At 43.0% G+C, this 144,179-nt stretch overlaps 2 protein-coding genes across 2 annotated transcripts; both read left to right on the top strand.

The window, feature by feature from the left end:
• The first annotated feature begins 1,976 nt into the window (after positions 1–1,976).
• Positions 1,977–9,082, top strand: LOC136005971 (uncharacterized). Its single transcript, XM_065663866.1, has 16 exons — positions 1,977–2,861; positions 3,099–3,203; positions 3,680–3,748; positions 3,930–4,938; positions 5,068–5,204; positions 5,332–5,423; positions 5,575–5,695; positions 5,863–6,051; positions 6,325–6,447; positions 6,623–6,697; positions 7,025–7,189; positions 7,346–7,467; positions 7,781–7,846; positions 8,140–8,229; positions 8,508–8,661; positions 8,843–9,082. The coding sequence occupies exons 1-16, from the start codon at positions 1,977–1,979 to the stop codon at positions 9,080–9,082; spliced, it is 3,642 nt and encodes a 1,213-aa protein (XP_065519938.1).
• A 45,938-nt stretch (positions 9,083–55,020) lies between these two features.
• SH3GL2 (SH3 domain containing GRB2 like 2, endophilin A1) lies at positions 55,021–142,025 on the top strand. The gene is made up of 9 exons (XM_065661536.1): positions 55,021–55,237; positions 122,789–122,857; positions 125,110–125,182; positions 130,460–130,603; positions 132,439–132,572; positions 133,089–133,247; positions 134,723–134,826; positions 138,177–138,307; positions 140,559–142,025. Exons 1-9 carry the CDS (start codon positions 55,193–55,195, stop codon positions 140,756–140,758), a joined length of 1,059 nt encoding a protein of 352 aa, XP_065517608.1. The 5' UTR covers positions 55,021–55,192; the 3' UTR covers positions 140,759–142,025.
• Positions 142,026–144,179: the final 2,154 nt, after the last annotated feature.

The following is a 144,179-nucleotide window of genomic DNA, read 5'->3' as shown; positions in this document are numbered from 1 at the left end:
TGGCTGTCATTTCTACAGCTAGGATAATCACCTTTTCTGTTTCACCTCTACAACTGAATTAATATTTAGCTAAACTATGACCTGAAGATCAGAACAAGAAGAAAGGGAGTTAAGTTCAATAGCTGTGCCATTGTACACAGTTTATGCATCACCACTGTATTGCTTCAGGAGATTAAAACTGGATATGAAAATAGTATGTGAAAGGAATATGTCTCCAAACAGATCCAGAGCCAGATAAGCAAAGCGCGGAAGATCAACGGACAGCACACTGATTAATGTAATCAGAAACTGACCTTTATTCACTTCAGAGCACTGCCTTTTATAGCTTCCAAGCTTGGTCCCACGCTTAAGCTTTATAACGACTGGTTTCTACACACAGTGCAAAAACAGCTGATTGGTTCCTTCTTCAGCATCCGGTAGCTGTTTCCCTCCTGCAGAACTTCCGCATATACATGGCCACAACTTTGCCCTGAAGTAACCTGAACTAGGCCATTAATCCTTACTACAAACTCTAACCAATGGCAAGAGTCCTGGATCGCTCACATGCCCATAGTTCGTTAAAGAGCCCTCAACAGCAAAGGATCCAATTTGTCGAGGATACTGGCTCAATATCTTGAGATTTTTAGGTCAAGATTGCAACCTTTCTGAAGTAAGTGGATTAGTATTTGCAACTTGCTCAGCTATATAGATGTCCATCTTTCTGTGAGTGCTGTTTTACAGCATGTTTAACCAGCTGGGGAAATTTAAGGCTCATGCCTTTGTGAAAGCATAAGCTTACCAGACTAACAGCCTATTCTGATGTCTATGTCAGACGCCGTAGAAAAGAGGTTCAAGCAACTGCAACCTATTGCAGAGCAATAATTCGACATCTTCCTGAAACAGGGTAACTCCTTTGGTAAAGGAATCACACACAACATGATTTGTAATTCAACCAATCCTAGACTTTGAAGGATGACAGTCAGATTTTCTTCCATGTTGGTTGTTTTTGAATAAAACAATTTGCAGCATTAAACACTGTAATTTATATTTTAAAAGGTACTCAACCTGGGCTGAAGAACTGATGTGATGGCGAATCCAGTATAGCAGCCTTATGGTCCCAACACAGTATTTTGGTCTTTATGGTGATCAAACAAATCACTGCATGCAATCAAGACTATGAGTTAGACAGAACTTTAACTGCAGACTCACAGGGTGTGTGTGGGGGGAGGAAAGGCATAAACAGAGCACAAGCATTGTAATACATCTTTGCTACACCTTTACTCATTGCTCATTCTGCAGAAAAACTTAAAATTATGTGCCAAGTAATGGTATCACTACATGATTTTTATTCAAAAATATTTTCATATTCTGTTTGATCTTTGTCTATACATGCAATGATCACAATTACTCTCTTAGCTACAGCTCTGCATTAGAAACTCATGTTCAACTGGTTACTTCAAGGGATTAGCCCTCATTCTGTAAGTATGGCTAAGGTTTTTTTTCTTCTGTTTGTGACCACACCTCAGAATAACTGTAGTCAACAGGAGTTCTTCCTACAGCTTGCAATGTGAAAATCAAGATTTACACCTGTCAATTGAAAAGGCAATGATTTTTACTCTAAAAATACTGATTTTTCTCTACAGTGTTCCTTTTACAAATGTAAAAGGGAAAATAATATTGACCTTACAGAAAAGATAGGATGAGTTATTAGTTAAATGCTTATTTATGTAGCTTACTCTCTCTATTAAACTTAATTTAAGGTGTTCATTTAGTGAAGCTGCTGATTCTGCACTTGTTTCTCAAAATTAGACTTTTAACTTCTGAAGAAAAATCATAGAATCAAGTAAGCTGGAAAAGTCCTTTTAAGATCAAGTCCAACTGTTACTCCATCACTGCCACGTCCATCATTAAACCATGTTACTAAGGGCCTCATCTACACGTTTTCTAAATGCTTCCAGGGATGGTGATTCCCGCACTTCCCTGGGAAGCCTGTTCCAATGCCTGGTTATGCTTCCAGTGGAGAACATTTTCCTAATATCCAGCCTAAACCTCACCTGGCGCAGCTTGAGCCCGTTTCCTCTTGTCTTTTTGCTTGTTACTTGCAAAAAAAGACCAGCCATGATTCGGAGAAATCGCTCCGGTTCCCTGGGCAGGGGCTGGCGGAAGCGGGGTCGGCCCCGGGAGCGTCACCCGTGCGCTCGAGCTGCGGACGGGAGAGGGCCGCGGGGCGTCGCCTGGCAACGGGTGTGTTCGTCAGCGCCGGCCTCTGTGCGGTCGAGAACGGGCTCGGCCAATGCGCGTCGAGGAGCGGGCGGCGGCGGTCGGTAACGAGGCGCGGCAGGGCGGGGGGCAGCGTCAGTTGCTGCAGGTACGGGGCCGGGGGCGCGGGGGTCAGGGGGGCCGGCGGTGGGGCTGGAGGGGGCAGAGGCGGCAGGGAAGGGGCCGCCACATCCCTGAGGGAGCAGGAGCAGGAGGCAGGCTGCCGGCTGCCCGCTGCCCGCTGTCTCTCCTACCGCCAGCAGGTCAGACCCGTGTTGTCGGCCGTAGCGGCAGCGATGGCTCTGCTCAGCTTGACCCAGCTGCTGGACGCCGCCATCGGGACCAATGTCGAGAGCGTGAACTTCCGAGCGCTGCGCGACCTGCTGCAGGCCGTGCTGGGGCACCTGGGCCTGCAGGAGGGCTCCACCCGGGCCTTGGAGCAGCCTGCGGAGCGGGACAGGGCAAGGACCCCGGCCGCGGGGCAGCAGCCGCAGCAGGCGGATGAGCAGCTGCCTGCGAAGGACGCGCTGCGGGACGCCACCAGCCGCTCCGAAGCTGATGTGGCTGCCGACGTGGGGCAGCTGGTGGAGAGGGTGGAAGGGGACGAGAGCAGCAGCTCTGAGGTAGGGGCTCTCCCCAGTCCCCCGGGTGCTCCCCCGCTGAGGCGCCTCCTCCTCCTCCAGGGGTGGCTCTTTGCCCTCGGCGTCAGCTTCAGCGCTCCTGCACAGAGCTCAGCGCGGGCAGGCAGCCCTGCTGACATGGGCTTGTGTGGTGGCTTCCCTTGGGGCAGGGTGGGGACCAAGTTTCTGGTCTGCAGGGACCCTCCCGCGGGGCTCATGCCTGCCACCCTCCTCTCCTAGGACACGGCTGTCTACCAGGCTGTCCTGGAGGAGATTAGCCAGATGAAGGAGGCGCAGTCCCGCATGCAAGGAGAAATCCGCATGATCCAGGAGGCGCTTGGCTTGGTGAGCTGCTGCTGCTGTCCCCAGGAGGGAGCTGGCCTCTTGCTCCCCTCCCTGCATCACCCCGCTTCTCCCTGTGGACCGTGTCCTCTGGCCTCGGATGTCACCCAGTGTGAAGGGCCCTGGGAGGGAAGAGTGGGAAGGGTGCCCCAAGAGGGAAGCATGGGAGCTCAGCCCACCCTACCTGGAGCCCCGGGGAGGGCAGAAATGGGCAGCACTGCCTGCAGCTCAGGCTGCTGGCAGAGGTAACTGTGTGTGTCCGCCCAAGTGGCACTGAGGCGCTCCTCAGCTAAACACCCACGAAAGTACCGTGGGTGCTGGGAAGGAGAGTCAAGATCTACTGGTGCAATACAGCAGCAGCCCCTCGGCACAAGCCTGCCCAGCGTCCATCTGTCTAGTGCCCAAGTTAATTTGCAGATGCTTGTGTTCAGTCCTGCTTCTGTGTCCTGACTGCTGTCCCTCTCCTCACCCCCCTTTAGGGGAACCACCAGGATGCTGCTAGCCAGACGCCAGGCCTCTGCAACCTAAGGACTCTGGCCAGTGATGTGGTACGGTTACGAGCATGCCGGATCCTGCTACAGGACAGGAGATGGCTGCATCCCTGGGGGACCAGTGCAGGCGGTCTCTCTGCACTAGGGCATGGTCCCCAGCAGTGCTGGGTGGGAGGGGGAGTGCTCCTGTGGGCCCCACCATGCCCCTGGCTACATGGCTGATCCCTTCCTTCCCCAGCAAATGCTGAAGGAAAGGCTGGGCCTGTACCCGGACCCGGAGGAGGTCAACAACATGGTGCACTGGGACGTGCTGGAGGATTGCCTGGTGGGCAGCAAAGCAGAACGATGCAGAGATGGAGGAAGACCCAGAGGAGAACAAGAAGGAGAGCCGTCTCCCACCACCAAGCCTCCCACCACCAAGCCTCCCCCCACCAAGCCTCCCCCCACCAAGTCTCCCCCCACCAAGTCTCCCCCCACCAAGTCTCCCCCCACCAAGCCTCCCACCACCAAGCCTCCCCCCACCAAGTCTCCCCCCACCAAGTCTCCCCCCACCAAGTCTCCCCCCACCAAGCCTCCCCCCACCAAGCCTCCCACCACCAAGCCTCCCACCACCAAGTCTCCCACCACCAAGTCTCCCACTTCAGATGTGGACACCCCACATGGGGCAAGCTCTGTGCTGGGATCTAGAGAGAGCTCAGTGGGGCTGAAGGATCCTGGGACAGCTCTAACGGCCCCTAAGCAGCAGGCAGGCATTCCCTCAGATCAGAGGAGGGATGCTAGCACCACAGCGGTGATGCAGACAGTGTCTCAGGACGTGCAGACCACCAGCCTGGGGACACAGCCAGCACAGCCAGAGCCCACGCGCACCCAGACCACCACCCTGGGGACACAGCCGGAGTCCACCGTCACTCAGACCACCATCTCAGGGGAGCAGCTCAGCACACAGCTTGACGGGGCTGGCCCCCTGGCAGCAGGAACTCTCTTGCCCACAGCCCAGGGATTCGAGATCCCACTCAACGCTGATCCCAGGTCCACGTCCCACGTGCAAGAGCCAGCCTTGCCCTCGGCCTCCAGCAGTGCCTACCAAAATGCCTACAAGTGCTACGTGGAGACGGTGGAGGCTCTCAAGCAGATTGGGCAGCTCAGACACCTCTATGCTGCCCTGAAGGAGCAGGTGGCCCAGCTAGAAGCCACCGGGTTGGAGCGGACTGAACTGGAGAAGCTGCGCCTGCTCCTCCAGGAGAGAGGTGGGAGCTCTGGGAGGCTTGTGAGGGGTGTTTGAAATGCTGGGTGTGGAGCTGGTTGTGCTCGGAGCCTGGCCCGTAGGGTGAGACCCCTTCACTGACAGTGTGTCCTCTTGTACCATGTTCTTCTAGGCCAGGAGAGTGTTGCCAACACGCTGGGTGACCTGCAGGCCCAGGTGTCATCCCTGCAGGGCCTGGCCAGTGACCTGCAGGGCTTGTCCAGGGAGCTGCAGGGCGTGGCCAGGGACCTGCAGGGAGAGAAGGGGAAGGTAAGGAGTCCCCGAGGGAGATGCAGGGATGCTGCGGGAGTTGGGCATGGAGGAGGCAGCTGAAGAGCCCCTGTGCTGGGATGACACAGGGGCCATGCCCTGACTCTGCCGCCACTGCCGTTCCCAGATCAGGAAGCTGGAGAGCGCCCTTGCCAAACTGGAGGCGGCCAGAGCCAGCTGGCAAATGGATCCCAGCGACCAACTCAGCTTGCCGTTGGGGTAAAAGGATGGGAGAGGGTTTTGTTCCCTGTGGGGCTGCAGGGGAGCCCAGGAGGGCTGGGAGCATCCCTTGCTGGGGGGTGAGGGATGCCCCCTGAGCAAGTAGGCTTGTGAAGACTAAGCCTGCCTGTGCCCCTGTCTCGCTGCCCAGGTCCACACCACAGGAGGTAAAGCGGGACATGAAGGATCTGGCCCAGCAGCGGCAAATAAGCAAGGCTGCACTGGATCAGTTGGTGACCCAGACGGCCAAGGAGGAGCAGGAGCGGGAGCAGGTGAGGTGTGGCGGGAGCTCCCACCACCCGCTGGCTCGTTGAGGTGGTCCTGGTGGGATTCCCAGCCACATCCCGTGGCTGCCTGGGGCCACGGAGCCTCCACTGCACCTGGGATTGTTGGCTGCATCTGTCCCGCCTCAGAGGTGATTCCTCTTCCCCTTCTGCAGCTAGAAGAGGCCAGAGTGACGGAGAGCACGGGGCAGGAGGAGGCAGTATGCCCCATGTGCAGCAGTGACACCAGCACGCGCTTGGAGCAGCTGCTGCGACGCTATGAGAAGCTGCAGGGGCTGGTGGACTCCCTCATGTCGAGGAAGAAGATGGGCAAGGCGCTGAGGCAGCTGCCAGGGAAGAGCCAGGTAGGGAGATGGCAGCATGGGGGACTTGGGAGGGGGCTGCCAGAACCGTGCCCGGCTCTTTGTGCTTCGGTGTTACATGGGGGAGTTCCGTTCCCCCCCCGCCCCATACTGTCTTGTAAAGTCCGCAGCATAGACGGAGATTCAAGCCGTGCTGCAAATGTCCTGCTGGCACTGAGAGCCTACGGCCACTGGCCCAGTAAGCCAGGTCTGTCCCCGTGGGGCAGCCTCCCCACCTTGCGTGGCACTACCTCGTTATTTTCCTCCCTGGAGCAGGACCAGGAGGTGCTGAAGCGCATCCAGGCTGCCATCCTGCAGATGCAAGGGGAGTATGAGAAGCTCAACTCTGTCATGGGGAGCCTCCTGGATGACAGTCGCCAGCAGCAGGAAGATATTGAGGTAGATGGCTGAAACCCCCGTGGGCTTAGAGCATCCTCCAGGCAGAGCCCAGGCTGGGGACCACAGGCGATTTGCCCTGTGGAGATTAAAAGTACCTTTCCCAGAGGATTCTGTGTGTTGGGAGAAGCAGGGGTGCTCCTGCCGCAAGGTCACAGGATGCTTTCTGTGTTGGAAGGGTCTGTTGCAGTCCGTGGAGAGGCTGGAGAAGGAGAAGGCAGACAAGGAAGACCTGAAGCTGGGGATGGATGAGGTACAACCTCAAGGGGCCTAAGCACCAGCCAAGGGGGTCTTGGGCAGGGTGACAAATGCCCCTTGTCCCTTGGGAGCTTGGTGGCAGAGCTGGCCTTGGCGCGGGAGGATTTCTAGCCCAGCTGCAGGTCCCTCTGTCTCCCCCCATGTCCCTTGGGCTGCTGGGACCGACCCCATGGGGGTTGTGGTGCGAGTGGGACCACACAGCCGTGGGAGGAGCACAGTGGTCCTGCAGGAGTGCGTTTGCCTCTGCCCCTGCAATGGGCTGACCCTGGCTGTTGCACCTGCATCCTTTCCCCACCGTCTTCCTGCCTTTCCCTGTTGCTAGAAAGCAGACAAAGGCGCCTTGGAAAGCAAAGTCAGCCGCGCCCAATTTGAGGCGAGCCTGGAGCTGCTGAAGGAGCAAAACCAGGAGGTGCTGAGCCGGCTGACAGGCCAGGAGCAGGGGCTGCACGAGGTCCAGCAGCAGCTGCGGGAGGAGATGGCCTCCAAGGTGAGGGGCAGCTCATCACCGCTGCGCAGAAGTGGCACCTTCGGGGCTCGGTGGCCCAAGGCAGCATCCTCCTGAGGATTCCTGCTCCTGGCCTTTCCCTGGGGACGCAGTGTCCCATCGTGGAGCCGCTGGCTGAGGGAGTGTGTCTGTCTGCAGCTGGATCGCCTGGAGCTGGAGCCATTCCAGCAAGAGCTGGACGACCGCTGGAAGAGCAGCCTTGAGCAGCTCAAGAAAATGGCACCGCCAATGGAAGCTGACAGTGCAGCTGGGTTTAGGAAGTGAGTGCAAGAGGGACAGCACTCGCCTTGTTCCCTCTTTGTCCTTGCCTGCATCCCCTGTTCCCACGGTGCCTGTGGCAGTGGCTCCCATGGCACTGGAGGTTTTTGGGCGCTCCCCTCTGTGAATTCTCCTGTGCCTAAGACGAAGTGGAGCTTTTCCCCAGGAGGGAGCCCACAACCAACCACTCTCCCTCATCCTATCCCCTTTCTTCTGTAACCAGCCAGCAGCTTGGGACCTTGTTGGTGTTGGGGGGCATAAACCAGGTTCAAAACCAGGTTTCGCCACTCACCCAGCCCTTTCTCCCCTCCCCAGGCAGCTGCTGGTGGATTTCCAGTGCCTGTCTTGTGACAGGCAACTCAGCATGCGGGTGCCTGGCTCGTGAGTACCGCCCAGCACAGGCGCATCAGGAGTCTGCATGGGTGGGATGGGGGAGATGGGTGCTGGTGGTGCTCCAGACCAGGCATGGGGTTCGGGGTGTCTGCCTGCGAGGGTCTGATCGTGCCCAGCACCCTCCACAGGCCTGCCCGTCAGCGGGAGGATTAGGACCCCTCCCGGAGGTCAGCGGGCCGGGGATGCCGTGAGGTGCAAGCCTGTGGGGTTTGGGGTGCTGCCACGAGCCAGGGTGGGTCATTTGTCCCCTGTCACCCACTGACGGCTCTTGCCCTCCCCAGGCCGATCCCACCCATCCCGCGCTTACCACCGCTGGTCCCTCGCGTCACTGGAAAATCCCAGCCTGTTCCAAAGACGGAGCAAACCCGCAGGTAGGGGACATGGGACCCATCCCCATCCCTGGGGTGCATGATGGCCCTGCCCCAGCAAGGGCGAGTCCTCCCCTGTGTTGGGGCAGACGACACTGCTCCCTGGACAGGGCAGGGCAGGGGAGCAGAGATGTGCCACAGAGGCTCAGCTGTGCTTGCCCCAGGCCTGGGGCTTTTACAGCCTCGCCACTGTGCTGCCCCGTCTCTCTCTCAGTGGCGCTGAAGCCACATGTGCTGAGTTGTGTGCCGGGTGCTGAGTGTTCCCATACCCTATTCTGCAGGGAGCCGATGGCTGCATGCACGTACCCCACTGTGCCACGGCAGTGTGGGGGCCAGTGTACCGTCACACGCCCGCTGCAGCGCAGCCTGCGCCTCCCGCTTGACCAGCCTAGGACCCCACAGGCAGTCCAGCCATCCACCCTGCTCTCCAGCAAGGTAGGGATGAAGAAAGAAGGGATCTGGTGGGGGTGACTGAGGCTGGGAGGGTGATGCTGAGCATCTGGGGGGGGGGGGATCCATGCCTCAGTTTCCCCAGGAGAGATGGGTACGGAGGGTTGCTGGGGGCTGCTGAATTCAGCCCCATGCCTTAGCCAACCCATTCTCTCCTCCCCAGCAGGACAAGATAAAGCCGTTGTGGCAGGACAGCCGCAGGGCTGGCCCCTGCCCCTCAGCCCCAGGCACCACTGGCCCACTGAAACAAAGGTCAGGCTCATCCCACAGCCACCTTCTCCAGGTACACTGGCCGCACCCACCCCTCCAGCCCCGCAGGATGGATGCGGCAAGCCGGCAGCAGGGCAGGACTGGGGCTCAGCGGCTGAATCCCATTGCCCCGGCACCCCAGCAAGCGCGGAAGTAGCTCCCATCAGCATCAATAAAGAGTGATGCTCAGCAAAGTGCCTGTGTGGCCTGAGTGGGGGCACCTTGACTTGGCATCTGCCCTTGGCCTGTGGCCACTTGTCACCGAAGGTGCTGGAAACAGCCCCTGGCCATCCCCCTGCTCCTCATCCCCGGGGTCTGAGCATCCTCAGCTGCTGCACTCCCCCAGCACCTCCATGACAGCCCCTGCTAGGGGAGCCTGTGGCCCCAGCGTGGGGCTGGGGGAGCTGGGCAGTGCAGCAGGAGCAGGAGCATGCTCGGTTGCTGCTGAAGGTGACAGCAACTTGGCCCCTGGGTGGGAAGGGTGGTGGCAGCAGCACGCGGTGAGGGACAGCTCTCAACTCCCTGCTAAAAGCAGGGAACTTGCCCGTATTGGTGCCCTTGTTCTCTGACTGTGAGTATTGCAGTGGTATTGGTAGAGAGCACAGCGCAGGAAGGGGCTTCAGGGCTTCATGCTAGAGTTGGCTTCCTTGGTGTTTGTGTCAAGGAAGGCAACATGTGCCTGAACTGCTTCTGGCATCCACCTGAGATCATACCTAGCCCTTAATTCATCAATAAGCCACGACATCAGCTACCTGGGGCCGGCCGAGACTCTGGAGATTCAGTGCCTCAAATTGCGTGGGAGAGAAAACTCCCACCAGAAATAGGGGGTGTGTGGACTTCTGAGGCTAGGGTTCAACTCCCCTAGCTTCAGAAGGCTACAGAATAAAAGCTTAACACTGTGTGCCATTGAAGCCAAAGGACTGTAGACCTCCGACCATATGTGGCTGTTAAGAGACTTTGCTCTTGCCTTCACTGTCCGTGTGGACCGTGCAACCAGCAGTCTTCAGTCCATGACTGTAGACCTTTGAACTGTCCTGGAAACCCTGGGATCAAGCTTAGATGTAGAAACATACACAGCAGTTACCTATAGTTAGGTGAGAGGAATTCCAATACAGGTGTCTATGGAACTGTAAGGTGCCTGTGATGAAGTGAGCTACTGCAGAGGATCAAGCGATGAGACAGAGGTTTGTGCTCAATGCACCAGGCTGTGTTAACCAAATGCCACAGTGCTGGGCCCGTGCCTGTGGCAGGCACAGCCTTCACGATAACATGGAAGTGGCAGTGTAAGGTCACAGCTGCTGGTTTGTGTAAGTCCCTTATACCCACCTGGACCTCAACAGGGCTTGAAAAGAGGATGTGCACCCTCTCGGCATGCTCTGTTGAGGCACCACCTGGGTAGGAGCAGCAGTGGCACTTGATAAACATTTTGTTAGATCGTTATATTCCTAAGCTTTATTTCCTGCTACTTCTGCCTGACTGCATAAATTCTTGAGCAGCAAAGCCCATCCAAGGCCCCCACAGCTTCTGGCTGCTCGAATATGGAGAAGATCAATCGGAATATAGAGAGGTGACTCGGGGATTTTCTGTGTGCACGCGATGCGTTTTTTCTCTAGATGCAGAACCAGCCGATCAGGAGAGCAGTGTGACTTCTGGCAAGCGAATTATTCTTAGTGCAGCAGAGGAATAAAAACCCATGGGTTGTTTCTTACTGTTGAGAGCCCTTGAAAAAGTATGCTTTTGAACATAGTGAAATATTTAGAGGAGATGACAAGAGTCCAAGCAGAGGCAAGCACCTGCGCAGGAGAAGAGCACAGCCAGAAGACTCCCCGTATTTATGCATTTCTGCCACGTGTTTGCACCTACACAGCTAAAATACTTCTTGTAGCAGGTCTTTTTTTGGTTATCTTTATTTTTGCTTCTGATACCAGTATAAGAAGGGGGGCACTTGGGGCCACAGCTGGGCACTGGGGGCAATGCAATGGAACGGAGTGGGGGGGACAGACGTGAAGGCGGTAGCACCTCCCATGTGAGAAACCCCGAGGGGAACCACAGAGGCAGACTGTGGGGACAAAGGCATCTGGGGAGCATCACCGTACCCCCACTGTGCTGTGTTCCTGGGGGTGCCCTGTGGAAATCCTGCTCTCCTGGGGGTCTTCTCCCCAGATGGGGCAAGGGGGACCCCCCAAACCTGCCCCTCTGCCCACCTGCGGACCCTGCCCACCTCGCTGCACTCCCCAGACACCTTAGTCCCCACGGAGCCATCCCCCGTGGATGTTTTACCCAGGGGGAGTTGTTCAGGGGAAAAATGGGAGCTAACAGCCTGTCTTGGGCTCCCAGGTGGCTCCAGCAGGATCTGGGATTCCCCCAGTGCCACCTGCAGTGGAATAACTGGGAGCCAGCAAAGGACCCTCGAGCACCCACGGGTGGGCTCAGGCGTCGAGGGGCTTAACTCCATCCCCAGCACTAACTGCATTCGCAGGAGGGGCCCAGTCGGGTCTGAGCTCGGAGGGGACTAACGCCAAAGAGCTCAGGCCCTGTCGCTCTCTTCCTGTGAACACGCTGCCCCTAGAAGCACGAGCCCTCGCTTCACCTCGCCCTTGGCAGCTGTCTGGGGGGTGCTCCTTGTCTGAGGAGCCCCAGCGGGCGGATTTTCCTCTCCTTGCGCTTTTTCTCCTTGATGTTGTGCTGTGCCAGGTCTCTCCTACCATGGGGCCCTCCCGGTGCCCTGGGGGATGCTTTGCTGAAGCATCCTGAGCCCCCCCGGCCCTTGCTGACATCTCTGGAGCTGTTGTGTTCCCATCTGAGAGGGTTTTGACCCCAGTGGCTTGTGTCGTGAGCAGCCTGGGGGCTGTGTTTCTGTTCCACGTTAACGGAGTTGGGCTACTGAAGCGCTAAACCAGGGGCTGGCGCGTTGTTTGAGAAGGGAATCGAGAACGCTCCTTGCCGTCCCGCGGGTGGGCAGCAAGAGGAGAGAAACTTCGTGTTTCCCTTTCTGACTGACTTGCCTGAGAGCACGGAAGGGAGCGCTTCCTTCAGGTGCTGCACGGCCGGCCAGATGGTTTGCTGCAGGCAGAGCGAGGCAGCCCCTTGCTGGCTGAGTGCCCTCTCCTCTCTTGCACAGCAGAGCAATGGCTTTCATCCAACCTCAGTTGGTGGAACGTCCAGAAAGGGCAGCTTACGGAAACCTGTTCGGAGGGATACTCAGTCTCTTGTGTCAGGGCACTGGAAACAAGCTCACATGTGTCTCCCCGCCAGGCCAGGGATGCTAGTTTATGTGCTGGCCTTTTTGTTTTGTGAGCTTTGCATCATTCTTGTTCTGCAGGGGCAAGGCCCGTGAGGGGCTCGGTCCTCACTTGAACACTCTGTCTGCGCTGCAAAGCCAGGCACTTTTCGTGGAGCGGCCTGGGGCTGCTGAGTTGTGGCAGAGTCTTTGTGGGGAAGGGGAGTTGGAAGAACATCTGCAGGTGTGCTCTCCAAAACACTGACACTGACCCTGCCACCAAAGCATAGGATGCTCAGGTTTGGTGCTTCCTGTGAAGTTTGTCCCCTCCGAACAGCCGCTGTGTCTGTCATGTGGGGCTGTTTGTGTAAGCAGGCTCACTTGGCAACTTGCAGCCTTCTGCGGGGAAGCGGGGCTCACGGCATGCTCCCTTCCTGTGTGACACTAAGCCTTGGCTGGAGGGGCACCTGAGAAAGCCGCACGAGGGGCTTGTGAAAGGCTGTCTCCGGGATGCTCAAAGGAGAAATGGCCCGCCTATGATCTCTCCCTTGATGAGGCAGACAAGCACACTCCAGTAAACATGTACCACGTTCCAGCCTGCTGAGGGGGGGGGACAAAGCCTGCTGGGGGTGGGGGGCAAAGCTCTTGCTTCCAAAGAGTGACAGGCTGCCCGTAGCAGGCCCTTTTGCTTCTCCCCACACTCTTCTTGATTTGGAGAAAACTCCAGGAACAAACTTGCCAACAAAGTTTTCAAGCTGACAAGCAGGTATTCTTTATTGCGGCCCCGGGAGACACAGGGGATAGCTCCTCCTAACGTGTGTCCCCGTATTGCTACACGAGCCGTCCTTATACAGTCCCTGGGCATACGTACATATTCATGAGCTTACATATGGATTGCATCATTTTCCAGAAAGCTCCCCGCATGCGTACAGAATTGTGGTGGTGGTCTCTGAGGGTCGTTTACTTCTTCCCACAATCTTCATCACTTCTGGCAGCCTTTGAAGCACGCCCAGCAGATGCTTATACCAGCTTAATTGGTTCGTTAGCACCACAGACATTATAATCCTCCTGTCCTCCTACTTATCAGCTGGTTTAACTGTGGCCCATCCCGGGCACCTGCCATTCCCCAATACTCGTTTTCCCTGTGTCCTGTTCTTCTGGACTGTTAAAACTATGTCAACTGTAACGATTTATCTTGCACAAGAATTCTCAGTATGTTCTCCAGCTGTACTCTACTGGTTTTTCTGTGTACCATGCACCTCAGTAATTTTCCATTGCTCCTGTTACAAAGCCATCAAACTTAACCTCACTTAAAACTGATTCTAAAGGTTTATATATTCCATTTTGTAACGTTGTGCCCCCGCCTTGTCTCAACATCTTGCCCCAGGAAGGTGCAGGATGTGCAAAACACACCACCAAGTGAGCTGCGGAGTCTCCCCACACCCCCCAGACCCCGCACCCACCCTACCGCTTCATCTACAGTCACACTATGATGTCACACCATGACGTCACACCACGCAGGGGGAGAGTCGATGAGATTGGGCGCTGTGGGCGTGGATGGAACTCACAGGGTTCTGCGGGCTGAGTGCCACTGGCAAGCATTCTCCTGGCTGTCTTCAGGAGCTCATCTGCGCACACAGCAAACTCTTGCAGCTTGCAGAAGGTGTCATTCCTTACCAGGATGGTACAGAGGAAGGCTCGTCCACAGGCTCGAGTGGCTGACCGGCAAGGGAGAACAGCTAGCTGCAGCAGGCGAAGCTGTTCGAAGGCTCGGGGCACCCAAGGGCAAAGGTCTGCCCACCGCACTGCTGCAGAAAACAAGGGTGAGTTCAGCACTGCCTTCCACCCCGTGCTTGCACCGAGCCTGCCCGACTTGGCCAGGCCCAACAGCGCTGCAGAACCGGCACCATCCTGCTGCCTGGGCCCACTGTGGCTATGTGACGACGAAGGAGCTGGGATCCTGTAGTTCCTAGGGGCACCCCAGCACTCGGGCCACCCTCCTTCCCCGGGCACGGCAAATGTGCCCTGCCTGCAAGGGGATCCTTCCACTCCACACTCCCAGCTTCCCCGCTACAGGCCATAGCCACAGCCCTTGCCCCACCCCCAGAGAGGGCCTGCGTGGGACCAGCACACACCTGCCTGCAGCTGTCTGGCGTGTACTCAAGGAGGATCCTGAGGCTTTCCTCTCATTGCTTTGCCCAGGGTTGCTCTGCAGTGTGGTCACGGCCATGGCCTTCCTGCGGAGGTGCCTTTGCTCAGGAATCTCCACCATGTGAGTACAGCACGTGCTCAGTAACAAGGCAGGGACAAGGAGCGCGCAGGGCTCAGGGCGAGCATGGGGAAGCTGGTGGAGGGGGCTGGGGCTGGTCGTGCTCCCCACCAGGAGCTTTCTGGCTACTTCTAGATTACTGCTCCTAAGCTTGTAAGAGAAAATCGCCCCTGTGCAGGGCTCTGCCCTGAATCACTGCTGCCAGCCGAACTCCCTCTTTTCCAGGAAAGAGTTCATCACCTTTGAAAAGAACAGGCTCTTCACAGTCCTCTTCTTGATGATCCTAGGGGCTTTCGGTGAGTATTTGCCTGTTGCCAGTGGAGGCATGGAGGCAGAGAATGCGAGCTCCAGAGTGAGAGAGAGGTGCTGGTGGGGCCCTTCCAACCCCTCCACGTGTGAAGCGCAGGGAGCTTCTGAGATGCCCATGATACAACCAGCCCCAGAGCCAACAGCTGAAACGGGTGCACAGCCTATGATGCTCACTGCAGATGGGTGGGGAAATGGTGTGTAGCTCTGCGGCTCCAAGCACACCTGGAAACCAGGAGTGTGCAGAGCCCTCCGGCATGGGGAGAGGGTCCCCACTTGGAGTGCCAACCCTTCTCTGCATCCCCATGTCCTCAGCCAGCCTCTTGCCACCCTGCTGTGGGAGGAGACCATGTCAATACAGGGATCATTAGAAACCCCGATAAAATAATCTCTTTTGGTGATGCGAATTACAGCTGGTGCCTGCTGTGGGACCTCCACGGTGATGTGGATTCTGCGGACAGCGGGTGTGCCACAGGTCAGTGACTGCAGCTGTGGGACAGGAAAGTCCCACAGAGGAGCACTGCTGGAGTGGGTGCATGGGTAAATAGCCCAGTCCCTCCAGTTCTAGGCAGTGCCCCAGAGAATCAGCCGCGGCTTCTGCCGTGACTCTGGAAAGCCCTGGCAGTTCTGGGACTCAGGAGAGCCTTTTCCTTTCAGGTGCTGCTGGGGGAGCCTGCAACTGACCTGGCGTCCCTGCAGTAAGAGTCCTCTCCTCTCTCCTGACCTGCGTGCAACACGTTTCATGGGGTAGCGGCAGATGAGCTCATGCTATCTGCATTCATTTTCACGGTGCCCAGAGCTTGTATCTTGTGCTCCTGCCTGGGCCTTTTGCTAAAACAGGAGGGGAAGGAAGTATTCACAAGCCAGGCAAAGAGAAAAAGAGGCTGGAGCTTTGCTGCCTCTCTTCCTCCCAAGCTTGGAGGCTTTGGGAGGGGCTGGGCAACTCTCTGACAAGATCTGCTTTCATGCTGACTGCAGAAATACGATTGCTCTGTCGTGGAAAAAACAGGACATGCAACATCTGAGAGATGAACTGGCAAGACTGGCTGCAGAGATCAACAGTGTGAAGAAGGTGATCCTGCACTGTGGGAAAGAGGGCCGGGGCCTGCCTGGGCAGCTGGTGGGCTTTTCTGGCTCAGCCCACGCACCCCATCCGTTGCCAGGGGCTGCTGGTTGAGCTGCTTCACTGTAAAGCCCCTTCTGGCCAGCTTGTGACGTGGTTGTTCGTGTTTTCCCCAGGAAGCTCAGCAAATGAGAGAAGCAATGTCTGCAATCACACAGATGTCTGGCTGGGCTCTGAAAACCACAGGTACGGAGGAACACAGGAAGCCAGGGCTGTCATCGCACTGAGCTCCTGCTTAGCGCTCCCAAAAGGAGGCTGTGTGGCAGCCTCAGTTCTGTGAGGCGCAGGGACATGGAACAAAACCACGGGATGCAAGAGCATGACTGTGACTGAGCAGGTCTCGTGGGGTTTGCTGTCTCCCAGCACTCACAGACCTCCTGTTGTGTGTCTGAGAGAGAACTGCTGTCATCGGGCATGGGGATCACCTTCTTTTCCTGGGGCACCCACAAAGGTGTGGTGCTGCATATGGAGGCTGGCAGGCATCCTTAGAAATAGCCTGCAGCCACTAGGTCCTCAGAGCATGGAGCCTCTTGGACTCTCCTTTCTTCTCCCTCCAGGGACTGCCATCAGCCTGCAGAGATCACCCAGCAGCTCTGCAGGGCTCTGCAGGGTGTTCTGGTTCCTGTTTACTCCACCCATTCTGGATACCTTTGTGCAGGTAGAGTAGCAGAAACTGTCAGTGCTGCTTCTCTTGCCTCTTACAAAGTTGGTGGCAAGCCCTGTGCCGTCTCCCCTCAGGCCAGTGGTATTGCTCAAGGCCGTGGCATGGGTCCAGTGCCTGACACCTGAGGTCTCACAGAGGGCTTGGCCCCCTCCAAAACAGCAGCTGGCCACAGAAGTGGTTGTGCTGAGCCGAGCTTCCTGCTCCCCGTCCCAGATCACGTCTGCGTAAAGAGACTTCTCCTCTGCAACCCTATTTCCCTGCCACAGCTTGACTCTCCCTCTCCTGATGGGGCAGTGAAGGGTGGGGAGAGGCTTCGGAGCTGCTGTGCAAAAAGACAGGTTTCATTAAAGGCCTGACTCGGGTGCAGCTACCAGATGCTTCCGCTGACAGGCTATTTTCCTTTTTCCCAGGCTAGGAAGATGAGTGGGCACTTCCATTCACTTCCCATTTATGGAGAAGTGGACAAATGCCATTTGTTTTGAGTTTTTCCCACAAGTGCAGTGCCGCCTATGGTTCTGGCTGCACAGGAGAGCAGCGGGCCACATCACACCCTCACTTTCATTGCTCTTGTCCTCTGCTTTCAGCCTGATTCTTCCCCGGGATACTGCTGGCCTTTCCAAGGGTCTCAGAGTGAGGTGCTAATCCGGTTGCCTGCAAAAATACGACCAATGGCCATCGCCGTACAGCACGCCTTAAGGACACACTCTCCGCTGAGGACTACCAGCAGTGCCCCGCGAGATTTCACCGTCTCTGTGAGTGCTGAGCCCTGGGGGCTGGGACCCGGCTGTGTGGGAGAGCTGCAACAGGGACTTGCTGGTCTCTGCGCATCTGCCGAGGCTCTTGTGCTCCCAAGCACTGCCATTCTCTGAGGGGACATTTCAAGGGACATGTGGAATGCCGTCACCCCAAGACTTGCTCACTGCATTTTGGCCCAGCACCTCTACACTCTTGAGTAACACGCAACGGGGAGACTCAGTCCCACTGCATCCTGCACCAGACTGTGCTGGAGCTGCAGGAGCTGGAGGGAAACCACATTCCCAGATCTGGCACGAGCATTCCCTTGTGGCTATGTTGAGCCTGAACTGCTCCCGTGTGCTTTATCTCCAAGGGACTGGATGAAGAAGGCAAAGATGAAACTCTGCTTGGGACATTCACCTACGCTGCACAGGAAGAGCTTATCCAGACCTTCACTTTGCAGGTACAGTGCAGCAGGATTTTCCCCAGGACCCACTTTCTGGGGCCAGCAAGCTCAGGTTTCCAGAGCTGCCTGTCTTGCTCTGAGGCCAGGCTTTTGCTCTGCATGGGCACAGGGGTCCTTTGCTGCGAGGGTGGGAGAAGGGAAGAAGGGAGAAGCTGCCACCTCAGCCAGTGCTGCCGGAGCTGGTCCCGGAGCCAGACCCGGCTGGCAGAGGAAGATGTGCGGAGCCTGCTGTCGCTCCCTACAGCCCAGGAGTGACCCTGGCTTCTTTGCAGGAGAAGAACAGAGACTTCCGTTTTTTGAAGCTTGTGGTACAGAGCAACTGGGGAAAACCAGGGTACACCTGTATTTATCGAGTGCAGGTGCACGGGAAGGTGGATGGAACCAGTGCCATCAGCCAGGTTTCAGATGTGACGAACTCGCTTCAGTAAGAATTAAAGAGGAAAATGGAGAAACAAGGAGAGTGGCTGGCTGTTAGTCTGGGGCACAGCAGTGTCATTTCAGTGGCCTTCTCACAGCTGCCAACTACTGCCTTTCGCGGGCCAAGGCCTTCCTCAAGCTTTTCACTTTCTCTCCACCCCAGGAATGTTTCCTAAGTAACCAAAAGGAGACAACATTCCCATCGCCTTTTCTTGCCTACTTCCTTGTCAAAATCCTTTGTGGGTCATGATCACCAAAGCACGGGCCCATTCCATTCACACAGCACCTTGACTCTGGGGACAGGATCCAGTGGGGCCCCACACAGGGTGCAGCCATGTCTGCATGAGGTGATGGGGTCTGAGCAGCCTTACTGCCGTGAAGGGGGAGATGTTTGCTCAGCTTCCCCATGCCCACATATGCTCCCAGGCACACCCCTTGCCTTCTGTCTTCTGCTCGACTTTAAGAGAGCCACCATTTCCCCGTCCTGAAACAACAAAACACAGTCAGCTTCTACCTGCATACTATACATGCAAACATCTGTCTTTGTCGTGAAGAGATTTGTCCAGGTCAGCTCCACATTTATAGCAGCAAGTGTGCAAGGCTGTGGACCTATACCCATTACTCTCGGACTGATGTAAACTCCGAAGCCTAAGTCCAGCACTCCCACCATCATCCCTACTACTCTGCTAAGTCTAGGAGGCATGAAAACCCGTGGACTCTCCTCCTGACTCCAGTGGATACAGCTTTGTGGGAAAAGCTTGGCTACTTCAGCTCTCCGTCCATGTCGCTTTCCTCGTTTGCCTTTGAACTGAATGTGGGAATAGGCAAGCTCAGGTGGACAGTTACGCTGTCACACAGCTAATTCATAGTTCAGGATAGGGGAGATTTTTGAGAATTCCACTGCCTCTGTCCTCTGTTGGTAAGGAAATGAGACTTCACTGGTACATGCTTCATTTTCCGCGGAAGACTCTTGTCAGGACCGCTGGGAAGAAAAGCATCTGATCAGCTGTCTGCTGCAAGAGGATGGCAGTAAGCTGAGAATCAGGTTGACTACGGTTGCAAGTCCTTTCTGTAGGACACCTGGTCCAGTGCCTCTGCTCAAGCACGATCATACAGAGTCATCTGCTCAGGACTGTGTCCAGACAGCTTGTGAGTATCTCCAAAGCTGAACAATTCGCAACCTCTCTGTGCCTGTGGCTGTGCCAGGGCTTGGTCGCTCTTGCAGTAATATAGTTTCCTGACATTTTAGAGGGTACCTCCTGTGCTTCAGTTTGTGCTCATTGTCTCTGGTCCTGTCACTGGGCACCACCGAAAAGAGGCTGGCTTTGTCCTCCTTACACCGTCCCTTCAGGCATTTATACACTTTGTTAAGATCCTTGTGAGCCACCTGCTTTGCCCTAGTCTCTCTCATCCTTTCCTTATAAGAGAGATGATCCAGTCCCCTCATCATTTTTGTGGTCCTCGTTGAACTCCCTCCTGTACATCATGCATCTCTTGTACTGAGGAGCCCAGAGCTGGGCACAGGACTCAACATGCAGCTTTACCAGTGCTGAGTAGAGGTGAAGGGTCACCTCCCTCGGCCTGCTCAAAATCCTTTGTTTAATGCAGCCGAGGATATAATTTGTTTTCTTTATGGCAAGGGCGCATTGGTGGCTCGTGGTCAAGTGGATGTGCACCAAGACCCTCAAGTCCTGCCAAGCTGCTTTCTAGGATATATTGGTGCCTGGGGCTTTTCCTGCTCAGGTACATCACTGTGCAATTCTTGCTGTTGAACTTCACGATGTTCCTGTCAGCTTATTTCTCCAGGCTGTTGAGATCCATCTGGATGGCACCTGCTGGTGTATCTGCCACTCTTCTCACTTTTGTGTACCCTTGCTGAGGGGTACACTCAACCCCTTCATCCAGACCATTCCTGAAGGTGTTAAACAGGATTGGACCCAGTATTGACTTCTGGGGTACACTGCTAATTACTGGCCTCCAAAATAGTCTTTGCACATGGAGGACAGGGAGGTGATTTGAGACGGCTAGCATGGCTTCACCAGGGTGTCGTGGTTTAAACCAATCCACACAGGTCGTCCACTCACCCACCCCACCCCCGCCGACCCTCCCCACTCCCGGAGGGATGGGGAGGAGAATCAGGAGAATGTAACTCCCACGGGTTGAGATTAGAACAGCCCAGTAACTAAGGTATAACACAAACCACTGCTGCTACCGCCAATGATAATATTGATAAGAGAAAATAACAATACGATACCACCACTGAACGAGTTCGACCCCCCTGAAGAGAGAGAGCCTGCCCTTCCAGGTAACTCCCAGTTACCTCCCCGGGCATGACGTGCTGTGGTATGGAATACCTCTTTGGCTAGTTTGGGTCAGGTGCCCTGTCTCTGCTTCCTCCCGGCCTCCCTCATCCCCAGCAGAGCATGAGACTCACAGAGTCCTTGGCCAGAATAAACATTACTTAGCAACAATTAAAAACAATCGGTGTTATCAGCTCTCTGCCCAGGCTGGAAGTCAAAACACAGAGCTTGCACCAGTTACTAAGAAGGAGCAAAACGGCTCCTGGTAAACCCAGGACACAGGGGCACGTCGTGCGTGACCAACCTGGTTGCCTTCCATGATGTCCACGATTTCAGGACAGATTCAGTGTTACTGTCTAAATCAATAAATTGGTGCACACTGTAACAGGTTCTGTGGTTTTGGTGCCACCAGAATAATTTTAGTCACAGCACAGCAAACTTGTGCTTAGAGCAATGACAGGAAATGCTGTGGTAACCATCACACAGTCAGCGGGTCTTTTACCAGGATTGGTACTATTATTGCTCTTTGATTATCAAGTGTTGTTAAGGCATGCAGAGAGTACACATTTTGCTGAGGCGCACAAGCGAGTCTCATCAAATCTGAGTACAAGTCTACCCCATTAATTATGAAATAAAACGGGCAAAATAGAAAGACAATGCTCAGTACTTTGCAGCAGTGAACAGTGCTAGAATCATTAAGATAAAAAATACATTGGTTTTACCTTAAAAGGAGATTAGATCACAAAAATTCCACGAAGTCTGGATTTTTATTGTTTTCTGTCCATGCAGTTGAATACTAATTCTAAGATACATAGACTATATAGGAAAACTTAGCAGTTATTTTAGAGGGATAGACAATAAAGAAAGTTTGAATCATCAGATACCATATACTGTAATGCAGGCTCTAGCAGAGAATTTGGTGCAGCCAGGAAGTCAGACTAAAGACTCTGGACATTGTCTTCCTCCTGAACTCTTGTCAGTGACACCCTACCTCCAATCTTTATGGCTCAAATTTACCTTTTCACGAGACACTTTTGAAATGCTTAGAAGCATGGTGTTCAGTGTATTAATGGTCAAGTAAATACAACTCCATAATAGGTGTTTTCTGAGAAGAAATTAAAAATATTAAGGAACTTGTGGAAGATTTCAAAACACAAATAGCATTTTCCTCTTCATCACCAAGATTCTTCCCAGTTTGCTGTTCAGCTGGATCCCTGCTGTCTGAACATCTACCACAAAAATAAATACTCCATGAAGTTTTACACCATGTTATGTATATGAGGACAAAGGCCATATGCAAACAAGTTACAGAGGCTATTCTGATACGTAGCCAAAAGAGTTGAAAAGGTGCAGCTATTTTCAGACACATCCGGAACATGAGCTGATCCTCAGGGTTTACAGCGAATACACAGGAGAGACGTACTGACAGGAAAAAAATGAATGTACAAAGAATAACCTTGATAATAGAGATTCAGAAGTTGGTATTATCTTCATCGAAATTATCTCCTTCAGGACAAACTCCTTAACAACTCGGTTTGCATCCTCTACATAAACAAAACTTATCCTCTATATAAACATGATAAAAAAAAAAAGGCTGTTGTGTCAGTCTGTAGACTGCAAATGGAGTATAGGGGAAAAGACATGGTGCGAGTTGTCCACTAATTTTGCATTTCAAACCAGCTAGAGATACCCTCTTACATAACACCCAGTATATCTTAATCTTGGCCAAAGAAGTCTTCTTGTAGCTAGGTGGCATCTCCGAATTACAGAGATGCTCAAAAGCTAATTAAAAATTGTTTGCCAAATACTGCTTTTATCAGAAAAAAGTCATGACTTTTTAATTACAAATTGTTTCCAGAAGCATTTTTCTTAGATTACCAACTCAGAATACAATACCTGAAGAGTATGAAAGTTTAAAATACTGTTTTCTAAACAAGAAATTTTACTAGATTTTTAAGGTTTTTTGTTTCACATACTTTCTTTTTTACTGAAACCTGTGTAAAACATGACATATGAAAGGTATAAGTGAAAGAAAATAGCAGTCATTTTACTTCAGAGCGTGTTGGAGTGCAGAACAATAAAACTCCTTACTCTTCACATTGGGTAAAAAGCAAGAGCTTACCAAAAACAAACAAAAGTTTCCAATGCTGAGATATTCACAGAAACCATTTTAAAAGAAAGAGTAAGCTGTAGTCCCTTGCAGTGAGGGAGGAAATATTTTGAAGCAAGGTAACTTATGTTCTTTGCTAACAATATAATGTCATGGGGGAAAAGGAACACCAGGTAACACGACATGCGTGAGCTGACTTTATTAAGTGGCCAAAAATGTGGGACAGGCTGCGTTAGGTAAATGACAGTGCACACATGCACACATACGCCTGTGCACACAGACACACACAGAGTTAACACAGTACAGGGGGATGATCACTTCTCTGGCCCTGCTGGCTATGCTATTTTTGATAAAAGCCAGGATGCCATTGGCCTTGTTGGCTGCCTGGGCACAAGCTGGCTGACCAACACCCCCAGGTCATTTTCCACTGAGCAGCTTTCCAGCCACCCTTCCCTAAACCTGTGGTGTTGCATGGGGTTGTTGTGGCCCAAGTGCAGGACCTGGCACTTTGCCTTGTTGAACCTCGTACCACAGCCCATTGATCCAACCTGTCCAGATCCCTCTGCAGAGCCTTCTGCTGTGCCCCACGCCACTGCCCAGAACACTGTCGTGGGCCTTGAGAAACAAATCTCGTGGAAACATGGCACCCCAGAGAGAACTGAGTCAGACAATAGGACTCATTTCCAGAATAACCTTATAGACGCTTGGGCCAAAGAGCATGGCATTGAGTGGGTATAACATATCCCCTACCATGCACCAGCAGATCAACACTCCCAGCCAAATACACTGAGGGTGCACTCAATCCCTTCATCCAGATCATCAATTAAGATATTAATCAGAACTGGCCCTAATACCAAGGCCTGAGGGACACCGTTAGTGACCGGTCACCAACTAGATGTGACCCATTTACCACCACTCTTTGGGCTCTGCCATCCATCCAGTTTTCAACCCGGTGAAGAATTATCTTACCCAGGCCATGAGACCCAAGTTTCTCTAGGAGAAAGCTGTGGGAAACAGTGTCAAAACAATGTCCACAGCCTTTCCATCATCAGCTGGGCGGGTCACCTCATCATAGAAGGAGAGCAGTTTGGTCAAGCAGGACCTGCCCCTCATGACCCCATGCTGACTGAGCCTTGATCCCTTCATTGTCCCACATGTGCTTTTATGGTCTCACATAGGATCATCTACTCCATGACCTTCTGTGGCACTGGGGTCAAGCTGACAGGCCTGTAGTTTTTTGAATCCTCCTTCCTGCTGTTTTTGTAGAGATGTGTTACATTGGCCAACCTCCAATCCTTTGGGACCTGTCCACTAGGTCAGGACTGCTGACAGAGGATGGAGGGTGGTTTGGTGAGCTCCTCTGCCAGCTCCTTCAGCACTCCTGCTTGGAATCCATGCAGCCCCATAGACTTGTATACATCTAAGTGGAGCAGGAGGTCACTAACCATTTCCTTCTGCATTATGGGGACTTCAGTCAGCTCCCCATCTCTCCCATCCAGCTCAGGGGACTGAGTACCCCGACGATGGCTGGTCTCACTATTAAAGACTACGGCAAAGGTGTTATTTAGTATCTAAGCCTTTGGCTTGTTCTTGGTTGCTAGGTTTAATACATTATGCTAATACAAGCAGTTTTCTTTTTTAATACATTAAAAATTAAAAGTGCTTGTACTAGCAGAGTATCTTGCACATAAGAACTTCACTGATTTGGGAGTGCTTTGCTGTGTTCTCCGTACAGCCTACCCTTGAGCGTTTGGCTAAAGACAGGAAATTTTGTTGTCAGTTTCTCTTATTGTCATGCAGGTTTTCCCAGCATTAAAAAGCAAGTGAGGTTATGAGCTGGCACAAGCAAGACGTACACTAGCCTGGCAGCCTGTGACCTCTTTCAGACAGAACAGACCATCTTAATGATCTGACCCAAAGATACCATGAACTAGGGCTACACACAGTTGACTTCCCTGGGCTCTGCCATATGCTTACTCCCAAAGCACAGCCTCCTCCAGCAGCTGGTCCCAGACGTGGTGATATGGCTCCCACAGTGCGTGCCAGAGAGCTTGTGAGAGCACAGTGCTGACAGCCACAGGCTGAGTGACAGGCCTGTAATCATCAAGTTGTCTCTAAATTGGAGAGACATCAATTTGATGGATGGACCACTTGGTGGATAAAGAACTGGCTGGATGGCCACACACAAAGAGTTGTGATCAATGGCTCCATGTCCAGCTGGAGACCAGTAACGTGTGGTGTCCCTCAGGGATCGGTGTTGGGACCGGTCTTGTTTAACATCTTCATCACTGACATGGACAGTGGGATTGAACGCGCCCTCAGCAAGTTTGCCGACGACACCAAGCTGTGTGGTCCGGTTGATATGCTGGAGGGAAGGGATGCCATCCAGAGGGACCCTGACACACTTGTGAGGTGGGCTGATGCCAGCCTTATGAAGTTCAACCATGACAAGTGCAAGGTCCTACACCTGGGTCGGAGCAATCCCAGGCACAGCTACAGACTGGGCAGAGAAGAGATTCAGAGCCGCCCTGCAGAGAAGGACTTGGGGGTGCTGGTCGATGAGAAAATGAACATGAGCCGGCTTCAGTGTGCGCTCGCAGCCCAGAAAGCCAACCGTATCCTGGGCTGCATCAAAAGGAGCGTGACCAACAGGTCGAAGGAGGTGATCCTGCCCCTCTACTCTGCTCTTGTGAGACCTCACCTGGAGTATTGTGTGCAGTTCTGGTGTCCTCAACATAAAAAGGACATGGAACTGCTGGAACAAGTCCAGAGGAGGGCCACGAGTATGATCAGGGGACTGGAGCACCTCCCGTATGAAGACAGGCTGAGGAAGTTGGGGCTGTTCAGCCTGGAGAAGAGGAGGCTGCGTGGAGACCTCATAGCAGCCTTCCAGTATCTGAAGGGGGCCTATAGGGATGCTGGGGAGGTACTCTTCATTAGGGACTGTGGTGACAGGACAAAGGGTAATGGCTTAAAACTTAAACAGGGGAAGTTTAGATCGGATATAAGGAGGAAGTTCTTTACTGTAAGGGTGGTGAGGCACTGGAATGGGCTGCCCAGGGAGTTTGTGAATGCTCCATCGCTGGCGGTGTTCAAGGCCAGGTTGGACAGAGCCTTGGGTGGCACAGTTTAATGTGAGGTGACCCTGCCCGTGGCAGGGGGGCTGGAACTTGATGATCTTGAGGTCCTTTCCAACCCTAACTATTCTATGATTCTAAGTAAAGCGAAGTGACAACTTAAGCTCAGTGTCAGCCCAGAAAAGCCAAGCAACACAAAAGCAGCAGCTGGAGACAGGACTGAAGATGAGTACTCCAGCATAGCTCTGCTCAGGGCTGGTGCCTGAGCCTGAGGTCAGATGGGATCTTGAACCAAGGGGCTGGGAATGCCAGGTGAACCTTCCCAGAAGAACCTTAGAGCTCTGACAGCACTTTTCCTGCAGAGCAGATTTCACTTCCCACTTCAGCCCAAGAGGCTCGCTTGTTTTGGGCCTCTCTTAGCTCTGCTTTGATTCCTAGTTCTTTCTTGGCTCCTGCCCTGGTCCTGATCCAGATTTCCAGGCCTTCACAGGTAGCATTACAAGGCTGTGAAGTTAAAGCTCATACGTCATTCATCTAGTTGTTGTCTTCATATATTTTTTCAGAAGTAATGCATACTAGATAAGAATGTCTGTGAAGTGTGAGTCCGAACTACTAGTGGTCATGAAAAAAATTGAGTACATCAACACTGAATGAAGATCATCATCATTAAAGGCAGTAAAATGAAATTCCATGGTCTCTTCCTCTTTCTGTCTGTTCAAATATGAGAAAAAGTAGTAATACTTCTTTTTTTTAAACATTCTGTCAACAAAATATTCTCTGTTAGAGGAAGATGCTAGTGGGACTGTCTGTGGAAGGAAGTGGTAGAAGGGTAGGTTTTTAAGAGAATATCTGAAGATTGAAAGAGCCATGTCCTCCAGGTAATACAGGCATCCCCTCCAAACAACGAATGAGCAGGGAGCACATTGCAATTTAACTGCCATTAAGATAAACAGGATTCAAATGATCTTTCATTTTTTCTCAGATCACTGTGATCCTCTTCCTTTCCTACTTCTAGCATTTGAAATTAGTAATTGAATTAAAAATTGAATGTTTCTAAAACAGTTTAAAATAGTAAGTAGGTGGATATTGTAACATGTACTGTGAACTTGAGTGAATCAGGAACTGAAGGATGAAACCAGGAAAGACGGGTTTTTTTAGGTATCTTGTTTTTTTAGGAATCTTGTTTCTAACACTAGGTGGCAGTGAAGTACACACTATGAAGCCAAGTGGGCTGTAGGAAGTGGCTAAGTTCCATCACAAGGCTTCATTTTGCATTGAATTAACTGGATAAGGGGGTTTCCTGGTAATAACCTTCCACAAAAGAGCATCCGTATTTAAGGGGCTATGCAAAGAGGATTTGTAAGTCATCTGTGAGGTCTGATTCAGAATTAAACCTGGCACTATGACAGAAACTCAGCAGACACTTGGCATACTGACAATTTAATAATTTAGATTGAGACTTGAAGGCAGAGTACAAACTCTATCCTGATACAATGCAGACTGACTCTTTGTCTGGTTTCATATGACCCTGGCTCATTTACTGACTGACGTATGCAGTTTGTTGACAGTTAAATATATGCTCTCTATTTAACAGGGAGATTTCAGTATTCATCCATATGAAGGGTTTGCAATGGTGCAACCCATATGAGGAGGAAAACTGAGCATGTACTGAATTCTAAGAACACTGGAAGTGCCCTATATTAAACAGCCTCTTGACCTGGTCCTTACTCTGTTGAGAGAAGAATGAAGAACAATGAAACAATGCAAGCACCAGATGAGGGACAATGCCTTCTTCCTGCCTGCTTGCATCTGCATCTGCTCTGTATTCCACGGAAGAAAAGTCTCAAAACAATCCATTATGGGGTGATTTTGATGAAGTTGTCTTGCTTGCATTTTAAGGTTTGCATTTTCGTTACTTGTAGAGCTGTCTGGATCTTGACATGTTTAGCAGAGCAATTAAAGGGCAGGAACCCTTCTATTCTGATTATGTCTTAAGACTTGGGCAAGTGACTTGTTTGCTATGACACTGAGGCTGTTTGCAGGATGTGGTCTGATTCCTTCATATGACTTCTTTTTTCCCCCTCTAATTGTAATAGGCAGTATTTTCCTTGATTAATCATTCTTTTTGAAACCATAATGATTCATTATGGTTTATTTCTGCTCTTGTCCTTGTGTGCCGTTAATTTTGATCCTTGCAGTAATTTGGAATATGATCCTATATTTAGTCAGATAGAGGTAAAGTACCAGAGACTACTCAGTTCCTCAAAAATCACTTTCACTGAAAAGTAAACATAGCCTAGTAATAATTTCAATATTATAATTTTTATCACAATTACAACCTGAACAAAGCCTCCCAGCTCCCTGCATGTGTAAGGTTTATTCTTCAACAGCTTTCCATTGGCCTCCAAAACACTTCCTTAGTTACGACTTTGAGCAGAAGCATATTCTGTGCTGCTGGTATAAGGTAAGCAAAGACTAATTCTGACATCCCCAACCTAAGAAGTACTCTTTTCCACAAACTATTGAAATCAGTATATTTTTGTCTAAAGAGTTGTATGATGGAGACTGGCACATGGCAGCAGCATCTGGAACCAGAGTAGCATCAGCATTTGTCTGGTAATTAATATTTAAACTCAATTATAAAAGCCAACACAGGGATATGAGTTATCTAGTATTATTTATGTCTACATCCAAGAAGCACTTTACTCCCAAGGAAGGTATGTCAGCCTCTGGAGTTCATGTTTATTTTAGCTGAGATGGGCACCCAAGCTGCTTTTGCTACATTTTACTTCTTCTGTCTTGCTGCTTTGCTGTACTGTCCTGTGACAGTAGGTTGTACTGAATGACTGATGAATCTGTTTTTAATGTGCTTAAAGAACTGGAAGTCTGTGCAGATCCTATGACAAGGATGGGAAAACTGCAGCAAGGAGAAAACTTGTATATCTCTTACAAACAAAACAGCACACTAATATAGAGTATGGTTTAAAAAATATTTTAACCTTTCATAAACTGAGATGCAAAACGGTCTGAATTCTAATATAACTTTTATCCAGTAATAAAATCTGACACTAGTGACTCACCTGTTCACTCCCCGTTCCTTCAAACTTTTAAGAAGATTTTGTGACAGGAACAAATATTGGCTATTCACTTTAAAGCTCCATTTCTCTGAAACCCACTGATGAAAAAGCATAGTGACTCATCATTCTTGTGTGTGGTTCTTTACTTTATAATATTTGTTGATAATGTGTGAAATGCTATAGACTCAAACCAAAAAGAATAGGCCTCTAGTTACGGTCTGTTGGAGTCAGGTTGGAGTCATAAATCGTAAAACACTGGTAAAAATACAGTGACTTTCCACAAGTAAATGAAAAGTGTTTCACCTTTTCATCAGTTGCTGATGCCCCTAGGTAATTAATTACTTGATTTAAAAGGAAGTGTGGACGGACAGAAAAACAAACCTCTCTTCTTGTGAAATATCCAATGACACTTACTTTGCAGGGGTTACACAGAAGTCTATCAAAATAGAGAGAGGAAAATGAATCAACTGCAACATGTGTATAGATGGTCCCACAAAATAATTCTGATCAATTCTCGTGAAACTTTCAGTAGAGTTCAATCCTGAGTAGCAATAAATTGCTTCTGACATTGCAGCTGTTTATATACCATTTTCATAGGCTTAATGAAATATACATGTGTACATTCTCCCTTGTCTGCCCTTGACTCTTCCTAATAATTTCATCTTTTTCTAGACTTCCTTTGCTATAACAGCCACCTTAAAGCAAAAGGAAAGAAATACAAGCCATTTGATAAATGCTGTCAGTTAAACATTATATTGGGTACATTCTAGGTATTAGATATGTTCTAGGATTCATATAGCTGCCCATTCAAGCTATTTGTCCTAATTCTGCTTATGAAAAAATATAAGGTGTCAGTGATAAAAAAGAATTTCTTAGAGAACATTGTTTGGCTGTGATTATTCTGATCAGTTTAATAATTATTAGTAGTATTAAAATTTGTAATCTACGCAGATTTTAAACTAAAATACTGTCTTATTTTTCGCCTGCGAACTGAACTTTTATTTAAAACTTTTCCAATACCCATCTCTACAGACCCAAAGTTTGTACCCGTCTGCACAGATTTTAAACTACAGTGGGGCTTTTAACTGCTCCATCTTCCCTGTTACGGTTTCTTTCCTTTCTAAGTAGTGACCACATGTTGCTCAGGTTACGGTTTCACATCAACAGAAAAGCTGGCTGCCATTAAAAGTGACAATCTCTCCATCACTCCCTGCTTTGGCTGCATATCTTGCTACTCCCTTTGGGTTAGCTAAAGGCTAAACAGCTAAATGAAAACTGAACGCTTTTCCTTTCCTTTGGTTACTTTTCAACTGTTTCAGTGTCCTGATCCAGCTTGCTGTAGAGATGCAGAAATCCAGTCACAGCATGGAGGGGGAGAGAAGGAGGGCAGAAAAGACATAAGACTGGGGAGGAGAAAGAAGTGGCAGGAACTTTATCCTCATGTCTCAGTCTTCCTATGAGAGATATACTTACTTTGTGTTTACCTGCAAAAGCCTTTGTGTAACAAGGCATCCTGTCAAGACTCAGATGTAATACTGAGGTTCTAAATTCAGGTTCTTCTATGTGGCAAGAATGGAGACATACATCAGATTCTTTTGGCATCAGATGCAAGATCCCCGTTTGATTTAAGTAGAATAAAGATTTCACTTTGGGGAACACAGAAATCAATGTAGTCGTAGAGTCATAGAATCATGGAATAGTTAGGGTTGGAAAGGACCTTAAGATCATCAAGTTCCAGCCTCCCTGCCATGGGCAGGGACACCTCACACTAAACCATGTCACACAAGGCTCTGTCCAACCTGGCCTTGAACACTGCCAGGGATGGAGCACTCACAACTTCCTTGGGCAACCCATTCCAGTGCGTCACCACCCTTACTGTAAAAAACTTCCTCCTTATATCCAATCTAAACTTCCCCTGTTTAAGTTTTAACCCATTACCCCTTGTCCTGTCACTACAGTCCCTGATGAAGAGTCCCTCCCCAGCATCCCTGTAGCCCCCCTTCAGATACTGGAAGGCTGCTATGAGGTCTCCACGCAGCCTCCTCTTCTCCAGGCTGAACAACCCCAACTTTCTCAGCCTGTCTTCATACGGGAGGTGCTCCAGTCCCCTGATCATACTCGTGGCCCTCCTCTGGACTTGTTCCAGCAGTTCCATGTCCTTTTTATGTTGAGGACACCAGAACTGCACACAATACTCCAGGTGAGGTCTCACAAGAGCAGAGTAGAGGGGCAGGATCACCTCCTTCGACCTGTTGGTCACGCTCCTTTTGATGCAGCCCAGGATACGGTTGGCTTTCTGGGCTGTGAGCGCACACTGAAGCCAGCTCATGTTCATTTTCTCATCAGCCAACACCCCCAAGTACTTCTCTGCAGGGCCGCTCTGAATCTCTTTTCTGCCCAACCTGTAGCTGTGCCTGGGATTGCTCCGACCCAGGTGTAGGACCTTGCACTTGTCATGGTTGAACTTCATAAGGTTGGCATCAGCCCACCTCACAAGTGTGTCAAGGTCCCTCTGGATGGCATCCCTTCCCTGCAGGGTAACAACTGGACCACACAGCTTGGTGTCATCGGCAAACTTGATGAGGGTGCACCCTTGCTGGTTGCTGTTAGACGTATCTTTAAATCTCTTTAAGCATGTTTAGAGTGCTAAGGCTGAAGATCCAAAAAGCAAAACTGATTGGAAGCTGTATAATACTATATAGTTTTTATATGCTATGGACACAGTAGCATGGAAAATCAAGATAGTCCCACTGTTAAAATACTGACATTTATGAACACAGCCCTCAATTTTACCTTTGAGTGTACAGACAGTTTCAACTCTGATTCTGACCTTGCAGACATGTCTACACTGAAGATTTGGTAAGTTACCTCACAGCAGTGTAATGCTGTGGTGGGTTAACCCTGGCTAGACACCCAGTGCCCAGCCATTCTATCGCTCCCCTCTTTAGCTGGATAGAGGGGAGAAAATATAACAAAAGGCTTGTGGGGTGGGTTGAGACAAGGACAGAGCAAAGTTACTGCTGCAGGCAAAACAGACTCATGTGAGGGAAAGAATTAATTTAATTTTTAGTAGAATAATGAGAAACAAATCCAAATCTTAGAAAGACCTCCCTTCCTCCTGGACTCAACCATACTCATGAGTTCTCTCCCTCCTCCATTCCCAGCAGCCCAGGCTGATGCAGAATGGGGGTTTCACTCAGTTCATCACACGTTGTCTCTGCTGCACCTTCCTCCTCAGGGGGAGGACTCCTCACACTCTTCCCCTGCTCCAGTGTGGGGTCCCTTCCACAGCAGACAGTTCTTCATTAACTTCTCCAGCATGAATCCTTCTCACCGGCTGCAGCCCTTCATGAACTGCTCCAGTGTGGGTTGCTTCCATGGCTGCAGCCCTTCAGGATCAGATTGCTCCATCATGGGTCCCTTCCATGGGTGCAGTCCTTCAGGAACAGACTGCTCCAGTATACGTCCCCCATAGGGTCACAAGTCCTGCAGCAAACCTGCTCCAGCATGGGCTTCTCTCTCTACGGGGCCACAGATCCTGCCAGGAGCCTCTCCAGCGTGGGCTTCCCGTTTGGCCACAGTCGCCTTCAGGCAGTGTGGGGTACTCCCAGGGCCGCAGGTGGAATCGGCTCCACCATGAACCTCCATGTGCTGCAGGGGCACAGCCGCCTCACCATTGCCTGCAGGGGAACCCCTGCTCCTGCACCTGGAGCACCTCCTCCCTTCTTCACCTTCTTCACTGACCTTGGTGTCTGCTGAGCTGCTTCTCTTACATGTTCTCACTTCTCTATTCAGCTGCTGTTCTGAAGTTTTATTTCTTCCCTTTCTTAAATATGTTTTTCCAGAGGCACTGGACATGGGGGAAGCTTCTGGAATCTTCTCTTAGAAGGTACCCCTCACCCCCACTACCAAAACCTGGTCAGACTAACCCAATACAAATGGAAATAAGCGTAACATGGAACTTTTCAGGTGCCTCCTGCAAACGTACCCTCCTGTAGGAATACACTGCGAGGTCCTAAATACTGGTAGAAATATTCACAAAGGAACAAGTCAGTCTTAAGTTCAATAGAAAACTTGTTAGCTCCAGGAAAATTAGGATTAAGTAGCATATAATGCCCAGTTTCGGTATGTGCCAATGGCACTGCAGACATTAAAATACTGAGTGTCCAATCTCATTTAAACTGCTGTTACTACAATATTCAAAACTACTTTGTAACACAGAGTTTCAAAATGTTTTCCTCTACCACAGAAAAAGAAAACTACCTGTGTTTAAAAAAGCTTTCCTCCTTTCAGACCAATTCTCAAAACATCTCAGTAACAGCACATCACTTGTTAGTTTGTTGTGGTTTTTTTCTTGGAAAAAGATACTGGAGTGCCAGGGTCTGTCTGAACATAGTAAAGGTCTTGCCATAAAGAAGGAGAGTGCCTTGAGGTTACCTAGTGATGTCAAAATTGCTCTTAACACAAACCAGGTGTTCTAGTTTGAATTTTGATACTGCTACAAAATTTGTAAGGATGGAGTAGAAATAAAGGAAAACAATGCTTTGTATATTTGTTTTAAAAGACAAACCCTTCTCTTTATTTCCATCTGAAAAGCATAGGTGCCTATGCACTGATAACCAGCGGATAACTAGATCATAATGGATGCAAAGCTGGCAAACTATTCTGTTGTATTCATTTTTCTCTTTTGAAACTTCATTCTGATAAAGATCACTGCACTCACCGAACAGGAAACAGCTTTGGAGATAACCTATAATCCTGTCTCCCCCTCTCTGGAAATTACTCTTACTTTTGCACAGGTAATATGCTAGTTCTTGCATTTGAGGAATCATTTTTCAGTAATCAAAATGTTTCATTAATCTTGCTCTCGTCTGCTAAGAAAGGCGGTGTGTAAATTTCCATGGGAAGCATTGCAATACCTTGGCTTTCATATTTAAAAAATAATAAAAATATTTGGAATCTGGCAGAAGCATACACATAAAAATCTTACTTAGAGGCTGAGTGAGACCAGACACAGCAGCAATCAACTTCTTTAAGATCATAATGTATTTGGAGTCATTAACCCCTGAGCTTTATCTTTGAAAGAACCAATAATCACAGGCCATTATTTTAAAGCAAGATTGTTTGAGGATTTGGACATTAATTTTTGTAGTTTCCTCTCTCTCAACCATGAGAAAAAACAGTACTGTCCCACCACATACCGGTAACATCCTACCACATCCTTGTTGTTGAAGGGGAAGAAATGGAAATGTCAAAGATCACATACAGATGCAGTCAAACCTAACATGTGAATTGGAGAGTGAAAAAGCCATCAAGAGCTGTCAAGAGGAACCAAGACAAATGTATAACACGGCACCCAAAAGTAAAACATGCAGGGAAAGAATGACTATAAAAGAACAAAAAGACAGTAGGAAAATTGTTTAGTGAATGAGGATCAGTAGGAAATAAATATACAAGGAAAGACAGTTTTCATGGCTATGAGTTTGTCAGTGACAGCTTTGAAAATTTATTTGAAAGACTGCTCTTCAGATTATTAATACAAATTAGGTACCTTATCCGATATCCTACACTTTTTCGGCTTCTTTCTGTGTTGGCATAAATGGAACTATTTAAATATGTGATAAAAGTAATGTTAAACACAGTGTGATGGAGAGATCACATTGAATAGGATTTGTGAAGATTTGGATTTGGAGCTTGGTGTAAGTACTCCTTAGAATAACGATTGTGCTTGGCCCTTTCCCACATGCCATGAATAACTCCAGAAAGAATGATGATGAGATTTTGGAAGCAATCTAAAAAAAGAACCTGTTAAGAGCTGTATGAACAAAGCTGCAAAAATTTTAGCCTATTATTCTTTGAGAACAGAATCACAATATACAGTTCAAAGTTTTAATTCCTCAGTGGCAGCTGTTTCATACTTTCTGCTTTCTAAGAGGTCCACTAATCGTGATGATGTGAGAGTTTAATGCACTAATGATTGTTCACTGTTTATGGTAATCCACTGACCTTAAGCAGCTTGAGCTGAAGACATTTATAGTTTTGGCACTGCCTGAAGTCTTGGATGTTGAATGGGAAAGCAGTAAGTGCTTCCTTCAATTGTTCATTTCAGACTATCAGCTTGAACTCTTGGCATTCCATCAACATCTGGGAGCAGCTGGCCTATTTTGTCTTGTATTTTGTCTATGTATGTAATGTTAATCGAGTGTTTAGAATTACATTAGTAAGAATGCTCTGGTGACAGTACTGTGCTACATGACCCATGATCCAAGGTCAGTTTCCAATTTTAAACCATTACATCAGAGGCAAGTGCAGGGCCGTACCACTTTGAGCAGTTCTAGAGACACTTATGGTCTCTGAAATACCAAACAACAGAAGGAAAGGAGCATCTACAGATGCCAGCCTAACACAAGTCATTATTCTTCAGAAACAGAAACTAAAGAAGTAGTTTTTAATGCTTGGAATAGTTCAATGAGGAAAAGAACCTGTCTGGGTTTGTGTTTTTTGAGTTGTGGGTTTTGGTTTTTTTTTTATATTTAGTTTCAAGAACCCCAATGTAGTCTTGGGGGAAGACACTGATTCTTTACTGCTTCCATCTCCCTTACAACAGGCCTGACTTTCTCACTGTCCTGGGTTCAGCAGCAGCAGTCATTTTTCTCCTTCTTAGGAGCTAGTACAGTGCTGTGTTTTGATCTTTTGGCCTTGGAACAGTGGTGATAACGCCGATGTTTTCAATTGCTGCTCGAATGTTTGGTCTGGCCAAGGATTTTCTGAGCCTCATGCTCTGCCAGGGAGGAGGGGAGGCTGGGAGGAAGCAGAGACAGGACACCTGACCCAAACTAGCCAAAGAGGTATTCCATACCACAGCACGTCATGCCCAGGATGTAACGGGGAGTTACCTGGAAGGGGCAGAGGGACTGCAGGGTTGGAGGAGGTATCGGTCGGTGCTTGGCTGGGGGGAGTGGGGTGAGTTATTGGTCGGCTGGTGTTGAGGTGTTGTATTTTTTCCTCTTGTTATTTCCTTTATCATTATCATTGGTGGTAGCAGCAGTGATTTGTGTTATACCTTAGTTACTAAACTGTTCTTATCTCAACCTGTGGGAGTTGCATTCTTTTTGATTCTCCTCTCCGTCCCTCCAGAAGCAGGGGGAGGGCAAGAAGGGGGGGGAGTGAGTGGACGAGGTTTGTGGTTGGGTTTAAACCACGACACTCACTCAGCTTTAAACTCAGTTTTCAGAGGAAAGTGTGCACAAAAACGGGGATTCTTAAGATGGTTCTTCTTTTTCAAATAGACATTTAATTTAAAAAAGCATAGACCGAGAAGTAATAGAAGCGGAGTTCAGAGTAGCATGTTAGTACCCTGTTGTATTTAATGATGTGCTGATCAAGGACTGCATCCCTGTAAGTTTAAAACCATCTTTTAGAAGGTCCCTCATGTACGCCGAGGGAGGTACTCCCTCTCATTAGATATCCAGACTGGAATACTTGAAAAAGAAGTCTTCTGCACAAAGTCATTGAAGCATCTAAATGTACCAAAATTTTGCCTGATTTTCCCAATCGTATCCTTTGTTCTAATAACTTACCTATAATACATGCTTTATGTGTATTTTAACAAAATATCATGTGTACTCCATCAAATACAGATCACTTTTACTATTTAGATATACGGTGTTTATCGCTTATGGAGTCTCACTGGGACTTCAGCAAAGCATAACTACATCTGTTTAAGTGGGAGAGAAGACACCATACCTTTCCTAAAATGTTAACCAGATCTCTTTTTCTTTTTATTAACACACCTGCTCTCCAAAAGCATCCTCAGCCTGCCATCCTTTTTCTTCACTCCCACCTCATACTGCCTTTAGAAAGTGAAACACTTTCCAGCAAAGGTATTATTTTAAAATGCTGAGTATTTATAACAGCATAGTTTTTATTGATTTTGAGGTATTGCTTTGACAATGTAGGAGACACTCAGTGTAAATTGGTGCTATATATTAAAGACATTTACTGATCAGTAGTGAGTGTGGCAAAGAGCACAGATACGTTGTACTGAGTACAAGCCTACAAATGATATTTCTTTCAAGCCATGAAGGAATGTATGATTAGAAACAGATTTTTGCTTCCAAAGGCATCATACATTTTTTAGTTATTAATTTCTTACTGCAAGAATTTTGTTCCAGATATAATATGCTGCAGTTTAACCCATGCTGTCAACAGCTGCTCACTCACTCCCCCCCCGGTGGTGTGGAAGAAGAACTAAAAAGAGTAAAAGTGAGAAAACGCTAGAGTTGAGATAGAGACAGTTTCATAGGTAAAGCAAGAACCACACACACAAGCAAAGTAAAACAAGGCATTCATTCACCACTGCCCATGGGCAGGCAGATGTTCGGCCATCTCCAGGAAAGCAGGGCTCCATCACGTGTGGCTGTGACTTGGGAAGATAAACACCATCACTCCAAACATCCCCACCTTTACTTCCCCTTTCCCAGCTTTATATGCTGAACATGATGCCATATGGTGTGGGATATCCCTCTGGTCAGCTGGGGTCAGCTGTCCTGGCTGTGTCCCCTCCCAACTCCTCCTGCACCCCAGCCTCCTCGCTGGTGGGGTGGCGTGAGGAGCAGAAAAGGCCTGTGTAAGCACTGCTCAGCAGTAAATGAAACATCCCTGTGTTAGCAACACTGTTTGCAGCATAAGACATAGCCTCATACCAGCTACCAGGAAGAAAATTAAGTCTCCCCCAGACAAAACCAGCATATGATGTAAGCAGTGTTCAGTTCAAGACTTGCCTCTTTAAACTTGCTATGGAACAGTAAATGTAGGTCACTTACAAACTAAAAAAATAATAATAATAATTAAAAAAGAAGGAGTTTTATAACAAGTAGCTGCAGTCTTTAAACGCTAAATTAGACTGAAGAGTATATGAAATAGCTGCAAACTAAAAAAAAAAAAATATTACTGAGAAAAAGAGAAAGAACTTCCACATTACAAGGATTCACCAAATATAAAATAGGCAACAAATTAAAATGCTTCTATCTCCAATGACTATTTCTCTAATTAGCTGTTCAGTCTCTCCTTTCTCCCTCCATTATTAATGTATTTAATTAAATAATCTCTTCATAATAGATTGCAGGGTCTCTCTATGAAAGCAATTGCATCCTGTGGGCTTATCAGGTAACTTGTGAAACCCTGTCTGAATTCTCTGCCTTGACAGCCTAACATTGTCTGATATGTGAGAGCCAGTGATTGGTTTAATCATACAACCTCCAGACAACAATAAGCAGAAATATCTGTTTATGTCTGTACAACTGTGAAAATCTGTCTTCTGCAAATCTTTTGTACTTTTAATAAAGAAAAAGTAGCCCTCCACCTACCCTGTCTTCTCATGTCCTCTGTCCCAAACAATGCTGTTGCCACCTACTTTCAGGCATCTGCTTTATAAAAAGTCTACATCTAAGCTGGCTGTCTAGGTAACTTTTAGAGTTCATTGAGAGAACAGGTGTATCTGAAGGCAATTAATGCCTTCTAAAAACAGACAAATAAATGAGGCAACTTCTGCTGTTGAAGTAAATATCTCCCTTTGGTAGTTAAAAAGAAGAACTGTAGACATAGTTTAGATGTACCTTCAGCAAATTTGCAGATGACAACAAGCTGTGTGGTGCTGCTGACACGCTGGAGGGAAGGGATGCCATCCAGAGGGAGCTGGAGAGAGAGACCTATGTGAACCCCATGAAGTTCAACAAGGCCAAGTGCAAGGTCCTGCATCTGGGTTGGGGAAATCCCAAACATGGACGCAAACATGCATGGATGGGGGGATTGAGAGCAGCCTTGAAGAGAAGAATTTAGAAGTGTTGGTGGACACAAAACTGAGTATGAGCTGGCAATGTGCACTTGCAGCCCAGATACCCAACCATATCCTGGGCTGCAGCAAAAGGAGCATGGTCAGCAGGTCAAGGGAGGTGATTCTCCCATACTACTCTACCCTTGTCAGACCCCACCTAGAGCACTGTGTTCCTTCAGCTCTGGGACCCTCAGCATACAAAAGACATGGACCTGCTCAAGTTGGTCCAGAGAGGGCCATGCAGATCATCAGAGGGCTGGAACACCTCTCTTATGAAGAGGGAGCTGGGGTCATTTAGTCTAGTGAAGAGAAGGATCCGGGTGGATTTTATAGCAGCCTTCCTAAAGAGGCTACAGGAAAGATGGGGAGGGACTCTTTATCAGGGAGTGTAGTGACAGGATGAGGGGTAAGGGGTTTGAACTGAAAGAGGGTAGATTTAGCTTAGACATTACGAAGAAATTTTCTCTGTGAGATTGGTGAGGCACTGGCACAGGTTGCTCAAAGAAGCTGTAGCTGTTTCCTTCCTGGCAGTGTTCAAGGCCAGGTTTAAGGGGGCTTTGAGCAACATGATCTAGTGGAAGGTGTCCCTTCCCATTCCAGGGTGGTTGGAACCAAGGATCTTTAAGGGCCCTTCCAACCCAAATAATTTTTTGATTCTATGATTTATGTCTCTGCTGTATATATCTAAAGTCAGGTGAGAAGAGTACTCGTCCTGAATATTTACAATTTTTTCATTATTTTTTTCTCTTCTTTTCAATGCAATATGCTTACATGAATAGAAGATACCCATTTCTTTCTACCTTAAGGATTTCCATAGCCTCTAGTACTGCAGCACCTTCCCGCAAATCATAGTTGCACTGATTTCAGCAGAATGTGGGTTTGCTTGTACCCAAAGTAGAGGAAGACTAGCCCATTGGAAAACCTGGAAAAATGCTTATGAGTTTACTAAATACTGTGTCTTTGAATTGTACAATCCACCACGGAATAGTAAAAGACACTTTTTTTGCCTAACTTCTTTTGTGCAAGGAGTGGTGGTTTGAATGTTACACAGATGGCGGCACAAAAACAGAGAAACGTGGTTAAAGCGTGTGGAAAAAGAATGCATGGTTCTCAAATTACAGGTGGAAGTGGTTGTGAAATTTTCCGATAGCGGATATTAAATGTCTGGCATAAGCAGATTCATAAGAACTAGCTGAATTCTGTATTTTCTTCAAAAGCATCACTACTGTATTCTGGAATAAGGATGTTTGTTGTGGGTGTATATCCTGGATTTGAGACGGAAAACACAAAACTGTAATTTCTAGCTATAATCCAGACGGGAAGGAATGAAATGAGCTAGCCAGTGCCCCAAAAAGGCCATGTATCACAGAATCTGAGATTTTATAAAACATATGATAGATAATATACATTACCTCTTTAGGCTGCTCAGCAGAGGATGGGTTGACTGACAAGTCTGCATGTTGCTCACGATTCATTCCTTCCTCATTGCCTTTTTCTGCCACTTCTTGTGTGGCATTTACGTTTATTTTTACAGAGTACTGAACACTTGCACTTCTATCTACATTATTGCACTTCTAGAGCTAATGAAGTCTACATACTGGAGCCTTTCTAAAGAAACATTGTGCTCTGGTAGGAGTCTGCTGCCTGCTTTTATGAGGCTCTGCCTCCTCTACAATGCTGTGCAAGCTCAGAAGAGGCACTCAGGAGCATTGCCTGTTTTACCCCACCTGCTCAGGTTGCAATGACACCCTCACACAGGTACAGAAAAGACAGTGAGAAAAATACAGCAAGATAATCCCACAACATTCTTGTGAGTTATTCTGTCACATTTCTGGGAAGAATGCCTGAGAAGCCCTGTAGCACAGGACCAGACACTGTAGGGAAAAGAGAAGTAATCTTTGTTTCCATGGCTTGAGACCACACTGCTTCTTGGTTTGTATAGTCAGTGAAGGTGGGGACTTTTTTGTTACCCATTTTGCTTGCGTAGAAACAGCACAATTCATTCCTTTTTTTAAGTCCTAGTTTAAGCCTTGATGTTAGTCCAAACTGTGATTCCTAATCAATTACATAAGCCAGTTTCATTCATGGTATGACTTCACTGTAGCCACAGGCAATGCACTGGTGGCCAAGTCTTCTCTCTGTACAAATGCTGTTATAACTTGAGTCTGATCCTACAAATGGGAGAAAACCCCCTACACTGGAGGTCTGAATGCCCCTTTTGTGCAGAGAAATGGTGGAATATTAATCATCTTGATAGCTGAGAGAAGTGTACTGGTTACTTAATTGACAGAAAAGAACCTATAAACTGAAAGCTGTCTGGGTAATGCCAAACTTTGGTTTGGATGCTCTCCCTGTTTCAGCTTCTCTTACCCATCAATCTATGTGAGTTTGTTCACTAAGGGGAGGGTAACACAGGACTGGGAACCTGGAGCATCTTAGGCTCATAGTAACACAGGTGCTTCTACAGTAACAAACTGAGTGTAGGGATATTCCACTTAATGGGGGTATTATGCATGCTGCATAGCAAAGGCCTCTTTCTTTCCTGGTTGAACACCAAGGCTAGAGAACTCAATGCACATGTGACTGTGATTAAGGTCCCTAGCTCAGTACTTAGTTACAGGCTACACTACATAGCATTCTTAGGTGATAATCCTGGTAATCCTTACCTAAATAGTGAAAAAAAAAAAGGCTCAGTAAGGAAGGAGAGGGATCTCAGATGACGCCTTTGAATACATCAATCACCTTTTCATTGCATCTCTTGTCCCTTGTCTGGCCTTTTTGATCCACAAAAGTCTCAGAAACATTCTTTCTGCAATTAGACCAAACTAATGTTAATTTTTCAGTTTGCGCAGCCATATGCTTGTGTTAATGCCTTAACATTATTCTTGCATTAACTATCTCTAGGGATAGGTCATAACATCTGTGAACTTCATTACTAGTCTGTGTCAAGGGTGGCAGATAATTCTTCTCAGTAAAGATGGAATACCCTCTGAACCTGTGAACGGCAATATTATGAACAACTGGACAAAATGATTTTCACGCTGTCTGATTACAGCTATTATTGGAAATTCAGTAGTACAGAAGGATCAGCTGGTACGCAAAACCTCACACAGACTTGTGACAATACTGTGAAACACAGGTATGTGGGCAAGAAATTGTGCATTTTGTTGATAGAGGTTAAGAGCTAATGGCATATCACTGAACCTGAATTCACTGCTTCAGCTGTTGCTGCAGAGCTGGAAGAGCTGTTTGACCACTAAAGTTCATACTCTAATATTATTTGCTATGAAGGTATTTCATGCTGACTGCATTGGCAATTTGAATCTCTGAAGATATCACCTTAGTATGGTCCCTGAAAAAGAGTTTCTTCAGAAAGTCTACATTAGTTTCTATTAGCTGCAAAGGGATCCCAGTGAGACAAAGATAATAGGCTTTAAGTTTCTAAAGGTTAAAATACTTAAAAACATTTCCTGTGGACTGAAAATAAAAGCAAATATAAAATGTTCACTTAGATACAACTGGAGATACAGCACAGAAGTGAAAAGCTTTGCACATATATCTTAATCTATCCAAGCAATTGTGATGAGTTCTCATTCTGCAGAATCTCCTATCTGAACAGATAGTTATTTATCTGTATGTAATGTAAGCTGTAATGAACCAAACAGATTAAATATATCACAATGCATACATTAGAATAAGTTATCTGAAACAAGACCGCTTGCTGCAGTGCTTTATTTACGACACCCTTGCTGGTACAGTATTGTGAGGGACTGCCCACCAACACAGAAGTCACAAGAAACACTCATTAATTTCATCAAGAACAAACTATGATTACTTACCTTTTTTCTATGCTCTGCCTCCTGGGAGTAGATGTGTCCATGCTGACATCTGTGCAGCTTAGTAGCTAATAGTTTGTTGCAAATAGGCAAGTGACACATTATGAGCAATTAAGCCTGACTGGTTAAATTTTCAGTTCAAAAATCTAAGCTAGCAGCAGACCTAAGGCATGTTTCTGTTCTACTGCACACAGACAGACACATGCATGTGCAGGCATGCCCATTGTGTGCACAACAAACAACCTGAAGGTATCCAAAATCCACTCTCACTATGTCTGTTCTACTAAGACACCAATGCCTAGACAATGCAGCAAGTATATAAACAGAGCAGCTGTGCAAGGTGTTCTGGCATCTCAGAAATTAGGTTATTCTGGCCGCTAGCTGTCCTAGATAAAAACTAGTGCTAGATCTGCTGGCCAAAGGCTGTGTCTTATCTGTAGGCGTTTTGCTAATATTCCTTGGTTATAATGAAATAGTGCTGCTGCTACAAAACATAGATACAAACCATTAGTAAAGAAAAATTAAGGTGGCTGAACATTTATTTCATTTGTGCATCTTAAAGATTTATATATTATCCAGCCTAGCCAGCATCCAGTGAATGAAGGATTTAACCACTTATTGACTGCTGGCAAAGCTGAAATTAAAGGAGACTTGACGCTTGAAAAGAACCAGTCTGTGCTATCTCTCCATAACCAGTGGAGCAGTTCATAAAAACTCACCAGCTGGTGGTAAACTACAATGACATGATTCTTAATTGCATTGTCCCGCATTTTTCAAAGGTGGAATTTAAATGGACAAGGCAACACATACATACAGAACAGCAGGATTAAGAATATACCTCATTCAGTATGGAAGAGAAGTACATAAGTACGTTTGGGAACAGATTGGACAGTGCTTAGCAATAATCTTGCCAAATAGTGCTGTCATAAAAGGCTCTGATCAGCTAAGACAAATGAAAAAAAATGCTTGTTAGCAAGGTACTATGGAAAGAACACAGATCTTTCTTTTTTTCTGTTGGGCATGGTGACAAAAATCCCACAGTGCCTTGATAAACACATTTTGAGGAAACATACTTTCAGAGTATTGGTACTGTGTCCAATTAAGCTTTGTGTACTTTTATAAAGAAGAACTCTTGGAATTCATAGGAAACCTCATCTGTCAATCATCTATCAAGAAACAAAAGGAACTTGTCAATCCATGAAATTGGAGATGGATGATTTGGAAGGGTAAAATGCTATCAGGACTGAACCTGGACAACCTATATCTTCTTAAAACAAACAAGAAAATTCAGGTTTTTAATTTGTAAACTGCTGTGTTTGTGTCAAGTGAAATGAAATGGATTCTGTAATTTTAACATAAGGATGGTGTGTTACACACATTTTTCTGTCCTACTTCTTTCCTTGTTAGATGTTTCCATCTTCCCTTGCTTAGAACTTACTGTTTGTGTCTTCTGTACTTTCTTAACTTCAGAAGCTGTCAAGACATTTACTAGTCAATAGAGGAATTAAGTTTTTAAAGAGATAACGCAATATTGGATTTTTTGTTGTTTGTTTGTTTCCTTTATGTCTCACACTTATATGGCCATGATGTTTCGCTCCTTTTTAAATTAAGCATTGGTTTAATGTTCGTTCAGTTATTAAGTGCCTGCTTATTTACACTCTATGAATTCACTCATCTTTGCTAGGTGACCTATAGTAGAGTAGCTCAGATTAGGTTTCAGATGAGGACTCTGTCCATGGTTTAAGCCCAGTCAGTAATTCAGAACCACACAGATGCTCGCTCACTCTCCGCCACCTTCCTCCCCCAGCTCCTGGAGGAATGGGGAGGAGAATTGAAAGAATGTAACTCCCATAGGTTGAGATAAGAACGGCCCAGTAACTAAGCTACAGCACAAACCACTGCTGCTACCACCAATAACAATAATGATGAGGGAAATAACAAGGGGAAAGAATACAACCGCTCACCACCTGCTGACCGACACCCAGCCTGACCTGAGCAGTGATATAGCCTTTCCAGGTTAACTGCCCCCAGTTGATGTAGTGGGCATGATGTGCTGTGGTATGGAATAGCCCTTTGGCTAGTTTGGGTCAGGTGTCCTGTCTCTGCTTCCTCCTGACTTCCCCTCCTGCCTGGCAGAGCATGAGACTCAGAAAGTCCTTGGTCAGAGTAAACATTACTGAACAACAACTAAAAACATTGGTGTTATCAGCGCTGTTCCCAGGCTGAAAGTCAAAACCACAGCACTGCACCAGCTACTAAGAAGGAGAAAAACGGCTGCTACTGGTGAACCCAGGACAGTGTCCACCCCTTATTCCATACCATTCATGTCATGCTCATATCTCACATTTTTCAATATACCATCACTCTTGTCTCATACATACACACACAAACAGATATCATTCCTTAGTGCATGGACCGATACCTATAAAGCTGCTGAGTTCATCTGGTCCATAATGTCAGGGTCCATCTCTTGTAACAGTCTTTCAGAGCAGGAGAGGCTGTGTGCCGTGTTGGACTGTTGCCTGCTGATGATACTGCGGAACTCGTCTGATCACTGCTGAGCTTGTCTGGTTTCATCAAAGTTCGTTCTTTGTTGGAATGATGGTCGGAGGGAAGCCAGGGCCAGTCGCTGGTGACCTGAAGACATCTAGTTGGTGGGCTATAAAAGTGCTACATAGCAGCCAACAGCATACCATTGGGTTCATTTGCTGTTTTCCCCTAAAATCAAATCCCCTTGAGGTACACATCGGACTTCCCCATCTTCCCGCATAACCCACCAAGTATATCCGGGTCCCTGAGCAAAAGCAATCCCACGAGTGGGTTTGCCTTTACCTGAAGCAGGAAGAACCCAGACTGTCTTCCCCAGCAAACTCTTTATGTGCACCACAGGAACTTTATCCCCTTCCACAGTATGTAAAAATTCTGACTGGGCTGGGCCAGCGCTGTTGGCAGATCAAAGCTGGTGTTGACCAACCAGGTGCCTTTTGGTAAATGTGTATCCCACTTTTTGAAAGTCCCACCACCCATTGCTCTCAGTGCAGTTTTTAACAGCCCATTGTACTGTTCAATTTTCCCAGAGGCTGGTGCATGGCAGGGGGTGTGATATACCCACTCAATGCCATGCTCTTTGTCTCAGGTGTCTGTAAGGTTGTTCTGCAAATGAGTCCCATTGTCTGACTCAGTTCTCCCTAGGGTGCCGTGTCACCACAAGATTTGTTTCTCAAGGCCCAGGATAGTGTTCCGGACAGTGGCGTGGGGCACAGCATGTGTTTCCAGCCATCCCGTGGTTGCTCCCACCATGGTAAGCACATGGCGCTTGCCTTGGTGGCTTGGCGGGAGTGTGGTATAATCGATCTGCCAGGCCTCCCCACATCTGTACTTCAGCCATCATCCTCCATACCAAAGAGGCTTTAACCTTTTAGCTTGCTTAATTGCAGCACATGTTTCACATCTGTGAATAACCTGGGCAATAGTGTCCATTGTTAAGTCCACCCCTCGGTCCCGTGCCCATCTATATGTTGCATCTCTGCCCTGATGGCCTGAAGTGTCATGGGCCCACCTTGCCAAAAATAATTCACCCTTATGTTGCCAATATAAGTCCATCTGAGCCACTTCAATCTTAGCAGCTTTATCCACTTGTTGGTTGTTCTGGTGTTCCTCAGTGGCCCAACTCTTGGGTACATGGGCATCTACATGGCGTACCTTCACCACCAGGTTCTGCACCTGGGCAGCGATATCTTGCCACAGTGCAGCAGCCCAGATGGGTTTACCTCTGTGTTACCAGTTGCTCTGCTTCCATTGCTGCAACCACCCCCACAGGACATTTGCCACCATCCATGAGTCAGTATAGAGGTAAAGTACTGGGCGCTTTTCTTGTTCAGCAATGTCCAGGGCCAGCTGGATGGCTTTCACCTCAGCAAACTGACCCGATGTGCCCTCTCCTTCAGCAGTTTCTGCAACTTGTTGTCGAGGACTCCATACAGCTGCCTTCCGTCTCCGATGCTTTCCCACAATACGACAGGACCCATCAGTAAATGAGGCATACTGCTGGTCACTTTCTGACAGTCTGTTATGTGGTGGGGCCTCTTCAGCATGCATCACCTCCTCCTCTGGTGATATTCCAAAATCTTTGCCCTCTGACCGATACCCAGCCTGACCCAAGCAGCAATCTAGCCTTTCCAGGTAACTACCCCCAGTTTATATAGTGGGCATGACGTGCTGTGGTATGGAATACCTCTTTGGCTAGTTTGGGTCAGGTGTCCTATCTCTGCTTCCTCTCAGCTTCTCCTCTTCCCTGGCAGAGCATGAGACTGAGAAAGTCCTTGGTCAGAGTAACAGTGACTTAGCAACAACTAAAAACATTGGTGTTATCAGCGCTGTTCCCAGGCTGAAAGTCAAAACCACAGCACTGCACCAGCTACTAAGATGGAGAAAAATGACTGCTACTGCTGATCCCAGGACAGACTCTGATACGTAAGTTTTAGTTTCTGGTTTGATTTCTGACTGAGCTACACAGCTCCTGAACAATTGCGTGTGATTGACTAAACCTTCCCATTTGTAATGGTGGTTTATATTTTTCTGTCTTACATAAGCATTGTGAGGATAGTATCAACACAAATTTCACATAAAATCTTTGACAGAGCACTGTAAGTAACTTCACAAATTTCCAAATTCTTCCCCAGTGAAATGTGAATGAGCACTCTATTTTGGTATTTATGTGTTATTTATTTTTAAAAACTTGTATTCATAACAGCTGATGGTTCCTCTTTTTATTATGTTGACCTTTGGGTTTTGAATGTGATTTTATTACCAAGTGCTGAACAGAGTGATTTGCTTCCATTGCACATTCTTCAAGGACCCAGAATATGCAGCCATACCATCTTCTGGAATTAGATTTTGCATTCTCTGGCTCAAGTACTTTACCTTAATGTTTATATTGGTTTTTTTAGCATTTTCTTTTATTAGGCAACTTATCAAGTGATATTATTATGCCTTACATCCCTTTGTGCTGTTGAAATATTGAGTCTTAAAAAAAAAACACACAAAAACAACCCTTGTAAAAGGGAGCTTGTATCAAAAAACTGTACAGATCAAATTCTTTGGGATCTACTGAAATTAATTTTCCCACTCATTTATTTCACAAAATGACTTCCAGAATGAGAACACCTTTCATAGTAGCAACGTAGCAACATACAGTTTCTAAAACAGTTACTTAACTTGCTCAGAGTTTGGATGTGAGATCTACCAAGCAAACTTAGGAGACAATGGTGCCATTCTTCCTTTAGATTGAAGTTCTCCAGTGTAAGTTAGTGAATTAACTGTAAATACTGCTGCAGAGTCAATTCTTGCTGGCTTTAGTACCCAGTTTTGTGCAGCAGAGTTACATCTTTAAATCACCTATTTTCAAAAAGCATAGCAGCTATTCTGTCTGCCCTGGGTTTGGCTGGGATAGAGTTAATACTCTTCCTAGTAGCTGGTACAGTGCATTTGGTGCTGGTGTTTGGGCTTTAGTCTGAGAACAATGCTGACAACATACCGATGTTGCAGTTGTTGCTCAGTAGCACTTACCCTGATCAAGTACTTTTCAGTCCCTCATGCTCTGCCAGAGAGGAGGGGCACAAGAACCCGGGAGGGAGGACACCTGACCCAAACTAGCCAAAGGGGTATTCCATACTACAGCACACCATGCCTAGTATATAAACTGGGGGCAGTTACCCAGAAGGGACCAATCACTGCTTGGGCTGGGCTGGGTATTGGTCAGTGGGTGGTGAGCAATTGCATTGTGCATCCCTGTTTGTTGTTTGAGTTATTTGTCTGTTTTTTGTCTTGTTCTTTAATATCTGTCTCTTTTTGTTATTTCCATTTTCATTAGTACTGGTAGTATATTGTATTAGTATTATAACGTATAGCAGTATATTGTACTAATACAAATACATTAGCATTAGTATTATATTTTACTCAGCAAGTGGGTTTTACGTTTTTTCTTATTCTCCTCCAAATCCTACTGCAGGGCATGAAAGGGAGTGAGAGAGCATCTACACAGTATTTTATTGCCAGCTTGGGTTAAACTATAACAGTGTCTTATGCCACTGCTGTAAAGTTCCTAGATTTCTACCTCTATCTTTGTTGATAAGACCTTAGCAGATACAGTATCTCTACAGGCTGAAGTTGTCTGCAGCTGTGATGCATCTTCATCTGACACTGGAAAGCAGACTGACCCCTAAATCCCCAAGAATGACCCAGTTGTCTTGCCCCTTTATTCTCTGTCTGTAAAATGGGTTTAAGTTCCTTGGACAAAATATTAATCAGAACTTGAGATCAGTCTAAGAATGGCCAGGCAATAGGTTTTAAATTTTGTTTTTCCTGTTTTTTCTTTTCCTGCTTCAAAAAAACTGAAGAGTTCACGACTGGGCAACTGGCAGAATACAGAAGAATCTCGTTCTTCCAAATTCTTTGGAATGATGTTATCATGTAGGTTAATAAAAGCATTTCTTAAATGATCTTTACCACACCACCAGTATTTACAAGGTCACACTACAGCTCCTCAATAAGCAAAAATTCAATTCTTTCTGTGACAAGCTATTTCCTATGTACTATTTGCCATTGTACTTGCATGAAAGGTTTAAGTTACCAAAGATTTTTGCTTTTAAAGTCATCAGAGAATGCAAACTGGTGGAAGAGTAGCATGCAGTTCTAAACTTGCAGAATCAACTATGTGTTATGTAAGAATGACAGTGATTAACAACCTAAAGTCATAACAATGTGCACAAAAGACAGGATTAGGCTTGCACTTCCTGCATTTGGTTATTGCTTGGATAGGCAATAGTGACATTGTCCTTATTTATTTTATTGTTAGAATTTTATTTTGCCATATGGAATAAAAGGAAGTACTCACCCTATTACATTTAATTCATGTTAATGTGGGATTCGGAGTTGGAACATATATAGATACAAATATATTGGATCTCATAAGTACATACAAATATTTTAAAATGAGATTTGATATAGGCAAACATAACTTGCCATTGTTCACTATAGTTTATTACAAAAAGAATTCATCTCACTGATGCTGATTTCAAAGCATTATTCATGTAGATTGTTCCAGGAGAAGTCATAAATGACATAAAATACTGAAGAGCAGACAGTAAATTAAGTTCTATTTGGCCGACAAGTGTCACCATTTAATTTATCCAAAGTAGCTTTACGTCTATTGACACTGCCACACATAAATCGTGCTTTAATAAAGATAGTACTTTCCACTCCCAGGAATATAGATGTTCTAGAAAAAAAGAAGCGTGAGCACAGGTAAAAGTGTTAGATTCAGCTGTGAGAATACAAATAAGCACAGTCAGTAATATGAGTTACAGCACTGAAGCACTATTTGGGCTGATTTATAGCCAGGCAACATACCTGTTCTTTCAATCAATAAGAAGTGGGAGCTGCAGAGGCATAATACCCTTGAAAATGAGGCCTTGCATCTCCAGCTTGTCACCCAGAAACTGAAGGTGGTGGACCTTTCCGTGCCAACATTGTCTCTTATTTATTCTTTTATTCATGTAATTTTCATGTAAATTTTGTAGCAAATAGGAAATGTATTTTTTTTGGAATAGCCAACAAATGCGTGATCCTTAAATTTAACCATTCAGTTACAGTTACTTTGTAAGACAGAAATGCATTCTTCTCTTTATTGAATGACATTTATAAGTTTCATAGGTCTATTTTTTACCTCTTGCTGTGTTTGCAGACTAAAAAGCCCTTTCTCAAATGTAGGTAGAATGGAAGTTTTCTGTCAAAAGCACAACAGCTAGCAAGAGCAACTCCTACTCCTCACCTGGAATCTCCATGCAGTCTCATTTATCATCCTTTAAAATAATATTAAATATCTACAGGTTGGGCGAAGAAGTGGTTCAGAGCAGCCCTGAGGAGAAGGACTTGGGGGTGTTGGTTGACAAGAAATTGAACATGAGCCAGCTTCACTGTGTGCTTGAGCCCAGAAAGCCAGCCGTATCCTGGGCTATATCAAAAGGAGCGTGACCAGCAGGTCGTAGGAGGTGATCCTGCCCCTCTACTCTGCTCTCGTTAGACACCACTTGGAGCACTGTATCCAGCTCTGGTGTCCTCAACATAAGAAGGACATGGAACTGTTAGAACAAGTCCAGAGGAGGGCCACGAGGATGATCATGGGACTGGAGCACCTCCTGTATGAAGACAGGCTGAGGAAGTTGGGGATGTTCAGCCTGGAGAAGAGAAGGCTGCGTGGAGACCTCATAGCAGCCTTCCAGTATCTGAAGGGGGCCTATAAGGATGATGGGGAGGGACTCTTTATCAGGGACTGTAGCGACAGAACCAGGAGTAATGGGTTCAAACTTAAACAGGGGAAGCTCAGGTTAGATACAAGGAAAAAGTTCTTCCCTGTGAGGGTGGTGAGGCACTGGCACAGGTTGCCTAAAGAAGTGGAAAATGCTCCATCCCTGGCAGTGTTCAAGGCCAGGTTGGACAGAGCCCTGGGCAACATGGTCTAGTGTGAGACATCCCTGCCCATGGCATGGGGGTTGGAACTAGATGATCTTAAGGTCCTTTCCAACCCCAACCATTCTATGTTTCCAATAATACTGAAGTGGATGGAAGTGTTTTCACGCAGACTTGGGACTAGGCTAGAAAGCTGTGCCCCACCGTGTGCCCAGGACAAGGATATGTCTACTGGGGTATGATATAATAGGCATCACAGAAACATGGTGGGATGGCTCCTATGACTGGAGTGTTGGAATGGAAGGTTACAGGCTCTTTACAAAAGACAGGCCCGGCAGGCGGGGAGGGGGAGTTGCCCTTTATGTTAGGGATAGGGTGGAGAGTATGGAACTCTGTCTGGGGGCAGATGAGCAGTCAACAGAGAGTTTGTGGGTCAGGGTTAAAGGGAAAACAGCCATGGGAGACATTACTGTGGGGATCTGTTACAGACCGCCTGATCAAGGAGAACCTGTGGATGAAGCACTCTACAGACAGATAGGAAAAGCCTTACGCTCACAGGCCCTTGTTCTCATGGGGGACTTCAACCACCCTGACATCTGTTGGAGGCGCAGTACGGCCCAGCAAAAGTAATCCAGGAGGTTCCTCAATTGTGTGGAAGACAACTTCCTTCTGCAAGTAACAGAGGAGCCAACAAGGAGAGGTGCCATGCTTGACCTCGTGCTCACCAACAGGGAAGGGCTCGTTGAGAGTGTGGTGCTCCAGGGCAGCCTTGGATGCAGCGATCACGAGATGGTGAAATTTGAGATCCCCATGACAGTGAGAAGAGCGTGCAGCAAGCTCACTGCCCTGGACTTCAAAAGAGCAGACTTTGGCCTCTTCAGGAACCTGCTTAGTAAGGTTCCATGGGATATAGCCCTGAAGGGCAGGGGGGCCCAAGACGGCTGGTTGCTATTCAAGGGATCACCTGCTACAAGCTCAGGAGTGCTGCATCCCAACTAGAAGGAAGTGCGGCAGGAGGGCCAGGAGACCTCCTTGGATGGATAAGGAGCTGCTGAGGAAAATTCAAAGGAAAAAAGAGGCCTATAAAAAGTGGAAGCAAGGGCAGTTGGCCTGGGAAGAATACAGGGATGTTGTCCAGAAAGCTAGGGTCCAGGTTAGGAAGGCTAAGGCCCAGTTAGAATTAAACTTGGCCAGGGATGTTAACGATAACAGGAAGGGATTCTACAGGTACGTAGCAAACAAAAAACAGACTAGGGACAACATAGGCCCCCTGAGGAAGCTTTCAGGAGAACCGGGTACACAGGATTTGGAGAAGGCTGAGGTTCTGAATGACTTCTTTGCCTCGGTCTTCACTGGCAAAGGCTCTGACTGCACCACCCAGGTCTTAGAAGGTAGACGCAGGGACTGTGAGAATGAAGACCTTGGGCCCACTGTAGGAGAGGATCTGGTTCGAGACCATCTTAAAAATCTGAATGCACACAAGTCCGTGGGACCTGATGGAATCCATCCGCGGGTCCTGAAGGAGCTGGCGAATGAAGTTGCTAAGCCACTGGCTATCATATTTGAAAAATCATGGCAGTCAGGTGAAGTTCCCGACGACTGGAAAAGGGAAATATAACCCCCATTTTCAAGAAGGGGAAAATGGAAGACCTGGGGAGTTACAGACCAGTCAGTCTCACCTCTGTGCCTGGCAAAATCTTGGAGCACATTCTCCTGGATGGCATGCTAAAGCACATGAAAAACAACAAGGTGCTTGGTGACAGCCAGCATGGCTTCACTAAGGGGAAATCCTGCCTGACCAATTTGGTGGCCTTCTATGATGGGGCTACAGAACTGATGGTCAAGGGTAAAGCAGTTGATGTCACCTACCTGGACTTGTGCAAAGCGTTTGACACTGTCCCACATGACATCCTTGTCTCTAAATTGGAGAGACATCAATTTGATAGATAGACCACTCGGTGGATAAAGAACTGGCTGGATGGCCACATGCAAACAGCTGTGGTCAATGGCTCGATGTCCGGCTGGAGACCGGTAACGAGTGGTGTCCCTCAGGGATCGGTGTTGGGACCAGTCTTGTTTAACATCTTCATCGCTAACATGGACAGTGGGATTGAGTGCGCCCTCAGCAAGTTTGCCCATGACACCAAGCTGTGTGGTCCGGTTGATATGCTGGAGGGAAGGGATGCCATCCAGAGGGACCTTGACACGCTTGTGAGGTGGGCTGATACCAACCTTATGAAGTTCAACCATGCCAAGTGCAAGGTCCTACACCTGGGTGGGAGCAATCCCAGGCACAGCTACAGGTTGGGCAAAGAAGAGATTCAGAGCGGCCCTGCAGAGAAGGACTTGGGGGTGCTGGTCGATGAGAAAATGAACATGAGCCAGCTTCAGTGTGCGCTCACAGCCCAGAAGGCCAACCACATCCTGGGCTGCATCAAAAGGAGTGTGACCAGCAGGTTGAAGGAGGTGATCCTGCCCCTCTACTCTGCTCTTGTGAGACCTCACCTGGAGGATTGTGTGCAGTTCTGGTGTCCTCAACATAAAAAGGACATGGAACTGTTGGAACAAGTCCAGAGGAGGGCCACGAGGATGACCAGGGGACTGGAGCACCCCCTGTATGAAGACAGGCTGAGAAAATTGGGGTTGTTCAGCCTGGAGAAGAGAAGGCTGCGTGGAGACCTCATAGCAGCCTTCCAGTATCTGAAGGGGGCCTATAGGGATGCCGGGGAGGGACTCTTAATCAGGGACTGTAGTGACAGGACAAGGGGTAATGGGTTAAAACTTAAACGGGAAGTTTAGATTGGATATAAGGAGGAAATTCTTCCCTGTTAGGGTGGTGAGGCACTAGAATGGGTCGCCCAGGGAGGTTGTGAGTGCTCCATCCCCGGCAGTGTTCAAAGCCAGGCTGGACGAAGCCTTGGGTGACATGGTTTAGTGTGAGGTGTCCCTGCCCATGGCAGGAGGGTTGGAACTAGATGATCTTGAGGTCCTTTCCAACCCTAACTATTCTATGATTCTATGATTCTATGATAATGAGCAGAGGGGTTATTCATTGTTTGCTATTTATCATGATGATGACTTTGTTAATGCTTCCAAAAGTGCTGACATGACATGTGCTCAAGATCCTTTCCCTCATGGTAAGTTGCTTTGAAGAAGTGTATCAAGTCAGTAAAACTCAGTGATCTGGAAGCACTGCTCTGCCTCTGGATGCCCAGGTACATGGCATAGTTGCATCTTCCATACATCTTGGTGCTAAGAAGATTTGTGGGCCTGAAGAGTGGGGCAGTGTTGCTTGGCTGAGTGCACCAAGCCTGTGTAGTGCACCACAAGTCCACACATAGCTCAGAAACAGCTGTTGGCACTTCTGAAAATGTTGTCATCCCATTTAACTAGCATGTGTTGACTGTTTGCTGTGATGGAATTAAAAAGGCAGCATAGCATGGCTGCTTTCAACCAGCTGGTCTGGTTTCAACAGGGCTTTGTGTGAGTGTGCATCTCGGTTGTGCTAATTTTCAGCACACATACACAGTGTCTGGTCCAGACTGCAGAGAAGGACCATTTGGACCACATTGCTCATGTTGTTTAGCCTTTTGCTGGCAGAGCCTAATAATCGTTAATTACTGTTCTGCTAGTGTTTATAACACTGAACTGCTAAAATACATTACTTTTTTCTGGTTTCTAGGCTTTTACTTTCAAGCCAACAGCTGCACCAGCAGGTTACAACGGGCAGGGTTTAGATTTGCTTTCCTATGCATCACTGACATTACGATGGGAGAACAAAGCAGCCCTTTTTGAGGGATCCCGGTTAGGCAGGGTTTGACTACCATCTGCGGTCCCAGCCAAATCTCCCCTTAAGACGCCGCTTTGACTACAAACGTTTCTCCACATACCCAGACGTCGTTGATGCCGCTGAGAGGAGAGGGAGAAGATGGCCGTGGAGCCCCCCGCCTGTGGCCCACAAGTGCGGGGGAGCGGCGATGGCACCCCGGGGAAGGGGGGTCGGTGCAGAGGGGCAGCACGCCTGGTGCTGGAGAGACCCCGAGCAGGGGGCACCGAGGGGCAGCCGGGGAGCCGGGCAGGGCTCCCCGCCGGCAGCGGCGGCGCAACGCGATGGAGGCCACCGGAGCTGCCCGCCAGTGGGGGATGGGGGGACGGGAGGCCCAGCGCGCCCGGTGGAAGGCGGTGCATCACGGCCTGACGTCACAGCGCCTCCGCACCGTCGCTGCTGCTGTCTGGCGTCCTCTGCCAGGTGTGCGAGTGCGGTCAGCGTGCTCCCGGTGCGCGGCGCTTGGACGTCCGCAGCTCCCCGCGGCTGCGCTTGGCTCCCCTCTTCTCGTCTCGGCCTCAGCGAGCCGTCCTCGCCATGTCGGTGGCCGGGCTCAAGAAGCAGTTCCACAAAGCGACCCAGGTAGTAAGCCCCCACAGCCCCTCGGCGGCGGGGTGCCGGGGGCTCCGTGCGCGTGGAGCACGAGCGCGCGTGGGCAGGCACGCGTGCGCGCCGCCCGTGAGTGCTCGCGCGGTTTCACTCGCGTGCGCGGGGTGCGTACGCGTGCACGGGTACGCGTGGTGCGCGAGTAGTCCGCGGGTTTGCGTGGGCGCGCCGGAGCGCGCGCGGTGCGTGGATGTGCCCGCGTGCGGGGGGGTCCGCGCGGGTGGCCGCGCGTGTGCTGCCCTCCCGGCCCCGATCCCGGCAGCGCTGCGGCGGGCGGGCGGGCGGGCGGGCAGGGGTTCTTGGGCTGCCCCGCGGAGCCAGCTCGGGGCTTCGGGCCAGCGCGGGAGGCGGCCGGAGCAGACACCCGCCGTGGGCTTGCCGTTCTTTTAGCGGGGGCTGTCGCTGTGTCCCCAGCTGCGTTTCCTCAGTCTCTGTAAATCAGCAGTAAACACGACCTTCTTATCTTCTTTTTATTCCTCTCCTGATTCCAGAGTACGGCTGAAATGTGAATTGTTTGGTCCTGTTCGCGTTAGGCATGATGTGATACTGCGGGAAAGTCAGGGTGGATGTTTCACCAGTCTTTGAGTTGCTTCATTATGTAAAATCTGTGTGTTAACAGTCTGTAAGGGCACAATTTCTGAATCAGGTTCTGACTCAGCTTGCTTTGTGGATAAATCTAAAATCGTTTCACAGAAGTCAGGGGAATTTCTTTCGATTTAGAGATTTGAGACCAAAACCAGTGTGATGTGCCTTCCTTTTGTTTGTTAGTTTGCAACTCAATGCAAAATCCCCCTTTAGTTTCCAGCTAATCGCCGTTGCAGGCGTCTTCAGGTAACAGTGAGCGCTGGTAACTGTAAGCAGTATGTAGGTGCCGGCATGGTAGGATAAAGCTGCTGTTACACCTTCCCACACCTGTTTTTTCTTTTCTCGTCCATCTCATCTCTTTCATCTCATCTCTTTTGTACTGTGGGGAACTGTTCCTGAAAGTGTGATCCCTGGTGCGAGAATTTGGCCAAAATTCTGATTCTTGATGCCTTGCAATTTCGCCAGTGCCCATTGCAACTCTGAATGCAGTGGGATATGTCAAGTCCTGCGTGGTCCATGCAGGCATTGAATGAGATTGTGTCTCACCGTTCATACATTGTGCTGCATCATTGGTAAAATAAGCTTCACAAGAAACCTGCTGTCCTCATGACAGATGTGGTAAGGAGCAGTTAAGGGCGCATGAGCCCATCCTGTGGCGCCCATCTGCTGCTGCTACTTGGTTATTTCTCCCACCGCTACCAACAGTGCTGTCAGAAGTCTAGGAGTCATAATTACTGCGCTGAGTTCTGGTACCAAAAATAAGAATTACAGTGTCTGCGTCATCCAGTCTTAATAAAGAGACAAGATGAAGTTCACTTTTTGATAATAGAAGTCTAAGTTCTCCATTGTTGTAAGCTAATGAGTATGTGTCCGCAGCAGCAAAGGCGAGTAATTTTTTTGGAGGGAGCATGGTGTGAAAGGTCTGTGAGTGTTGTTCTGTCCTTCAGATGACACTGTTGCAGTGATTGTGAGCAATACTGTAATTTAGAAGAAAGGAAGTTTTAGCTAGCTGGAACGAAAATACAAAGTTCCTGATGCCAGATTTAGCAGCCTGGCATCAGATGACCCAGGGATTTTTGGGCCAAGCCTGACTTTAACAGAGTGTTTGTAGGCAGGCCATGAAGGCACATTCATGTATGAGAATGACTCACAAGTACATTGCAAGACTGATCTGTTTATTGGCTTGTTTTCAGTACGAGTGAGAAATCCAGGACTTAGTCGTGCTGACCTTGCTCTAGAGAGTAATCCTTTTGCCTAGGGATTAATCCCCAGGTGAAACATGTATTGATATTCCCAGTATGAAGCTTTCCAGATAGGACTAAACAAATTTGAAGTTTTAAAAATTCTGAATTATTCCTTTGGTTCTTATTCATGTAAGAACTTGTGTATGATGTATTGTTATAATGGAGTCCTAAGTCATACTAGAAACAGTTTCAACTTATTTTGCAGGTTGCTGTGTCTTTTAACCCAGTTTAGCATTGTGAAGTCTTGAAGTCTCTGGTTTAATTTCTGTCTTTGATGCTAATAACACTTGTAACATTAGTACCCCTTAATCACAGTTTACAATGGATGCCTCATTGTTGGGGCACACAGTTGTATAGCCCATCTCTGGAAGTGTTCAAGGCCAGGCTGGGTTGGGCTTTGAGCAGCCTGGTCTATTGGAAGGTGTCTCTGCCCATTCCAGGGAGGTGGGAAGCTGGTGACTGTAAGGTCCATTTCAACCACAGTCCTTCCGATGATCCTTATTATGAGCATAAAATATTATTAATACAAAATACAGTTCTAAATAGAAGTATAAAGATCTGTGGCACAATTTAAATACTATAAAAAGTGTGGGGTTTTTTTGTTGTTTTTTTGTTTGTTTGGTTTTTGGGGCGTTTATTTCCATCTAGAAGTCTACATTCTATAGCACAACTTAAAATTATGTGACTTACAGGTCTGGATTGTTTTACACAACGTAACCACTGTAATTTCATTCATCATTTTTGGACTTGTAAAATGTCAGACTTACCTATGTGAAATACTGCCGTTCTGTTTTTCACTAGAAGCCATGCTGAAGAACTCAAGAGACTGTCAAATTCTGTGTGCCAGCTGCAACAGCAGCGAGTCACTAAAAACTGGAGGAAACTTTGCTCTTTCTAGAATGAATGGAGTGTTCACTCTTTTGCCTTTCGGAAGAACTTCAATGGTTTTTACCTCTGTGGAGTTTAGAAGGAGATATTTCCTGGGTTTGTAAAAGGAGAGTGAGTCTGGAAGTCATGATGTTCATGTAGAATTGCAAGATGTTAGATTGACAAGTATGGGGCAGGTTAGATCATTCATTTACTTCGATTGCCCACAAAGCACCTGAGAAGGACAAGTATCTCCATGTGAATGTTAACTGTGCTGCTGCAAATCTGTCAGACATCCTAGAGCTAAGAAGATTGCTCTAAAGAGTTTTTTTTCCCCGAAATAGACAACTAAGTGCTCTGCCACCAAATGGTCTCTTTTCATTAAGGCATGCAAACTCCTCTGCCATTAGTGACATGCCATTGTCACTGGGAGAGATAGCTTCCTACAGGTTTGTGTACAGCTTTAAACCCATCAGAATCAGTTTGGGTTGATCCAGATTTGACAGTCTGGGGCTTCTGAACAGAGCTGTTTTAATATAGCAGGAGCTTTGTTTCCACATGACTGCATTCATTGCATAATACGGCTCTTGTGAGGCAGTCAAAACTAAGCTTTCAGAAAGTAATAATTTCATGAGGAAAGAAATGAACAAAAATCCCGGGAATGACCACATCCGATGTTCCCCTGGGAACCAGTGAATAAATGTGACTGGCATTTAAATAGCAGTCCAAATGAGGTGATTTGAACCAAAAAGCCTGTAATTTATTTTCTGCCACTGTATTTTGCTTTTATAATAGCACAGGACTTTATTTCTCCCAATACCAAGACAGAAGTCACCTATTCATGCAGTTTTCTAGGGAAACAGGTTTATTACTGAAAGAAACAGCTGAAGAAACTACTTCCACGCCGCTCATAGTTGTCGGTAGCCTGTTATATGCCCTGACTTTTAGGTGTAAAATACCATGGTCTCTTTAACAATGCAGCCTGTGTCCCTGCCTGTGGAAGGGGGGTTGGAACTAAGTGATATTTAAGGTCACTTCCAACACAAACAGTTCTATAATTCTATGATCCTAGTGTTTAACAAAAAGCAAACGAGGCTTCTGCTTTGCTGTCCTGTTACCCACATATTGCATAATCTTGTGGGTTTCATTGGGGTTCTGCATTCATTCAAACCTGTCTGCATAGGTTCATTTGGGAAAAAGAGCACGTTAGGGTTGAGGCAGAGTTTGAAAATGTTGAGAACCTGTTTTGAAAGTGTCTTGGAAGAGTGTCTCTTTATTAGCATGGGTCCAGCAAACCTTCTGAGTATGTGCATCACCATAAACTTGTGAGCAATTCTGTTTAAATGGGTGCGTATATGAGTATGATTGAAATAAATGTCTTTATCAAATGATTCTTATATTGAGGTTCATTTGGCTGAATGTTTTTCAGATTCCTTGATCAGAAGTTTGTAAAGGATTTATCATTGGAATGGATGAAGCAATCCTCTTTTATACATGTTTTCTACAGTTGCTAAACTCTCAAACTGCAAGAGATCTGTTGTGACCATCATTTCCTTTCATACTAAAAGAGCAGGTTGGACTTAGCTCCCCCCTCTTGTGGTGTGGAAACTTATGAGCAGGTAAAGGAAAGAGGAAAGAGCTATTGGCAAGGTGGTGTGGCTCTGATAGAACCCAAGCAGGCTGTTAGAAACCACTCTCTGTTGGTTTCTCTCAGTGTAGAGTGGTACATTTTAAGATGAGGGAATGGTAGAAAATTTTGGATCTGGGAATAAAGACTGGTTTTAGAAAAAATACTCAGTTGTGGAGGGGATTATTTCCATAGCAGGTAGGGAAATTCCTTCTGTTTGTGAACTCTAGCTTGGTTGCCAGATACTGTATTTACATTTGGCATCATTCTCCTGTGTCCTTTTATTGATGTTACATAATTGAAAGGGTGAAAAATTGACCTTAATCTTAATTGCCCTTTAGTTGAATACTCTGTAACCCTTCTGAGTTGTTGATGGCTTAAACAGTCCGCTCCAATTTCTAACCCTGTTTCTAAACCTAATAGATGGAACTTCTGCTTTGTGCACAAAAAGATATTGAGTTGGTTTTCGGGGGGGGGAGATTTCTGAAGTCTCTGTCACTGCAGTATCCACTTAGTATATGCAGTTTCCCATTTTATGTATGTATATATAAAGATGGAACACTGATTGACACGCACCTGCAATTTTTTGTGCATCTGTGAAGGCAAATATCTGTGGATGCTATGCTTAAAACGCAGCCTGCCTCATATTTTATGTCTTAACTTCCATTTTCACTGGAAGTATTACACAGCAAAAAAGAACTGACTGCTCTTGGTCATTCATGCAAAACAGCATATTTAACATCTAAATATGCCCTTTGGCCATCAGCATACTGATTGATGGCATGCACCATAGAAGTGCTAAAGCAGCATAAACAGGTTTAACCAATGCAGGTCTTGCAGAGGTAAACTGTGCAGAAAACACTGTAGTTTTATGTAGCTGTCAAGTGCAAATGCAAGGGAGGTGCTGGGGTTGTCTTACACATTTGTTGTGGAGAATAGAGGGTCGAAGAGCTTGAACACTGTCATGACCTACTAGTGTGTCAGAGAAGTCCTTGAGTTTTCAAAGTTCAGCAGAAGGAAAGGAGTAGAAAATCTGCTTTGCAGGCCTCAAGGAGCTGTTGTCACTCTGTGGGTGCATCTGAAGAGAAACTGGGAATTGGCAGCATTTGGTGGGAAGTGCCCTGATGAAGCAAGCCTGTGGCCCTCTTCTCAGTGGAGGTCTGTGGTATCATCAGGGTCAGCTGAAACACCTTTACAACAACTTTGTCTTCTGGAACTAAAAAGTCTTGCTTTGTGCTGCTTTCTGGCAATTTCTGTGACTCTGGTACTCATTATCTTTTCACTTAGTGGTCCCTGATGGACAATGATGATGCTGATCCTCTCTTAAATATATGGAGGTATGCTGACAAAAGAAAACTGAGCTACAGCATGGTATTATTGTCATGATCTTTGCCACATCCGGATTATCTAGCCTTCAGTGCTTACCTGATCCTGCAGTTAATCTTGGAGACAAAATAGTAGCTCTTTTTAAACCTGAGGTTGTAGCACATCTCATAGGAATCCATCCAACCTGTCACAGAAGTGATACAAATTGAAATAACTATTTTTTTTTCCCTACTGAACTGAAGAGGAAAGACGGAAATTTGTATTTACTGTGCTAACATTTTTCACAAGCTTTCTCTTTATAGAGGCTTTATAGACCTGCATGGGGGAGAACAAAAAGTAAGAATTGGGTGTTTGAAGTTCAGGAAAATTTCATTTGTCTGTGGATGGAAAACTTTGGCATTTTTGGACAGAATGGTTCATGGATGTGTAATTGTAATAGATATGATACTGATGATGACCTTGTGCCCGCGATGGAGGCCATATCTGTAAGAGTAAATAGCATTTAAAATTTTTTTTTTCTATTATGTAACCTGAAATTGGGGCACACTGAGGGGCAGCAATCTGCTCTCGCCTCCTTTCCCCATCACCATTCCCTCACCAAAGAAGGGGTGTTATTTCATCCCAGCAAAGGTGCTGCTGAGGCAGCAGCAGCTTAATCTTGCTACTGGCAGCCTGGTATGATGCCAGAGAAAGTCTGAAAGAATGAAAAGTTTAACCACTGGTTCGGCTAAACGAACCTTGTCACCAGACAAGGGCTGATAAAGTGAATCCACATCTGTTTCAGAATAGGTAAGTGCCACTAGCTGGGTTCATTGTCAGCAAAATAGCAGGTTTCATATTGATGTAATTTCCATGGGGCAGTGTTTTGGTCATGTGTTGCTTGGGTTTGTTATCACTTTGACAAATGGGGATACCATACTGAATTCTTCGTAAGAACAAGTTCTAAAATGGAGCAAAATGTTGGCTCTCCCCACTTTATCCCCTACTCTGATGTCAAGAAAGCATTTTACGCTGTTAAAATATTTACACCCTACTCTGTCTTCTTCATCTTTTCATGGATTTCAGTTTGATTTTTTTAGTAATTTGTGCAATTTATTTATCCATCAATTGTTATTTTTTGACTGCCTAAATTTCAGTTATTATTGGGTGCGAAAGCCTTTAAATGTGAAGACAGTTTATCTGAACATCTTGAAATAGGGTTTTTCACCTTTAGTGTTGTGTAGTAACACTGACGACACAATTTAAGTATCCTTGAGCACTGGAAATAATTTCTGTTCTGCTTCTTTGGGGAAGAGTGCTACCACAATAAAATTCTCATGAAAATTATTCTTGATTTGATCTTTTATGACTTTCAGAAGAGTACAGGACTTGCTCTTTTCAGCAGCACTAGCCAATTATTCAGAGTTTCTTTTCCAGTCTGCAAGATTTTAAGTCTTCAAGGTATGTGCCAAAAACTTATTTTCATGCAAAATCAATCTAGATGCAGCAAGCAAGTTAATAATTCATAGGGTATAAATATCAAAAATAGTGTTTGTCTTGCTGGATGAGTCATTTAGAGCTTGTTTGTCTTGGAAAGTTAAGGCATCATAATCTAAGGGCTGAATTTGATGTGCTGCAGTTTTACAAGTGTAATTCTTCAATGGGTGGGTTTTCTTCTGCCAGTAGAACAGCTTTTCAACTTAATTGATTTTCTTTGGAAAGGGATCCTAGGACAGCCGCCTAAGCCCCATCCTTCTGTTGGAATGAGAGTGTTTGCACAGCAATGGCCAAGGTCTAGTGGAAGGTGTCCAAGGGGTTGGAACTAGATGATCTTTAAGGTCCTTTCCAACCCAAACCATTCTATGATAATTTGTTTAAGATTTGGACTATCTGGCTACTCTTTCCCAAAGTTCTCCCAAAAACCTGACAAACTGTAATAAACTCCGCTTCTCATGAATAGTACTTTATCAAGGAATTTATAGTTTTGTTAATATATGTGGTGAGAACTGTGCTCTCTTGAAACAGATTGGTATACCTCCTATTTAGTTATGGGTTTGCTTAAGACACAGAGGTTAAAGTTTTTTCCACAGGGACGCTTCTGGAATTTGCATTTTTGTGTTGATTTTTTAACTTGCTAGATGAATGGGTGGAGCACACTTGGCCCTGAGATGTATGAATGTGACTTTTCAGGTTTGAAATTAGAGAAAAAAAGCACTTTAGGGTGTCTTCTATTTTATTCATGCAAAAGCTGTGTCAGCTAGCGTGAAGAGATGTGTTCTTGACGGAAGAGTGGAATATGCGTCAGAGCACCATTAGGATGTGTCTGCCAGCTGTAAGCTTGAAGAAACCCTAGGTTGTGAGGCTATGGTTTACAGTATTTGCTACAGTGAAAGGAAGAAGTCATTCCTTGGTATGTAGTCTTTTGTGCACATCTTGTCCTGCACTATCAGGAGGACTGCAACCACTCAACAGAAATGGAGCTGTGGCAAGACTATGGGATATTTCTTCTATGCCTATGCTGGCCAAGTGGTTCAAGTACAGAAGTCCTACTGCTACTATGTAAGTGAAGCAGTGCCAGTCTGTGCAATTTTAACCATTGTACCCACCCACAAGTATATTGTTCCTTATTTTTGAACTGGATTCTTTGTTTTCAAAAGATTCGAAAGACCACTGGTCACAGAACAGTTTGACCAGACTTAGGATTTTGTGTTTTGACCATGCAAGTTTTGGGAGACTTTTGGTTTTGGATCATGATTTAAAAAATAGAAGAAGATAAAATGATTTTTTAATGTCAGAAATTCTTCTAATGCATGCAGGGTCTAAGTGGTGCACTACAAATAATTTTGAAAACAAAAAAAAAGCTGAAATTCAGGAGAAAAAAATAATAGTTACTTTTTTTTTTTTTTAACACACTGTCAGCATTCAATGCTACAGAAGAAGTTGAAGGAAAAAAAACCTAAAACACCCTTTCTTAAAAACCTGTTACCAGTTTGCTGTACTGCCCCAAAGGATTAAAAGAGACACTGACAATTCCCTGAGTTGTGCCATGCTATTGTTCTTGACATGTCAGCTTTCATATCTGTGCTCCTTGCGCTTAATATTTTATCAAGTTTTAATTGTGTGGCTTTTGTGCTTTCATTGAGGCATGAGAATAGAATGGCATGGTCATGCCAATAAAATATATAGGTAGGTAATACTTTCCATGGGTCAATTAGATGTATTGTGTTTGGTTTAGCCTGTATTTGCTATTGACAATACTGACAGCCACAGCTCAGCATGCACTGAAGCCTTCACATACTGATGAGTGGGGTGAAAAAATGATTAACAGCTCTTGTAAGTCCATTGCATTATGTGATGGGACATTTGTATCCCTGTAATGAGAGGATAGTGTAGGGGTAACCGCAGCAAATACACTATTTTACTGTATATGTCATTATATGTCTCTCTGGTTCTATATAGTCTCTGTGATCTTTGCAGTCTTCCATGCTAGGGGCATGTAGATATAAAAATTTTCGAGGCTGCATGGATCTTTAAATTTTTCAGAAAGCCCTTTTTGTTACAGTTTAACTGTTCGTGTAAACTGGATAGTTTTGTTTTTTGTCTTTAAATCTTTTTAAATCAAACATCAGCTTCATGGTGTTCTTCACTGTCATGTTGCAGAAAGGATACTTATCTGTGCTTATACACAGAAGGCTCTCTGCCTTCTGTTTTTGTGTTTTCTAGGGCTATTATAATTTTCTGCGCATAAGACTTAATGGCATTGCAGAGCAGCATTGCAAGTAATAATCTTTGCTCTTTAATATGAGCTATTCGCTAGCACAGAATTGTCCAAGCAGAGGACTGCAACCTGAATATAACCCATGCTGTATTTTTCCAGTGGAGTGTGCAAGGGGGCTGCACACAGCAGAAGTCCAGGAGGGCATGTGTCTAGGTAATAGCACAGAGATTGCCTTGCCCTCAGACTGCTATACCTCATGCTGCAAGTAACTGGAAGGCAAATAGATGTATCCCAGTGTCTTCCTACATATACATGCAGTCCTCTACCTGTGTCCTTGATGCTCTTAGGACAAAATCACAGTGTGACAGACGCTTCCTTTATACAATGCTAACTTGGTATGCAAATTTTATCAGCTCAGTTGCTTGAGTGGCATCATGAAAAATAGCTTGCAACTGAGACTAACCCAGCTTTTTGTATTGTCAGATGCCTTGGCAGTTTGCTGCTTTTGGGGTGATGCTGTATGTAGCAATTACTCTTTCTCTTTTGTGGTCCTGGTCTTCTCTCGGGGACTGTGAAGCTCTTAGGAGCTGTATGAATGCATCACTTGTACTTGCTTTTTTACACTACAAATGTGTTTGTTTTTTAGCAGTTCTGCCCACATAACCCTCATCTTCCCTGCTGATTTCACCTCCGCATGCTCTGTGGAAAGGCCGGTGAGTCACTCCCTGCTTCTCTGCATTTGGAGACGGATTTAAAATTCTTGAATCCAATTAGAGTGTCCCTGTAGACATGCAAGCCTTTTTCATTTCATATTCCTCTGCTTTACTTGTCCTTGTGGTGCTAGCGCAGAAATTACTGCAATGCATCCCCTATTCACAGATCTGTATATGATATGTATCAAGCACTCCCAGTTATGAGGTTGTGCACATTATACTCAGATAAGGGAGACAGATGCATGCTTTAGTGCGTGTGTCCCTTTTTCTCATGTGTCAGCATAGTCAATACTTACATGTGTATGTCCCACCTCCGGTAATCTGCAGTATCTCTTTGGGCAGACTTTAGAATGAAGTAGTAGGTCAGAGAAGATGACAAGCTACTGCCAACATCTGACCAGTGCAAAATATCAAAAAGTGGTGCTTCCATTGTATATGTTTGCTTCAAACACAAACAAAAGGGGAAAATGTGGATACTAGCTGCTTTTTGGAGCCAACTTAAGCAGAGCATTGTCTGTTACAAATTATACAATAAAAGTGGCTTTTGAAGTGGTGATTAATATTTTACATTGCATATCCAAGTTGCAAGTTATGGTAGTTTAATGAGACAGCATTACTATTTTGATACATAGCATAGTCAGCTGTGAACACTAAAAAATCATGAGGTGGACCATTATGATACTGAGAGGCTGGATTAAAAGCATAAGTTTTAACAAAATACTTCTGGACTGGTTTTGTATTGTTCTTGATTTGAAGCTTTGGATGTTCATGTTTCCAAACCTTCCAACAAGTGCAGGGGTGATATGCTCACCTTCAAAGTCCATGAAGTAGACATTTTCAAGTAATTATTTGCCTTCAGGCTCTGTAGCTTTTAGGAAAATACTAAATAAAATAGCAAGATTTCAAAATCAATAAAGTGAACTCCCCCATAGAGTAAGTATGTGGCCTTTTCATTCCATCCTTAGTGTTGAGATAATATCCTTCCCAACAAATGACCTCAGCCACTTCTCATCCTTGAGGCTTTTCACCACCTTGGTCACCCTCTTCCAAACACACTTTGATGGTTTGTTGTCCTTATACTGAGGCCACCCACAACTGCACCCAGCACTCGAGGTGAGGCTGCACCAGGGCAGTGCAGAGTGGGACAGTCACCTCCCCTGACCAGCTAGCGATGCTGTGCTGGATGCACCCCAGGACACAGTTGGCCCTTTCAGCTGCCAGGGCATGCTGTTGACTCATGTTGAGCGTGCCATCAACCTAAACCCCAGATCTCTTTCCACAGCGCTGCTCTCCAACATCTTTTATGTATAACCAGGATTACCATAGATTCCTGCCCTCGCTCTTGTTAAATTTCATATGGTTGGTGATTGCCCATCTCTAGTCTATCTAGATTGCTCTGTAAGGTCTCTCTACCCTCGAGGGAGTCTACAGCTCATCCTAATTGAGTATCATTGGCAAACTTAATTAATGTACTTCGATTCCTCTGTCCAGATCATTTTTAAAAACAGTAAAGAGCATGAAATTGAGCCCTTGCAAACCCCACTGATGACTCGCCACCAGTGCACCCATTTACTATAACTCTTTGAGCCTGATATGTCAATGAGTTGCTTACCCAATGTGTTATGGACTTGTCTAGCTGTATGCTGGACATTGTATCTAGAAGATGCCCTCGTGAGACCTCACTTAGAGTATTGTTTACAGTTCTGGTGTCCTCAACATAAAAAGGACATGGAACTGTTGGAACAAGTCCAGAGGAGGGCCACGAGGATGATCATGGGACTGGAGCACCTCCCGTATGAAGATAGGCTGAGAAAGTTGGGGCTTTTCAGCCTGGAGAAGAGAAGGCTGCGTGGAGACCTCCTAGCAGCCTTCCAGTACCTGAAGGGGGCCTGTAAGGATGCTGGGAGGAACTCTTCATTAGGGACTGTAGTGATAGGACAAGGGGCAATGGGTTCAAACTTAAACAGGGGAAGTTTAGATTGGATATAAGGAAGAAGTTCTTTACTGTGAGGGTGGTGAGGCACTGGAATGGGTTGCCCAGGGAAGTCGTGAATGCTCCATTCCTGGTGGTGTTCAAGGCCAGGTTGGACAGAGCCTTGGGTGACATGGTTTAGTGTGAGGTGTCCCTGCCCATGGCAGGGGGGTTGGAAGTAGATGATCTTAAGGTCCTTTCCAACCCTAACTATTCTATGATTCTGTGCTAAGAATACTGCGAGATACAGTATCCGAAACATGCATAATAGATGTGTTAATTAAGTACTATACATCCTCTCCGTTGCATAATGTTTTTAACTATTTATGTTCACAACCACTGTGCATGAAACTTCTTTAACCAGTTCTTAAGACTGACAAGAAAATTTTTCTTGAGTCCCCTACAAAGTCCCCAGTTCTTAAGACTGCCAAGAAAATTATTCTTGAGTCCCCTACAAAGTTTGTTTTAAATCTCACATCCTCCAGTTCTGCTTTGTGAATTGTCTTCCCATGTATAAAACTGCAGAGATGACTAATGTGTGCTGGGGGATATCTTGACGCCAGTGGAGTAGTCTTACAAAATTGGCAGGCTGCAGCTCAGTTTTTCTGTACTGCATGGAGGGAGTGAGCTCCCAAAATGAGTTCTACATGTCAGAGACTCTGACTACAGGGTGTTTACTGGCAGTGGGAAAGGAAGGCTCTAGCTAAATGAGGATCACTGGACCAATATGGAAATATTGGTATATGACCCTGGCAAATATATGTGATTGTTGTATTAACAATACCGTTGTGATTAAAGCCACTATGAAGCCCATAAAAGTAAAACAAACTATGGAAGAGAAAATTCCTGTGCCACTTCTGTGCAAATGGCTACTTTGGTCAGAGGTTTGCAGATCAGGAGTCATGTCAGTTCCCCGCCAACACTTACATAATTGCGTGAGGGCAAGTATGCAGTATAGATCTGCATGAATAGGAAGGCGTGAAAAGGGAAAGATGGGAGGATGATCGTGTAGTGTCACTCATACTGACTAAAGAGCCTGAAGCAATAAGGAGTTATGGCTTGCTTGGTGGAATAGACCAGGCCCAGGGGTACAGTGTCTACGTATGCCTTAGAGATCAACCCAGATCTCCAGGTTCTTAGAGAATGCAAGGGCTGGTATTCATTGCAGGTGATGAAAATGTAGTACTTGCTGAAACATTCAGTTGTGCTTTCAGAGTTTTCATCTAGGCTCAAGGTTTTGATGTAAGGCTAGAAAGACAGAATTTGATACTTTGAAATAAACAGAAGCTTGTGAAATAAATATTAATACATAACTTAGCAAATATTTTTGTATAGGTAAATTCTGTAGTTTAATTCATTCCAAGTAAAGAAGATATATGTAAATTTTTAAGCTCTTAAAATCCTCATGTTTATTATTTATCGTAATATATTACAGATATTGTTTTTGTTCTGCATATTTTAGGGAAGTAAATAGATTCTTCTTCTGCTTCAAGTTCTGCATAGTGATTTACTTTAAACTTGAATTCTCAAATAAGTGATTCTTCCTTCAGCTACTTCTGACACATTTGAAGAATATTCAGAACACAAATACATTAAAAATTTGGTGAGGACATTAAATAATTTATCCAGTGATGATGCGAACTACTGTGGTGGTAGTGAAAAAAGCTGTCTGTGATTCTGAGGTAAGAGGGAAGTCACACTGAGGGTTATGGTATGTTCTTTCACTGGTAAACAATAATTGAACAGCAGTTAAAGCTCAGTTAGGCTTGTGATATGTTTAAAGTACAGATATGTGCTTGGGAGTAAGTATTCTCCATATTATTAAGTGAAAAAAAAAAAGAAGATATATGTGGCTTTGTATATTGCAAGACATACCTCTCTTACTGATTTTCCTCCCTGATCTTCACTGATACATGTATAAAATACTCCAGTATTTCTTCATTTTGCTGGTGAGGCCACTGGCTGATTTGTCCTGTGGAGGTGGTTCTTGCTAATGCGTAATCATGTGATAACAGGAGTAATGCTTTAACACCAGCTACAGAATGGAGCAATTTTTGCTGAGTACTACGCATTTTCATAAAAATTTTGTCAAGTGTTCATAGACTGCAACATTTGTCCATGGGATGTAGAGGGTGTAACAGAAAGTCCTTGTAAGTATTTGACTGGAGCACAGGATTTTCAGTTTGCAATTGCAAGCATTTTTTTAAGCCTGGGATTCATTGATTGTTTGCTGTTATTTCTTAAGCAGATTCAGTTTCTTAGAGGAAAAGAGGCTATTCAGAAGTGAAAGGCTCTGAAAACAAGAAGGACATCCAGTGACACTGCAATCCACAGACTGCTTGTAAGCAAGTAAGGTATATAGCTTTGTAAGAGCAAGGGAGCCTACCTTGTGAGCAGTTCTGTCAACTCCTTTCGCAATGGTGCAGAGGACTGCATCCCAGAGGTATATGCCTTTCCCTGAAGTTCTGATGCTGCTCAGTCAGCAAACTTGGGTTTGATTCAGATGGCTAAATGAGGGACCCCTGAACATCAGGGATGCAAGTGGTAGCAGAATTACTGTTGGGAAAAAAAAGAAAGAGACAGCTTTGATGGAGTATCACTCTGGAAAACACTGTGTTCAGGAAGCAAGAACAGTTTGAAGATGAGCACATCAGTGAGGATTAATAGGTGAGACTGGTAGGTGCCGCCTCACTGGCATTTTAAACCAGATAAGAGCCTTTTTTATCCTTCTTCTCGGAGCTTCCTGTGGAAGCTCTCTGGTTGTGCAAGTATGAGAACTGGGGATTTAATTTTCCTAAAAAAGGGATGTTGAGTAAGTCCTTTCACATAAATAATGCCTTTTTCATAGGAACAGAAAAAAGATACCTTGAAAATTTAAGTTTCTGTTCTAAGCTGTCTAAAAAGGAGAAACAGACAAACACTAATTCTGGGTCTCAAAATTACACATCTTTAGAGTTCGTCTGACGGAGGAAAACTGCTGATGCATTTCCAGATGGGGGTGCAGTCTTGATAGAGGATGCTGATACATCACAATATCTTCACATGAGTAACTTAAAGAAATGGTGGTAAACAGTTAAGAAATGAGTCATGTATACTAATACAAGCATATTTTTGACTGTGTCATGGTTTAAACCGATCCACACAGCTCGTTTCACGCACTCCACCCCCCCTTTTTTTTCCTTTTTTTTTTTCCCCCTCCCTCTTTCCCCCCCCCCCGGAGGCTCTCTCGATGGACCCAAATCCTTGTGATTGAGGCCGCAGCCCGCGGGCGGTGCGAGGCCCCATGTTCGCGAGCGCCAGCCGGGGGGCTAGGCTTCGATGAGTAGGAGGGCAGCTGCGGTGCGCCTCAAAGCCTGGGGTGCGGGCCCGGGTGGAGCTGCCACAGGTGCAGATCTTGGTGGTAGTTGGTGGTAGTAGCAAATATTCAAACAAGAGCTTTGAAAGCTGAAGCGCAGCAGGGTTTGGATACTGTCCTGGGTTCACCCGTAGCTGTTTTTCTCCTTCTTAGTAGCTGGTGCAGCTCGATGTTTTGACTTCCAGCCTGGGAACAGAGCTGATAACACCGATAGTTTTAGTTGTTGCTAAGTAATGTTTATTCTGACCAAGGACTTTGTGAGTCTCATGCTCTGCCAGGGAGAAGGGGAAGCTGGGAGGAAGCAGAGACAGGACACCTGACCCAAACTGACCAAAGAGGTATTCCATACCGCAGCACATCATGCCCAGGATGTAACGGAGAGTGCCCCGGAAGGGCTAGGGGACTGCGGGGTTGGAGGAGGTATGGGTCGGTGCTCGGTCTGGTGGGGTCGGGCGAGTTGGTGGTGAAGTCTAGGGAATTTAATAGGAACTCGAATTCCTTGTATCATGTGGTGTTAACTGTTTAGTTTTTAAGTCTTTTTATAGTACCTTCTCCAGAGCTCATTTTTGTTTTTGATGGAATTGTATTAATTTCTCACTAACAGGTACTCAGAGGAACAGTTTTAACAACGAAAGAAGAACTTGCCTAATTGGTAATTGAACTAGTGGAAAATAGTCACCATTTTCAGCAGTAGATAAAAGGTTTAATTTCTATTTATTTTTTTCCACTAAAAGGTTTATTTTAAAAAATAACCCTGCTGGTTGCCTATTGGTGAAGAAAATTATCTGTGTTTCCAACAATGAGGAGCACTTGTTTCTGAGATGAAATACAGAGCTTCAACATCTTGAAATGAGAAGTTCAGCTTTTCAGTGTAAAACAATCAATTCTAATATGCATATAAGGGAAAGATTTGTTATAGTCACAGCCAGAGGTCTTGGCTCTGGCTCCTGCTTGAATGGTAGTTGTTATTGTGGCTGACTGTTAGGTGCTAAATGACAAACATCCCTGACTCAAGTGCCCCTGGCTAAGGTTAATCTTGGGTCCAGAGGCTACCTGGCTGGGGTTATGGCCAGTTTACATGCTGTAGAGATAGAGGATAAGAAGGAGCTGTTCTAAGTGCATCAGAGTCGAATCATTCTGTCCATCCCTTCAAAACAAGTGGTACTCTTTTTACTGATGTTTGGCTTCAAACAGGGATAAACCCTGGGACAGTGACAGCAGGAAAAAGAAAAAATCTCCATTGTTTTCCTAAGAGACACAAGTAGTTCAATTCCTGATGAGCTGTACTCAGAACACATTGTTTCTGTAGAGGGTTTGTCACGCTCCTCATCTCCAAATAGTCAAATATGCTGTTGAGCCTGTCTCAGCAGCACTAATTAGCATATTCTTTCCTGCTGGGACTTAAAGCGACTATGCTGAATTCTCATTCTTCGAAGAACCACGTTGGTGTGCATCAGTCTGTTTTTAAGGTGTAAAGCAGATGTCAGTGTAACAGTTGTTAGGAAAATGTTAAAGATGTTACTGCTGACACCTGCAATGTCTGTGCCTGTGTGCAGTTGTATCTCTTGTGTCTTGCACTCAGAGCACCCCCTTTGTGCTTGGTGTGATGTTAGCCAGCCTGAGGCAGAGGGATGACTGTGGGGGGCAGCACTGCATCCCCCCACGGAAAATGCTGCCCTGTGGGTCCATGGCGGTCGGACCCTGTGTCCTGGTGGGCCGCTGGCAGCTGCTCAGTGATTTCAGCACAACACTGGGTCAGGCCCTCGCTTCACAAATTGCAGTTACAGTCAATTGTAAGTGCCAAGGGAGGAGGGGGTGAACGAGCTGTGCTTTGCCAGTGTCTGGCCTTCCCGGTCAGTGTAAGAGTATTACAGTGGTTTACATAACGCTGCTGTGGCAGTGCCCCAGGATGCACGGGCAGCGGATTGTGTGCCACAGGCGGCCTGGTCAGAGAAATTGCGGCTTATGAAGACCTTGTAGGAGAGTCTTGTCCCTGAACTGCTTTATTGCCAGGTCATAAGATGGTACAAGCTACTTTTGTTCTATTTGCCTGATAAGAAGTAAGGCTGTGTTTAGTCAGAGGGTATGATAAGCTGCATATGGCTTATCCGCAGATTACGTCATGTACCACAGACACAGGCCGGGGACTCAGCTGGTCTTGGGCTGGCTGTGCCGGGCTTGTGCTGTGGCACTGCTGTCATGGCCTGTATTTATCCATTTGTTTAGAAACAGCTTTTCCATTTCATATGACCTTTTATAAAAGATGTTAAGGATATCTCCTAAGAAGCCAAGGCATCTAAAGTAATTTTTTTCATTATTATTTTTTTATTTTGAAGCCTTGTGTGGGATGGTTTAGTGTGAGATGTCCCTGTCCATGGCAGGGGGGTTGGAACTAGATGATCTTGAGGTCCTTTCCAACCCTAACTATTCTATGATTCTATGATTTATGGTTGCATACATGGAAAGTGAATAGGTGATATTGTTAGATAGTTGTTGTCAATGTTTTGCCATTGCTAAAGTTTCATGTACCTTGGTGAGACACGGATTTTACCTGAAATGTGTCCAGTTCTTTTTGCTTAAATAATAAATACTAGTAATTTGTATTATTATTAAAAAATACTTAAAAGCATCATTGTTACCAAAAGCTGACACAATATTCCAGTAACAAAGACTCTGGAGTTCTTGGATGTTTGACTTAAAGATTGTAATTAAAATTGAACTATGAAAGGATTTCTAAACTGTTTTCTTCGTGCTTTATGAACCCTGCTGTTTGGTGTTTTAATAGTCCTTTTAATTATAGTGAAATTAAATGAGGTAGTGCTGCAGGTGTTTGTGAACTTTGTATCCCTTCTGCAGTTTATGTACCTTATTTCCTTTATTAAGTACTGTTTTTTAAGGGAATATCTGTGTTGAAAGTGCTCAAAGGCTGCTTACAAGGCTTTTGCTTTTAATCAAAGGAATGAGAACAACAGGAATTGAAAGATTCTTGAAATAGTACATCACACAGGAACTTGTCCAGGCGGGCCTTGAATATCTCCAGTGTGTTGTGGAGTCTCCTACACTGGAGATATTCAAGGCCCGCCTGGACAAGTTCCTGTGTGATGTACTGTAGGTTACCCTGGTCTTGCAGGGGGGTTGGACTAGATGATCTTTTTAGGTCCCTTCCAACCCTTGGGATTCTGTGATTCTGTGCTTGGATACTGTTTAAAGACAGTTTTCCTGCAAGAAGCTTGTAAAAGGAAACTCTTCACTGGCTTCTGATTGTAGACCTGTTGTCAAAATGCTGTTTCTGAAGTACTCTTCTTGCAGCTACAGCTTCTTATGACATAGCGCTACTGTAATGACAATACAAAGCAAGGAATTGCGTTTATCAGCCTTGACAATGTCTCTTTAAATCTGTGGTCTCTTACTAGTCCCTTCAGTCATTTCTCCTGGTTCCTAATCTACTAGAAAATGGTGCCTCAGATATGGATCATAATACCAGTGTGAATTCTGTGAAATATCAAGGAATCTGAGATTATACTGCTGTAACACAACCAGTTAACCAGTAGACAGCAAATTGCCAGTGTACAACAAACATTGCTTTATCCCAGGGTTACTTGCATTGCAGTCATAAGCAAGGATAGAGCAGTGGCCCTTCTGTAACTACATAGAGATGGTAAATAATGTTTCAAAAGCCTTCAGATCTTGCAGAAATTCTTTTCATCATGTTTTGTCAGGGGAACTTTTGATGGCTGTAAGACTAATGAGCATTGGAAAAGCACAGTATTTAAGTGGATGTAGGTTACTTATCTTTAAAGGCTTACCTGTGTGCTTTCACTGGTCTGAAATTGACTGCTTATTTATGACATGAATATGCTTGCTTCTGTGTGAGAGTGTCATTGTATTGAAAAGCTTCTGTTATGAATATATTGTTAAACATAGTGAGTTTCCAGGGAAGTGCCACTAGAACTTAAACATGAAAAATAAGAACTAAGGGTAAAAAATCATTATCATACTCTAACTGATTCTTAGATTCAGACCTAAAAGCCAATTAATAGTGGAAAGATTATTTGTTTCCATTTCTGAATATACAAAAACTTTGCAAGTTACAATTGCACTGAAGTGTCAATTAGTCAAGAATGGACTTAATATGTTAGGTACCCAGGAAATGCTTGGCGTCAAATATGAGTAATTGATGAACACATTTCACCATAAGCTGTCTGTAAGTATTTCAGCAGAATCTGGGATCCCATTTATTATTCAGATGGAAAAAAGAAAAAGAAAAGCCCAACCCACTAAAATAAGAAATTGGCAACTTTGTACTAAAAAATAGATAGAGATTTTGATTTTAAGCCTGTATGGAATCATATCAAACCCTAGTGCTTGTACTTTGAATAAAGATTTCTGTATGAAAAACGTGTCAGAGAATCTTTCTGTGCCTTAGAACAAGTCAATGTATAATCAATTGAGATTTCTGACAGGAAAGGAGTAGATAGATATTGAAATTGAGACAGCTGGAAAATATAAGTACATAGTTTGAGATGCTACACCCAACGTCAGGTAACCCTACTTGTGTAGCTGTTTACTACTATAATGCACTTATGAACTAAATAAGAAAAAAATATTCCATTATCTACAACAGTAGTCCCTTCCCAAAGTCTTTCTCCCTCATGGAAAAATTCTAGGCAGGAAATGGTGAATCAGTTACAGAGTTAACATTATTTATCAAAAAAGTTGAAAATGTCAAATGCATGTGCTTTTAATCTCTTTAATTTATACTAATCTGGCATCTTCAGAGTAGTAGTTATATTTTGAGAAAGAATTGTTATTCTTTAGAATTTAAAATTATGTGTGATTTGTTTGGATTTTGTTTTGTTTGGATTGTTTGTGTGTATATGTTTTCGGTGCTGCGATTTTGGATTTTTGTGGGGTTTTTTTGTGGTTTTTGTTGTTGTTGCTGTTTGTGTGTGTGGTTTTGGGGTTTTTGTGTTTTGTGTGGTTTTTTCCCACCCTGGAAAATAGTAGCCTTTTAAAAATACTTCTTTAATGTCCTAAATAGAAAAAAACTGCACTTAGCAATTAAGTTCAGTGATAGCAGCAATGCTGGCTTTCACCGGCTTAACAGTGGTTATCTTTTGAATGATTGAGTAATCCTCAACCTAAATTGAACCCAGCTGTCTTAGCTTGTTATTTAACTGCTGCAGCTTCTGGAATAAGCATGTGTTCAGCTGAACCTTTCTGGAGATTATCTGTGCTATTGAATAGGAAATTGTAGAAGTCTGATATGTGCCTAACACTACTGGGAAAAATCATTTGCAGTCTGATGATCTGGGTCAAATATGTAAAGTTGATTCAACTGCCTTCTAATTTTGATGTGTTATGATTATGTCACTAATCTTGAGACCGTTTCTTTACATGTCATCTTCATAGGTACTTAGGTGGGTATTTTTGTTTTGTTTTGTTTGTTTTTTATTTTTGTAGGAAATAAACATTCATGACTTTTTAAAGCATACTGAAATTGACAGAAATGCTGATAAGTATTTTTCAGCCCTTAGCAAAGTATGTGCAAAAATGTGCTTCAAAAACTAATGCTTATTTCTGAAAAAAGAATGAAGGATAAAGTTTGAAATTTCTGTGGTTAGCAGGAATCAAAAATCCTGGAAAACTGGCATCTTAAAGATGCCATTAGCTCTCTGGTTCTCTGTGTCAACTTACATAAAAATGGAAAGACACCAATAATTTTCACTCCGAAGGGTTTGTATGATTTGATTTTAAATCAAAGCACACAGGAAAGTGCACATCTTTGGAATACTGTTACATACTTTCTAGATTTTAAAAGGTATAAACGCTATTTTTTATTTTATTTACGGGTCTGTGAAACCTACCCTAAACATTACTCCATCCATCAAAAGAGATATATGCAATTTAGAACAACTTGCCTTTTGAATGGCTTTTGTTGCTTTCCTAAATTCTTGCATGTTAATTTCCTGAAAGGATTATTCTCACTCTCCTTTCTAGATTTCTCATGCAGCTTCATTTTGAAATTGTATTTTATGACAGGGACTGTACGGATCTTACGTCAATCCCTCACCAATTAGTGATGACTTGTAGTTAATGATGAAGTCTTACTCTGTCACTCTCTTATTCAGTTACCAGCTTGCCTGTGAGTCAGGGACCCAAGAGGATGCTGTCCCTTCACATTTTACTGGATTCTGAGTTAATTTTCATCTTAGTTAAAACCATAACCGAAGGAGAAGTTAGGAGGAGACCCATACAGTCTTGTCACTTCACACTGATAACTGCTTTTTACTGTCATGGTAACTGGCATTCTTTACCTGATAAGAATGGTCATGGAGCTTGGTATGTGACAGAAGAAAAGACTCAGTAGTAGCCTATTTTTCCCCATAGTGGTTTTGATTTTACAAACAGAAGTCACAAAGCTGATTTGTAGCATTGCCATCTCAGTGTATCCATACTTAGGTAGTACTGCAGTAGTTTGAAAGGTGTTATATTGTGGAAGCTTCAGTATTTTGAAGGACAGTAGTGTTATATTGAGTACAGAATTACATAAAGTGCCTAAATTTCAGTACTTTGAAATATGGTTGTATGCCAGAAGCTACCTATCTCTGTTGCTTTATGGAGACATAGGTAAGAAAGAAGCTCAGCTAATGAGAACTTTTTTTTCAGTATCTAATATCAGTATCTCAGACTAATAATGGCATGTTGCTGACTTTTATGTCCAAGAGCAAACCAAATCCTTTTCCCTCAGTCTCCCCTCATGAAAAATTAGTGGGATATCGGTCATTCATCATTCAATTTGCAGTAATAATTGGATGTTGTCCATTGTGCCTCTGGAATTAAATCTTTTGCCACTTTCTGCAGAGAAAACCATAGGCAGAAGAAATACTAATGAAATTCCTCATTACATCATGTAATATTGTCATGTCGTGAAACCAGAGTATATGTGGTAAGGAGTATCTGTTAGGTAAGTAGTTTTAATTACTTGCTTTTACAACTAAGTGTACCCATCCTGAGCTTCCTCATAACTCATGTTTTATTGCAGTGGTGTAGAGTTTACAGATAGACAGTATCCTTGCGTCATCTTCTGATACAGTCATTTCTAAGCTTCTCTGAGATCCAGAATTTCTGCCATCTAAGGACTTGGTTAAATGTTTATTTTGAATTATGACAGTGAGGAACAAGTTTAAAACATTATGAATACTCCAGAACACATCTCTATGCTGTAGAATAAGAAACCTTTTGCCATAGGTACTCTATCAACTGGTAACATGGCTTACCATGCTTCTAAGTAAGGATCAATCATTTGTTATGTACTTTTTTTTTTTTTTTTGGTGCGTGTGTGTGTGTGTGTGTGTGTGGACTATAACAGGGTGCATTTCTGAGAAATTTTGTCAAGCAAGATAAAAATACACTGATTGCAGTATTTCAACAAGTGCGAAATAAATTTAGTAAAAAGTTGGAACCTATAATAATTCATTGTCTCACTAAAAACTAAAGTTTTCTTGTTAGCTACTAAATTAAGCTGAGATGCTTATAGGTCTGCAGTCATGTGTTCTTAATGACTCATTCTAATTATGCTTATCTTTGTGTTACCTAAAATAAGTATCTCACCTAGCCATTGCTATATATGACATTCATCTGCTTATTATACCATTTCTTCACTTGGAATTTCTTGCCAGATGATACATTATCAGTTGTATAATAGGCCTCTTAGCAATGAATCTTCTGAAATTTTTATCTTTTTAATTTCAAGGGTGAATGCTTGTAACCCTGTTTTAGATGGTAGAAAATGTGCTTCTGAACTGCTTATGGGAGCACACTACCTGCCTAAGCATGAAGTCTTGAGTAAAATCTTAGAATTTCATAGAAATGCGATAGTTGCACCGTGCTTTATAATGTAAATCCAATGTGACCTGAAATGGTGGATGCAGTAGAAGAGCATTATATTCTGGTATTAAGGAATAAGAACAAAAAAAAAAAGTGTCTCAATCGCTAGGTTGCATTCCCTTCTGATTCCTCCTGGTCTGTTTAGATGCAGTTTGCAGTGGTCTTGGACAGCAAATTATCACAACTTTTGGGCACAGTCATGTGAATTTTGCTTCCTCCAGACTGAAGAGGAGTCAGCAACACTTCCCTCCTAGTTGACTTCAGGTATTTCTGCAGGCCACACTTATTTCCTTGCCTGAAGAGCTTTGTGCCTGGGCATTGATGGCAATCAAAATCGGTAATGAAACAGCCGTCTGTTGTTTTTTATTTGGGGCACATCACTGAAAACGGATTGTCTAATTACAAGCCATTTTTGTTTCTGCATAGGTTTACCATTCTTTGAGGCTAGGAGGAGGATCTTGAAATTCTGTATATAATATGAGTTCTTAACTAACAAAGTTTTATGAATGTGCTGCATTTTAATGCTAAGAGATGTTTACCATTCAGCTGTGTAGTTTTACTTCAGAAGGTAGCTCAAATAGTCTTTTATGCTTTGGTTTTTTTTTTTTTTTTTTTTGGGGGGGGGTGTTTTTTGTTTTTGAGGTGGTTTTTTTTTTTTAGCATCCTAAATGCAAGGATTTATTACTTAACAGTGTTGGGCTTCAAAGTTAAATTGAGGAATAAAAATAAATCAGATTCTTTTCTCCAGTACAGATGGTAATGATATGTATTTTGCAGACTATTTGTCCTTACAGCTGCATGTAAAAGCAAATTTAGCTGAAATCTGTCCTTGAAATTCCAGAATTCTTGAAATTCTGAAAAATCCTATTCAGCTTACCCCTGGGACAGAATGCATCCAAAATTCTACTGCCTTTTAAAATCTGTCCATGACTTTAGTTCTGTTTCTGTAGATAATCAGCTGAATTCTAGCCTTTAGACAATTTAGTAGCTGAGCACCTTGCTGAAGCACCTTCTTCTGAAACAAGGGTTCAGAAGAACTGGGGTTAAGAAACTTGATGTTCATCTGTCTGAACTGGTCAATGCTTCATGCCTTCCATGCAGTAAAAGATCTGAGCTCATAGTCACTTTGGGATGGTCATCTCTCTTTTTGTGGTGGAGTCGTTGTACCACTTCTCTTACCAGGACTTAAACCGCTCATTCAGAAAATGGGAGACTTCTTGAGGCTTCCAAGATTCAACACTGCATCTCCTATTTTTCTTAACAGTCTTTCAGTCAGCAAAACTGGGATGTTACACCTTATTCTTGAGACAGATTTAACAAATGAGTAAGTGATCTTTTGAATGACGGGGAACGTGGCTGTGACATGTGTTGTTCTGCTACCTGGTTTGACTATATCAGATTTGGAAGATTCCTGTCCAGGGGTTGAGAAGAAGGGCAGGGAGTCAACATTTGTAACACCTATTGCTTAATTTCTTTTACTGCCATATAATATTAATCATACAAAATTTCTATTTAATGGTATCCAAGACTCTCCAAAGAGTCTTAAATGTTAGTGTTATAATAAAAACCTAACTGAAGCCATAGGAGTGTGTAGCTACTGAACATATTTTTCTCTGCTCCCTTCCCTTAACCAGTCTCTGAGGGGTTGGAAAGCTGCTAATGGAACGGAACCCCAGCTTTGGATGGAAGGTAAAACACAGGAAGAATTAAAAACAAGGCTGAAAATTGACCTCTCTCTGGTGCACATGTGTGGCAGTGGAACTTTAAATGGTCTCCAGATGAGTGGTTTGGTACATTTTCCTTTCCAGCAAAACATCATGAACAATTCATTCCACAGGACACCAGGGCCTGCTGGCATGTGTAGGAGCAAAGCAGGTTTTTGCAATAACTACAGCAAGAAAAGGAGTTGGGGGGGGCGGGTGGGTGGGGCGGAGCAAGAAGTAATTTAAATGTTTTAGCTTCCTCACAATGTTTTTATATACCTACTGTGTTCTGGACCAGCTGGTTACAATTAACCCTCTGCACTTAGAGCAGTCAGGTTTTGGAGGCATCTGCTGCAGTATAGAAGGAGGGGAGTGAGACTGGGATGGAAATCAGTTTATAGAATATGCATTAGTGTGCCCAGATATTATAACCAAAAAAGTAGCGTGTCTGTGAAATACAGTCAAGCAAGATGTTTATGTGTCTGTTCATATACTCTTTATCATGCTGGTGTAGCTAGCCCCCCAAAGCAGAACTCAACAGCTGTTCGTCTCTTTCTGAGGGGAACATGTGTAACATAGCATCTGTTGAGTCTAACTTCACCCACATTTGGCTTTACATTATGAAGTTGCCTATAATTTCCACTGCTTCCATGAATATTTGTAGATGCAGAGTTCTTAAAGAAATCACATTTTTGTAAAAGCTGCTTTCAAGAGAAGAGGAGCATGTGGAGAAAATGGCCTCATGGGGTACTGGGAGATTTACCTACACAAATCCTCTTTCATACAGCAATAGCATCATTACTTACAGTGCCTCCATGGCAGCATCAAAAATTTTTATCTGTTTTTCATAGATGAGGAAACGGAGGTAGTAAAAATCAAATATGATTTTTATCAGGTGTGCATTTTATATTAATGAAGTGAAAGGCTGTTCTGTTAATGCTTTCAGTGGAGAATGGATCATCCAGAGCTCCTTCAGGGTTTTGGACACAGCATTACTCAGATCCATTTAGATGCAAGTAAAAAGAACCTGATCAGCACAGTTTTCTTGGCAAAATTCTGTTGTTGCTACTCATGAGCTTCTTACGCAGTTGTTGCTCTTACAGCTTCATCTGTGGAGTTAAAAGAAGAGTAAGTCCATGACATACAGGTTGCTAGCACGTCATTTTTGCCTTCTTGGACTTACAAAGCCCTTCACAGAGAAAAAGACGTTGGTACTAATGTTTCAGTCTTCATCTGTAAGAGATTATATGGTGAGAAAGGGAAGGGAAGAACTCTTACTGATTCTGGTTTTGTTACAAAGTTGAGCTTTTAATTTTTGTACTCTTGTACATACACATACACAGCTGCACGCTTATCGCTGTTTCAGTTAAGCCACATAGACTTAACACCAGGCAGGATCAGTCTAACAGAAGTTTTATTTAAAGACTGTTGTGGGCATGATAAAATCTATTTTTTGAGGAATGGGGCAGAGACATAAGGGTGAAAGTGGAGGTGTGATTATCTCACAGCTACTTACATCTGTATTAGTCAAAATCCCTAGTAAACTATCCAAATGCACTTGTTCCCTTACAGATCAAAAGATACTGCATGTAAATGAACAGCTTGTGTTAAGAATGTCAATCTGCTAATTAAACTCTCTGTTACTTTTCACATTCATTCCGTTTAATCTCTCGGTGAATATAATATATATCATATATATATATTACATATCTTGCAAAAAAAGAAATGTACTTTGTGAAACTCCAAGTCTGTGACAGACCCAGAACAGTCAGTGGCTCTTAAAGTTCAAGTACTTATCTGTGTAAAAAAGAAAAGGAAATTCTGCAAATGCTTGACAATACATTTCATTCTTTATGTAGCATCTATAACAAACAGAAGCAATAAATAATCCCCGTCTCTTGTGATCCTTTATATTTGCACCTTAAGAAACAGGTTCCCACCTTAAAATATTCTTAAAATAAGCACTCAGCAAGTGACAGAAGAATCTCTCTGTTTTGTGATCATGAACTGTATCAGTGAATTTGAAATTAACTAACAGGTGGCACTGAGAACTCATAAAGAAATCAGTGTCTTGGAAACTGAACATGAGTGAGGTTCCCCTCCTAAGAGATTGCTTTGTGCCAGTTGAATGTGGCAATGACAGACCATGGTCATAGGAGTTACCCTGTGATGGAGAGACAATGCTAATTAAAGACTGTGTCTAGGTTTCTTTGGATGGCTAAGCAGTATCAGCACTTGTCAGCAGAAACTAACTTATTTTTACTTGAGTTCTAAAAAGACTGACTATTCCAAAACAAGTGTGTCAAGTACCTTTAGCATATGGAATATCACAGGAAAGTCTGGTGTATGGCTAATGTTATGAAGAAGGGGCATCTTGAAAAGTATGCGATTTCTTTTGGAGCTGTCTTTAGGAGAATGATTGCATCTGTTTTATTTCAAGTAAAAATTAAAATACATACCTCCTGAAAAACACTGGGGACTAGTAAGTTGGTGCTTTTTCACCAGTTGCTCTCATGATGTGTGTCCTCGGAAGTGCTCGCTCTTCTCTGGTACACTGTCTTTTGATAGCATTATTCCAGAATAGAAGAAAATTTAAACGCTTATGTGGGAAACCTTAAGAGTGTGTTTCACCTCATCCTCTAAAATGTACATGAACAGGTATGGAAAGAGCATCTGTTATTATGCTATTATGCACAGCTTTGTTTGTATGTATCATTTGATTAACAATTCCATTTTTACTGTTACATTTTAAGATGATTATAAAAAAAAAGGAGTGCACTACTTTGTATATTATTTTCTAAACAAATGATATTTGGAGTTACAGCATTGTTTTCCATGGTTGCTGGATACTATGGTGGATGGCATATTTCCATATGGAGTAGGTGGCTTTGTATTTGGTCATTAACCCTTCAGGAAGAAGGAGGTGACCTCAGATAGGCTTTTCTTCAAGCTCAGTGAGGCATCCTTGGGAGCTAAATCACAGTGCTGTAAGTATAAGGTTTTTCTGCAGCTGCAAGGCACAATGCCATGAATCTGCAGTCTGCAGGTGGCTTATGTGGATGTCCAGGAAACATTTTAATATGAATTTCAAATGACTGTATGAAAACTCAGCTGAATGGTAGTCAGCATCCTTGACACTGACTCTGGTTTTAAATGTGTAGACAGCAGTTTGCCTGGACTGTAGGTCGTTAGACCCTAATGAGCAGCCTCTCTGCTTCTGGCAGTGAGTGCCAGCTGCTGCCCTGCTTTGCTTTAAGGTGGTATTTTTCCTTTGATGGAGAAATGGTCCATGGCCAGAACTGTCTCTTTCTGAGGCAGTTTACGTAAGCTGTATTCTTTGGCATTTCTAATGGAGAATACCATAATAGTGTATATAGCATGAAAACGTATTTCATGGGCTAGGTGCAGAGCTGCTCCTAGCTGTACAGCAGTAATGGCGGGTATGTACTGACACATTTTTGTACCGATTAGTTACATATGGAAAGAAAAACAGTTTTGGTGGTGATGCCTCCTCTTCAGGACTTTCATGGCTAATTAAGACCCAAGCTTCTCATATTTGTTATGTGATGCTACATGTCTGGTTTAACTTCTGGGTCTGGAGCATGTGGGTTTGGCTTTGAGTGTTTTGTTCATGTTTATACTGGTAGTATTCTGAGAATCTCAGTTTTTTTATGTTGCTGCATTCTTTAAAATTTGACTTTAAAAAGCAGCCAAGAATTTAATGCTGCAGAAGGATACCTGGGATATGGCTAGTACCTTGTATAGTTCTTTATAGTAGCACCAGACAGTCTTAAGAGGGCTTCATAATGCACATGTTCTCACTAGAACTAATGTGAAGCTGCATAGTCAAATTGAAAGTGCCAAGGGTAATGGCAGTAAAGACAAATTCAAAGACCAGAAGTCTGAATAAATCCAGAAGTTCCTATCTCAGTATTCCTGTGGGATGTCTGGACCCAGTTTCTCTGCTGTAATCTATCACTTACTTTCTCTGCTGTATATTACAGAGTAATGCTTAAATTCTCTTTCATGCCCTTTCACTAGTATCAATGGGTGTTTTGCACTGATGTGAGCAGCAAATGCCAAATGGTCGTTCAGTATGATGGTTTATCAATGTTCCTTCCTTTGAAAATCGATAGTGAGAGTGGCGAGAGTGTTACTGTTTTGACAGCATGTTTCAGTTAATATAGGTGTCTGAAGCTTAAAGGCTTTGTCTTGGACTTTACCTGAAAGAATATAGTACTGATACACATCTTGAAAGTATGTGTCAAACTCTTACTGTAAAGTGCTCAATTTTTGCATGGGTGTTTCAGTAAACATGTGAAATATTCTTATATTTTATTTTTTTTAATTACTCAGCATTGCTGTTTTTCAGTAGTAGATGCTACGCACAGCTCTGTAAATCTTTGGTATGTGAGCTTCTTTGTTTGCCAGGAGCATATATGTGTAAGGCATTTTCCCACTTGCTGCATATTGGCCATATAATAAGTGTATTTCCAATAAATCAAGCCACCCTAGGAATTTACATGTATATTGATTTTAAGAAACAGTTTAGCTTAGCCATTAACTGTTTCTTTTTAATCATACTGTTCTTCATTTTATATTGATACTCACAATAATTTTTCCTCAAAGAATTAGAGCCCAAAGATTAACTAGAAAATATTGGTCTGTGTACATGCAGAAGAACAGCAGAGTCCTGTTCAGTAGTTACAAGTATCTTAGTAATATCTTTGGATTACAATGCAAGAAGATATCTTTTCCTTTTCTAAAAGGATTTATTTTTGAATGCATATTGAGAAGAAAAGTCCTAAATACTACAGTTCAGATAGATACTTTCAGAAATAAACCAGCATCTTCATTCTTGTTCATATTAAGTTTTGTTTAATGTCTTTTTTTTTTTTTTTTTTTTGCCTGTTTTTTTTCAGGATTTTTTATTTTTCCCTTCTGAAAGGGTGCTGTTGAAATTGTGCAGAATATTAGAGGTCAAAATCAGCTCTGCTTTGTAGCCTTTGCCTTCATCCAAAGTCAGAAGTGGCAATTAAAGTTAGCCCTTATGATTCTTGTTTGCTGTTGATATCAGGAGCATTTACAAGGTTAGAAAGCTAATCAGTGTGAAGATAGATAAGTGCTGAACATTTTGCCCTTTTGACATATAACTGCGTCATCCAGATCAGAAACAAAAATGTGTACATATTACCGTTCACTGAGATATAAAATGCTAAAGGTCACAAACCACCAAAGAAATAGAGCCTTACCTTCATTTTAACATGTCACTAATTCTGTGCTTTGAGGAGTTGTTCCCTAAATCTAAGAACACAAAACAAGAGGAAACATTGCTGTTGAATGAAACAGCGTCAAGCCCCTCCAGCTTAAAAAGCAACTAATACAACATTTTTAGAAAGCACACTGCATCATCAGATTAATCTTTCCATATTCAGAAGCGTAGCTGACCTTTTGGGTCTTTAACACTGAGGTTAGACAGTTCTGGTAGACCTTCCTGTAAAGTCCAGCAAGAAGTCGTACTTGCTTGGGAGAGCTTCTGACTGAAGCTGTCTTTGCCATTAGATAAATGCAGGTGGGTCAAAATGACCTAGCACATCTTACAGATCTTGACCCTAGGTGATATATTTTCACCTTAAAATGTTCATCTTTTCTGGGCGTATCTCTGACATTCTCCATGCTGCTGGTCAACATCTTAACAAAGATAATGGTTTTATTGCAGATATCTAGCAGCCACGTTATTGTAAAATATTTCTAGGAATAGAGGTGATGTACTTTCATTAGGTAATAATTACTACTATAATCTTTGCTGCAGATTATATTTGATTTAATTTTTTTTTAATTTTAAGATTATTTTTAAACTCCTCATAGAACCATGGTATCTCTAGAACACATTTGTGTTTAAGCAAGACTTGTTTCCGTTTGGTTTAAGTAATAAGTAGCTAAGTTGTTTTAAATTCATGTTATAAATAGCGCAGCTGCCAATGGTAGGCAGACTCTTACAGCTAGATTATCGATTTCATGTTAGTTTGGAAACGTCCCCAAAGACAGTGAAGAATAGTAGAAAGGTCTTGACCTTTCCTTTCATGCTCAAAGAAAACCCCTCAAAACTCACACAGATGCTTCTGCACAGCCCTTACTCATTGTTCTACCGGCCACGTCTTCAGCAGGTAGAGAGAGACGGGGCTTCAGCAAGGAACAAAAACAAATGCAGCATAAATAGTAACCATCCTAACCAAAAAGTGGGTTTAGGTTCTCTCTGGCTGCCAGATTTCAAGTGATGTGGAAATGGTATAGCTTAATTAATTTCACAGAAGATACATTCTTAGTGAACTTCAGCTGGCATTTGAATTCTCAGATTGTTAAAGGCTCTCTTTACTGTGTATGCCCTGTTGGTATCATTAAGAGGAAGAAATGTGACAAAAAAGTTGAAAGTAAATGAGGGTCAGGTCCTAAAAAGTAATAAGTAATAAGGTCTCTGAAGTTGTCACTTTCAGCAAGGAGAAATCCTCATGACTCATCTTGTGTGTTAAGTAGAGCTGAGTCCTCTAAGACCAAAATAGAAGAAAACATGTCCATTCCTCGAAGTGAAAGCGTAGAAAAATAATCTGACTTATTTTTTTATTTTTTACTTTTGTCCTTTAGATTTATTTCAGTCATGACTTTGTGGCTCTTTATAAAGCAAGACTTTCACAAATTCATAGACGGAAAGTCTGCATGGCATAAAAGAAAAAAGTCAGAAGTGCTTGCATGTGGAACACACTGTTACTACAATAAGATCGTGCAGTAACAACTATTTGAAGTGTGATAATTTTTCCAATTTTTGTGCATTTAAAAAAAAATGGGCTTTATCCTGTGTTCCATCATGCTCATGTTATCTTTTTAAATACATTGAGTGCTTTTGCTAGCTATATGGAAAATCAATCCAATTAAGATTTTTTCTGTATAATGAAATTGTTTTAGATAAAAAAATAAAAGGGCCATATTTTCACTGTGCTTGCATAGCACCTGCCCAGAGATGTCTTTTTTGTCTCTCAGGTTTTGATGTAATACTATTTTTAAACATAAAATGTTAGTCATATAAAGTCAAGACTTTTGAAGTAGCAGTAGCCATGACAACCCTCACTCTTGGGAGCGCAGAATAAGGTGACTCTGTGACTGGACAGCTTGTACTGCAGGTGACTGTATATAGTAAAAATAATTATGACTTCATTAAAGTCTACTTTTTCCAGGTTATGCAACAAATTAGCAGCAAACTGCAGTTCAGGAAATTAGTTGGGCTGTGCTTGTTCCATCAAACAGTAGGTAAAGGAATTATGTGCCAGCAAGGACTATTAAAAGCTACATGTTTTGTGGATTTTTTTCCTTTCTTTCTCTTCGCTGTTTTCTCACATTCTGCTGCTGTTTCTTCATTTTGTCCCTTTTTCTTATTTTTTCTATTTTCCTTCTTTTCTGATTTTCAGTTCTCTGCTCTTGATCATCCTCTGTACTTAGTGCACACTTCATGGCTGAAATCAAGTAGGCAATTTTGTGCTTATTGACTTAAATCTTAGGGAGAGGAGTGAGGATCACCTGTGATGGCATTTCTGTTGCTATGCTTTTGATGCTGAGACTAACTAAGAATAATACAAAGTCAGGAATGGATAATTTTTTTTTTTTTTAACTTTTTTAAATTTTTTAAAAAGTAACATACTTTTGCTTTATGATGCTGTATTCTCATTAGTCTGTGCATACTAGATTAAAAGAATATCAGGAACTGTAATTTGCAAACTAGTAAGTTTTCTCACAGTCTTATAGAGCTGTTATAAAAACAAATTACACCATGGTTTTGTAGCACTCGGTTTAGATATTGATGGATATGGTTGGGAAGCAACATTATGAAGAATTTAATCTTTTTGCAGGATACAGTTTTATGGTAAGACAATTGTCCAGAGAGTGCACAATAAAACTAAAACAAAGTAAAAACTAGGGTTTTTTTTAAATGATTAATGACCACTCTGTACAGGGGATGGGAAAATTATAGTGAAGTTGCAGCTAGCACAAAAATTGTAAAGGTGCATGTATCATAATGCATATACACAGAGAGTCAGATTGTTACGTTAAAATGTCATTGTAATTTTTAATATGTCTCTGTAAATCCTTCATTATCTTTAAAACAATTGTAGGCATGCAATTTAATTTATATATTTTTATATCTGCAAAATAAAAAGTTATAGAGAGAGTATTTTAGAAATAGTTGTAGACTGTGTGTAACTGATTAAAAATAAAATTTATTGTTATAGATAGATTTACTTATGGTTACATGATATTATAATCAAAACTTTTAATATATATCCAGTCAAAATTGAAATATTTTTAATTTAAGACAATTGCTTGATTGCTTCCCTGAAGATAAAGGAATTTGTACTTTTCAGTTGAAAATAAGAACAAGGCTAGATTTCTTATAGAGTAACTTGGGAGTGAAATACGAAAAAAATTGTATCCAGGCAACAGCACTTTAGTAAGTTTATGGCATCTTAGTTACTTGCTCTATGTGAAACCATTTTCTGAACAAAAAGGGACATCTCATATAAAGTACTTGTTCTGTACAGTCTTCACGTATCTGCATTTGTGGTAGGTCAGAATGTTCCTCCTTGTTGATGCACAGCTAGCAGTTTATGTAAACAGTATCCTTAGAGGCATACACGTCAGGCTGTACTGACAAATAGTGTGAAGTGTGATGGGTTGACAAGCAATGGCCTCTCTAACTGAATGCAAATATTAGGCACTGGCTTTCAAATGGCAGGAGGAGATGAGCGCAAGAACCATCCTTCCTTTTCTGCTTCTGGGGCAAAACCACTGTGAGAACCCGCTGGTCTTGCTCTGTTGGCGTAGCAAAAACCTGGGGTCCCCCTCACCCAGCTCCTTTCATAGCTAGATCCAGCTAGTGTCTGTCAGAAAGACCCACAGAGGTAACAACCCTGTCTGTGATCCAGCATCTCCAGTTAGCTTGTTTTTTCTTTTTGTTCATTTATAAAAAATGAGAGATAAATCCAGCCAAGGAACAGCTCCTTGTAATCAGCACAGAATGTCTTGAGGCAGTGTACAGGCCAGTTATGTGCTGCGTGCTTGTATTTTACATGAGTGTGGGCAAGCTGACTAATACAGTTATGGTGGTACAGTTCACATATTACATAATTACATTTGATTACTGAACTTGGACATGATCATGTTTTCTTGTATATCTGACTTCACACCTGCATGACAGATCAGTAATTTCTGAATTTGAACACAGTTGTATTGTGAGCATGCGAAAGGTGAACATGGGCTGCATTGTGTTTGCTTTGAAGGGTGGTGTATATCTCTGATTTTGTTTTTGGACGGTTGCAGATTTGACCCCTGTGTTCCTTCCTGTTTGGCATTGGTACGTAACTACAATTCTGTGACACTTACATATACCCAAATACATCTGTGATGGAGCCGTCACTTCTAATACTGCATTTTGTCAGGGCTGCCAGCTTTTGGTGTGCCTTTTCTGAAATACTTCTGATAAAGTTCTGGTACGTAATTTTTTCATTTCCAATACCATCCCTTATACTTTATAAAGTTGTTGTTGGTAATTTTTTTTTCTTTTTAACTACAAACCCAGCTGTACCATCATAAAGGAAACCTGTCTCATGTACTAAGAAAAACATCCATCTGGGGGGCAAAAGTGGAAAAAGGGTAAATATATAAGATAGACAAAGGAGGATATTGAAAGTCTATGCTTTGTGGTGCTAAAGGTCTCATTATTCTTTCATAAGAATAGCTTAGGCTTTTACGATCTATTGTTTTTCAGCTAATTTACTGAAATAAAGTGCACTGAAGTTTTTCTAAGTATTTCAGAATGGCTCAGGAAGCTCATTAATCAGCCTATAACTGATGCTGGAGTACAGCAGTGGGAAAAAAACCTGCATATAATCAAGTTGTATTTATTGATAGAAAGTCAGTATACTTCTCCGCTAATGATTCTAACATGATGATGTAAAATACCCTGTAGTTCTTAATGGAAAGTGGAATTTGCCATGGCACTCTAACAGTGCCATGTTAGAGAGGCTATGTTTTCAAAGCAGGTCTTCTAGAAAACAAAGCAGGATTTAAAGTCTCTAGAGGACTGGGAAGCCAGTGCCACAATTACCTAAGTCAGAAAGTTTTTGTAAGGTGAGAACAAGGACTGATAGTTTCTTGAAGCTAAGTTCTCTTTGGTAAAAAGAACAGAGGATTTAACACTAAAAGTCTATGCTATAGAGATCAAAAAAGCACTTATCTGTCATGGCTTTTACATCTTCAGCTGTCACAGTAGGTCTCTGTAGGCAGTGGACTTTTCTGCATAGAATGTGATCATAAAGTTGTTTCTCTTTTGCAGATAGTGGTAGGAACAAATTTATGTTGCATGTTCGGTATCTGCTTTAAGAATGCACAATGGTTATAATCCTTACACTCGTGCTAAAGCAATGTGAAATGTTACAAACTATGTGCAGGAAAAAAACATGGGAAATTAGTCCTGTAGGTTGAACTGATACTTTTATGTTCTGTTTAACATCTTTGACAGCGAAGTGGACATTGGTATTGGGTGCATGCTCGGCAAATTTGCCAATGACACCAAGCTGTGTGGTTTGATTGACAGGCTGGAGGGAAGGAATGCCATCCAGAGAGACCTTGACACACTTGTAAGGTGGGCTGATACCAGCCTTATGAAGTTCAGCAGTGTAAAGTGCAAGATCCTGCACATGGGATGGGGTAATCACACGCACAAATACAGGCTGGGCAGAGACGGAATTGAGAGCAGCTCTTGTGAGAGGACCTGGGGGTGTTGGTCGATGAGGAACTTAATATGAGTTGGCTTCAGTGTGCGCTGCAGCCTAGAAAGCCAGCCGTATCCTGGGCTGCATCAAAAGGAGTGTGACCAGCAGGTCAAAGGAGGTGATCCTGCCCCTCTGCTCTACTCTCATGAGACCCCGTCTGCAGCACTGCATTCAGCTCTGGGGCTTCCTACACAAGAGGGATGTGGACTTGTTTGAGTGAGTCCAGAACAGGGCCATGAAGATGATCAGGGGGCTGGAGCACCTCTGCTATGAAGACAGGTTGAGAAAGTTGGGTTTGTTCAGTCTAGAGAAGGCTCTGGGGACCTTTTAAGAGTCTTCCATACCTAAAGGGGGCCTGCAAGAAAGCTGGAGAGGGACTTTTTGCAAGGGCATGAGGTGGCAGGATAAAGGGGAATGGTTTTAAGTTGACAGAGGGGAGATTTAGTTTAGATGTTAGGAAAGAAATCTCACTGTGAGGTGGTGAGGCACTGGAGCAGGTTGGAGAAGTTGTGGTTGCCCCATTCTGTGATTCTACATTGGAAGAAATTGTTTCAGGAAAGCTGTGTTAAAAGGACATATGACAAATTGATTAATGTAACCTAGGATAATATAAGACCTGTAAATGGGTTTTTACATGATTTATTTAAATGATAGGATATTCAGTGACCTATCTGAAGGTGATTAAAAAGCTCAGCACTGGTAATGAGGTTAGCAGTTTGATCTTTAAGTCACCAGCTTGTTTCAAGGTGAATTGTATAGGTGGAACTAAAGTAATGATGCTTTCATCATAAAGTCATAGAAAGGTTAGGGTTGGAAAGGACCTTAAGATCATTTAGTTCAAACTCCCCTGACACAGGCAGAGATGCCTCACCCTAGACCATGTCACCCAAGGTTCTGTCCAACCTGGCCTTGAGCACTGCCAGGAATGGAGCATTTACCACTTCCTTGGGCAGCCATTTCCAGTGCCTCACCACCCTCACAGTAAAGAACTTCTTCCATATATCTAACCTGAACTTGCTGTGTTTAACCCATTACCCCTTATCCTATCACTACAGCCCCTAAAGAAGAGTCCCTCTCCAGCATCCTTGTAGGCCCCCTTCAGATACTGGAAGGCTGCTATGAGGTCTCCACGCAGCCTTCTCTTCTCCAGGCTGAACAGCCCCAGCTTTATCAGCCCATCTTCATATTGGAGGTGCTCCAGCCCTGTGATCATCCTCATGGCCCTCCTCTGGGCTTGTTCCAACAGTTCCATGTCCTTCTTATGTTGAGGACACCAGAACTGCACACAGTGCTCCAGGTGAGGTCTCACGAGAGCATAGTGGAGGGGCAGGATCACCTCCTTTGACCTGCTCGTCATGCTGCTTATGACGCAGTCCAGGATACGGTTGGTTTCTGGGCTCAAGCGCATATTGGAACCAGCTCATGTTCAGTTTCTCATCGACCAAGTCCTTCTCCACAGGGCTGCTCTAAATGACTTCTTCGCCCAGTCTGTAGCTGTGCCTAGGACTGGCCTGACCCAGATGTAGGACCTTGCACTTGGCCTTGTGAAAGTTCACGAGGTTGGCATTGACCCACCTCTCAAGCATGTCAAGGTAGCTCTCGATGGCATCCGTTCCCTCCAGCATGTCAACTGACACAGCTTAGTATCATCAGCAAACTTGCTGAGGGCTCAGAGAAATTGCTTCAGAAATTTGCTCTTGATCCACTGCACAGCATTCTGCCATCCCGCTTATCCTTGCTTATAAAAATTATAAAACCTACCACATACAGAGAATTAATTAGTCTTTTAACTTCCAGCGCTGTTACTGTGAACACAGGGTGAGATGAGCAGCTTATAAACAAGCTTCTGCTGTTACTAGTCTGGATGTATCTAGGCTGTTGTAGGGATTTGTTCCCCCAAAAACGCAATCTCTGTAATAGTTTGTCTGAGTCTTCAATTAAAAAAGAACAAAGTGTTATTTCTAATGTGCCTGTTTGCTAGACTCTGTGTTCTGGTGCGTCAGAAATGTTAAGAGTTCATTACAGGGTTTTGCCTGTGCTGCGTTAGAAACTGAATCTGGTAATGCATAATTTCCTGTCTCTTTATGACATGGATTTTTTTTACGTGATATATTAGTGTAGAATTATATCAATACCCTGATTCAACATGTGCAGAATGAGAGCACCGTTTTTCAGCTATGTTCCATGTGGGCCAGTTTCATAGATTGAAATTGCTTGCTAATGAATTTTGATTTTTGAGGGGTTTTCCAGCGATATTGTTTCTAGATTCAAAGTTTGTTTGATATTTAAATGGATTGGTATTGTCAAGAAGAATCTGCTAATGTTTTGTTTACACTGCAGATTTCAGAATATATTGTTCTTTTTTGCATTTTCCACATAGACATTCTGATGTTTCTACCTGTTGATAGAATTGTCCCTGACTGAATTAAATTGGTATGTGAACCAGCATTTTCTAGACTTTCTCAGGAAAGTGTAAAGAACTGTACTAATTATTTTTGTTTCAGCAGTCTTACTATATGAGGTAATTAATTAGTTTCTCATTTCTTTTATTCCAGTAAGTTACACTATTTTAACTTTTGGAAATGAATCCTGCAGTATTCATTCATCTGTAAAGGTTTTCAGGGTCTTGTTCCTGGGAATAGCAAATTTGGGGATCAGAAATCATGGTTTAGTATTTTCAGTTATATAGTAAGTATTCTTGCAGCTAGACAATTAATTGTCATTATAGAATCATAGAATGGTTTAGTTTGGAAAGGACCTTAAGATCATCTAGTTCCAGCCCCCCTGCCATAGCCAGGAGCACCTCACACCTAGACCATGTTGCCCAATGCTCTTTCCAACCTGGCCTTGAACACTGCCAGGGATGTAAAATAACTTAGGGAAATTAATCCAACCTGTATATTTAATTAAACAAATAACCAAACAAATTTTAACCTTAACATCTATTAAAAAAAATTGGAATTCAGTACCCATGAAACTGAAGTTATTCAGCTCTAAGTAATGAGATGCGACTAGAGACTTCCTAAATACTGAAGAATTGGTACAGGATGCCAAAATGAGGAAACAGTTGTGATATTCTGGAGGTGTTGGTGCATGTGATGTGTGAAGTCTCTACATCATTTTGTTACAAAGGTAGCTTTTTACCTGTCAGGAGGTAAAGCAAGTGTTTATTGTGACCTTCACTTTCCTATCCGATTCAGCATTTGTGTTGCAAAGTTGGAACCACAGCATTTACTTTTGGAACTGAAGCCCTGTGGATTTACGAACTGGCGCGAGTTTGCAGGTGTTTTCTGCAGGGCATGCTGTACAATGTGTCCTGCACGTGGGATGTCAGAGCATGTGTATGTTATGATTTGGAGTTATTTAATGGATTGGCAATCAGCTGGTTTGGGACACTGACATTATTTAAAAGTTCTTTCTAATGTACTCTAGGGCTGAAAATGCTTCAAGAACTATAGTGGAGTTAGTTGTAAGATTTTAAGTATGTCATGGAGAAAAAGGTGGGGAAGATTTTTTTGACTAGGAACCCTGGGTTGGCACTTTTGTGTGTTCCTCTTTTCGTTTGAGAGGAAGGGGTATGCTTATAATCAGGTTAATTGCTAATCACAGTAAACAGAAAACCCCACCAAGCATCAGGGAAAGATCAAAGGAATGATGATGGGCAGGGGTACTCCTGTACCATAGTGCAGAGTACGAAGAATGAGGGACTTGGCATAAAAAACACCAAATAACACCTAAGACCATTAGAGATGAATGGTTGGACTGTTGTACTTAGTGCAAAAGCTAAGATGATCTAAGGAAACAACTCTGACCCCGCTAATTGATGGTGGTCCTCCTCATGGTTTGAACTGACAGCAGAGGAATACTGTATTTTGGGGGGGGGGGGGGGGGGGGAATTTTGCACAACTTAGTCCATTACCAGTCTGTGTCGTTTAAAAAGTTCCAGTTGTTTCTCAGACCCAGAGGCTCCCCATCCACTGTGTGCAAGAATAACAAGTACAAGCAAAATTATTCCACTTGCAGGAAGTCTGTGAAACAAAACCTATTGTAATGTGTTGCTAAGACCATTGCCAAGTGCTTAGCTGAAGGTGGGACTGCAGATGTTAAAGTGCTTTTTCAGTTCAAGGTCTTGCAAAAATTCAGTTTTCTTTCTGTTGCCAGAAAGATCTCTTCCGCCATAAAAATAAACATAGCAAACATTTTAGATAGGGAAAAGGTAAATAGATCATATAAAACCAGTACTGTTTCAGATTCAAAGTGTTACTCTAAATTTCATTTCATCCTCAAAGGAAGAACATCTTACCTGATGTTTTATTGAATTCACTTCCTATGCAACTAGGCAAAGTACTTTAGCAATTTCTCTTCACAAAAGTTCTAATGCTAGTACTGCAGAAAGATGGTGTTATAATCATGTACATCTTTTCTTGCTGTTACACAGCCAGCCAGTTCACAGAGGGATTAATCTGAAACAGAAATAAACATTGAATCCATTCAGGATGTATTTACTTGCGATATAATCCACAGCCAGTGGCTCTAGGTATTGCTTGGATAGAAAAAATGTTTTGGGTCTTTATGAGACTGAGGAAAAATAATAACTTGAAATTTGTTTTAGGTGGTTATTAAAAAGAGGGAGACTTCCGTTAAGGTCAGGGAAAGTATTTTAACGCAATATTTACTGTATTTAGGTCCGAGTTAAAAAATAAATGATTGCTGCTTCTTCAACAAATACTCTGTTGTATCTGACTATTATAATAGCATAAAAAAATACTTATCCCTGTAAAGAGCCCTTGGGATTTTTTGTAATTAAAAACTTTATTTCTGGGTCTGTGGCAGCACATCCCTTTCTTATGTAGTTTCAAATCAGTAGAACTATTTTAATTCATCTGGTGCCTCTCTGGAAACCCTAACTCAGTCACAGAATGAAAACTGGAATGTGATGTATGTGAAAGATTCAGCTCTGCAAAAGATCCTCCCATAACTTTGAGAGTGCTGTGTCAGCATTATTAGTCACAAAGATCCTTGTGAAAGTCCAAGCGACACATCTTTCTGCTGGCTGGAGTGACTTGGTTGTGTCCTTGATGCTACAAGTTTCAGGGCAGGCTGCTTAGAGCTAGTGCGTCACTTGGTCGTGTCCTTGATGCTACAAGTCTCAGAATAGGCTGCTTAGAGCTAGTGCTGTCTTTCAGCTAGCCAAATTCAAACCAATCCTTTAGTATTACTCTGGACGTTATGACTGGTGCAGAGATATATCCAGATGTGTATTGAACTGTAAGTGGAGCATAGACCTTCAGTTTATGAAGGGAGGTACCAGAATAATTTGGTCTAGTCTTTCAAATAAAAGTACTAGAAATTTTCCTCTTGCCCAGTCTAGCTGAAATGTAGACCACAGAGTAGATACAAATGTGCACATTGTCTTAATTTATTAAAGATTTTGCTTGTATTCCCTCCTTACCTGAAAACCACCTCTTAGCAGTCATTTTCTAGACTGTCTTGGCCACTCCTCTGTCATGTTCAAGCCGCTTGGGCTGGTGTTTTTTATGCTGGTGAATATGAGCTGTACAGCTCCTCATTGCTGTTTCATTTATCCTTTTCCATTTTAGATTTCTGTAGCTGAAAAATTTCTGCATGCATTGGTATCTCCCTTACTCTATTAAAGTTTCGTTTTATTCTTGCATCTACCAGTTTCTCTTGTGTTCTTTTCTTGTTTCAGCACTGCTTAATTTTCATCATTCATTAGTTTGGTACTGATTGTTTATCTTCCCCCCTGCCCCCTGCAGCTTTGACCCTTGTTTTTACTAGCTTTACAGTTCTGTTCTGTGTGGTTTTCACTTGCACTTTTCAGTAGATATGCCTTTCATTTCAGAAGTAAGAAAAAGTAAAATTTTAACGTCTGTTTCTTGGAAGCAATATTATTAACAACTTTACTGGCAGTTTGAGATCTGTAAAATGACATAGTTTAGAGAAGTATTGTGGAACTGTCCTTGAACCTAGCTTGAGGCGTTGCTCAGGGAACTGACAAAGACAATACCCTGAGCTTTTTAACATCTGAAGAGAAATTGGATGTTACAGTGAACTCCTTTGAGCTGCTTGCTTTCTCCAGAAGTGGGCTAAAGTGCAGTCATAATCCATGGTGGAGAAAAAAAGGAGAAAGAAATAGCATTATATCCCACACAAAGGAATATGTGCTTTGTTTCATTCTTTAAGAGTCTGACCTGTCCCATTTCCTGATCCTCTCTACCTCCCTGGCTGGTTTGTACCTCTGCCACTTTTAAGATGACTTCCTGCTCCTGTCTTCCTCTTTTTCTCTCTCTCTGTCCCTCTATTTTACATTTTTTTAAGGGCTTCCATGTAAAAAAAGCATAACAGTGTCTGGCAGGTCAGCTATTAGTAACAGTGACCTGAAAATCTCTAAAGCCTTCAGGCTTTCAGATCACATCACCTCTGCTACATCCAGGGCACTGGGAGTATTAATCAGTGCATGTGAAGTCTTTGCAATGACATGTGGTTGATAGCACTAGATCATGACCAGCAGCAGTCTCTCCATCTAAAATAGTGCACTTCAGCCATTCTGTGACCTTTCCCAGAGATTATTAACTCTGGATAATGATTTCATTATATGAGCCAGTGGTCTCTAAAAGTAGGCTTGAAACCAAACACGTTTTCCTTTGTAGGGTTAAATAGGACCTGAATTAGGCCCTGAAGTGAAAGTCAACAATAACTCTGCAAAAGGTAAACCTTTTGGAAGGTTTTAGGGAGAATTACTTGCACAAAGCCTGCATATGCTTTTGTCCTGGGTTTACCAGGAGCCGTTTTGCTCCTTCTTAGTAACTGGTGCAAGCTCTGTGTTTTGACTTCCAGCCTGGGCAGAGAGCTGATAACACCGATTGTTTTTAATTGTTGTTAAGTAATGTTTATTCTGGCCAAGGACTTTGTGAGTCTCATGCTCTGCTGGGGACGAGGGGAGGCTGGGAGGAAGCAGAGACAGGACACCTGGCCCAGACTAGCCAAAGAGGTATTCCATACCACAGCACGTCATGCCCAGGGAGGTAACTGGGAGGTACCCAGAAGGGCACACTCTCTCTTCGGGGGGGTCGAACTCATTCGGCAGTGGTATTGTATTCTCTTGTTATTTTCTCTTATCAATATTATCATTGGTGGTAGCAGCAGTGGTTTGTGTTATACCTTAGTTACTGGGCTGTTCTTATCTCAACCCGTGGGAGTTACATTCTCCTGGTTCTCCTCCCCATCCCTCCGGGAGTGGGGAGGGTCAGGGGGAGGTGAGTGGACGACCTGTGTGGATTGGTTGAAACCACGACAGCTCTTTAATTGTCTACTATAGGATGACATTTAAGCATCTACTGCTGTTTTTAATTTTTGTTTTATAGCTGCTCTCTGAAAAGTCTTTATATATAAAGTTCTAAAAAACCTTTCAGTGTTAGATGTTAGCAGTGTGATGAACTTGCAGTGAATCAGTGGTATGTCCAAGAAGAAAAAAACCCACCACCATCTGTAACGAGGAGAGAGCTGTGTCGTGATTATGAAACACAGCTCAAAGATAGCATTCAGTGAGTCATAGCTCTACCACAGTTCATATAGCTGATGTAGGTGAAGCTAAGATGTGTACAGAGACGTATCTTACAATTTTTCAAATGGGGGATTAGCTTGTCTCAAACAGAACTGGAGCATCATTAATCCCGAACCTTCTTCAGGCAAACATAGTAACTCTTACCATGTCTCTAAATAGCTGCAGCAGACTATAGCATAGTATGTTCTGTGTCTTTAAACTACTGCTTCACATAATGCTGGTATTCTCCAAAAAAATAAGATCTCTGTATCAATGTCTTGAATATCAGAGAATAGTTGCAAGATATCCCTGTTGTCGGCAGTAGCTGACTAACTTGGCAACAGCAATTAAAGGCTGTACACCCTTATATGATTCTTTTTTAAATCATTAAGAGTATATATTGTGATTATACACTGAATATAGTTGTCATCTCAAAGTGTAAATAGAGATCTTGTATAAAAGACTAAGTGCACTGTCATTACCTACACGTTTTACAAAGGAGAGTAGTATTATTACCCTTTCTCTGAGAAATTAATATACGTACAGCTGAAATAATGTGCCCAAAGCAGTGCAGCACTGGTGACTGGCTAAGACTTGAGACAAGTATTCGGTTTTCTTCCTTTTCCGTAAAAGTTCTCTCTTTATTGAGTTCTGATTTGTTAAAAAGCATTCTGTCATGCGTCTTTGCAATGTTATATTTGATGAAAATGATATAAAATAATAAAACTTTGCAGCCAGACAATCTGAGGTTTTCAGTGCATCTTTTTGTTCTGTCTCATCAGAATAGCAAATTGGATATTTTATGTGCAGGACCTTCAGTATTTGTCATTTCTGTTCATTTAGTGTCACTCCTGCTGCACATAGGTTGTCCACCAGAGATGCAGTTAGTAAAATTTTTCAATACCTGCGATCACTGGCAGATATTTCATCTGGTTTTGTACAGATATTTAAAGGAGAGAGACCTGTGGGAGGGTGGGAGAGAAGTGTCTGCACTACAGAGAAGCTGGCATTTGAAGAAGGGAAGATGGGTAGGTAAGTGGATGAGAAGAGCGCTGGGTAACTTGTGGACACTAAAAAAGCTGCAGAGGAAACTGAGGAGGAAGAATAGAGTTCAGCAGTCATTAGACCTTGCATTATTATTTTGCCAGAAGTTAGTGGTACAGGATGGTCAGACAAGGAAGCTGCCTATAGCTGCAAACTTTTAGGCCTGAAGCAGGCTGAATGTCAAATACTCTTGCATCTTTTACAGAGACACCTTTTAAAATACCCTGTTCTCCTAGTTGGAGTAAGAAGAGGTGGAGCAGCAATTACTTCAACAGTGGTGAAGTTTGTGCACAAAAAAATGTATCAGGATCAATTTTGTAGCAGGGCTGGGACTATTCCAAGATGCTTTGAAAGTTACCCACAGAGATTTAGCATTTTGTTTTTCATTTCTCCTTGCATCCCATTGTTTTAGTTCATGGCATTGCATAAGGTCTCTCTTGTGACTCATGGCTCATCAGACATCTTCCTTAAACACTAAAACAGTCGTGGTTGACCTGATAATAAATTGGACAAGCTAGTAACAAATGCTACTTGTGTGGGAAGTGAGAGAAAGATTGTTTGTGTAAGGCTGAATTATGCTATCTCAGGGAATGCTGTTCAAAACTAAACACTGTGGAGAAAGCCGTATCAGGTTGAATATATGGCTAACAGAATACCTGGACCTTCTCTGCTCTTTAGATACCATTGAGAGTACTGGCAGAGAAACAGACCAAGTTGTGGTGTGTATAGTGGTTTTAAACCTCTCTATGGCTATATTGGAAATATATTTGTTTCTGAGGGAGAAATATATAGAGTAAAATTGAGCAATTGTAATAAAAAGTGAAGTTCTGAATGAAGGCACATTTTATTTCTGAGTTGTTGCAGTAAACCTGTATCTATACTGATTTCTGTGCAGTAATGCTTATTAAATACATTGTCAATTCTGTATATGATGAATACTGTTTCCTCACTGTGCAATCCTTATTTAGGTCTAACACAAGAATGGGGTTCTTTTGTATGTGAAATTGGTGACAGATTTTTAAAATAAAGCATACGTCCTTTGCTTTGCTTGAGTAAATGTGTTTGCATGGCTTAGGACCTTTCTTGGCATGAATTCATCATTTCTTCAAATAGTGCTCTTTTAAGAAAAACAGCAAAAAGGTTCACTGTTTACTGACTTGAGTGGCCAGTCTTACCTCCCAGCATTTTCAAAAGACATCGCTATTGGAGAGTACAACTTTTAAAAAGTTGGGCATTTTGTGTTTGCTACGATCCACTCAAAGAAAAAATAAACAATCTCAGATTTTTATTTTTTTTTTATGCATACTCACAGTTTATAAATCAGTACAAGATGACATATTGTGCTTCTGAAACTTTAATGTTAACCTACGGTGCTTGCTGACTATCAGCCCCGAAGCTAGCAGACTTCTTTTTCTGCATGCATTTTGAGATGATGCTTTCATAGGTCTGCACTGCAGATGTGGCCTAGTGGTGTATTGCTGTCTGAAAAGCTTTCCTTCTCTAAATACTTAATTTGAGCCATGCTAATTTAGGGAACCTGTCCCACTGGCATTGCTATCGAAATTGGCCTAATGCGAAAGTCAGCTTAGTGAGCCTGAAAACAAGAATTTAGATCTGGTTTATGCATGCATTATGTGCATACCACAGATGCTCACCTGTCAGGAAAGAGAATCTTAAATCAGTGAGACCTGCCAGTTTCATGGTAGCAGAGAGCAATTAAAAGTTAGCTTAGCAATAGCCCGCACATTGAAAATTGTATCATTCATCTCTTTAACAATATTTTTTTAATAGAAAAAATGGCAGTAAATGTATTCAGTCTAAAGACGTATTTAGGTATTTTTTTTTTTACATGCACGTATAAATCAATGGAAAGTCCTGAGCAATTTCTACAGCAATAAATAATACTTCTGCCTCACATTTTATAAAATATAATGCTGCATTTCTCTGCATAGTGTTCAGCCGGATTCTACTGGAATCACAGGCTGAAGCTGAAATACAAATGTTTAGTACGCTTTCTGCAACAATCAGCATGCTTCTCATGAAGTACATAAAATCATCTGCGCTGATGGGTTTTACCATAGATTACCACAAAATGCTGTTGCCTTCACAGCTTATAAGTTAATTGCATTGGTGAAAATTTTTGTTTCCATAGGGCAAAGGTTTGATCTGATTACTTAATGGTACTGATTTAGGAATGCAGATGTATTCCTTACAAATTTAAAATGCAAATTTCACTTGCAAGTTTCTAACTTGAGTTTTAGAGTATTTACATATTCTGCAAATTGATGTGAGCATTTGCATGCTCTTTTTTTTTCCCCAGAAAATCGGCTATTTAGTCATGGCGTTTTCTAAACAAATAAATAGTTCTTGTAGTAATTTTGCAGTTATGATCATTTCAAATACAGATCTTTCTTTGCAATTTGCTTTCTCTACCAAGAGATTCTTAAATTTCTCTGAGCTTTCTTTGCTGATGCACCCCATTTTTGGTTTAGACAGACATCATCTAATACATCCACTGTGGTAGGACGTACAAAATCAGGACTTTACCAGATGCACTTTATATATGCTGATTGCAGTGTATATATATATTGCAGGCAGCCACATCCCCAATAAAGATGGTGAAAAGTTGATGAGATTCCTGGGCAGACCCTTGAGGAAGTACAGTTGCTACCACCCTATAGGTAGAATATAAACCATTAGCCATGACCATTACCCATTGTGCTCAGGGGTGACTGCCCTGTAAGACCTGCCAGGCTTGGTGCACTCCTTTGCCATCTTTTACCACCCCCTGTGGGATCACATCTACCATGTCCCCAAACAAGCTGAGGTCAGTTGCTCTCCACAGTGCTGTGCTATGCTCTTGTTGATATGCCAGCTTTACGAGATGTGGTTGGGTATCATTGATGTGGGTCTGCATTATGTAGTACAGACATACACATGTGCCTCAGCAGTCTCAGCCAAAGCACGTTTGTCACTAATCACAACTGTGCAGCTTTGTGAACATCCTTAGTATCAGAGCAAGTTTCCTTGTGTCTGTTGGTCAAAGGTTTTCCATGAGGTAGTTAGGCATACGGAAATGAAGATAAAGCACGAGGGCAGGATCATCTAGACACCAGAATTTTGCTTGCTGACATAGTCCTTAAAAGCTTTTATACATACCACCTGGGGTAAAACCCAGCAATCCTATGCACTGCAGTGGTGCATTTGTCTAAAGGCTCTATAAACCCTCAAAACCTGCCTGATAACCTTTGCGATTTTCTCCACTGGAAAGACCAGCAGAAGTAATAGAGTATTATTATTCTGCTGTGAGTAAATGGCACTTAGTTTATCCTTTGTAAAGGCCCATAATTTCAAAGTAAAACCTTTTATTAGATATAGCAGGCTACCGTGAAGTAATTTAAGCATCTTATTACAGAGCAGTTAAAATATGTAGTTTATAACTTGTGGTTACATACAAAAGAAAGCAAGATTGTGTGTGTCTTAACTGTACCAAGCTGTAATGAGTACCAGAATGCGTTTGCCTGAGTAAGCACAGTTAGTCATTTAACTTCTCGAAAGCTACAGGTGAATGGATTTTTAATGCGTAGTTAAATTAAGAAATGCTGTATAATAAGGTTCATGGATCATGAAGAATTTTTCTTGATATTTTTGCTGTGCAAACAGATTGCTTTTCTTTTGTGTATTTAGTTACTACAGCTCTTTCTGGTACCTTTTGAAGTGAATGAAACTTCACTGATGCCATGGTAAGGCAAACGAGGCCTGTTTTGGTTTTTTGTTATTTTTTGTTTGTTTTGTTTTTGGTTTTTTTGTTTTTTTGTTTTTTTTTTTTTGTGTTTTATTTATGCTTATGGAGGTATTTACACATTCTGCACTTGTAATGTTATCTTTTACCCTTTTTACCTTAACTTTTTAACCTGCACATATTAACTGCTGACTTAGTTTGTGGTGTTGTCAGTATCATGATAGGAAAGGATGTGGCTAACTAACTTGTTATCAACCTCCAGAGGAAGGTGTCTTTCACAGAGTTTGTTAAAAACTCAACACACCTAGAAACACTTTAAGGTACAAATCAGTCAAATTAGAGTATGATTTTCTTGCCCCTTGTGGCTTTTCAAGATTACAGAAAATTTCCTAACATGCATGATGCTGGAAACAGTTCTGAGGCAGCAGAGAATGTTTTGTGGATAAACCTTAGAGTAGCCTACTTAAATACGTGCTGTTCTGTTTACACCCATTTTTCTGTTGAACTGGATTACCTTAATTTCTCCCTTTGGACCTCGTCCACTTTGTGTGAGTTCCTTCTTCCCATCCCTCACCTCTAAATGTTAATTGAGCCAAGCATAATTTTTTTTGCTGAGGGACTAAGCTGTGAGATGTCAGAGAACCACATTTTAGGCTCTTCGGTCTCACTCTAAGTGAGCTTACAGGGTAAATTATTATGACCTGGTTTGAACAGAATTTCAGTCCTGTCGTGGAGAAAACATTTGTCATGTCATAATGAAACTGGTAGAATGCTGTCAAAAAGAAGCCTTTTTGGCCAGTTGGCATTATCTGTCAAACTGTTTGAGAAATTTCTGAACATGTCTAAATTTACTTCATAGTAATCCTGTACCGGCAGTTACTATTTCTGGTTATCATTCACATGCTCTAAACTATAAAAATCTTTCTGCAGTTATTAAGGGCATTGATCTTGTGGGTTCCCAACTGTTCTTACAAAGGGCATTGAATAATCAGAAGCTATTGCGTAGAAGAGATTCCAGGGAAGAAAAAGACATCATCATGCTGTATCATTTGAGTTGTTTAAACAGAGCTCAGATTAGTCATCTCTTTGATTGTCTAACACAAGATGCCTAGTGTCATAATAGCTTCCATTTTTACTGCTTTTGTCTGCAGTTTCCAGAAGGCTATGTGTGATGAGGAGTGCAAGAGGGTTTTAGTTTTTAGATGTGTCCTTCTAGCAGTGTGATGCTGGAGAAGTTTCCACTGCATTTTGCCTGACAAAATGAAGGTATACCTCTCCTCAATACTAGTGCCTAGATAATGTCAAGCCTATAGTCTTGATAAACTGAAGTAGCATAATGGTATATACTCTGCATAAAAATAATCTCAGCTTTACCCAGGCAAACTTACAGTTCAAATATGTGAGAGAAAAATTGAGAAAAAAGTAGCTACTACTCTTCAGACAAAGAACAGTGACACAGGAACATTAGCAGCCTCATTTCAAGAAATGACTAGCTCTGTCAGCTTGTATACTTAGTGCGTCTAGTCCCAGTCCTGCAGTCTCTTAGAGCTGAAATTCCTCTGCATTTCAAATAAGATTTTTTCCTGTGTCAAGACAGCAAAATTGGAAGATTGTTTTGTGTTGATTTATTTTTCCAGCTTCAAATTTTGTGATGATTATAAAATTTATTGTTCGTGAGTTATTCAGATCATAATGCCCTTTTTAAAACTGGCTGTTTTGGTGTTTCTTTTCACTGATGCTCACACAGTATAAGAGAAGAAATCACTCGTTAGGTTTCTGAACTTTAAAAAATGTAGTCTGTATCTGTTATCTTGCCAGTTGCCAGTAGACGCTAGAAATGTATTTCCTGTCAGGCTAAGCAGTTGCAGTGGTGACTTTTGAAAGGCTAAGGGAGCTGGGGTTGTTCAGCCTGGAGGAGACACTGGGGAGACCTTAGAACAGCTTGCAGTACTTAAAGGGGTCGTGCAGGAAAGCTGGAGAGCAACTTTTCACGATGGTTTTAAACTGACAGAGGCAAGATTTAGATTAGGCATTAGGAAGAAGTTCTTCACTGAGATCGGTAAGACACTGGCACAGGTTGCCCGGGGAAGCTGTGGATGCCCCGTCCCTGACAGCGTTCAAGGCCAGGTTGGGTGGTGATTTGAGTAGTCTGGTCTAGCTAAAGGTGTCTCTGCCCATGGCAGGGGAGTTGGAACCAGATGAGCTTTAATGTCCCTTCCAACCCAAACCATTCTGTGATTTACAACTCTTAACCATTCATTTTGCTCTGTTTGACAGAAACAGCTTCATATGTTAAGGGAAAAGTGAACTGTAAGAACCCAGCTTTGCAAGAGGACATTATACAGAAAAGAAGAATTAGAAACTTAATCAGTTGCTCCTTCAGATCAGTACAGTGTTTGTTATAAGAGCAGTTACGTGCTTTTTTTGCATTAAGCACAGTAATTCTTCAATTTTCTCAGTAATTCAAAGTAGCATTATCCCACAGAATGTCTGTGCTGTGATAAGATAAGCTTTAGAATGAAGTGGAAGCTGTAGAGCAGCAAAGCCTTCTCATGGTCCCACTTTTTGCTAAATAAAATGGGTTGTAAGTCACAAGAGTGGAGTACACTGCCAGGTTATCTCAGCGAAGAACTCCAGTTGTACTGATACTGAAACCATAAAAATACAAAGTCAGGGTGGCTCGTGGCAGAATTGATTCATGGACAGATTCTAGTGTGGTATGCAGTGATCGGAAATGATAGCAAATAGTTGGGTGGCCACCAGGTCATAAAAGCTGATAGCAATTTTTCTGACAGCTTCACTGCTAGATAGTGCCTCATGTTTGTGGTGAAGAGCAGGAGATGGTGTATAGCTGGGGGTAGCTTTTCTTCTCTTAGAAAGAAGACTTTGGCTTGTGCATTTTTGGCATCTTTAAAAGGACATGCTGTTAGCCTTTATTTTCCTAATCCACCCCCAGATGCACAGTGGCAGTACCAGTTGTCTTACTGAATATTTCTGTGGTGCTGTGGTGTTCTCCAGGCTGCTGTTTCCACACCACTGCTAAGGCCACAGCTTTTTTTCCCATCTGGCTCTTTTGAAAGTCCTAATACAGGATTCAGTGGGTCATGGTCCACCTTGTCTTGGCCCCCATACTGGTATGGAGAACCTGAGACTTCCCTGAGGGTAAGAAGTGGGTAAAAAGTCTTTCTTGAGAACACCACTTATATGTGTACCCATACAATTTTTTTGATCTGCTGTGATTGGTCAGATTGTGTGTACCAAGCTTTTTTTCACAGTGTCACTTGTGTGTGGTGTTCTTCTGGCTTTTGAAAAGTGCTGCTAAATTTGTATGTCAAAAATCTTTCCATAGCTCTTGTTTACTGTTTGTTCATGCTTATGTTGGCATAGGGTAGCTGGCGTATGAGATTACTGGATCATAATCAGAAGGAAAACCATGACTGATTTGTATAGCACATCATAGCTCATGCATACTTTAAGGACTGATGTAAAACCAATTTATTATTCTGAGTATTATAATTTCACACAGTAGCTGAGGAACTAGGACATTGAGAAAATGTTATTCACAGGTTCAGGGTTATTCACAACATGGCTTACCTGTTGTCTACCATATTACAGAATTTCAAAGTAAGTGACATATTTGGTATAAGTGAAGTATGAAAAATGAGATATTGCAAAGACTCGTATGACTTCTTCTCTGTCTCCATATTCCCTAGCTTCAGTTCTAGATACTTTTCAACCAATAAAATCCTCAGTTTTGCATTGCTAATGGTGAAGGAAAGAAATAGTAGCACTTGCATGTCTTCATTTAAATATGCATATTATATTTATTTATGGGGTTTTATCATTTAAAAAAACCCAACCAAACAAACTTCACCTGTACTCATACGTATTATAATGCCTGTGTTAGGATGTGACTACATGATGTACAGCTATGCTGCAAATTTCACACCAAATTAATGTTGGCAATACAGAAGCTCAAGACACAAATAGTTTTTATTCTTAAGCAGAAGAAACACATTCTTTGGATGCTGTAATGCCATTATCCTGTAAAGCTAACTATTAAGAATGATTCCCTTAGGAAACAGGTGGCATACTGTCATGGTGATAGTATTGGATTTTGTGTACTTTCCACTCTTCCACATTTGCACTTAATTTAGAGGATCAAGATGCCTTCATTTGAATATTTAAGATGTTCATAGTTAAAGTGTTGCTATATTTTTACTCATTCCTTCTTTCTCACCTTCCATGTGCAAAAGTAGGTGTAATTCAGCATGCCATTATGCTACTGCTTTTTTAAATTCCAGCAGCCGTCTTCAAGTCTAAGTTATCCTTACTTTATTTAATCTAACAAAAGAGAAGTGTTAAACTGTTTAAATTCCACCTTGCTGACTGTACTGGGAGACCAGGTGTAGGTAGGTCACCAGGCTTTGCAGAGTGAAAACCATTTCTGAACAGGGTTGGAAACAGCATTGTTCCAATTGTCAGCGGCATGCTGCCAGCATTGGAAGGCCTGCTGGAGCCAGGGTACTTCTAGCCGTAAAGGAGGTGTTTTTGCAGAAGACTCCCTAGAGTAGGCAAAGCTTTTATGTATTCTTATTAATCAATTACAGTGGTGCTTAAAGCAAAAAGACTAATGGCTTTAACTGTGGACTACTGCACTATAGTTGTTAAGTACAATTGTTAGTATCAAACAGCAGCTGATAAATAATAATGAAATGCAAAGCCACTACAAGGCTGACGTATCTTTAAAAGTTTCTCTTTGAAAATGTCTAACATTGCTGTTCTGTTTTGGGCTGGTAGTCCTGAAATCTGGTCTTCTTTGGACACTCTCCAGCACCTCAATATCTTGTGAGGGGCCCAAAACTGAACACAGGATTCGAAGAGGTGCAGCCTCACCAATGCCCAGTACAGTGAATAGACGTTCACTGCTATGGCCCTGCTGGCCACTGCTGTGGCCCTGCTCTGTTGCTGATAAAGGCCAGGATGCTGTTGGCCTCTTTGGATCAATACTGCTATCCAGCTTGGTGTCATCTGCAAACTTCCTGAGAGTGCACTTGATCCCCTCATCCAGATCATTGATACAAACAGAACTGGACCAAATTCTGAGCCCTGGGGAACACCACTTGTGACTTGCTAACTGAATTTAATTCCATTCATCAATACTGTTTGGGTCTCAGCCTTCTAGCCAGTTTTTTACCCTTCAAAGAGTATACCCATCCAAGCCATGAGCAGCCCATTTCTCCAGTAGAATGCTGTGGAAAGCAGTGTCAAGGGTTTTACTGAAGTCCAGGTAGACAACATCCACAGCCTTTCCCTCATCCTTTGAGCAGGTCAGGTGTTTAAAACCTCATAAGTTCTGCTGCTTTGGCTGATCCTGTCTCAGTAAAGCCAGTGGTAATTTTTCTGCTCATTTCTGTGGTAAAAGATCAGCTCTGGAAGCACTCACATGGTTGCCAAGAAGCAAGTTTTGCTGCTGTTCTGTCAAGAAAATTATTGGTACTTTGCAAACATTCTTAACTCCAAGGCATGGTGGTTCCTGGGATCCCAGCTGATTAATCCACCCTTCTGTTGATGCGATGTAGGGAAAATGCATATATGCTGAAATCTGATCACAGGTGATTAAATGACTTGGCATAGGTCATGCTCAGTCACTGAGACACCTCACTGGAAAAAAAGCTGTAAAGCTATTGGTATAACACAGATCCATTCATAGATGAGCAGAAATGGTGTCTGAAACTGTCTGTATGGGTATGATATCACTTGTAATATGGGGTTTCCTCATTTGCTGGTTTTCTGCAAGGCCGTGAGGATACTTGAGTTTACAGTATCTTTAAAACTGTGACATGTAGTGCACCGTCATAAGCAGGTAACAGTGAAAAATCTGTGCTCCTCAGAGTCTCAGTAACCTGAAGGTGGTATTGTGATGAGTTCCAGGAGCTTCTGACTGCCACTGAATGTATTGTGCAGGCTTGTCTGGGATCTTCTGTAGATTGGAAGGTGCCCTAAGACAGGTCAAGACTAGCAAAGCATATTTACACATTTCAAGTTGACCTCCTTTGTGTATAATTTCTGCCTGTATGTTGCTGTTGGAAAAGAATTCAAACAGTATTTTAAAGCAAGAAACAGCAGTGTTAAATATTTAAGATTTCTTGAGAATTACTTTTTACATCAGATGAAGAATGCTTCCAAGGCAGTGCAATAGTTTATTCTCATATGATGTTAAAATTACAGAGGGTAAAACCTGTCAAAAAACAGCTGAATTTGCATTCTAAGAGGAACATTTCTCTGTGAAATTTCAGGTATGTATGTATTCTGAAGCTCAGAGCTTCAGCTGCTGTAAAAGACTGGAAGACTGGTTGTAAAAGACCTTAAAAGACTGTAAATATCTCAAGATAGTCAAAGGTGTAAATACTGACAATTTTTGAGCTGGTCACAGGTCCTTTTACCAAGCCAAACATTATATTTTTTATTTTATTTTCATCTGCATTCCACCATTCAAACCAATTATGAGTTATCATAAGGAAAAAAAAAAAGCGCCTATTTCATTGTTATCTTTGAAAAATCTCTGTATCCCATCAGGTAATGAGACACTGCTTTATAAATTCTGTCAAAAAAATAGCAAAATATTTTAATTTCCCTTTGTCACAGGACCCTTCGTAAAGCATCAGTATCTTGAATACCAGCTAGTACCACAGACATGTATTATTGCTGCATCTAAAGCAGAGTTTGTTGTGTTGACCCATGATGTTTTATAATCAGTCCTGGCAGTGGTCATGAGACGCTTAGTGAGATCATTGCTACAGTACAGTTTGTTTCCAGCAGGATATTATGGTCATTTTTCTCATTTCTCTGGTATCTCTTAGCATTTGTAAGTGGGAGAGAGCAGTGGGCTCAGCTCTGCTTTTTCTTGATGGAGGCATGTTCGTGTAACTGCGTGGACTTCAGGGACGCTGCTGATGAATCGCAGTAGTGTCGTTTAGGTCAGAGCTGAGTCTGGGGCCTCTTTTTCATGCAGACTTTTGTTTCCTTACATTTAAAAAGTCTTTGTCACTGGTATCGGATATACACAACGGTGAAAAGAGGAAAACTGGCATCTGCAGATTAAAATATTAATCCACTAGGGCTGCGGCTGGAAGGGATTGCTCCTTCTCCCCGCCAGGGACTCTGACAGGGTCCCCCTGCTGACCTTGCTGCAGATGGAGAAGCAAAGCTGCATCTGCCCCTGGCCATTGCGCTGTGCAGCGTGCTCATGCACAGAACAGTGTCAGCCTAAGTGGTGAGCTCTGTGCCATTTTCTTCTTTTATCTGGGTATGTTTCATTCCATCATAACTCATCCAGTCCCCTTTCTCTTCTCCTTTCTCATTTGCATACATCTCAGAAGTGCAAAAAGGCATTTCAGTCAATGAAGGGCGTCATCACCTCAGAGATACCCAGAGCTTGTCTGAGTGTTACTGTTCTGCTGTTGTGCTCTACTGCCCCTGGTAACAGTGCTTTGGCACATACTGCCTTTATACGGTGAGGCACAGGACATGAGTTTAAGGAAAGGGCATTCAGCTTAGTTTATGTAGTGTTCATGTAAAAAAGTTAAAGCTTAAAGCAGATCTCAGCCATTTCTAAATGCCCTGCTATCAGACTGGAAGTAGTGGATAGCTTTGGGTTGCTCCGTGTATAATTAATAAATGATCAACATTGCCAATAGCATAAGAAAATACACAAATAATTTGCACAGGTACTTTTTTGTGCTGTACAGACTGCAACATTTAAAGCATATGGCAATAGGCACGCCAGAAATAAGATGTACATCTGTACCAGTAACAGCATATAGGCATGCTTTCCTTCACAGACTATCTTTAACGACCTGCCTTTGGCACACAGAAATTAATTCACTGACAGATTCCAGCAAATGCACTTTCAAATTCAGAAGGGAAAAAAATCACAATAATGCAATTTGTACAGCCGTTGAACCAGTGAATCATATTTAAGCCATGTTTTGTTTTCTTGGCTTCTAGCAGCTTCTGAATGTTCCTGGCATTCCCACATATCCAGATGTTAAGGACTAGACTGATACCCACCCAGCAAAAGGCATGTAGACTGGTATACGTTACTTAGAGTTCTGAATTACGCCTTAAGTGGGATTTAATTGCTGCAAATTTCTTGTGCTGTTATTTTGCCATTTTGGGGGGTCTGAGTATGCCCTGTTTATTTCTGCTGAACTTAAGATTTATTCCTGTACTGAGAAAATTAAATTACAACACCCCCAAAGCTTTAATATTCTGTAAAAATGACTGGTTGTTTTGCTTAACAAAGTCATGTGTAGTAGAGTCTGCTTTACCAAGCAACAGTACATCATTGTGTCATTGCTTGCATAGTGGAATCATAGCATCATAGAATCATAGAATCATAGAATAGTTAGGGTTGGAAAGGACCTCAAGATCATCTAGTTCCACCCCCCCTGCAAAGGCAGGGACACCTTACACTAAACCATGCCACACAAGGCTTCATCCAACCTGGCCTTGAACACCGCCAGGGATGGAGCACTCACAACCTCCCTGGGCAACCGATTCCAGTGTCTCACCACCCTAACAGGAAAGAATTTTCTCCTTATATCCAGTTTAAACTTCCCCTGTTTAAGTTTTAACCCGTTACCCCTTGTCCTGTCACTACAGTTCCTAATGAAGAGTCCCTCCCCAGCATCCCTATAAGGCCCCCTTCAGGTACTGGAAGGCTGCTATGAGGTCCCCATGCAGCCTTCTCTTCTCCAGGCTGAACAGCCCCAACTTCCTCAGCCTGTCTTCATACGGGAGGTGCTCCAGTCCCCTGATCATCCTCGTGGCCCTCCTCTGGACTTGTTCCAGCAGTTCCATGTCCTTTTTATGTTGAGGACACCAGAACTGCACACAATACTCCAGGTGAGGTCTCACAAGAGCAGAGTAGAGGGGCAGGATCACCTCCTTCGACCTGTTGGTCACTCTCCTTTTGATACAGCCCAGGATACGGTTGGCTTTCTGGACTGCGAGCGCACACTGAAGCCAGGTCATGTTCATTTTCTCATCAGCCAACACCCCCAAGTACTTCTCCGCAGGGCTGCTCTGAATCTCTTCTCTGCCCAACCTGTAGCTGTGCCTGAGATTGCTCCGACCCAGGTGTAGGACCTTGCACTTGTCATGGTTGAACTTCATAAGGTTGGCATCAGCCCACCTCACAAGCGTGTCAAGGTCCCTCTGGATGGCATCCCTTCCCTCCAGCATATCAACCGGACCACACAGCTTGGTGTCATTGGCAAACATGCTGAGGGCGCACTCAATCCCACTGTCCATGTCAGCGATGAAGATGTTGAACAAGACTGGTCCCAACACCGATCCCTGAGGGACACCACTCGTTACCGGTCTCCAGCCGGACATCGAGCCATTGACCACAACTCTTTGCATGTGGCCATCCAGCCAGTTCTTTATCCACCGCGTAGCCCATCCATCAAATTGGTATCTCTCCAATTTAGAGAGAAGGATGTCGTGTGGGACAGTGTCAAACGCTTTGCACAAGCCCAGGCAGATGACATCAACTGTTCTACCCCTGTCCATCAGTTCTGTAGCCCCATCATAGAAGGCCACCAAATTGGTCCGGCAGGATTTCCCCTTAGTGAAGCCATGCTGGCTGTCACCAAGCACCTTGTTTTTCATGTGCCTTAGCATGCCTTCCAGGAGAATGTGCTCCAAGATTCTGCCAGGCACAGAAGTGAGACTGACTGGTCTATAAGTCCCCGAGTCTTCCATTTTCCCCTTCTTGAAAATGGGGGTTATATTTCCCTTTTTCCAGTCGTTGGGAACTTCACCTGACTGCCATGATTTTTCAAATATGATGGCCAGTGGCTTAGCAACTTCATTGGCCAGCTCCTTCAGGACCCGCGGATGGATTCCATCAGATCCCATGGACTTGTGTGCATTCAGATTTTTAAGATGGTCTCGAACCAGATCCTCTCCCACAGTGGGCCCAAGGTCTTCATTCTCACAGTCCCTGCGTCTACGTTCTGAGACCTGGGTGGTGCAGTCAGAGCCTTTGCCAGTGAAGACCAAGGCAAAGAAGTCTTTCAGAACCTCAGCCTTCTCCAAATCCAGGGTAGTCAGTTCTCCCGAAAGAATCCCTTCCTGTTATCCTTAACATCCCTGGCTAGGTTTAATTCTAACTGGGCCTTAGCCTTCCTAACCTGGTCCCTGGCTTCCCGGACAACATCCCTGTACTCTACCCAGGCCGCCTGTCCTTGCAGTACAGATCAGATATTTGGACTTCATGTTTTGTGGAGATCTTAGCAAGGTGTAAGCTGTGCCCTGGTGCTCCTGACTTGCCATACGTGCATGTGAAATGCTCAAGTGTTTCTCAGAATTGGCATTCAGTGCATGTAAGTTAGCTGGATCAGTAGCCAGGACTGAACGTTAACTCTTCATGAGGAGTGAATGTGAACTCTGCCTCCCAGCTGGCAGCTGAAACCAGTGCTGCAGGAAACAGGGTTTCATGTTGAAATGGCGTAGATGAGCTCCAGGAGGCTGGTGGCATAGTTAAGAAACTATGGGGTGGCTTAAGCCTCCTGTCACCTCTACCCAGATACGATCTGCTGTGTGGTGAGGCACGCCTCTATGTGCCAAATGAAGCAGTAGGAAGGCAGAGATCATTGTTTCTGCTGAATTTAGAAGCCATGTAGATGGGGCTAGCATGTGTTAATGTATGTAGTTGAGATAAAATGAGTCATGATGCACAGGCTTACTGTACATGGGCTCCATATTAGGATACTAGCTGGGTAGATACATGCTGCTGTCTTTCCCTCTTTTTTCCTTTCAGATCCACAGCTTACCTGCCTGAAAGCGCAGCATTTAACACTGCAGTTCTGTCTGCCCGAGGAAGCATATTCCCCTTTAAGCTTAAAACAAACTGCTTTGGAGACAGAGCAGTATAAAAGTGTGAGTGAATACATAATTTCATGGTTTATGCTCTCCTTCTAAAATACAAAACCATTATTTATTCATGGTCATGCAGTGTGACATGTCAAGAACTGGCAACTGATAGCATTCCAGAGGAGAAAGCTGGTGCTCAGCACCTCTCTAGGCAAGAAATCTGCGAATCCCCAAAACTCTTAGCCTTCTGGTATTAGTTTTGCTCTTCTCTGAGTTTCCATATTGCCACTCAGCTGAATGAGCCACTAGCACTGAAGAGATACTCATGCAGCTACCAAATTTTTTGGCACTCAGGGAAACAAACAGAGCACGGATGTCCTCTTTCTCAGTGGCACTGCAGCATAGGGCAGGGTTCCCGCTACTGCTGTGTGGAGAACCTGTAATAATTGTGGGTCTGAATCCATATCCTTTTGCACAGGAGTGAGAATCTTGGGAGCATTTTATTGCCTACAGGTCCACTGAAGGGACTAGGTTATGCTACTGTTGTCATAAGATGAAATACCATGTGGGAATAGACAACATATGGGAACAGATTCTCTGCTCTTTTTCTGTACTGCAAAAAAAAAAAAAAAAAAAACCAAACAAAACAGACATTGGCACATTTAGCTAACACAGCCACCTTTTTAATGCCAATTTCTTCCATGTTTCTCATACTGGTGGCTTGCTGGGGGACAGAGGGTGTTAAAAAAGCACACAGTGTTCTGACTGTCCTCAGCTCTCTGGCAGCTTTCGAGTTTTTGCCAGCTTCTATTTGCCAGCTCCTGCGGCCACTCAAAACTGCAAAGGTGCTGGGGTTGTGACCAGCTTCTGGCTGAACTTAAACTTTGCAAAGAACCAGCTTCCCACAGTGTGTGCTTGGTAAAACATGTGAAACTTCAGTAAATAAATTTAAATGCATGAAATGGAGTATCTTGGTTGTTGTGGGTGCATTGCAAGTGTCTCAGCTATCAGCACATCTCTTGTTACTGGAATGCATGATATTGATTAAAATTTTTGTCTGCTCTAGGGTAATACTTAACCTCATCTGTCATGGTGGGTGTCTCTGCAGCGCAGGGCACTACTACACCAGCACTTCATCGGCAGTTCTTCCCTTGCTCTCGCCCTGCTTTATTTCACTTACCAATGGACAGCCTCCAATGTAATGCAGTGGCATTGCAGCAGAGACTCTGCAGTAACTCCTGTCAGTGCAGACGCTTGCAGCATACTTTCATACTGTGTGCTAGTGCTGAATTTGAATGACTCCCTGTGATGCTGGAACTGCAGGAATTCTGCAGTGTGGTCCTTAATGCTATATCAGGCTGGTTGAAGAAAGGATTGATCCAGACACCCTCCTCCCCCGCACCCCTCCTTCCCCCACCCTGCCTCCCAACAGCTTTAGCTGAAAATGAAAAACCAAAAACCAAAAAGGCAAATTGGGGATTGATTCTAAATGAGGAGAGTAAGAATACCAGACAGGTTCACAACACATATTTATAACACTGCATCAATGCTGGAGGTTGGGATACTGATCTCTTTTTATCCTTCTTGTGGAGAAATAGTTCCACTTAGCTGTATTGTGTTACTGAAGATCCTGTCCCCTGAAGAATTTCTTTCATGACTTGACAAGCTTTAGCAATGGCTTTGTCTTTGGTATACAACACAGTTCCTGTGTTGTATGTATGTCACATCTATAGCCAACTTCCCTGGCTTTCTGATGTGCCTTCAGACTGTTTGTGGAGCTATTAACAAGGCTATGTGCCCTGCTACTAGCCGCTGTGAGGACTAGCAAGACCAGGCTATTGTGTATATATATAAAGGGTAATTAGAAGATCCTTTGTGAAAGATGAAGGCAAGCCTTTTAGAGTCCAGTCATACCCTTCATTTTTCTCTTGAGTTTCCAAAATTCAGCTCACTTCCTGATCTTTGAATAGTGTACTTTTTTGCTGACATTCTGCATGCAACAGCAGAGTCAAGGGAACTTTTAAGGGAGAATAAACCTACCCAGCCTGTGGCTGGTGTGGTGGAACAAGCCAGCCAACAAGGATTTCTAGCTGGAAGAAAGTTATTTCAGTTCTTTCAGGGGAGGGAGTGTATTGTTTCCTGATTAAATATATCCGCTAAGTGACAGAAGGGAAAAGGAAAAGATAATCTCAGGCTTGTCTGGCAGATGCTTACCTAAACCACATCACAAACATTTGTTAGATACACTCCTGGTGGCAAGCAGTAGCAGGTGCAAATTAATGCTCACAATTTTCCCATGTGGTAGGCAAGTGTATTTCTTCATTCTGCCAAGGAGAAAGCAAAGCTTCCATGGCATAATCAAAGTCTCAGTGCAAACATGAGATAAACAGTGGAGTTCTCTGGAGGTTCTTGGATCTCTCATTCTTTCCCTTTTGCATTTCACACTGTCTTCATGACCCCTTCATGACCTGACCTTGGTAGCTGTGCTCCTCAGTTGGAGTCGCTGTGCTCCTCAGTTCTGCAAGGGAAGGATCTTGTGCTGATGAGCTCCAGACTGCATTGTGGTGTGTCCTTGTAGTCATACCACTGAAGGAGAGAAATTTACTGGTGAAATGTAAATGGGCGTTACTGTATCTTAAATGTGTATTAAGCTTGGATCCTATTTTTGTTTTACTTCTGAAGTGACTTGTTCTACATTCTCATGTCATGTCCTATTGACAGTCATGATTTTACACAAGGTGTTTGCAGATTAACAGAGAAAAAGAATAAAATTCTAAGAATTTCAAATGCAAGAGATTGGGTGATAGCTTTCCTCTCTCGTGAAATGTTTTGTGTTTAATGGAAGTGTGGGTTTTGCTCTAACAAATTAGTGCAATGTAAGTGTGAGGCTTAGCAGGCATTTCTGGCTTCTATTGAGATTTCTCACATCTGTTGAGTTTACTGTAGCTCTTCAATACTAATGATACTGGTTCATTTGGTAAATCAGCTGTTCCATAAAAGCTTCATCAAGATCACTCTCCCTCACTTGAAATTACACGTCAATTTCCTTTCCAATACAGGATAAGGTGTTGTGAACCAACACTGATACTTTCTACAGCTTCTTCATGTTTTTGAAGATAAGCTACCTCCAGGCTAACCCAGAAAAGGTCCTTCTTTTATTTTATATTCTGCTGTTACTTGGAGGAGTCTAAAATACAACTAATTTACATATGCTTTTGAGGTGGGTTTTTCTTTTAGTCCTTATTCTGATTTATCTGAAATCAGAAAAAAATTCTCTCTTAATGCTACACTAAATACTTCTTTTGGTGCAAGGAAATATGCTTCATTGTCTGCAGAGAACCAGGACTATGACCATAAACATTAATTTCAGATTTCACATGTGTTCTGAGATAACAGTTTCTGATACCATAAATGCCAAACTGTGAAGGATCAAACAGACAGAAAAATTAGTCTGGAGCTAGCAGTTTTTGTCTTACTCTAGCATGTTAAGTGACAGAATAACAATAATAAAAAAATGCATACTCTTGATTAGAGACTGTGCTTTTTATAAATGTTCTTTTCCAAATGTTTTCTCCTTCTGAAAAGCCTACAGTGTTGGCAAGCCTTCACTAACTGTACAGACTTCTGTGTGAGGGAAAAGATGTCATTAATACCTTTTTGTGCATCAGAAATATACAGATCTTTTTACATGTAACAATGTCATGTTTTACAGTTGAGTTCTCAATATTCTATGTAACTGAAAACAAGTGCTATGTGCTTTAGCGCAAATTCCAATTTTATAAAGATACCATTTCCACCTAGGCAGAATATTAACATCTGCTGGTCAGAATGCTTCAGTAGGGACAACAAAAGTGGCATAAATCCTACACTCAGGGGAAAAAAGAAACTTGTTTCTTTCCTAGTAGACATATTAAAAAGGCAGGTTTTTGACTGACAGGATCTGACAGGTTTTAAAGACTGACAGGATCTGAAATATAAGCCATAGGGACAGGAGTATGGTTCGGTAGATGGATTTCACGTGAAACAAAAAACTAGTAGATCTTAGTTATGGAGCCGTTTGTTCCATTTTCATATAGTTGTGCAATTAACATTATTATTTTTGTAATGCTGTGTCATCATTCAGCATGTCACACAGGACAAAATTATGCTTGTGCAGTCACTATGAATATGCTGAAAATTCCAGCTGCCTTTTATAATACACACTGATAATCACTTGTACAATATCCCATACAGCAGTCCTCTAGCTGATAATGATATCAACTTGATGCTGCTGTCTGTCATTATTTGCAAGATACTAATGTAAATCAAATGTGGATTAGATAGCTATTCTGCGAGAATGATTTTCTTCAGTACTATGGTACTGCATTGTACTAGAGTGCCTGCTCAGCAACTCTCAGTTCAAACTGCTACCAGAAAGCCTAGCACAGGACAAAAATGCAGCAAGTTCATCATTAATACAAAGAGTAGTCACCTGAGACTGCAGCTCTATTAATTTCATGAAAGTTTGTCAGCATGTACAGAAGGCAGTTTGCTTCTATACGGAAGCAGAAAACCAGCTTTGAATAGATTGCCACCACAATACACTGCCGTCACCTATGATGCAAATTGAATGCCCTGTTTGCAAAGCAGTCACACAATGGCGAGACTGAGAAAGTGGGAGTCTCTTCTCCATTATGGCATTCATTCGTAGCTTCAAATACAGAGCACAGCAACACTTTTACTCAATGTCTGGATGTTGAATCTGTTATTTTTGATTAAAATATACTGATATTTTGATGATAATTTTGTTGCAAAGGCTTTTTGGGGGCAAGATGGAATAGGTAATCAACATTAGAGAAGGCTTGATCAAAAAATAAGTAAATCATGTTGGCTGTGGTGTCAGATTGGGTCTTAATTCTTCCATATGACCGGACTGAGATGTAGTATTACCATTTTCCAGGACAACTTAAAGGGTCTGATTTTCATTCTGCTGTTTGGTTCTTATAAAGAGAACCAAAATGTTGAAACTTCGACTCAAATGACATGGCACCGGGCAGTTTGTTTTCTGGATAGCTGTAATTGTTAGCTGGCTGTGTTAAGACTGCTTCTGAATCTTCAGAGCAGGAGCAGATCCTCAGCTGGTGAAACTGGCATAGTTTCATGACCTATTATAATCACATCTGGCAATCTTAGAGAATTGTAAGAGCGGTAGCCTTAATGAAATGCTTTAACAGTTGTTTTGGAGGGTGGATATACACGGGCCACAGAATATCTCTAAATTTAGTTAGTACAGTGATGGACATAGATGTGGGCTCTGTTGCAAACTAAACTCTGTTTAGACTGCCTTTCTCAGGCCCACTGCTCCCAGCTGCCCACTTTAGATTATGGCCTTGCAAAGAGATTTTCCCTGACCTAAGAGGTAAAAACTTTTGAGGATTTTTTTTTCCTTATATTTGAATCCTTAATTTGAGTTCTTATCTCTGACTGCTGAGTTTAAATTTTGAAGTGGGATTTTGTTCCAGCTCTTTCCTGTGGTCTGTCAGTGCTTTTCCAAACCTGATTTTTGCCGGGATAATGGAGGTGAAGGTACTTCTTTGAGGGCCTATGGTGTAACTATCTTGAAAGATGAGTCACTGTCCTGGGTTCAGCAGCAGCAGTTATTTTTCTCCTTCTTAGTAGCTAGTACAGTGCTGTGTTTTGATTTTTTGGCCTGGGAACAGTGCTGATAACGCCGATGTTTTCAGTTGCTGCTCGAATGTTTGGTCTGGCCAAGGACTTTCTGAGCCTCATGCTCTGCCAGGGAGGAGGGGAGGCCGGGAGGAAGCAGAGACAGGATACCTGACCCAAACTGACCAAAGAGGTATTCCATACCACAGCACGTCATGCCCAAGGTACAAAACTGGGGGCAGTTACCTGGAAGGGTTTGATCACTGCCGGGGTCAGGCTGGGTATTGGTCTGCAAGTGAGGAGTGGTTGTATTCTCTTCCCTTGTTATTTCCCTCATCATTATTACTATTGGTGGTAGCAGCAGTGATTTGTGTTATACCTTAGTTACTGGGCTGTTCTTCTTATCTCAACCTGTGGGAGCTACATTCTTTTGATTCTCCTCCCCATCCCTCCTGGAGTGGGGGGAGGAAAGGCATGGGGGGGTGAGAGAGTGGCTGCGTGTTTTTTTCTGGGTTGCCAACTGGGCTTAAACCACGACTCCTGCCTTTTTGGCATAGCAGTGACTATTCTAACAGACTAAAAGGTCTGCATTATTAATAGTGCCATACATTCCTCAGCTAAAATAATGATGAATATGAAAGGAAGGAGTAATTGCTATGGTTTCTAGATGTGAGGTGGGAACTTCAGGGCATCTGTAGGGATTACAATTGCAATTACTTTGCAAATCCTCATCAACTATGAGAGAACCTCAAAGTGATGAGAAGTAAAGCTACAGCTGAAAAAGGGCTGGAACATTAATTACCTGTGGGGACTTTGTATCCTTTGGAGTTGAACTTCAAGTTATTTAAAATCTGGTTTGAATATGTAAGTACTAGTGTATTTTCATACTGCTGTTTTCAGGGACATGAAATCTTGGTGGTAGAAAGCTTTTGTGCAGATTTTGCCATATCATGTGAATAGGAGGTCCGTTTGCAGAAGATTCATTCAAGGGCTGGTGAAGAAAGCATCTGATCTTCTATGATTTATTTTTCTACCATTTTTTCACAGAAACTGCAAATGAATAGCACCTTTCAGGACATTGAACCTATCACTTTGCCACTGCAAAATTGTTCCTAACAGCGTTGAGTTTGAAATCTGTGATTTTTTTGTGGCACTTCACTAACTTCTGCAAGGCACAAATTCAGTAATACAGACCATGCAAACTCATCTGCATTCAGAGAGTGTCTGCATGGGTTTGCATATCTCTCCTGTATAGGAAAAGGGATAAGTAAAAGTCTTTGTTTGCTGTTTGGGTTTTGGGTTTTTTCAGGATGTTTTATAATACTGGTCTCATTAATGCTCCATTTTGGCTACTAATTTGCCAGGAGCTGACAGAAAATAAACATAGCTGATAGCCATTTCCTATTGCACAGATAATTATAGCCTGCATTAGTAAATGCTTAGCCATGCTGCACTTGCAGCTTTGTTGGAGTGAACTGAAGTTTGAATTTAAAATTAACCAAATGTATGGACTTTATTAATGGCATTTGAATCATGGACTGAGCCTTCTTCCTTTTCATGCAAAAAGAAGGCTAAAGAAAAGTTAACACAGTGGTTGAAACCAGGAGGAATAATGGCAATTTTTCTTCTGTTTCGCCTTTTTTACTGCAGGAGTCACTTCATTGAAATCAGTTGTTACACTTCATTACAACATTCTAAAGATGATTTAGAGGCACCTAGGAAGGTTTGAAGAATTACGTGGCATTCGCTACAAAGAACTATAAATGGATAGAAAACAGAAAATCATGAGTCTAATGAATTTCTTATGACAGCCCAGCGAAAGATCAGTCCATTCACTGGATCATATGCACCTGACTTAGTTGTGGAATTACACCACTACACCACTTTGCGACTGACAACGCAGTTGCTATAATCCATTTTGAATGGTGCTGCATAGCAGTTACTGTTCAAATCTGTTACTGTCACTTTTACTGACAGTAAGTGGAAACTCAGTTTATTGTGTTCCACTGAATCAGGAAAATGAAACAGTAGCACAGATTCATTTTCCAATTAGTTTTCAAACTGAGTATTTTATAAAAAACATAGTATTTTCAAAAGACATGAAACCAAAGATCCCTTTCTTTCTTTCTAATAGAGCTGTCAGATGGGTATTTTCTATATAACTCATGTGAGCCGCAAAGTCTTGCATGGTCCATTTGTATATGTCACGTTTATTTAGAAACTCAATTCTTAATGGTGAAGGTTTGGTAGTGGCTGAAGTCAGTTATGTTTCTGAGAGTTCTTAGTCATGGGGTTATGGGTGCCTGTTGTCTTCTGAGTGACTGGAGTCCAGCCTTGGAAGCTTCTTGCTCTGTGCTTAGGCATTGCTGTTGGTGTTGCATTGGTACACATTGGGCAAAGCAGCTGGGGCTGTTTTTCAGCTCTCATGAGAAATTTTTTATAGCTTTGATTCCTTCCCCAGTTTATTCTGTCAGAGTGCCTCCTTTTTTTGTGAGCACGTGACCATGGATATTTCTGTCTGCTGACTACAGATTTGTCATTGATGATTAATTGCTTGATAAGTTCCAAGGTACAGACATTCATTCAACAGAGAAATAGAGGTGTGGTCTTGCAAAGACATGATAATAATATACTTCTGACATCAGCAGGAGATTGGGTCTCTGAAACTTAAGCAGTAACATATTATTTTCTCATTGTTTAGTTTAAAGTGAGTTTGAAATAAGTTTTTCAGAAAGAAGAATATGTCTGACTGTTGTAGCAACTTACAAAAAAACCAAAAACATTTCCCCAGGTGGCTAGATTTTTCAGTTATTGCTGAATGTGTTTTTTGTTCTTTTTTTAACTGCAGAAAGTGAGTGAAAAAGTAGGAGGTGCAGAAGGAACCAAGCTAGATGATGACTTCAAAGAAATGGAAAGGGTAAGTCTAAATTCATTAGGGTATATCCCTTATTACCATTCAGTTTCCGAAGTTTCTGTCCCTGAATCACTCAAATAATATTTAAAGACTGAACTTCTGTTCTGCCAGACTGAGCTTTATATTTCTTATGTGTGTTTTTTTTCTAACCAAGGTATATGAAATATATGGCACTCTTTGTAATGCCAGTATTTCATTCAGAGATTAAGGCTGACATCAGCTACAAATTAGCTTTGGTCAAAACATTGTAGAGGATCTCTGAAAAAGAGTCTGTCTACAGGATGGTAATTTCACTGGTAAAGGGTGCCTGGAATTCTCAGCTCCTCGAGCATCAGTCAAGAGGAGCAAGAGTTGTCTGCCAAAGGGGGTTGACAGTCACAGTGGGATATTCACTCACGCGTTCAGAGATCTTGTTACGCAACCTCTACTGGCAAAGTTACGTGGGTAGATCGGGTTAACCCCCCAGCATACTGCCTGGTGAGGCTGGCAGTGGTAGCACTGAGTGTTTCTGTGGAGGAGGCAGGGAAAAAGCCACAGCTGGGTGTGATGGTGATAATATTTCAGTTGAAGGGATAAATATGGACAAGTTTTTTCTGGCTTTGACTTTGAAAGGTCCTGTCAAATCTTGTAACACAAGTTACTGCTAGGTGATTTGTAGGGTGGGTATGTGTTACATAACTGATCAAGAGAAACAGAAGTTATTTGCACATTTATATAGTGAGATGGGGAAAAAAGCTTAGATAAAAAGTAAAGGAGAAGGGCATATGCTTTGTACTTCTTCCTGTGAAAGTACTGCACAGTTGGTTTCTCCCCTTCTGCCCAGCTTCCCTTTGAATGTGCCACAAGTACAGGCACTGCTGTCGAAACTGGAAGATGTTAACAAAGATTCAGAAAACTGGCCCAAGGTTTAGAGTGGAAAATAGGACACTGCAACAGCCAGGGGTGAATCCCACGTAGTGGTGGTGGGCGGCATGGGTTGGCGGCCCAGGAGGTGAAAGCACTGAGAATTGAGAAGAGAGTGGAGTAAACTCGTTGCTTTCCTCCACACTCCCTGCCTGGCCCCGTGTTCTTTGCCAGTGTATCTGCAGGCAGTGGCCACGCTCCTTCTGCCTGTCCCTGGCCTTCCGATTCCCCACACCCCCTCTCCTGTGCAGCCTCCTAGCCATTTCTGGGCTCTCTACCAGGCAGTTCAGCTACTTACTCATCCAGGGCTGGCAGACCTCTTCTGCTTCTTTGTGTAAAGCACAGGGCAAAGACCTGGCAGATGGCAGTGGCAAGAGGAAACGGGAAAGACGTCACTCACAGTGTGCTGCAAACAACCTGTCTCAGGTGTTCTTTCTTAAAGTAGGAACTTGCCATTATGGTAAAGGAGTTCACCCTGTGGGACACGAGCTACCCTGCAGAGAAACGCAATGTGTCTTCAGAAATACAGAGTACAGAATAGGTTACAGGGATCCCCAAACCTGCCAAAGCAACATTTTTTTTCCTTTGAGGCCTGATTCTGAGAGGGAGAATAGTTGCATACTTTGCTATATGCAGCTTAGGAAGCTGATGCAGAGTACTTCTTAAGAAAACAAAAATTCCTATTACAGTAGAAGAAAGCAAAAAACCTGCTTTTCAGGTTTAAGTATTTTAAATTTCTAAATATAAAATAACTTCTTCATGGAGTCAGCCAGGGGAAATCAACGGCCAGTGCATCTATGCTGATAGGTTTCTTGAAACTGGAAACTGAGTGATACCTAGTCTTCCTTGACTGAATTTTACCAGAACTTGCTCTGGAAGAGTTAGACAGCTCATTTTATCACTGGTGGTTGGTTTTGATTGACATAGGCTTTCCTGTAATTTTGTCAGGGTTTTTTTTTTTTGGGGGGGGGGGGTGTCAAAAATGGCTAATTCTTCAAATAGTTTTTAGTGACTGTTCTATCAAAAAAAATTCAGTGTTGTGGATGTTTCCCAAGGTTATGTAAAGTATCAGCACCATACAATAAGTCACATCAAGCTCCCAACACATCCTGAGGTACTCTGTACTAGTGGCCTCACTTGAGAATGGATCTGCTCTGAACTGAAATGCTGAACTCATATTTCGGTAGTTTTCCTGGTATTATCACCATTCTGGTAGTGGGGCAGTTCTCAGGGACACAGAAATTAAGTCAAAAGAATTTATAAGAATTTATTTTTAAAAGACAATAAGAAAAAAGTCTTCCTTTTGCTTAACATGTCTTTTTCATGTTTCTTTTTGTTTAACTCTCATTTAGAAAGTGGATGTTACCAGCAGGGCAGTTATGGAGATAATGGCAAAGACGATAGAGTATCTTCAGCCCAATCCAGGTAATGTAATTTCACAGTCTTACAGTACTTGCAGCACTTTTTGAAAACACTCTGTCTCACCAATATATATAGTCTGAATGATCTCATCCTCACTGGTGCAGTCAAGATCAAGACAAAATTGGTGAAATAGGTGTATTTACTTGCAGGCATCTGAATGTCAGCACTGTGAGCAATGTGGGGCTCCTTGGGAGCTGGAGGTGGCTATGGACTCGTCAGGGGAAGCAGGGCAATGCCTGGCAGCCAGGGCAGATTCCACTGCTCTAGCCAGGCAGCGGGGGGTACTGGTGCAGCAACAGCCCTGGGCATCAGGCACCAGCCTGGGTATGGCAACAGGATGAGGCCGTCAGCCTGCAGTTGGGGATCAGGATCAGGCACAGTAAGGGTGTCTGCATGAGGCATTCTGCAGTCCCTTTGTGAGGGAAAAGGAGCAGGCAGTCCTTGCAGACAATGGGAATAAAGATGAAGTTGTGAAGCAGCTGCCTCCAGGGTGCAGGAGGAGGCATAACAAGAGCTTTCACCAAGTCCTCTAGGGATTTCTCATCCTCATCAGAGTTGCTAAGGAGGGAGCTAAAAGGTAGCGTGCAAAAGAGCTGTTGAATTGGAGAAAAAGGCAGATAAAAGAACATAATAAAAGATGACTAAATTGAACCTTCACAACAGAAATAAATGAATGGTTTCTGTGAAGGAAGGTTTTTGTGATTGGGCTGAGAGAGTGGTGCATGCTCCTCTCTTGGCAAATTATCCTTACAAGGAGTGGGGATCTGGAGCTCTTGTAATCATGTAAACCATTAAATTCAAGAGTAGTGATGTAGGATCATAAGCGTTCAGGAAGTCAATGCTGTCTTCACTGATGGGGTCAACAGATATAACGTGAAGGTAAGATGGGACCCTCTACCTACCATAAGTATCTTAGAGTTTCATGGAAGTACAGACCAGATTTTCATTCACTATAAGGAATTTGTTTCCTCATAGCTGGAAACAGAGGGAAGGAGGATAATTTGATGATGTTGCCAGCAGATTGAAAAAAGGAAGAGTAATATTTACAAGTGCAAGAACTGCTAGAGAGAAAATAGTGATGACTAGAACAGTTTCTATGTCAACAGATGAAATACTGTTTATGACTTGACTCTGCAGATTCATTGCTCATTGTCAACAAGCACTCTGCAGGAAAAGCTGTAGAATTGACAAACATGGGGCTAGTGATAAAATTGTTAACTACTGTGAAGCTGCTGTTGTGCATCATCGTATAGACTCAGTAGTAAGCTTTGGCTGTTTAGTGCTTCTCTGGCTGCCTTCCTGACACGTCTGAGTGATTATGATTGCTGTGAATCATGAAGGAGGCTCACGGCAATAGCAGAAAGTTGAATTTCTGGAAGTAGCTAAGGGTGTGATTTCAGGCATCTCAGGTTAAGTTTGCAGTGCTGCAGAAACGAGCAGTTTCCCTGCTCTAGCTATACATGTCCTCATCTGCTTGTGGCATGTGCAAGTAGAATCAGGAAACTAAAACTGTAATAGGCAGGAGGAAGATCTAATTTCTTGCATATCAAATGAGATCATGTTACTCATTCCACAGCTGGGCAAAGATAGCAGATGGAGTAAGAGGAAAGTAGGACTGATCTTTTTCAGCTCTCACCTGATCTTAGATTGGTTTTTGCCAATAGCAAAATGTCTCTATAGTGGCACAAATTGTGTGGAAAATTACTAATATTTTCAGTAAAATAAAAAATTTCCTTTTAAAAAATCTCCCTACTATATTGGTGTTTACTTGGGGCATCAGAAATGCTGATTTCCAGTATTTCCTGTTTACTTTCTCATTCTTATAAAAACCAGAAGCATCATTGGGAAAGAGGAGAAATGAATGAGAAAAAGAATTATTTAACAGCAATATTTAACAGAAGATTGTCTTTAAAAGTTTACCTGGGTTTCGCAAGGAGAAGAGTGTTTGGGATGTAGCTGTTCTGCAAGCAGGCAGGGTACTCAACAAAACGACCATACACTAGCTGTATAACATGCATAGTTTATTAAACGAGCACACTAAAGTGAATAAGCACACTAACACGAATCAGGCATGTATCTCTTTAGTGAATAAGTACACTATAGCAATTCAGAGAGGTACATGCATAAATAAAGCACAGAGGAAAATCAGGTATGCATCAAACAATCGCTGCATAGTGAGAACAGAGATTAAGAAGAAATATATCACCAATTACCACCAAATCATCATCCAGGCCCACACTTAAGCTGGGAAGCCCCGCTGCAGCCGATGCCTAGATTCTCAGGTAATTGGGAAAATTCCTGTGTGGTGTGTACACCCATAGGTAAGGCTTTGGATTCAGCTGCAAAAGGGTTCTGCTGTTATACCCTTAGAAAAACAACCAGCTTTATGCCAGCTCAGTAATTGTTTACTCGTGGGGCTGTGCAGTTTCTTGTGATCTCACTGTCTGTTGTCTGTACCAAGAGCTTTGGCCAGGCTCCCCAGTACAAGCCAAGTACAAAGGTTATAGAACTGCGCACCTATGTTTTCCTGGCTCTTTCCAACAAACTGTCACGATGAACATAAACATATATGCTCTACAGAATATACTTTGGTGAAAAACACTTTGTTAATGTCTCTCTGTTATGAGCAGGAATCAACTGTCAGCTAGATTTCCATCTATTACAGTAGCCAATACACTACTTGATAATAACATGTGTCCTGAAAACATCAATATTATTGGATAACATAGTACTGCAGTGCTAAAGATAATTGGCTTATTGGTGTTTTGAAGGATCAATAAATGAAGTATTCAGCATTGTCTGACTTCACTAAACAATTAACAAATGCTGGAAAGAAAAAGGAAGGGGTAAGGAGAAAGGGTAGGGAAAAGAAGGGAAAGGATATTAGAGACAAAGGTGAATTTATTGAAAGAGATTTTGGGCTGAGGTTAGTGTGACTGAAAAAGATAGCTTTGTAGACCTACCAATTAAAAAAAAAAACAAACAAAAAACAAACAAAACAACAAACCTGAAAGTAACTAAAATTGAACATGTTGAAGGCTCAAAGACTTTCCATTCAGATATACATGACCACAATTTCAAGAAAAAGAGGGTGAAGGATGAACAAGATTAGAAATACAAAGAATGATCAGTTGAACCTACTGCTGAAGTTTCTTTCAAACTCTTCTGGCAATATTAGGATTTGCCATGGTGCTGTCAACACTTCATATTAAGGTGAATCATTGGTGATACCATGAAAACCAAAGTAAAGGAGAGGGGCCACAACTGGAAAAAACCCAAGTATTCAGGTCATTTCCATGTGGTGTTTTGTGGATCTCTGCCTATCCTCGCTCAGATAGAAACATAACTTAGGGAAGAAAGCACATACAGTACCACAATAAAGCAATAGAAATGAAAGGGCTCAGATGGGATTTCGAGACTGACTGAGCACAAACACCTCTGCTCCCGTGGAAGTTACTGGAAACAACCTTAATAGACGAAAAGTGGAATGAGACCACTGGTAGATGTATTCTAAGATTTCCTACTAAATCAGGTTTCTAATGTAATCATTATTAAAAGATTAGATGAATCATTGAAGCATGAATTTTTCATGCTGCCTTTCTTCTCTTTATGATTTATTTCTTGCCCTTCCTTATTGTCCTTTCATCTTTCTCTCTTTTCTGTTCCTTTTCTTTCTACTCTTGCTTACCTGTCCAGAACATAGCCAGTTAATTTTTTTATAGTCCCTCTTTTGGGAAAATATTTTTATTTTATTTCTGAAAGTACTCTCATTTATTCCTGTTTTAATTCAGCTTGCTGCCTTCATTACCATGACTGATTTTGTTTGTATTTTAGTTTCTTTTGCACTTCTGTATTTTTTAATTGCCACCATAACTTTGATGCCATTTTTGAAAGCCAGACACTTTATTAAAATGCAGTTGCTTGTACTGAACAGTCAGCCAGTCTGCTGATTGTAGTATTACAGTGAGTTGAAACAGAAGGCATCAAGAAATTCAGATGCTGAAAAGCATGATCTGGTGGCACTCAAGGGCAGTGAGAAAGCTTACAAAAACATATTTACTGTATGTCAAAAAAATGTTACAATTTCATAGCTGTTTCTCAGGCAAAATAAGTACTATGACATTTACATTTACATGATTTCCCTATGTCTATTTCTACACTTGTATGCCACAAAGTGAAACATACTCAGCAACAAGAACTGTCTCTTGATACACAAAAAATTAAGAGCAAGCACTTGTTGATTCCAGACTGCTAGTGTCATGTTTTGCTGCGGAAATGTGTACAAGGTTGAATTTTGACCAGTGAAATCAGCACACAAAAGTGTGAGCTACTAATGTGTTGTAAGCAGAAATACTAAGAGCAACAAACTTAAGTCAGGCCATTGCAAAAAGGAAGGTAGATGCATTTGTAGCTGCCCCACTGTAGCACACACAGTAACGTAGGCAGAAACACTCCCTGCATCAGCTTTGCTGGTGATAGGATTTAGCTGGCAAAATTTGAAGTCAAGTGCTGTTAATTAATTCACTCTCTGCAGGCCATTCACATTCTATACTTGCAAAAATTCACTAAAGCACATCATCAAACAGTTTTGTTCTTTTATGTTTGCTGTCTTTGTTTTCATCAATTATGATAATTGTGTGCTTTCTTTGATCTGCATTTGTGCATCTGAAATAAAATACAAGGCTAAAATGCAATTGAAAACTCTACTGAAGTAGAGTTTCCCCACATCCCCATAAAAAGCAAGAACAATTTCAGAGGTTGTTGGACATCATGTTTGGGAACATAGGTTTTATTTAATACTGCTTTCAAACATTTAAAACATATAGGGCACCGCAGTTTATTCTTGGATTAAATTCCAGTTTAGTCTGAAGTTTTCTTCAGAGCAAAGCTTGCTCAACTTGCAATCCATCTGGTACACAAGAATTTTAAGATAGGCTTTGGGGAATTAAAGGTTTTTCTACCTGAGCTGGAGCACATGTTGAACGTGTTAACTTGGAAGTGTACCTGGGCTTTCTCTGTCCAAGTGATTTCAAGGGAAGCTTTGACTTAAAGTTCAGGACAGAGCATCCTCTCTGGTCTACAAGCAGAAGACAAAAAAGTCAGCCCAACAACACTTCATTCCTTTGCTCTAAAATTAATAGATGAAAAACAAAGCATAGTCATAAACTTAGATAATGTCCTTCAAATACATTGTAGGTAGCTCATAGAAATCTGAGTGCATTCCTTTTTGTGTAATCAAACTATTGCATGTTTGTAACCTCTGTCACTTGCCTGCTTCAGCTTCCAGAGCTAAACTCAGCATGATCAACACTATGTCAAAAATTCGAGGCCAGGAGAAGGGACCAGGTTACCCTCAGGCTGAAGCCTTGCTGGCAGATGCGATGCTGAAATTTGGACGAGAGCTTGGAGAAGAATGCAACTTTGGTAACTTTATTACTTCCTTTTCCATAATAATGCAATAAATATGGTAGTAACATTTACTATAACTTTCATTATTGAAGTGTTGTGCTCCTACAAAGAACACCTTCTGCAGGAAGCATCAGAGTTATGCTTCATCAGACTTCTCCTTTAAGGAGAAACTAGGACTGGGCCTGTTGAATATCTTTTGTGGATTTGGACTAGAGTTTTTTTTATTGTGGATGAAAGTAAAATTGTTTCCATTTGGACCCATATCCATATAGGCTTTAGGCACTCTGTCATGGACTACACTGCTGGGGATGTATTGGGATTAAAGATGTACGTGTTCAGAAATTGTAATATTGTCTATGCATGTGTACAGTAAAACCCTTTGTCCTCAGAATCCTTATAATAAATGTTGTCATTACAGGCAAAGAATAAAGGCTGATATATTTTTAATAGACCTTTTTTCTGATGAAATTCTACACTTTCAGGCACTAGTGAATACTCCCGTCTTATCTGTCAACCACTCCTCCCTCCAAGCATTGAATAAGTTTATAGCTGCCTGAGTTAGAAATGTTAAACTGAGACTTAACAGTGTTCTTCAATGGTAGAGGTCCAACTAAAAACAAGGACATACATGACAGGATCCTTTGTCTTTCTTTCCTATTTGTGTGAGCTTTTATCACACAAATTTCCGTGGCCAAATTTTTATACAGCAACACGCAGGACCTTCAAGTCTTTGAAAATTCCATTTCCTATTTAAATCTTCATAATGTGTTGCTCCTGATATAAAGACATCTGCAATGGAAAAGATATTTTCTTGTTTGTTTTATATAATTTACTAGTTAGCTTGGCAGATGTAGGTTGGTTTGTGCTAAAGACTACTGATTTTTTATTGTTTGCCTCTCATTTGCTAAATTTCAAATGCATTTTTAAAGGAAAAATGAAGAACTAATAGAATTTAGTTTTTGCAAATCACTGTATATCCCCTGATGATTGCGGTAGCATGCAGCAGAGTATATAGAACAACTATTTTCATGTCCTTAACTAATAACAGCTATTCTGGCTGTTTGTCACTCTTCATCTGGGTCTGGCAAGCTCTCTAGTTTTGCAGTGCATTGCTGGTATCCCCTGCTTGAGAGACAAAACTCCTGACTTCTCACATTTCTAGGTTTGAAGACCCTTTGTATTATTTGAAAATATATATGGGGTTTTTTTTTCCTACCAACCTACACCCCAAACCAGGGGGGTATTTTTGAGCCTCTTGCTTTTGTTTTTATGTAGAGGATGTAAATTTGTGCAGAGTGGTAATATTTATGGCCTTCAATCTTGGAGGAAATCTCAGAAAGCAGCTAATTGCTCTTGAAGTTTATGAACTTGAGTAGGTGAATGAAATCATCAGTTTCATCAAAAAAACCCTTTCATTAAATAATTCTGTGAAATTATTAAGAATTTTTATATTTGATATTGTCACCAGTCTCACTGATAGAAACAAGGAGACCTAAACTTGCATTAGAGCTGTTTTCCTATGCGCTTTAGTGTCTGGTGATGGCAACACTGGAGCAAATACAGATAATTATGTTTTAGCATGGTTGCTTCACCAGAGTGAGGAATAAATAGAATACAACCCTTCCATGGGGTGTGGAGAAAGCTGTCCTGATGCAGCATAGATCCTCAAGTTCAGCTGTGTTGCAAGGCATAATCGCTGGGGACTGCTGACGTGTGAAATCCATGTTGTCCTTTCAGACAGTGTATTGTACTCTTTTTCTTTGATAAACTTGGGAAATGGTATGACTCAGTTTCATTCTAAGGTGGTTTGTAACTTCATTTCGAAACAAGCTGGACATATATTCTTTCAGGACCAGCACTTGCAGATGTCGGAGAAGCTATGAAAGAACTTTCAGAGGTCAAGGACTCTCTCGACATGGAAGTGAAACAAAACTTCATTGACCCACTTCAGAATCTCCATGACAAAGATCTTAGAGAAATACAGGTATTGTCCTCAATGTGGCATTTTAATAATACCAAATGTGTAGACTGTGTATATGTTAGAAGTTTTATGGTAGTTGTGTGGTTTAAAATGGGCTTTCAGAATTAGAGATGATCTGATTATAATCTCTTTTGACTTGAGTTTTACTTTTCAGTTCTGTTGCAAAACTGCTTTTAATAGAGTTTTATTTTAAACATGTTGGGAAAAAACATAGTGTTCAGATAATTGTGCATCAGAGTTAAAAAGCTTTAAACTTGTGTATATACTATACAGACTGGCAGTTGCAGTTACACATTCTGCATGGCCTTTTTTTAATGTTAACAGCACACCATTACTTCTTAAATGATATGTAAAATGACCTATTTCATTGATCTGTATTTCTTCCCTGTGGGGAAGCGTTGATACACAGCAAACAGCACATGCTTGCACCTGTTAGTGAACTACCTGATTACAATGCAGTATAAGAGCATTGGGGAACATCCTTTATTCTTTGCTTGTATTTGCGTTCTTGTTTTTCAGCATCACCTAAAGAAAATGGAGGGTAGACGCCTGGATTTCGATTACAAGAAGAAAAGACAGGGCAAGCTCCCTGATGAAGAACTTCGCCAGGCTCTGGAGAAATTTGATGAGTCAAAAGAAATTGCTGAGTCAAGCATGTTCAACCTTTTGGAGATGGATGTGAGACCCCTTGTCAGTCTTTGAGCTGAATTTGAAAAAGAGCAGTGAAGGCAATCTAAAGCAGTCTAAAACCAGAAAGCCTTATTAAATACTTCACAACACAGATTCCTGTCACTGTACAATGGGGAAGCACTTGCTTCCTTATTCGACTCAGTGAACAGCTCTGCAGTTATAGTAATGTACAGCATGCACATGTGGGACTTTTATAGGTAGCTGAATTTTATAAGTAGCCGAGCTAAAGAACGTAAATCCTGTGTAGCATCATTTGTGCTTCCTGTCTAATGTTACTTAAAAACCAGTATAACTTCCTTCTTAGAATTGTACAAGTCATGACTTTTACTTAGTTGTGGTTTTAAGGTTTGAGCCAAGATGTTTGCTCAAGTGTGTGGGCTCCTGAGAGGATTGGTAAAAATGAGAGATGATGAACTTGCACCCACATGGTCTCTGCTGTAATCAGCTGCAATAGTGAATAGGAAAGCTGAAGTTAATATGACTGCTCAAATCTGACTCTGCAGCTTATTTTTTGCTTACAGACTCGTTTAGGATTGAGCATCTAGTAGGTATTTTAAATCTTCTGTTTATAATTTATGTTGAAATGACAGAATCAAGAAAGAAGAAAAATGTATTTCTTTTGGCAGAAAAAAACATTTCAGCTGAAATCTGTCTTATAGAATACCTGGTCAAAAGGAACTCAGTTTAAGTATTTCTATTGAAGTAAATCATTTATTTAAAGTTTAAATATACACCTAATTTAATTCTTCATTACCAGATTGTGGTAGAGGGGCCATGACAAACCTGAAAATATTTGCATGCTAGAAATTAAATGTAGCTGTGCTGAAATGAAAGAAGTATACCAAGATTGTAGTTTTAATCCTTGTAATAACATCTAATGCTGTGGGGCCAGATAGTGCTGGCCTGCATTATACCATTGCTGCATTGTGTATTTTGCAAACTGCTAGCAATTGCATTCCCACACAGAAGTTTTGGATGTTTCCTCCTTCATGAAGTAGAATACTATCTGCCTTCACTACAAATACTCTGTATCCAAGAGTATGTAGTATCTTCATGTTTTGGTTTGCTTCACAGGCCAGAAGCATGACCATAGTCACTCTGGTTTTGTGACCCTCAGAGACAGGGAGGGAAAAGGTGTATTGTGCTCTCATTACAGTCTCATTTTTACTTTCATAGTTTCTGCTGAATGAGGTAGGTCTGTAGGCTGCTGTTCATTGCAAATCTGCCATGGAGATCATCAGCGGAGAAGAGCTGCAGTTACCATTCCAGATCAGGTCATAACCAGACACGGGTATGAATAAAGACTGATATGTAACTATTTACAAACTACAAATATGAAAATCAAGTTTTTAGAGAGATAAGTAAAACTGCCTTTTCAGTGTTAATGAGACAGTGGTCTTTACTCTCTGTTGCTGAGCTGTTAGTTCTTGCCTAAGATCTGATGTTTTGCTATCAATCCTCAGATTGAACAAGTGAGCCAGCTTTCTGCTCTTGTACAAGCCCAACTGGAGTACCACAAGCAGGCCACACAGATCCTACAGCGAGTTACTTCTAAGCTGGAAGATAGGTAACGCACTTTGTGTAATTTTGTTGATTGTTGCGTTGTTTTTTTCTGTTTTACAGAAGCAGTAAACATATGAGTAAAATGCAAAGCTGTTGCCTTGTGCAACTTGGTAACTGTATGTATATGAAAACAAGGATCATTTCATTAGGCAATTGGGAGCTGAGGTTTGTATGTTTTGGAGATACGTATACTTCTGAGTATGACTGAGTGAGAACTGTGTTCAGGAAAGCATGTCAGCTCAGAAAAGGTATGAAATGTGATTTAAATGAAAGCAAGTGCTTATAAATACGGGAAGTCAGTGGGACTTACAGCTTTGGATTCCTTCCCATTCCTGCATATATTCATAAGATAGTCCTTCCAGGAGAAGATGTTAAAGATTGATTGTTACAACTACATGAACAACTTCCTGAGCCCAGGTAGTGAGACGCCCATCAGTTCCCACCTTATTGAATACTCCTTTTTTTTCAGCTTAATTACCAGATCAAACTTGATACAAGGCTCAACTGAATTTACCTCTTCCATCCCCTTTTCTAGAACTGCAAGTGCCATCTCAGAATTGATACAATATAATATCTTTCTAATAGAATTTTAGAATATTTTAGATCTTCTTGGGTTTTTTTCTATCCATAAAAACCAGATTGTACTCCCTTGAAGTGAGGAAAATAATGTTTGTAAGAGTTCATCAGCTTCCTGCACACATGTTCTTCTTCAAAGAAACATAAAATTCATGAAAGATTTGTTTAGTTCACATACTTCTAAAAGACTCTTCCTTAAAGCTGCATATAATTCTCAAGAGCAGATAATGTGCACATACTGTGTGAAGGCAGTTTTTTAATCATCCATGGTTCCTTCCAGTTTTCTGATGTCATTAGTGCAGATCTAGTTTCTGGTACTACTGGATCTGCCAGTGTTTATTTTCTAAGAGCACGCAGTCTGTAAAACCTCATCCAATTCTAAGTCTTAACATTTCTTTGTGATTAGGAGCAGCATTTGTTTTGTAGGTAGGCTGCCCAGAAGGCTGTTTCTGAAGACAGTTTGCAGTACTGCCTGAACAGCTCACAGAGTGATTTTCAACGCTTCCAAATGAATACTGCAGTTCACTTCACAAAAGAATCCTTGGGAGCAGATGAGATGTTCTGTAGTCCATAAGTTATTCTGTACAGCGAACATACCTCTCTGCAGCAGATTTCTCTTCCTGTATCAATTCAGATAATCCTCTGTCCTTTTGAAACTTCTGCTAAATATTCAGTATCTTTTCTTTAAGTTTCAGCTCTGGATCATTTTAGCTTTTCAGGAACCTTACATCAGACTGCTGTCACAGATCAGCTGAAGTAAATCTTTTGAATAAACTCATTGTTCATCCCTAATTGTAAAGAGTCTGCTGGCTAAATAATCCACTGGACACAAACTAGAGAGTACTGTGATATGCTTATGCCAGGTATTAAGCAGGGATGTAGAGATGTTACTATTAGAACTACTTGTCTTTTCCTGCTGATGGTACATAGGTGGCCCTGGGTGCACGAATGCATGGCCCTGGGTTTTGGGAGTTGTTTTTTGACAAAAAAAAAAAAATAATGCTTTACTTTTAAGCCAAGCAAATTTGTTAGTTGTTCACTCTTAGTGATGTCTACAGCACATATCACCTACTTTCTAGATACTTTTTCCTAGATACTTACTAAAAGATGTAAATGGAAATTGTGCTGTTGTTTGGCGTAGACAATGTCTTGTAACTGCTGAGTTACTGTTGAAACTGTCCTGTTTAATATATTGTCCAAAGAATTTTAAGAAAAAATTAGTTAGGCTGAGAAAAAACATCAAAAATTTAAGAATACACTCAAGTGTTCCTGAGCCCTTTAGATTAGGCTTTAAAATTTCCTTCAGGAACTGCAAGTGCAAGAATTTTCATTTATCTTCTGTGCATTAATGGAAGGCATAAGGTTCCTTAAAATGCCATGATTCCAGGAACTGGGACTTCAGAAACTTAGCAAACATTGGTAGACTTGCAATAAAATGAATAAAATCCGGAAAGTCAGTAAAGGCTTTTCCTTTTAAACTCTCCTTTTCATCAAGCAAAAGGACGCTGTAGTTTTCAAGACAGTTCTGTGACAGAGCAGCTGGGAAGCAGGAATGGTTTCCTTGGAGATGTTTCTTTTCTGAAGAAACATGGCTTATGCTGAGCTTTTGGGTAATTTTTACCCAAAAAGTCAGTAGAACTGCTGCCTTCTAGTTCATATCTGGTGTTTTGTTTCATGGTGTTTGTTTCATTAGGTATAATGAACTTAAGTATTTCTTGCTTCAAAACTTTACTGTTTTGAAAAAGTAACTTCTGTTAATGAGTGAAACACAGCAAAGCCTTTTTATTTATGTTTATTTTGACAATTCATGTTAATTGTTAAAAACATTATTTTTCTACTGTGCTTACGGTTTTGTTTGTAAAGAAGAAAAGTTATCTCTGGGGACTGACTAACATGCATAATATTTTGGCCAGTACAGAAACCCTTGTCATCAGTACCAAAACTGGTTAATTTAAAAGCAGATCTTTTCAATAGATAAAATGTGCTGCCAGCAACAAGTCTAGGGCAGATCTGGAGAAGGTTAGAGAAACCCAACTTGTGCTTTAAATATGGAGATCTTAGCTCAAGTGTTCTCCCATGTGCAGTATTAGAAATATATGTGGCAGTTGTTCTGCACAAGCTGTTCTGATTCTGTCATCATCCTGTCCCTGAATTTTACCCTGGAATCTGAAAATGTACCCTTTCCTAGAAATTCTAGAATTCTCAATTAGAAAAATAAATTGAAATTAATGATGCATAGTATTTTTATTTTGAGAGTCAGGAAAACCGGAGTTGTATACCTCTGTGAAGCAAGTATTCCAAATTACAAATTAACTAAGTCTGCAGCTGAAGTCAGTACATTCCCACACAGTCTCCTCATAAAATGACAAGAGTTGGCATCAGCCAACTGAACAGTTAAGGCTTGCCAGGGATGGAAGCAAAAATCGTGCTAAAAATTGGGGCAGAGATGTTTGTACAGCACTTCTCCAAGCACGGCTAATCATGTAACAAGTTTTTGCCCATTAGTAGCTCTTTGTTATTGTCAGGCGAAAGGAAGCCAGGCAAATGCTAGGTTCTTAGAGGGAAATTAAAATTAACAACCTCATAGCATAGTCACGTTGGGTGGTTTTTTGTAATTTTAAACTAATGCTGTAAAGAAAAAATTACTCCAAATGCCCAAACTTGTTTAGTCTGGATAAGCAGTGCATCAAAACTTCAGCTGTGGAAATAAAGAAGTTTGGTGCATCTCATCTGTTAACAAGAAGCTAATTCTTGACACTTAACTTCATGTTTTGGCAGAATAAAAGAGGCATCATCTCAGCCCAGGAGAGAATACCAGCCCAAACCCCGTATGAGCCTGGAATTCACAACTGGTGATAATACTCAGCACAATGGAGGAATATCCCATGCCACTACACCTAAACCATCAGGTAAATGGCAGTAGCAATGTGAGGAGAAAAGCCAGTTCCATGCTTTCTTCTAGAGATTAGTTCTTTCATAGTGTGAGATAATGAGAATGAAGACAGTATAGGAGAGAGCTGTTAGAACCGTTGTTTCTTTGTGATGTGCTCACATCCTCAGGCAGGAGAACAGGAATGGATCATCCACTGCTTTAAATGTGTCTTTGCATGAAAAATTTCCTTAGTCCTAGAAGCTCAAAGGGAGGCTGCCTTACTTAAATTCACCTCGAAATGTAGAATGTTATAAAAAAGACATCTAGGAAACTGGAAGAACAACAGGAAGTTTTCTGTGAAAATGCAGAATCCCGAACCCTTCCAAAGCCCCTATAACCTTATCCTGCATTTTAAAACCAGGTAGTACAACAGGAAGAGCCTGAAAGTGAAAATCACTAAAAAGAAAAACAAAGCTATCAAAGTTACTTTCTTTGCCCAGCTGAGAGCAGTGCAAGCAAGATTAAGCATTTTTATGACTGTGCATAATTATTATCTTAAGGAAGTGTCTATTTCATATCAACACATACTAAAAAAGCATTATTGTTTGTTTCTCACAGTAATGGTTTTTTACTCCATGACATGGTGAGGGCTGTCCTCTGTACAGATCCTGACCTCAGTTATTCCAGTTTACTTCAGTGACAGTTGCTAGCACACTCCACCTTACAAGACTGGATTTTTTTCACTACATCTTTAATCAGGATTTCCTTCCTTCCAATCATATCCTGGTGTTTGGTGTTCCCCCATATACAGGCAGAAAAAGTATCTCCATGTGGCACCTGCCATTGGAAATTGTCTTAGATAATCATGCAAGTTCCTAGTAACCTATGCTAATGACGAGGGTGATACAATGGAGATTCCTTGTACATGAGCGTGGGTTTGAGTCTTGCATGCTAAAGCTCTCCTCATACCACCAGTAATTGTCGCCTTCATTTACATGACACACTGTAATGAATACTTGTCTGTGCTACACGTTCTTGCGTGTCTGCAGCATTCACGTCTTCCTCTTCAGAGAGCTGTATTTAGCATTTTCTTCAATGGGGGTTCTTTCTTTTGAAGTGTTTAACAGTTTCAGACAAACACCTCCTTTGAAATTTCTTTAAAATATTTTTGGGTTGGTTCATTCAAAGCTGCAGTCTGGTCATTGGAATTTATTTGTTGAGGTCTTCTAAATTTCAGCTCATAGCAACAGGGATACCAAACACATTGTAAGGCTTGTTGATGGCAGCAAGATAGTCTTCATGACAAATAAAGCAAAATACACTTAAGTGATAGGTAAAGAAATGAAAAAGGTTTCACTACAGAATTTAATAAATTAAATCTGGTAATTGCTCTACTGAGATCTATAGAAGTGGAATATTTTTGTCCTAAAATAGCTCAAGCATGGGCTTTCTAGCCACAATGAGGTTGAAATGAGTATGCAAGAAGTTAAAATCTGAAACTTACTTATCCTGAAGCCAGTATACGTGAAAAACCTGAAAATACTAACTATACAGTTTCGGGGGTGGAGGGGATATTTATTAATTATATGTAATGTTTGAAAATTTGACCTAACTAATAACTTGTCCATTAGCCATTCTAATGGGTTTAGTTTCAGATGTTCATGCGCTAGCATATTAGAAAGCTTTTCATTTCAAACTTGTTTTGAATCTGCCCTGGTGGCCCTACAATCAAGTGTTTTGTGGGGATGGGGAGAAAAGGTCTTTGAAAATCTCATATTAAAATTCAGAGGATTAGGAGCATATACAGTGGTTTACAGTGTAACTGTACATTTTCAATAAAAGGACAAGGACATAGTTACAACCTCGTTGTCATTTTAAGCTGCCCCTTATGCTACGTACCTGGGGTAAATAGACAAAGCATCTCTGTGCCAGTAAAGCTGGAAATATATTAGGACTTTTGCTTCTCTTTTTTTCTTTTTTTTTTTTTTTTTTTATTCCATACTGCTTGTGGCCATGCTTTTAGGTGTGGGCTTGGTTGTATCTCGGTTGTTTCAGAAGTCTCAGACATCTACTGGTAGTCACATATGAAAACTAAAGGCCGCCAAAAGCCGATTAGCTGTCTCCTAATGAAGTTTAGCAGTTCAAATTTAGATGTTACCAGAGAACTGTCATTGGCATGTGAGTGACAGCAGAAACAGCAACACCTGTAGTAGGTACAGTGGTAAAAATGATAACAACAACTGTTGAGATTTTTAAGCAGATTTTTGCTTTGTGTTTCTTCTCCATAGGTGTTCACATGGATCAGCCATGCTGCCGAGCTCTGTATGACTTTGAACCAGAAAACGAAGGGGAGCTGGGATTTAAAGAGGGTGATATCATTACCCTCACTAACCAGATTGATGAAAACTGGTATGAGGGGATGCTTCATGGCCAGTCAGGTTTCTTCCCCATCAATTATGTTGATATTCTAGTTCCATTGCCCAATTAGGATGGCTGATCCACCACTTGCGACCCAGATAGTTGTGCAGTACCACTGCTTTCAAAATGCTGCTTCTTACACCTTACAAGTGAAAACTGCAGTGGTTAGAGTTACTGATTCCCACTGAGCATCTTTGGTTTGTGTGTTGTCATACTACATGGTGGTGATGCGTGGTATCTTCTGAGCCAGCATAGTGCGGGTTAGTTTATTAGCCATGCTGGCCTGGTGGTAACCAGAGGCATTATGGAGTTGAAGCTGGTAAGACGATGGCAAACAAAGCAGGTAACTCATAGTGAAGTAGCAGGAGGTTTTGGGAAGATAATGCCTATCACCATTGTATTACTTTTCAGTCTTAGCTCTCTATAAAAAGAAGAGTTCTTGCTGTTTGATCCTTCCCTTCTTAATGATGCAGTTCACACAGGTCTAACATTGATTAACCAGAATTGTATCTCCCAATCAAATTGGCTTGTTCTCACAGAGGTGGCATAAATATAGACCTGGTTTCTCAGAAAGTGAACCACTGTACTGTGTGTTCTGCTGCTCTCTGCTCATTCATATAGTCTTAATTACTGTTAAAAGGCCTATTTCCATACACAGGTAAACTGTAAACCATAAAATGGGGATTCCTGTAGTAAAAACCTTGGACACAAACCACCTGAATTTGCCCTTCAGGTACTTAGAGCATGCTCACCAAAATGCCAGTAAGAGGGCAAGATGGGGAATAAAACTGGCATTTGTTAACTGTTACTTGTCAAGTCTTGGCACAAAATGATGCTGCTTAAGCACCAGATATCCTTTGTAAACTCATTCACTGAGGAATACAATAACCAACCAAACATGACGCTCACTTAATTTGTTTCTGTCTACCATGTGTTCTTCGAACATCATTTGTGCACATTCTCTCCTCAATGAGGACTAAATGAAGCGTATTACCTTTTTGAGTTGACCAATTAAAGACATGTGGCCGTATATGCAAAAACAGTTCCCTCATATGTTTAGTTGGTTCTCTCGTGTTCCTCCTTCCTGCACTTTGTGTGTACAGTGCTGTGCCTAGCTTCTTGGCATTCTTTTGGTAATGGTTGCAGAAGTTCTGTTAGTTTAGTTATCCAGAGTTCTATTTATCTAAATTGTACAGTCTCTTCCAGAAGTTTAATGTGCTGCTTCGAATGTGCCACTTCAGTACTGGATGATGTGAAGTGAATACAATTCCCTACTGCTTAGTGCATAAACTATATTATGGAAAGTATTGATATTTCAAATAAATGCTGAGAGAATAACTAGGATAATGTTGTAGATTATTCCTTTGTTGCTTTCAAATCTGTTGTGCTGACTTCAGCAAACAAAAATTCCTCATTTTGTGCAAATGTGAAAACCACTTTTTTTGTCATTCAGTCAGTTAAAATTCATAGATGTAACGGCCCTCCTGAACAGACACTGAGCACATAAAGTTAATGTCATGATGACCAGAATGCAATCTTGTGGATGCAGTTTGTTTCTCGTTAAAGAATGCTGGTCTTCACAAACCCCCTAGTAAAGCGTAAAGGCACGGTAATTTAGACTATTTTTCTTTCATATGACACAGCATTTTATTTTATATTATTTGTTGTACACATATTGTGGTGGGTTAGCCGTGGCAAAGAGCCAGACACCCACCCATCTGCTCACTCGCTACTCCTCAGTGGAAGGGTAAGAAGGCTTGTGGGTTGAGATAACGACAGGGAGATTGTTTACCAGTCACAAGCAAAGCAGACTTGATTTGGGGAAAACTTAATTTATTACCAATTAAAGTAGATTTATGTAAAAAGGCAAACATAAAAATAGCACCTTTCCAGCCATATTTCCCAAGCTTACATTCACTCCTTCACTCCTAACTCCTAAGCAGTGCAGGAAGATGGGAGGTTTATGGTCAGTGCATAATAGCTCCTCTCTGCTATTCCTTCCTCCTTGTCATGGTTTAACCCCAGCCAGCAAGTTAGTACCACACAGCCACTTGCTCAGCTGCTCCTCCCTAATGGGATATGGAGGAAAATCAGGAAAAAAAAAAAGGTAAAGCTTGTGGGTTGGGATAAGAACAGTTTAATGATTGAAATAATTACAAAAGAGTATATAAAAAATGGGGGGGGGGGGGGAATAAACTGGGCATGACGTGCTGTGGTATGGAATCCCCCTTTGGCTAGTTCAGGTCAGGTGTCCTGTCTCTGCTTCCTCCAAGTTTCTTGTGCTCCTCCTCACTAGTAGAGCATGAGACTGAAAGTCCTTGATGGGGGTAAGCGCTACTGAGCAACAACTAAAACATCAGTGTGTTATCAGCATTGTTCTCAGACTAAAGCTAAAACACAGCACTGCACCAGCTGCTAGGAAGAAAATGAACTCAATGCCAGCCAAAACCAGGACACTCCTTACAGTTTTGCCTTGTTCCAGCAGTGGGACCCTTCTAATGCCTCCTCAGCATCCTTTATTGACCTTGGTGTTCCCCCTGCTGTTTCTCACTCTCATTCTTCCCCTCCTCATCACAGCCCAGTGAGTTTTACCCTTTTTCAAGTTTTTTTTCTCTGAGGTAACACTGTTTTGTTTGAGGGGCTCAGCCATGCGCTGTGGTGGGTCTGCTGGATCCAGCTGTGGCCAGCATGAGGCAGGTCCAGCTTCTCACAGAGGCTGTCTTGCAGCCTGCATTGCCAGTGCCTTGTCACAACCCCAGAGGCCTAGCAAAGGGATGTCCCTATGAACTCTAACAGAGACTCTGACAGAGCTTCATTCATGGCTCAGTTCAAGGTCAGGTTGGATGGGGCACTGAGCAACCTGATCTAGGTAGTTAAATATGTCCCTGGTCATTATATGGGAGTATGGAGTAGGTGACCTTGAAAGGTTCCTTCCAACCCAAACTATTAAAAGATAGATAGATAGATAGATAGATAGATAGATAGATAGATAGATAGATAGATAGATAGATAGATAGATAGACAACTCCCATCATTTCTCACTACAGTTCTGGCCTAAATCCTAAGATTGGCCACAGTTCAGTTTCTGTAAGTGACTGGAAGTCTGTTTCAAACCAGATGGCCCTGAAACTTCTAACATATGCATTAATGATGATCTACTACAGTTAAGAACTGTGTTACAGTTAATTATGTTAATTTTGAAGGTTTAGCAGTCACTCTTCCCCCTAGCACACCTCTGTTTTATCAGATTATTTTGTAGTGTCTGTGGAAGGCATGCAAACATAGGGCAACTATCTTAGAGATAATTTTACATGATTTAAAGCAAAAGGATAACTGGTGTGCAGTGCTGCCTGACTCTCCTGAGTGTGATTTTTAAGGTGTAGGGAAATGTTGCCTTTCAACAAATGGGGACAGAAGGAATGCACAGAATAGTCAAAAACTGTTACATGCCATCACTTGATGACATGGGCCCGGGCTTGACATGTCATGAA

Source organism: Lathamus discolor, chromosome Z, assembly GCF_037157495.1.
Source record: "Lathamus discolor isolate bLatDis1 chromosome Z, bLatDis1.hap1, whole genome shotgun sequence".
NCBI lineage: Eukaryota > Metazoa > Chordata > Aves > Psittaciformes > Psittacidae > Lathamus > Lathamus discolor.
Note: the sequence above shows the minus strand (reverse complement) of the source record. Positions and strands in the feature narration are given on the sequence as shown.

Coding starts and splice junctions, on each gene's coding strand:
- LOC136005971 (XM_065663866.1), top strand. CDS start 1,977: ATGCCTGGTTATGCTTCCAGTGGAGAACATTTTCCTAATATCCAGCCT. Junction 5,205..5,331: donor TGCAGGGAGAGAAGGGGAAG/GTAAGGAGTCCC, acceptor TGCCGTTCCCAG/ATCAGGAAGCTGGAGAGCGC. Junction 6,052..6,324: donor AGCTGCCAGGGAAGAGCCAG/GTAGGGAGATGG, acceptor TCCCTGGAGCAG/GACCAGGAGGTGCTGAAGCG.
- SH3GL2 (XM_065661536.1), top strand. CDS start 55,193: ATGTCGGTGGCCGGGCTCAAGAAGCAGTTCCACAAAGCGACCCAG. Junction 132,573..133,088: donor AAGATCTTAGAGAAATACAG/GTATTGTCCTCA, acceptor CTTGTTTTTCAG/CATCACCTAAAGAAAATGGA. Junction 134,827..138,176: donor ACTTCTAAGCTGGAAGATAG/GTAACGCACTTT, acceptor ATGTTTTGGCAG/AATAAAAGAGGCATCATCTC.